Source organism: Gossypium hirsutum, chromosome D01 (genome assembly GCF_007990345.1).
Source record: "Gossypium hirsutum isolate 1008001.06 chromosome D01, Gossypium_hirsutum_v2.1, whole genome shotgun sequence".
In the NCBI taxonomy this organism is placed as follows: domain Eukaryota; kingdom Viridiplantae; phylum Streptophyta; class Magnoliopsida; order Malvales; family Malvaceae; genus Gossypium; species Gossypium hirsutum.
The window spans coordinates 64,439,268-64,562,985 of record NC_053437.1 but is presented as its reverse complement, the minus strand read 5'-3'; the positions used below and the strand labels follow the sequence as shown (position 1 = coordinate 64,562,985).

Sequence of the window (123,718 nt, the reverse complement as noted above, 5' to 3'; positions counted from 1 at the left end):
CTCTTTTTCTCTAAACATGTAAAAACACCATCATCAATCTTCTTTTTTTATCTCTAAAGTCAAAAAGATGATTAAGAAGCATCCTTGCTTATTCCTCCCAATGGATTGACTAACAAATTTACTATTTAAAAAAATTTAGATAAGCGATCGAAAAAAAATGGTAGTGTTGTCGAATTATTCGAAAGTTTTTATTTAAGTTATTAGGTTGTTCATTTTTTTTAAATTTAGCTAATAAGCTTCAAGTGACAATTTGAAGATAAGATCAATATGGTAGATCAATACCCATTGATGAATAGAAGAACATATTTTTTATTCAAGTTGATCTGGTGGTCAATGCTGAAAACCAAAGAAGAAAGTTGTTGGGATTTTGATTTGTAGATTTATGACGTTTAAAGCTGTTTAACGGAAAAAAAAAACTAAACAGTAGGAGAGAAGTGGTGCAGGCAATACGATGAAAGAAAGCCAACAGCTTTCAAATAGTTCAATGACCATTTTATAAATTTCTGAAGTTGAGTGACTAAAACATAAACTTACTAATAGTTTAGTAACCTTAGGTGTGATTTACCCTTTTGAATTTAGGTTGTTTTAGGTTTGGGTTATTTTGAATTCAAACTATTTGCGATTCAAATTATTTAAGTTTGAGGGAGGTACTTTCGCGGTTAAATTTTTATACATTCGGATTTTTTTTTCGAATTATTTGTTTGGATTTCTAAATTTAGATAATCATTTTCCCTCTCTAGTTTTGTAGGAATTTTCTTTCTAGAGTTTTGTTTGTTTTTACAGATTATTATTTAGAAATTGAGTAAATTACCTCCTTAAAAAATGATTTAAAATGATCATTCAACTGTTATCTCGTTAACTGATTGGTTGCTAAACTTGCCACATCAGCATTTTTACCTAATATCCACTTGAAAAAAATTCTAAAATGAAAAATTCTTCTTTTAGTCCCTTAAAAACTTACAAAATTTTAAATTAATCCCTTAAACCTCAAAAGACAAGACCGACAACCTCGGAAAATTGCTTTCAACAGTGACAAGTCATCTTTAGGTGAATCCCTGAAACACTGTACGAAACTCAGATCATTGGAAAAAACCTCAATACTTGGACTTGGATCTGCTTCTCATTAACATAACTGAATCTGGGGGTGTTTTTTTCATTCAAGAAGATGATGCAGATTGCAGAGTAAGGGATCCTATAGCAAAGTGTAGAATATGGTGTTTCGAACACGAATCACTTCGTTGTTGATCTCCAAGTTCGCCATTTTTGCTTATTTTTTGTTGTTGGCAGGTCAGGTCTTTAATTACTATCAGATTCAGACCCAAGTTTTTAAATTGTAAATTAAATTCATTTTACTGATTAGAGATCCCTTTTATGGGTTTCTATGTGGAATTTAGATGATGGAAGGATGCTCAAAACATGGTTTAGGGAACAACACAAGACATTATCTGCACCTTCATCTCTTCTTTTTATTTTTATTTCCTTTCTTTACTATGCCAGAAAGTAAGAAACTTTCCCAGAAAACAAACAGCAGATTTAGTGAAACCAATAAAAGAAATATCTATTTTGAGCAAAAAAAATGGAGTCAGAAGAGGAAACGAAATGGGAGATCCATTGAAAGGTAAATGAAGGGTTAGAAGAAATAAAAAAAAAATTTGATATTTAGACAAATTAAAAGAAGAAAGATTTGACAGGTTCAGTCAACAATCCATTGATGAGATAACACTTGAGTGATCATTTCAATCAAATTTTTTAACGACAGTGATTAAATTGACAAAAATTTTGAGAGTGGTCAAAATAGAAAGATCCTATTTTAGGGTGACTAATGGGTAATTTACCCTTAAAAATTCTATTGGCATCTTTTGAAGCTGTAAAGCTCAGGCTTTGCTGCTGAAATCATTGAAGACCAATGATACAAAAGGATTTGGCACTAATGGATTCCACAAATTTCGCCAAATTAAAACCATTATATCGAATTATGTTGTCTTTAGATCATTACTCTCCATGATGACAAAAAAAAGTTTAAAATAAAAAGAAGTTTAATGACAAATTTAGTCACTAATGTTTGTATGTTTTGTCAAAATAGTCCTAATTATATTTTTGAGCCTTTTTTAACCATCAACTTTTGTTATTTATTTCAAACTGCTTTTTCTAATAGATTTAATGAGAGTATCGTTAAAAAAGTTGACGAAGATAATATAAAATTTCATATGTAGAATATTTTTAATGAGACGTAATTTATTACTTAAATAGCTCTTTAAGATAGTTATATGTGAAAAATAATAAAATAAATAAATAATACATGAAATTTAAAAAATAACTTAATTTTCTTTAAAAATAAACGTAATTATCTAAAAAAATTAACTCAATACAAAAATCTATCAGTAAACAAACATATGAAAGATTGAAACCTTAAATTTATTCATTAAATCTATTAGAAAAAGCAATTTAAAAAAAAAAGAACAAAAATTGATGGCCAAAAAAGGCTAAAAAATATAATTAGGACCATTTTGAGAAAACATGCAAACATTAATGACTAAATTTATCATTAAGCCTAAAAAGAAGTAATAGGTTGGACCAATTTCTTTACTTTCAATATTATTTGTTTTTCTCAAATTATTAAATCAAATTTGTTATTCAGTTGAAACCCAAAACAATCTTTAATTTGAATCATCAAATCTATTTCAAAATCTAGCAAGTTTTTATTTGTTTGGTTATTGTTGGAAAAAAATCATCTCACTTAAAGGAGCCACCTCGCTGGATAACAAAGAGAACTCATTTAACTATCTGAATAAGTAGTCTCAGAAACTACCTCACCTAAAGGTGCTATCTCGTCAAATACTATAAGATCATCAGACATACAAAGTCTTAAACCGTTCCCCTGTTTCACCAGTATCTCGCATGAACCACACATGAGCATACACCAAAATTACACCAATCCCACTTAAAAAGTGTTCAATGGGATTAAATTCTCTCCAATCACATTCTATTGCACGTGCTAAAATTTCCTATAACACAACATAATTTAACATCTACACCAAGATGACCCACTTATTAGAATATAAGTGCTTTCCCTACTCAGCTCTCTAAATAAAAAATCCACCATAATCAGCTATCGACTCCATTGTGCCAGCCGTATTCTAGAGGTGTTAATGAGCCAAGCAAAATCTAAGTATGATATTAATATGTTTTATGTTTAATCAAGTTTGGTTTAACTAAAAATGAACCTATAGTTTTACCTAAACCCAAACTCAGTCTAAATTCATTTTAAGCTTGCTGATATTATTTTTTAATTTTTAAATTTTAAAAAATATATATGTAAATTTAATTATTTATTTTAATTCAATAAATTTATATATTTTAATTTATTATAATTCTATATATAATCATCTTAGTTTTTTTTAAATGTTTACAAATATTATATATTACTGTAGATTTAATTTGTGTTTCATAAATTACATAATATAAAATATTATCAACTTAAAGAATAGATCAATTTAAGCTTAAGCCTTAAATGTTCAAGTCTACGCCCATTTTGTATTTTAAACAGACCATTTTTATTTAAACTCATTTTTCAAACTTAATATTTTTACTTTTACTCTTCTAAACTTCAAATGGATAACTTATGAATAGTTGTACCTCATTCTTCCTCTACCTATATTGGTATCAACAGTTATATTTCTTAAGAGGTTATTGGATGAATCAACTTCCTCAACGGGGTTCTCAGTTGTTCTTAACGACATAAATTTTCAGTGTTCTTTAATTGGTGGTTCTTTTCAGTGTTGCTCTTTATATGCAGAGGGCCATTTCTTTGAAGATGTTGACCATCGTGTTGGTTATATTGCTTAGGCTTAATGTGATACTCAGTGTTACTTTTTGTTCCAACATAGTAACAAAAGTTATACATTTTGATACTAAAAATAATAATATTAGCTTTTTAGCATTTAATTCGGATTTTAGAGTTAATTTGATGAAAATTTATAATTAACTAATAATATTAACAATAAACTTTCATCAAATCAACCGTAAAATCCAAATTAAACGTAAAATTAAACAAATTCACAATTAACACTAAATTTATTCTATCAACAAAATCATGGAAAATTCAAACCTAATAATATTAACAATTTATTTTCATCAAACCAACACTAAAACCTGAATTAAACACTAAAAAGTTAACATTGTTATTTTTGGTATCAAAATGTATAACTTTTGTCACATAGCACAAGTACCACAGTTAAAAAGAGTATCATACTCTGGATATCAAATGATATATTCTATACATTAGATAAATCTATTTCCTCACATTGAATCAAGCATAGTGTTAAAACCGGACTCAAAGGATCTCTAGATAAAGGGAAAAAATATTGATTAATTTAAATATTATCACTAATATACATACATGATTATCCTAATCCTAATGCTAATGCTAATGCTAATCCTCTAATCTAAACAACTATAAGAAAAATAGTTAACTATTCAACTAATGCACCACCTGGATCATGCAACTCAACAGCATGGCACAACACTATAAAGACTGACTAAAGAAGGGGATAGCTAATTACATACATGATATGATACAAACAACTCAATTATGCGCCTAATTCCTACCAAAATACACCTAGAAGCATTTAAAAACACAGGCTAAAGAAAAGCACATCGAACCATTCAGTACCTTGATCGGCTGCATAACAACCAGTTTGCTATATCCGTCACCTCCGTCGTGCTGAATTTGTATGCAGGTGGGCCTTGCTGTCCATCCTTATTCTATCAGCATACATGGGCAAGCGAATGATCTCGTTAATCTCGTTTAATAAGATTTCTTCTGTGATATTATCGTTTATACTTTGCATAACCTGTTCTTGCGTATGTAGATAGCTTTTAGTTACAGCAGTTGGGTAAGGAAAAAATTAACTATATCTCAAATTAGCAAAGAGACGTACCTTCCTGTAAGTATTAATATCATTGGGAGTTGACTTATCTGTCCTGATCCTCATATAGACCCACACTTGTCGATCAGGATCCCAAGAACACTCGATAATCTTCCCAGAGAACGATGGAGGATGATCTGAAACCTCTGTGCAAAGCATTTCAGGAAATTAGCCTGAATAGGAGGTAATGATCTCAAATGAAGAAGAAAAGTAGAATAAACGTAAGTCACAGCAACCTCTGAATTCAACAGTATTCCCTTCCATCAACTTCTTTCTTCCCCGTTCATGGAGAAAAAGTTGTTCACGATCATCGCTTCCAATCTGTCGATACATAAAAGCTTTCAGTTCAAGGATGAATTGCTACGAAATTTTGAAGCCAAAATCACCCAGAATTTAAAACGTCAAAAAACTAATTCAAAGAAAAATGAGAAAAGCAACCTCAAATAGAAAGTCAACAGAGTTCAACTGAGCATATTTCCACTTCAAAAGACCTTCATGAGTGCGAGGTACATAAGGATCATCCCAACCCTGACAAAAAGAACCATTATTAACCACTAATGCCTAAAAACATAATGCCTTTCCTAAGAGAGCATGCATATGAGGCAACACAAAAGGCGCATGTAGTGTGTGAAACTGAGAAATGATAGATCGGGTGATTATATATGGTGGGTACTAAATTACCAAATGAAAGACCTTTATACATAACAGTAGGAGAAAAGTTGAATAAGTTCAAAAGGTTTGAGATCCATAATCCTATAACCCTCTTCAATCACCTGAAAAATAAGACCATCTGCCTCGTGAGAGAGCTTGGGGATAAACTCTTTCAAAACCTTATTTACAGTAGAAAGCAACCAAAAGTCCTTCCTCCGCACCTGACAAAAGATTTAAGCAAATTCTCAACCATTTATCACAAAGGTAGAAACAGAACAACATATTACACATTGGTGTTCATCAAACATACCCTGAAGGGTTCAAGGTCAAATCGGTAATAAGGATTCCTGCCCTGGTAAATGTTGTGGCGTTCATAATTTCGAGGCTCAATCACTTCTTTTTCCAGCATTTTCCATCGTTCATAGAACGGCCGCTGCACCAGTGTTGATCCGTTGGATTACTAGATATGCTTTATATTTTCTTTTTCTTTTTCAAATTTCATAGGGGAAAAATGGGGATAACATGATTCTGAAAATTAAAATGTCTCTAAATTGAATATGCTCTTAGATCTAAAATTAACATTCTAGAATCTCCAAAAGAAAAAGAAACTAGAAAAGCAACTGAAAATTAAGACTACTCATGACTAAAACATCTCTGACAAGCCGAACAACGAATTTTAAAATATAGTCCCCAGAAGTTCAGAGAAAAATAAGATAAAATATCTATATCACAAGCTATCAACTGAACGTCAGTCTCATAAGACAGGTAAAATGCCGGAGTGGACAAACAATTAAGAGAAAAATTGTATTAAAAATAAGGACAACCAACCTCTATAATAGGTTCATTGTTAAGAACCATCATATCATAGATGAGATATCTTCTCTCTTGCTTCCGTGAGTCTGGCAGGGTGTCAATTATCATTTCCCCATCAAGCAATGTCAAATGATGACTCATGCCACCTACACCCTTACAAGTGAAAAAAATGACAAAATAATAAGACTCACGAGACACTTAGATCCCAGAGTTTCACTTAAAAAAGAAGATACGCAAATACATACTTTATTGTGCCAGCATGGAAACCTCATCTGAACCCTTCGGATATTGAAACTTCTATCAATTAAGTAACATCCATCGATAGTTATTAACATCATATATCGTGTTCCATCTGCTTTCCAAGTAGCATAATAATAGCGTTGCCTTAAAAGTTGTAAATTGTCCCTGCAAACTCAAAAATAGAGAATTTTTATATAAAGATAAATATTCTGGTCAAAATAATTAGAAAAAGAACAAAATGTAAAAGAACACTAAATAGGACAAGCTCAACACTCACTTTTATACTGAAGGCAATAAGTAAGGAACGAACATTTGATGCTGATAATTAAACTCTTTTGGGAGACAAAACAGAGAAATGGAAGACATTCTTGCTTTTTCTACTAATTTAATAGCAACTATACAGTTTTATAACTACATCATTTCCATATCCTATACCTAGTACCATGGTTCGTTTTTCATGCATGCTTCAAGACCCGTTTCTGAGCCAGGGTCACACCTTCAAACAAATTTTAACCCGATTTTTCATCACTAATATTTTGTACTTGAAATAGACATCATATATATTCTAAATGTCACCAAGAACCAAGCTCATCCCATGAGAATGGAAAAGGAGAAATGATCAATGCGTCACTATAAAGCCTTAGGAAACTGGAAGTATTTTGAGAACTGAGAAAAAAATTTATTTAAAATATAAATTTGTACTCTAAAGTTATATCCATTGCCCAACAAAATTTCTGAAAATTTTTGAATACATATTTTAGAACTTTAACATACAGCATGGCCAATTGCAATCTCAAGGCATTTTAGTCTCTACTAGCTTAACAAGGAAAATTGCTGCATTAGTAAGAAAATAACTTAAAGGCCTACCACAGTTCTCAGAGATAATGTGCTAATTTCAACAAAATGAAGAACCAAAAACCAGAATACATGTAAACTGGCTATACAAGAAGAACTGAGAAAAAAGAATAAAAAAAAACATATAAAGGACCTGTTCAGCGAAACTGGATGTGATCCCGGGAACTGTGCATGCCCTCTAACCTGGTTTCAAAAAATGGCCATACCAGAGCTCGTATTAGATTAAAACTGTAATGAATTATACGCAAACTAAAGAATTAACTTTTAGCCAAAAAAATGTAAATAATTAATTGGATAAAAGGTGTACAAGTTTTCAATAGTAGTAGTTTTATAAATGAGAGAAGTTCTCCTAATTTTATAATTAAGAGAAAATATTCTTATAGTCTTCAAATATAATATACATTAAAACAGCCAGTTCAACAAATTCAAAGACTATTAACTTATCACTAAATAATCCTCCACAAAATTTCCAAAGCTACAGTCAAGAAGCAAAGTGAATAAAAAAAGCTATGTCCTGATGAAAACATTCCGTCTCCAAATCTCAGTCTTGACCATGCGAATAAGTAGCTAAAGGAAAAAGAAAAAGAATCTGCTTTCAAAGTGCATACCCCAGTATTTAACTTCAATTGTTGATAGCAGAATTGCCTCATTTGTACCTGCTGGTCATGAGGTATTTCATCACCCAAAACGTCATCATTTGTCAACATTACATCAGTTTCATGATTCTCCTGAAATGACAAAAGACATATTAAAGCTGAAATCAAAAGAAAAGACTTGTACAGAATCTTGAGCAAAATTGAAACATCACCAATGAAACTAGAAGAAACATAAACAGTATACCTCAGTGTCAATTAGTAACAACTTAATGAAAAAGCTTAATATAATTTGTAAGACCTTTATAACACAAAGCTTAATATACATGGTGAAGAAGAAAAGGCAGGCTGGCCATCAGCAAAGATTACTGTTATAATCAAAGAAGACAAACCCATTCATAATATTTATAATAAATAGGTTATTTTGTGCTGAAGAGTCAATATCTTACACTTACCAAATGGAAAAGAGGAAATGGTACTATGAAGCTTTTGCTAATAATAGGTTTCATTTGTTCTGATGCCCTTATTAAAGTTAAATAAAAAAAAAAGAGAAATTAAGAATACTGCATGGTTGTCCATACAGGTAATGCAGTTGGAGCTCCATCATCATCATCATCATCATCATCTACAGCTGCTTCACCGTTGAGATCAAGATCAGAAGATCTTTTCCACTCAGGAGTTGGAGGGCAGACAAGAGATTCTGGTCTTCTTTCATGATAAAATGCATACAGGGCATCAATATAGTCTGGTTTATATATTCCTGGTGGGCGTGCCTCAGAAAAAAATTTTATTGCCTGCAGAAAAGGTTAAACAAAAATAGTAAATAGTATTCCATTGTGAATACCTAAAACAGATACCGGAAAAGACTAAAAAAAATACCACCACCAACAACAAAAATTACTGACCTGAGTAACAGACATTGGCTGTGTTCGCATGAGATAGTGAATAATCATGTAGCCAGTGCGGTTATGACCATGAGTACAATGGACAAGAATATATTTATTTGATTTCTGACGTAGGAGAAATTGTGACACCTGGTAAACAAGTTACATGGAAGTTTTAGTAAATTGGTCACAACACACAAGGAGCAAGTAGCTCACATCATGCCACATGTGGATCAGCAACCGTACTACATGAATGAGAAGAAGTGGGGATGCATTACCGATTATGACATAAGTTCTAATTTATGTTTGTGATTACAACATAGTAGTTTCCTGCTTTTAGCATAACATGGAAATTAGTGACCAGCCACAAAATTGGTTGTCAATTGATAAATGCATCATGGGAGTTGGGACTAAATCTATCACAGAAATCACATTTTAAGAAGAGATGAAGGCAGTGATTCTAGTAGATTCTGGAAACGATAGACAAATATCATAGCAAAAAGTACCTCATAAACAAAGGTATTTACAGACGCATTCTCAGGTACAGCATCCCTTCCCCTACATTGTATCTAGAACACAAAAATAAAAAATTAAGCCAAGGCCGAAAGAAGTAAGAGAAGCATTAAACCATACTCTAATACTTTGCTCACCTTTACATGCTTAATGCCTTTTTTCTTCAGGTCTGTAGTTTGATAGTAACGAGAAGTGTTCGTCAAATCAATCACCAAACCAAGCTGAAAGCAGGCATAACAGATAAGGTATTGTTTTCAAATTAACAATCTCATTTTAGAAGTCTTATCCAGCACAAACTGATAACTAACTTATGTTGGGTGACATGCACAAAAGCTTAGGCTCAAGTCCTTCAAACAGACACTTCTAACAAAATCTTGAATGGTATAGACATGCCCACCACCTAACTTTGTATAATCACCTTAGCCCCTATATGCTGTCATTTCTATAGTCAGAAAGACCCAGCATTTATGAGGATTTGTGCTCTTTCACAAGGATTTTGACATGCCATTTACATGTTTAAGATGATGATAGAAGAGATCAGCTTTGCATTCATGGGAGAATCGACAAGGTCTTATCAATGCAAAATATGAAAAGAAATGTGATGCTTTATACATACCTTTCTTCCTGAAACTTCTTGCTTATGAACCGCTTGTTTAAAAGAGTATCTTTTACCAGGAGGAACACAGTCATTATAAGATTCACCAAGTGGAACCTTCGAAGGAATGATGCAGCCTATTTCCTTACCAACCGCAGGACAATCCAACCAACCTGCAAATTATTTGAAAATAGGAAAAAAAGATGCACGATGGTTTAAGCAACAAGACATATTTGAAAGTTAAATAAATCAATCAAAATCAACATCTTAAGCACAAAAATGAAACAAGAAACAATTTCAAATACATTTGATTACATTTTACTGATGACACCAACATCATAATGACTGTCTAAAGGGCTGAAATCATCAGCTTTAAACGATGTATCCATAAAATTTTTCCATTGACCATTGACATAATAGATACCATTGTGGTAATTCGGTTACACATAAATAAAAATCATTATGAACTACAAAATTGGGGCAATAGAACACCAATGATTTTAACATACATTGACAACAGCCACAAAAGCTAAAAAGAATCTACTGTGCAACGTCAGGGATCTTACCAGGAGGGATCCTGCTTTTATCATAAAATGTTGAGTTCCTATTTTGATAGAAGTGATCATATATAACAGGCTGAGAGATATGTACTGGCCGGTCATCTGGTCGGTCACTTCTCAATCTCTTCCGTCTCTCTTCGCGTTCCTAACAGAAGCAAATTCCATTACCATGCAAGGATGAACAGTGATCCACAAACATGAAGACTATGAACTTTTGCAAAGAGTAAACAAAAACAAGACAGCATAACATGATATGCTTAACCTATAAGAGTGTAATGAATAAGAAAAAAATTGGGAAAGGAATCTGCATGTTGATTAACAATCGAAGTTAAAAAGACACTGATTTTTCATAAATGCGAGTAGGATTGTGGAATTGTTCACAATTCCTCTACAAATATAAGAACATCTACACAAGAGCATCATTTTACAGTGTAATGAATATACAAACAAACCTCAGTTCTCCATGTTATCTTGTCAATAAGTACCTATTACCTATGAAATCAACATCTATGCAAACAACTTCAATACTTCGTAATAGCTACAGCACTACCTCACTCTATCCCTCAATGCCTGGAACATCTCATTCTCACGGAATTACACATATACATACATAAAAGCCAGAAACTATTTCCAATCAAAGATAGATGTGAAGAGAAACTAAATGCATTCTTTAAGAGAAAACCAGAGGAGAAATTTTGAGAAGTACCCGCCGTGAAATTTCAACTGCAGATTCTACATGCTCTTCTGGAGCAGAGTAGTGTTCTATATGTGTTTCATATGGATCTTCATCATCTTCAGGTAATGGGGAAGCATTTAGGTCCATACCAACAATCATTCCGCATCTGCAAAACACAATGCACTTATAGCCTATATCAAGAGGTGAATAAAATGAAACGTATATGTATATATATGTATGTATAAGCAGAAAATTCTTAATCAATACTAAATCATAACAAATACTAATATGTAATCAGTTAACACTATATCATCACAAATACAACAGCTAGCTCATTCCGAGTAAATAAATTCATCAAAGTAAAAGTTAAAACTAAATCATAACAAATATTAACAAATTAACACTATAACATCACAAATACAACAGCTAGCTCACTCCGAGTAAATAAATTCATTAAATTAAACGCAAAATCATAACAAATACTAATCTCTAATCAATTAACAATATATCATCATAAATACAACCGCTAGCTCACTCAGAGTAAAATAAATTCATCAAATTAAAAGCAGAATTCTACCTAACCTGCTCGACGTCTAGCTGATAAGCTAACTAAACTAATAATTCGAAAAATCCTAACCAACAAAAAACTATACGAAATCTTTTTGGCAGCAAAATCGAAACAGTTGAGTCCGTTGACGAACCAAAAAAAGAACAGAAAAACTGAAATTAAGTTCAAACTCACCAAAAACATGAAATCCACGACGAAACTAAAGTAAAATGACGATCCACTACGCCGTTGAAAGCCGCCAAAAAAATAAGCTGATTTTCTTTTTCCTCTCTTTTCCGTTACCTGTCGTTAATCCGATAAACACACACAAAAAACAAACCTTGCTCAAAGCTGTACGAGGCCTTAAGATGGTGAGTTTCAGTGACAGTTTCCCTTTTGAAACCCTAGAGAGAGAAAGTTGTTGGAGGTTTTTTTTTTTTTTTTCGTAGAACAGGAGAGACATAGTAGTGAAGGAGAAAAAGGAAGTTAATATATCATACTCTCCCACCAATGTCAGTAGAGAGAGAAAATAGTGAGAAACGTGAAGATTTGGACCGTAGCCGAAATCAATTAAATAGTATCATCAATAATATTTAAATCAGACTAGTTGTATTTAGAATCTGTTAGAGTATCACTGAGAATAATATCGAATTAATCGAATTATGAATCAATACGGATTATTTGAATTAGTTAAAATATTAATTATCTTAGTAGTTAAATTATTTTTATGATTTTTTAATCGAACTGTGATAATAAGTTAGTGATTTAATTTATATTTTTAAATTTGAAAAGTATAAAAATTAAATTTCATAATATAAAAACAAGAGATTAAATTTTAAATGTACGAAGTATATAGAGATTTAAAATATATTTTAACCTTAAAATTAGAGGTGTTCATGGGCTGAGTATTATATTAACATATTTTTTGTTTACCCAAACTTCCTGCAAAATATAATTTAAAATTTTACTCAAATTCACTCATAATTAATAAAATATTTATATTCTTTTAAATTTAATATTTAATATTTTTCATTTATTAAAATTTTATAAATAATTATCTCAACATTTCTTTAATATTTATATTATATAAATTTAAATCTTATGAGTTATAAATGATATAATATATATAAATAACTTTATATATATTATTACAAATATAAAAAAAATAAGTGGATTCGAACTCAAACCCGGTCATGTTTTAAAAGATTTATTTTTTATCCAAATTCATTTTTAAAATATAATAAAGCACATGAACAGGTTCTAGTATATATAAAACATTGGTTCGGCCCAACAATACCACTGGTTCTTATCCAATTTCCTTCTTCCTCCCACTTCAGGGACAGCGTCTTTGTGTTAAGTGCTTGTTCAATGGCCAACAAGCTTTGCAATGGTATTCTTAAACTTGGGGTCTTTCGTTTTTTTTTCCCTTACTTTTGGTATCAATCTCAAACAAATTACCATTTTTTTTCTTCTTTTGAAATAAGCAGAGACCATTTTGGAGCAACTCAGGCATGGAACTGCAAAATTCGAGCTTGTTTCTTCCCCTGTTTCTTCTATTTCAATTCCAAGCCTCTCTCCCTCATTGTCCACAACTTTCCCAGCAGATAACAGTCATCGATTCTTCGCTAGAATTGGAGCATCTTTGTAAAGCTCTTATTATTACTACTATTATTATAATAATAAAATTTGCCTACATTTCGCATTGTCTGTAACCCAAAATTTTAATTTTTGATAGGGGAGGTGGGTCGGCAGCAACGAAGAAAGTTGAGCAGTATTCAGTTCACAAAGTTACTGGGGATGGTCGATGCCTATTTCGAGCACTGGTAACATTTCATCTTTGTTTCTATATAGAGTAGCTTTTAATTTGATTTGTTTGCTTGGTTAATGTATTGCAGTACAATTAGATCTGTCAATTGAGTGGATTGTTTCAGTTGAACTAATTTCGGGTTCGTGTCATTTCGGCTTCAACTTGTTATGGGTTCGAATTCAGGTTGTTTCGAGTTGAGCTCATTCAGGTTTGAAGCTTAGTTTTTTGGGTTAGGACATTACGAGTTGGGATCATTTCGAGTTATGGTATCTTGGGTTCAGGTTGCTTTTGGTTTGAGCCAATTCGAGTGGAAGAAGCCGATGGTTAAGGATGGTACTTGGTAACTGTGGATGATGTTGGTTGACATTGATCATCATCCATTGGGATGATGTTTGTTGAAGATTCTTCAACTTCGTTTCTCTATAGGGTAGCTGTTAATTTGATTTGTTTGCATGGTGAATTCATTGCAGTACAATTAGCCCTGTCAATTGAGTGGATTATTTTTGGATTAATTTCGGGTTTGGGTAATTTTTACTTCAACTTAAGGGTTTGAATTCGGGTTGTTTTGAGTTGAGCTCATTTAGGTTTGAAGTTTAGTTTTTTGGGGTTAGGATGTTACAAGTTGGGGTCATTTCGAGTTTAGGTTGCTTTTGGTTTGAGCCAATTCGAGTAGAAGAACCCAATGGTTGAAATTGGCACTTGGTAGCCGTGGATGATGTTGGTTGACATTGAGAATCATCCATTGGGATCATTTCAAGTTATGATGTTGGGTAGCAGGTTGGATCAGGTAGTGTGGCTTGTGTGTTATTTTGGGTTTTAAAATTTCTGGATTATTTCAGTTGGATCAATTCCAAATTTGGTTTAATTTCAGATTCAAGTAACTTCAGTTTCAGTTTGTTATGGGTTCAAAATTGGATTGTTTTGGGTTTAGGTAATTCAAGTTTGGAGCTTAGTTTTTTGGGTTAGGACATTACAGGTTGGGATCATTTTGAGTTATGGTATTTTTTGGTTCAGGTTGCTTCTGGTTTGAGCCAATTCGGGTAACTTTGGATGATGTTGGTTGACATTGACAGTCATCCATTCGGATAATGAATGTTCTTTTTTACAAGATTCAAAGGTGTTAGATGTCTTGTTGTGATACTGAATCTATTTGGGTAACTCAAGGTAAAAGTACTATGGAGGCCCTTGTATTGCATTTTGCCCATTCTATTTAGAAAATGAGCAAATTAGTCCTTGTATTTTAGACCAAAGAGCAAATTCATCCATTTCCACTATTAAAAACTGATCCTTGTACATTGACATGAGGTACATGTGGCACACCATGTGTAATTGTTTGGTTATTCCGACAGCCACTTCCGTTTTTAATAGTAAAAATGGATGAAATTTTTAAACAGAAAGGATTAATATGCTCTTTGATTAATATGCAAGGACTAATTTTCTCCTTTTTTGAGTAAATGAGACAAAATGCTATTTGACTCCTAGTACAGGAGCTTCTAAGATACTTTTACCAGTAACTTAATAGAAACCTCTCTGTCTAAGTTCTTACATTATCAGATACAGTTTTGCTATCTGTCTATGATTATATGAATAACATAAATAGTATGACACTACCTGATTTTACGAGGAGCGTTTACGAGGTACAAGTCAACGAGGAGTGATGTGTCAACTAAGGCAGATACACCTCTGATATAAGTACCTGTAACACACTTTTAAGCATATGTTACTGAATCCTCAAACCTTTGAAATCCTTGCAGTCTAGTGTTCTCCGCTGTAATGGCTCGTGTACTAATTGTGAATGATGTGAATCAGGTCAAAGGGATGGCTTTCAACAAGGGTATTGCTTTAAGGCCCCAGGAAGAGAGAGATGATGCCGGTATGATTCTATTGTTTCATAACCATCCACTATAGCTGAATTTGCACATACCATCTTTCTTTCTTTTCTTTTGGCAGTTTCAAGTATTGAGCTTGCGTACTTGGCTCGATCCATGATCTCAAATCATGGAATATAGGATAGGATTAATAGTTGATCCTGGAGAAAATTTTACTCGTGTTTAGTCTTTTTTGGCCCTTCTTCCCCACTTTTTTCCAAGTACAAAATTTTTTGATGGTTGAGAAGCAAGGGCTTATTCTCGAGTTTATTAGTTCAAGAATCTCTGAGAAACCTAAAGCATCGGCATGATTACATGTTCTGTTTATTTATTAGCAAGTTTTTAGCAAGTCCATTTGTAGGCTTCAAACCTTTTAGGTACATTACTAAACTCCGAATCATATCAATGCAGATGAATTACGAATGGCTGTCAAAGAGATTTTATGTGACAGTGCTAAAGACCGGCAGCAGTACGAAGAGGCTTTGATAGCCATTACGGTTGAAGAATCGTTGAAACGGTTAGTCTCTAATCTTACGGATGATTCATGGAATCTCTACTATTTTCGATTGATTCCTTAACATATCCTTGCGATGAAAATACATCTTCTGCAGTTACTGCCAACGCATTCAACGGCCTGACTTTTGGGGAGGTGAATCGGAGCTCCTGGTTAGTGTTCTTTCAATGCATACTTATTAGACACTGAGTCATTAATGGGTTTGCAGGAACTTCATCTGCCGTTTTCTCTTTGCACATATTTGCAGCAGTCTTTTGTCACTTTTTTGTTGAAACAATTACGATGATTAATGGCCATAAACTTTCCCAGGTGCTTTCAAGACTGTGTGGTCAGCCAATAGTTGTTTATATCCCCGAGCATGAGGTATGTTCGTCTCTTGGCTTGTTCATTGAAAATTTAGGCTGGTTTCGAATATGGTCTCCCCTGTTTTGGTAAAAGTACCATGGAGACACTTGTACTAGAAATTGAATTGCATTTTGCTCCCTCTACTCAAAAACTGGGCAAATTAGTCCCTGTACATTAGATTAAATAGCAGACTGGTCCTTCTGTTAGATTAAATAGCATCTATTTTTACTATTAAAAATTGGTTCCTATATGCCAGCATGAGGTACACGTGATATGTCACGTGCGACTGTCGATTATTTCGTCAGCCAAGCTGATTTTTAAGAGCAAAAATGGGTGAAATTTTTAACAAAAATGAGCAGTTTGCTCATTAATCTAGTGTACAGGGACTGATTTACCCATTTTTTGAGTAAAGGGGGCAAAATATAGTCCAACTCTTAATATAGAGGCCTCCATGGTATTTTTACCCCCTATTTGTGTTAAGCTGTGCACGCTAGCACCTATATTTCAAGTTTCATTTATGAATGAGTGCTGGGGTTCGATTTGTCTATACATTCACTGCAACCAATGTTATAAATTCCAAGGTTGCTTCATGCATCTATAAATGAAAATGAAACATTGCTCGAGCCAATGTGTGCACTTGAATAGTTTTTATCCTCCTAGTTTGATGCTTGCATTAATTTGTTTGATGTTTCGTATATTGCAGCATAGAAAGGGTGGATGGGGCTTTATTCCCATTGCGGAATACGGATCTGAGTTCCGCAAGGGCTTCGGAAAAGGAAAACCCAAGAAAGTCGTAAGGCTACTTTACAGCGGCCGAAACCATTACGACCTACTCGTTTGAGAGTATCGTATCCACTCCAAATCGATGGATTGAAACGCTGAATTCCGCCCATTTTTTGTAAGATTTACTAATGGATTTTAGCTAGTTGATCCTCCTACATATCTTTTTACAGGCAGGAAGATTATGTTTGAACATTGAATGGATGAGTTTATAACTAAAGCTTAGATCTTTCAAGTAAATGCATGCCGGAGTTGTATTTGATTCAATCTGATCCAATCCGATCTGATTGATTATTTTATTTTTTCATATATTTGATAATAATACTTGGAGTCAAAATTGGTTTAATTATGGTTTTAATCTGTTTACTATGTTTAAATTTTGGATATAACCTTTTAATTTGATCATTCTACTCGAAATGCTTCATGAAATACTTTAAAAACAGCATTAAATTTCTGAACTATTTAAAAAATTTTATTTAAGTAATTAGGTTATTAAGTTTTTTTTTTTAAAACTCGGCTAGTGAGCTCCAAGGATGATTTAACAATCAATACAGTAGATTGGTACCTATCAATGAGTAGAATAACATATCTTATATTCAAATAGATCTAAATAATTTAGTGATTATTTTGTAATTTTTTAAAGTTGAGTGATTAAAATATAAATTTATTAATAGTTTAATGATTTTACGGTAGTTTACTCTTGTTTTTATCTTCACGAAACGACAAAAACTAAAACCCCAGAAGGGAAAGTAAACGACGGTTTACACGTGGGAATACTTCCTTTACACGTGGTGAGTTTCCCCTAAATGCCAAGCCAAGCCAAGCCAAAAAAATCCCTTAATTCGAGAAAAAGTAAATATACTAATAAATTATAATAAATATTTTTCCTCTTTTTTCTTTATTTCATCATCTTCTTCGTACTTCCATTGCTTTAAGCCATAAATTAAAAAATAATTCAAAAAATATCAACAAATAAGGGTTTCCCTTTAAGGAATTTTGTTTTATTATTTAATTCCAACTGAGTGGTTTTTGTGGGTAGTGGGCAATGGAAGGAGCAAGCAATGGCGGTATGTTGTACCACGAGGTACAAGAGTCGAAGCTGTGTGCCGTCCATTGCGTCAACACGGTGTTACAAGGACCTTTCTTCTCTGAATTCGATTTAGCGGCTTTAGCCTCCGATCTCGACTCCAAAGAGCGCCAGATGATGCTTCAAGGAACCACCACCGCCGCCGCCGGTGATTTCCTCTCTGAGGAATCCCACAATGTCTCTCTCGGTGGCGATTTTAGCATCCAGGTTTGCTCTTGTTTCTGAGATTGGATAAAATCTAGATCTAAGTGCCTAAATTTGGTTCCTTTGTTGAAAGATCGAATAACAAAATAATTCGAATGGGCTTTACCCTGCTAATATCAGATTGAGTTGAAAGTTAAGTTCTTTTGGAGTATTGAGTGATTAGGGTTAGCAAGTTTGGGAACTGAATTGTTAGATTAGGCCATGAATAACTTGAATATTTGATATAGTGCCTTATTGAATGGTTGCACCAAGAGGTGTAAACCCAAAATGCCTGTTACTTTTCTATTATGTATTAAAGTAGCTAATTTTGTCTTAATCTTATACTTGGGAGTAAGTTTATTGCAGCCTGTGTTGGTTGCATTGATAGGTTCGATCGGATTCATTTTGGGTAAAATCATATTAGGAAACATTCCCCAGAAAGATCATATGATGAGAGTACAATTCTTGCGCATGCAGGGCATATATGCATCTTCGTATCATTCATTATCGAATCCATTTGTTATGTAGATATAATTGCTGAAAATGCTAATCAAAACATCCTTTCGTGTTTGGCTTTTTCATAGAATTCCTTCTTGACTTTTGTTAAATAATACATCATGATCGGTGATGATATCATCAACTTCATGGTTATGATTGTTTCACTAAGAGCTGTAAACCTAAACTGCCTGTGTACTTTCATTATGTATTGAAGAAGCTAATTTTATCTTAAAGAAGCACCAAAGAATGGAAATCATATTGCAATTTATATGATACTATACGACTACGTGTTTCACTTGGAGCAAATTTGTTGTAGCCTTAGTTGACAGCATTGATATGTTTGATCTAGTCGGTTTTTGGTCATATCATATTAGCGAAAATTTCTTAGAAAGATCGTATGAGTAGAGTAGAATTCATGTGTGCAATGTGTGTAAAACTTGGAAATCTACGTGTATATGTGGGATATGCATGCATCTTCATTTCACTCCATTGTAGAATCAATTTGGTTATGTAGATATAATTGCTGAAAATGCTAATCAAAATATTATCCATGCATGTGTGGCTTTTCGATATAAGCCCAAATGGTTTCTTTGTAGTGTCCTTTGTAGTTTAGAAAGCAACACGTAGGTTTCCAGAAAAGGCAGTAAGCATGCATGTAAACTGTTGAAGCTATATATTCAATGTTCGATGCTTAAATACTCTTATCCCAAGAATAATAAATAATGACAACAAGCATCTTTAGAAATCTTTTTCATAGTGAAATAAATGCATGAGAATCTTGACATGCATTATTTCTGGCATATTAGGATTCAGTTATAGATGTTGGTGGTTTGTGTAATTATAAAAGGAAGTAATGTAGGATAAGGCGTTATGGTTGACATTTTGTTACGTTAATTCCCTCTATGGTATCATAAATCTTAGGTTTGGTTTTATATACAAATGCTTTGTTATGTATATATACCATGCATTGGATATGTGAATATATCATGTGTTAGGACTTATGATTCCATTTATAGATATCTCAAGAATAGCACTAGCAAAGTCAAACAATAAATGCTATTGGCTTCTTTACCAATAAGGAAGCTAGGAAGGTTCGGTCAGGGGCAAATCCAGGGGGGGGCTGGCAGGGCCCTGTCCCCCTAAAATGGAAAATTTTCTATTTAGGCCCTTTAAGATTTTTAAAATTTTAAATTAGTAAAGGTAAAATTGCACTTTGGCCCCCTAAAAATAATAAAATTTTGATTTAATTCTTTAAAAATTATAAAAATATAAGCTATTTAAATGGTGAAATTGCATTTTTACTATCGTAAAAATTATAATATAATTTTGCCCCCCCCCCCCAAAAAAAAGAATTTCTAGCTTCGCCCCTGGGTTCGATGGACCATTACTCACTTTAGGGTATTAGTTATTGGCATGGTTTTGCTTTGTACTTTGTTTTATAGATCAAGACCGTTCAGTGGCCTTTCATGCGTGCACAGATATGATTATCGATTAAATAATCTTATTATATGCAGGGTGACCATGATTTGGCACATAGAACTCAGTTAAGGTATCTTATCACCGTTGCTTATGCTTTCGTTTTATCCCTCCCACGTACACACACAAAAAGAACATTCTTTTTCATCCCCTATTTAGTAACGAAAGGAATCATTTTGTTTCCTGTTTGTTGTTCAGACAAGTCCATATATATGTCTGTTATATTTTCGAGATGACTAGCTTATAACATCTATGGCATTGTCTGATAATATCTGTTAGGTTTTGGAAAAAGCTTTGGAAGTCTGGGATTTGCAAGTTATTCCCCTTGATTGCCCCGTTGCGGAGCCTGCTCAGATTGATCCTGAGCTGGAAAATGCATTCATTTGTCATCTCCACGATCATTGGTTTTGCATCCGGAAAGTCAATGGAGAATGGTATAATTTTGACAGTCTTTATGCAGCCCCGCAACACTTCTCGAAGTTTTATCTCTCGGCCTATCTGGACTCCTTGAAAGGATCTGGCTGGAGCATTTTCCTGGTGAGGGGAAACTTTCCGAAAGAATGCCCCATTTCTTCCTCTGAAGCCTCAAATGGTTATGGGCAGTGGCTATCCCCTGAGGACGCTGAAAGGATAACTAAATCATGCAACTTAACACAAGCTCCTCCTCAAAGAAACAATATGTCTCAACAACAACATACCGAGCGGTTGCCTTCATTGGCCGAGACTGACCTGCAAATGCTTTCAGATATGGAAGATGAAGACTTGAGGGCTGCAATCGCCGCTAGTTTGATGGATTCTTCTCCAGCCACGGCCAGCGGTGAGTCCAGCATCCCTAAAACTGAAATCGCCGCTAGTTTGATGGATTCTTCTCCAGCCACGGCCAGTGGTGAGTCCAGCATCCCTAAAACTGAAAATAAAGATATATCTGAAAAAACAGCATAAGAAGAAATTATATATATTATGCTGTGCAAGTGACAAAAATCCATGTCAGATTTTCGATGTTTTGAACCGACATTTTTGGCTCGAGGTTGTTGCATTGTCGCAGTATATACATTCATTACACGGTTTTCTAGTCAAAATTTAACACTGTAGAAGGTACTTTTGTTTAGATATGTCGTCTTAATTTTGCTGATATATAGTTTTTAGACCATCTCTGCTTCATAATTCTTTTTAGTTTCTTTCGGGTGCCACCGTTGATTTCATCTGGAGATGGTAATCGGGCCGGGTGGTTTACCCGGCATACTCTCTATATAACCAAACTCCGGTCCAATCTGAAATTAAATATTAATTTATTTGCCTCGAAAAATGAAAGCTATATTGGATTCTGACCCGATATGTCATAAATTTAAAATTTTTAAATATTTTTACCAAAAAAAATAATTTTCTATGTTTTTGTAATGATACTATTAAGGGTAAATTAATTGGTAGTCTCTTAATTTTGGATTTTTTTACTAAAAAAATACAAAATGGATATCCAATTATGGTTTTTTTAGTTGCTTAAAAAAATGGTCACTTAATGTTGTTTTATTTTGTCACCTAATTATTTTAAATTTTTGAGTTTTTTTATTTTTACATTAGTCAGTTGGTAATTAAAAAAAATTATAATTAATTATTTTATAATTTTTTATAGTTGAATAATTAGAAAATTCATAATTGGATGATTATACTATTAATTATTTTTTAAGTATAATTAAGTTAGAATAAATATTAATATAAATTTTATTATCATATGTATTTAAACTAGTATTATGAAAAAAAGGGCCATTTCTGTAATTGTTTTGGGGCAGGCAAAGCGGAATTTTTTTTAATTCGATTCGATCCGACTTCCTTATCAGATTTAATCGCATTGAAAATTATCGAACTTTTATTATCTCTAATTTTATCCCTTATATTTATACAGAGGCATGCAAATAAATACTTAGATATAATAGTCATAATGATGATAAAAAAGGTTACCGTTATGACTATTATATCTAAGTCTTTTATCGATATCAAGTTTGAAATTTAAATCCATGCAATTTCTTTCTATTTTTATTGAGTAAGCTACAAACAATAGAAAATTAAGTTATAGGAGTAAAAAATTGAGAAAATGTCATTTATTTCCCTTTTTAGATTCATTGTAAAGAAGAACTCCAACAACTGTTAAAGAGTAACCCAGCATCCCCATTAATGAAACTGGATTCTTGAATATAATAATTGACACCACCACTGCTACTGCACCTTTTGCATTTCCCAGTACCTGAAATATTTTTAAATTTGTGATTAAATTTTAAATACGTGAATATTTACGGCATAGAGTTATTATATAAGTTTTTGGGTTAATTCCGCTAAACATCTCCAAATTATGACTTAAATTTTAAATTGATCCTTAAATCTAAAATATTCTAATTGAGTACCTAATATATCATTATCGTTTCAATCAAGTCCTTCTGTCAATCTAGTCATTAGCTCAAACATTTAAGTGCTAACTTGGTATGCCTCTTGTCTCATTTAAACCGGTCTTTAACATCCAAACTAGTGGCTAAACTAATGGAAAGATTCAATTGATATGATACTGACAAATTCTAAAGCTCGGAAATTATTTTAGAATGTAGATCAGAGATCGACAATAAAAATGTTCGGTACAATTAACCCGAAGTTTTTAAAAGATTACATACCTGGAGGGTCAAGGCACTGGTGTGTTTAGTGACCAAAAAATTGGTCAAGTTGACAAAATAAGCAAGAGAAGAATTGAAAAGCAGATAATACACAACTATTGTGTCTTTTCTTGCAAGAGCCATGGTTATGGCTATCACATTTCTCTCCATCAATAAAGTTGCAGGAAGCAATATCACCACTGCTATTGGTGCCATGTACATCAACAAATTCATGGAGTTTAGCTTTTCCCTACAACAATATAACATAAATTAATTGGATGAATGTTGAGAGTAGATCCGAATCCGAATATCCAGATTAATGCAAATTCAATGGTAAAAGTATCATATTGATTCATGTAGTAGGAGTCAGATTGTATTTTGTTCCCTTTATTCAAAAAATGAGTAAATTAGTTCTTATACATTAGATCAAATAGTAAATTAGTCATTTTTATTAATATTTCATCTATTTGTACTGTTAAAAGCTAGCATGCCTGATGGAATAACTAGACAGTTCGTCAAGATGACGTACAAAGACTAATTTTTAACAATAGAAATGGATGTAATTTTAAACAGAAGAACCGATTTTCTTTTTGATCTAATGTATAGGGACTAATTTGCCTATTTTTTGAATAGATAAAGCAAAATACGATTTGACTTCTATTATAAGGGCCTCATGGTACTTTTACCAAATTCGACATAATTCATTTTGCCTAAAAAAGTCGACTCAAACCCTTCAACTCGGTCCCAAAAACCACCCTAACTAGATGCAATCTACACCCAAAATGATCCAAATTCGAAAAAATTTGAACTCAAAATGATTTGGATTTGAGTGTCAAGCTTGATGATAAACCCTTAAATGATTCAAACTAAACAACTCAACTGACAAACTTGAATGACTTACCCCACTATAAGTGGTTCGAATGCTAAACTAGAGGCGTAGCTAGAGATGGACAGGCAACAGCTTTACCCTCTAGTGGTATAATATTAATTTTAATCCTTTTTAATAATAAAGTATTCAATTTAAGCTCTTTTTAAACACAATTTTTACCTTTAGCTCCCAAACTTTTAAAATTTTATTTGGACTCCTTAATATCAAATTCCTGGTTTTGCCCCTAAAGTTAACATGAACTTAAATCGAATGATGCTAGTTATGGAAACAAAATTGATATATATATATATAAAGCTTACTCTTCTGATGACAGCAAAATAGCCTGAAGCACTGATTTAGAGGCTCTTGCAGCAGTAGCTGAAACACACATTAGAAACCCGAAAAGGTGGAAACTTGGTTCAGCCTACAACATACAAACACCTATATGTGAAAATGTGTTGAAAAAGATTACCATTTACCAAAGATTCTGCCGCCAATTATACAAATTAGACCTGTCAAATTTTTTATCTAAACCCGAAACCTAACTCAAGTAATCAGACTCAAATTCGTTTCAATCTGATTTCGATATAAAACTCAACAATTTGAACTTAATATGATCTAAACCTGAAACAAATTGAACTCGAGATAACTTAAACCAGAAACAACCTAAAGCTAGAGTGACTAAAAACCAAATAGATATAAAATCATAATGACTGAATAATAAAAGTCCGAACCTCAAATTTAAATAGCCTAAACCTAAAACGATTCAGATCTGTGATTAATCAATCTGAAAATTTGAAACTCGAATTGATCTGATCCAAATTGACTTGATCCAAACCAACTCGTCAAGCCAAATTACATGTCTAAATCCCAATTTTCCTAACTTGACCCAAATCAGTCCAAATCCAAAATCGGTTTACCTAAAAACATTAAAACTCAAATTGACTCGATCTAGATGGAGTCAATCCAAAACTAACCTAATCTAAGGAATTACATGTTTAAAATCTCAATTATTCTAAAACACTAGTAAAACAAAATGATACAAAACCATAATGATTCAACTCAAAAATTCCAAACCTCAAACTTGAATGAACTCCATATAAAATAACTCAAATCCAAAATTCACCTAAATTCGAAATTAGTCAACCTGAAAACATTAAAAATCGAACTGATTTGATTTGATCCTTGATTTATTCAAAACTATTAAAGTTAAGAAATGGTTACCCCACTAGCAATGATAACTCCAGCCACAACAGGTAACAATGTCAAGTACGTAACCCAACTCTCTGTCTTCTTCATCATAACATAAGCGAAAACCGCCGTGAAAAACGGTGTGGTTGCGCCAATAGCCTGGTTAAACGACACCGGAAGGTACCGTAACGAGACATTTCCGAGGACGACCGAGAAACAAAAAACTGAACTCAACCCAAAAATCTTTATAAACTGTTTCTTAGAACCAATGGTTTGCATGGGAACCACTTTGAGCCATGCTATAGCTACGTAACTTAACAATGAAGAAGCAAGCATATGACACATGGTTAAGAAAATTGGGTATTTGAACCCACAGTAGGTAAGTAAGTATTTGTTTAAAAGCAAGACACCAATGTTGGAACCGTACCATGAGAACACGATCCAGATCGTGGTCCATGGAATCATGGTCTTCATAGCTATTGTTTCAAGGGTTGTCTCTTTTTTTGGTCTCTCTTTTTTTGGTCGTTCTTTCAGAAAAAAAAAATGTTGGGAACTAATAAGGGGAGAGGTAACGTAAGGATTATGAGGAATTGTAGGCTTGAAAGTGCCTATGCGATGTGCATGGGAAAAAAACGTTTTTTTCTGGGGTGAAAAGGGTTTGGATTAGCAGATTTTAATGATCATTAAATGTTTGATTTTGGGGGTTGCTGTTGAATGATTATGAATATGGTGTCTTGTTTTCCAGCTGTTGCAAACGTGATTCAATGTTGGTCATGTATGTGTCAGGCAATTTTCAGTTTTAAAGACTTGTTTTTGGCTTTTTCAGCACTAATCCCATGCTGTCCCGGAAAGAGGTTTAGGCAAGACACATGATTTCATGATTTTTTTTTAATGGGTTCGAGATTAAGTTATATATTGTTATGAGAGATAAAATGTAATTTCAAAAGGATTCAATTGAAATTCTAACATTTTTGAAAATAAATTTATAATTTTACCATATTTTAATTTAAGATTTTATAAATATTTAGGGTCTAAAAAAATAATTTTTTATTTTGAAGGGGCCAAGGTCCTTGCTAGCCTCTCCCTTCTCCCCTATTTGTATCTTTTCTTGTTATTTATTTTGAGTAAATCTGTCAATTCTAGCACGAATTTAAAAATTCAATTAGATTAATCTAAATTATCTCTACTTAAATTCAAAGCATGAACTCAAAATGACTAGAACAAATCTAAATCCAAACCGAGAAAAATTTATTGGCAAACTCAAATCAACTCATTCGAAATTAAGGGGACTAACCAATTGATTTGGCCAATTCAATTAAAAGATTTTAATTGATCTAATCGAATTGACTTAATATCAGTCGATTCAGTCAATTAAGTTGATTGAACCAAATTAGATTGAGTTTGGATTTGGATTAAAATTTTATATATTATAAGTATTAAAGGTAAATTAAACTGATTGGTTTTAATTATGAATTTTCATAATTGATAACCAACCAACAGAACCTATACTTGGACCATCATATTCAACTAGACTAAACTAATTGTTTGAAAGCCATTTATTAAAGTCGGTTTGAATCAACTTTCACTCACCTACCAAAATGACAACTCGAAATAACCTGAATTCGAAATAATCAGGAGAGAAAAGTCACATATCAATGCAACACATTTTAGTAAAAGTATCACGGAGGTTATTGAACTAGGAATCAAATTACATTTTTCCCCTCTATTCAAAAAATGAGTAAATTAATCCCTATATATTAGATCAAAGAGTAAATTGGTCCTTGTGTTAAAAATTTCTTCCATAATATTTAATTATTTCGTCAACCATGCTAGTTTTTAGAAATAAAAATAAATAAAATTTGCTCTTTAATCTATCATTTAGGGGCTAATTTGCCTATTTTTTTAAGTAAAATGAGTAAAATATAATTCGATTCCTAGTACAAAAGCCACCATATTACTTTTACTAACACATTCCTAAGCAACACCAAACTGCATAATAACAACATAAATAGTGTTAACCATGAAGTGTCTTGTGGTGATTATTCACCTCATCCCTTAACTATGAGATTGGGGGTGCAATCTCGACCATGAGAATGGAGCATATTTCTTGGCCAGCCGTTTACCTTTTTGGAGAGCACCGGCAGCAAAAAGATTAGTCACTACTACCGGCGGTGGACATGATTTCGGCAAAAAAAAAAAACACAAATGGTGTCTACATTTTCTAGCTGTTTATGTAAATAATATAACTAAACAATTTATTTATTCTTCTATAATTTCGATATCTGGCTCTGCTATAATAAATACTGTGTGATTTATTCTATACGGCACAATCTGTTTCTAATTATATTCATACATGCATATGATTTATACTATTCCACTACAAAGGCACTCGAAGTACCCGTAAAATGTCGAATTGAACCAAAAAGTGATTTCGAAGCACCGAAATGTCTTATCCTATAAACCCCGGTGACTACTGATTCTGGTATCCTCCAGTCAATGGTTGCATAACTTTGAGGACTTAGTTTTGCAGGTCTTGACCACTTGAACTTTAAGCAAAAATCGTCGTCGTCAAATGCCGGGATCCATGTCTTTTGATCTTGGAGAAGTTCGACCAATGCGAATGTGCCCTCTGTCATGAGGTCGTTCCTAGGACAAGCAGACCAGAAGGTGACTGAGACTGTATTGCCCCGTTTGAAAGTGGAATTAGCGATATCGTCTTTAACATCACCGAAATTCACACCAAGTGGGGTTGCATCAAGGACAACCGGTGTTAATAAGCTAATCTGCTTATCAAGAAGATCAGGTGGTTGCGGACCTGGTTCAACAGATCCACCACCGATAAGAGCTGCTGCAAGTTTCTTGAACTCCTGTATGTATGCGTTAAGCGTGTGTGGTCCATACAGAGTTGAGGCTCCCTAAAAATAAAAAATTCAATAAAAAAGCAAAAAACAGGTAAAAGTTGGATTGCATTTTGTCCCATTTATTTAAAATTGGGCAAATTAGTCCCTGTGCGTTAAATCAAAAAGCAAATTTAATTCTTTGGTTAAAAATTTCATCTATTTTTATTGTTAAAAACTGGTCCTTATACATCAACATGAGATACACATGGCATGTTACGAGTCACTATCTAGTTATTCTGTCAATCATACCCGTTTTTAACAATATAAATGGATGGAATTTTTAACAAGAAGGACCAATTTGCTCTTTAATCTAACATGCAAGGACTAATTTGTCCATTTTTTGAGTATAGGGACAAAATGCAATCTGACTCGTACAAAGACTTCCATGATACTTTTACAGCAAAAACACAAGTGTTATGAAGGACTGTCGTGAAAGGAAGGATTGATAATGAGGATTGGGATAACACGAACCTCGTATCTCTGCACTTGGTACTCCTCAAAAGTGGTAACATATTGTGAATAAGTATTTGTCAACCCTGCAATGACAATATGGACATTGCTGTCGAATTGCTTATTGCGCCCGGAAGTAAGCACCGTCTTAACAGCATCTCGGAGCCGCCTGCCGGCCATGGTTGTGAATTCTGCAAGAAATTATAACATTAAGAACATAGTTCAACATGCATCAAGACTTGAGCCATCATTAAAAAATCGAGAAGTTTTCAGAAATATAATTAAAAAATTGCTTCTACCTGCAGGTACACTGAGAATGACAAGTTGCCCTATCCGCACAATTTGGACCGGAAGTATCGAAGGCTGGCATGAAATATTTAATATCAGGACAAAATTAAAATATTCACAAATTCTTGTCCCTAGGATTTAAACTATTCGCATAGTTCATCTAAATATACTTCAATATCTTGCAGTTCAAGCAATGTAGAGCGCTCGGTATGAAAACAGCATACATAAATTCATTCAATGGTGTAACCATTTTCACCGCATATATTAACCGAGCTCAAACTAAACACGTACCGCCCAGTCATATGGTAGTTTCATTTCACCGGTATCAAGCAAAATAGGCTTAGGTTTCTGACAATCGATCTGTTCCTGACCCGGCGGCTTTAGTAAGTTCCTCACTAATTTCCAGAAGGCATTCCCCTGAAAACAGAATATAGTAATAGAATCATCAGACAAACATGGCACTACAAAACACGTGTTAAAGTCCGCAGCATCGGGTTTCAGTTCTCTTACCTGATCATCTCCTTGTCTGAAATCGAAAGCTCCGGGACCATCAGTTGTACCTGCAGCAAAACCAAATCCCATAGCAGCAGGGCACGTTTTGACCACCTCAATACCTCCTCCCGCTTTAGGAACTGAAACCTGAAGATTCGAGAAATCTATATAGGCATGTTGATACCCGACTTTTCCTTCCAACTTTTCGGTTGCCTTGTCAAAAAGTTCGACCGCTTTCTTGAATTGCTTTTTTCCAATAATCTCGGTACTCTTAAATTCATCAGGGTAGCTGCCAATACATGTTAACATTGTTCCATCAGTATCCTATATCTCTAAACGAACTAAGAATACAAATGTAACACATAAACAACATACCCCGGGCCCCTGCCGTAACACAGTTCATTCTTCCCATTGCAGGTACTATGATTGAAATCACACGGCAGACCAGTGTCAATGCAAAATGCACCGAGTGTGTTCGGGCTGACATCACCGCAATTTGTTTGACAGAATGCTGATACAAACTGAGGTTTATCTGCCTGCCTTAAGGAATTCCGGACCCTTCTTGCAACACTCAAAAGTCTAGTAACGGGTCGTCCTTGAGAAGATTTAAATGAAGCGGCAAGTTCCATCAGCTCCTTACCTGTTTGAATCAAACACAGCATGTGCCGTATGTACTTTAGCCCTGAACATCAATTATGTGTAACAATAATTCTCAGTATAGCTTAATGGCAAGATTCACTTACGTTTTTCATGAAAATTAGGGATGATGCTCGAAATTCTTCGAGGGATTCTACCACTTACAGAGCTGTTGAAAGACAGGCTATCATAATCTGCCGTAAAACTAGTCTGTTTGAACCAATCTTCCATAAATCGGGCAGCAGCACCTTTATTATCACCGCTAATCAATGAATTCGTACGGCTCATAGAAGTTCCATGGGTAGCAAACCAGTTAAAACTACCTATAGGGCCCCATTCTTCATCAACAAACTTAATCAATGTCATATCTTTATCCACATTATACTTATATTTACTCCGTTCATTAGCCGGATTATTCAAATAAGCGCTCGGACTACGATTTATACCGGCATCCAAGAGTTCCCCTGTATCGCACCATTTTATAAATTTCAGTCACTTTTTCAAGATATATCATTAAGCCATAGGTAAACAAAATATTAACCTTTATTTATCAAAATCGAACCAGGGCGGAGATTTTCATGAGCTTGTATAATACTTTTCTCAATACCATCAACGATAACATCAAACGATTGTCTTACAAATCCGAGAGACGTTACAATATACACAACGTATTGAAGATATCCACCAGGACCAGCATGAGTATGAATGCCACTAATGGCAACATTCTTCTCTGTATAAACCTCGCCGTACCTAAACAAAAGCAAAAGCTCGTTTATCGGAAAATACACTTAACAACCTACTAAATCCTAAAGTTTGTGAGGCCATACAAGCATATACCTTGCTTTTAATCTCTCAAGTACTTTGATTGTAACAATCTGTGAAGCCATACAAGCATCAAGATTCACAAATACAACACGATTCCCTTTCGGTTCGGCAACGATAAAGGTCCGAGCACGTAATCTAAAGTGAATACCGGAAGCAATTTGTTCCATATTTGCATAACCCATCATATTAACATCAGCAGCAGGTCCAGTTATGTCATAGGTTCCAAGGCCAATCAAATAATTGGAAGCTGATGAAGACCCTTCGATTTGCAGTAACAAAAACAAGAACCCAAGAACCCTAACTGGTCTCTCCATAAAACAACAATCTTTACAAACCATCTTCATAGCTTTAGCTTTATTTCATTCCTCACTAAAACATTAAAACGAACAAGTAAGCTACATATTTCAGATTCAAACAATAATAGGTCTAACTTAGATCATACCATAGTTGAAAATAATCAAAATCTGGAAAAGAAAACTAAAGAAATAAGCAAATTGAATAATGGGTATGTACCTGTAGGGAAGAAGCAAGTTATCTTCTTTGGGTGTGAGCTCAAGTAAAGCTGGATAATTGGATAGTTGAAAAACAGTGCTGAAAGGAGACAAAATAGTGTATTATTATTTGAATAAACTGAATAAAGTGGTGAAATGTGTCTAAACACCACTTCAATGGTGATTGGGGGCAAAGTGTTTATGGATTGGTGCGCCACTACCAGAGAGATGGGAGAATGGCGGAGTGATATTGATTTGGTTGTGGACTGGTTGGTAGTGACCATAATTGGTTCGATTTTCAATTTTTATATATTAATTTTTATCCATAAGTAGTTTTTTGAAAAAGTTTTTTTATTATTTTAAATATAAAATATTTATTTTTATATTATAAAAATGGCCCTTGAAATATTTTTTTTCTCATTTTAATCCTAAACTCTTTTTACCAATATGGTACTTCAAGTATTAATCCGTTATAGTTTTTAGTCCAATTTCTCAAGTTTGTTTTTTAAAAAAATTCAACCAATTAAGTCATGCCACATGTCATTAACCTCTCTAATCTCGTCCCTCACCATTATAGTTCATCACCAAGCTTCGCAGCCCCCAATGCCCACATGAGCAGCTTTGCGCTAGTTTAATCTAGCCTCATGTGAACACTGCGCATGTCCACTCGCACCACAATTGCAATAATGGCTGATTCTTATACCAATTTATATGAATTTTTGGAGAACCAAAGTTGGAGAGCCTAATTCATGTAAACTTCACTAGGAAATCTATTAGTTTTCTATGTGGGATCCGAGTCTTATACCTTACAATTGGCACATAACATATTGCTGGTTTGGTTATTTGATATATTTCTAAAGTTAAGTATGTATATATGAATCTTGCGTTGAATGAAATCCGTGTTGTAATTCTTCGATTGATTTTGAACTCTTAATTGGATTATTCTTGCAAGAGTATTCATTTTGTTTTTCTTTTCTTTTGTTTTCCTCTGCTTAAATCTAATTTAAAGTTTACGTGTTTCTTTTTTCTCTGTTTAGTTCTTGTTCGTCGCATAATTTTTAAAACCATTTTTTGTTTAATCACTTCTCGAAAATGAGAAAACAAGCTTGAATGTAGATTTGGATATGGACTACTAATTCACCACTCGACTTTTCAATTATTTTTGGAGCACAAGCTATTTTTTAGCTTTAATCTTCATGGAGCTTAAGGAAGAAGAAGATGGTGTTGACCACTAATCTACCACTTCACGGAGAACATATGTTGAACAATAAAACAATAGAGTAAAAAAATAGCAAAAAATAATTAAAATAGTTAATAATAATTAACAAAAAATTATAAATTCTTTCCAATTTTATAATTTATATATTTTTAGATTTTACATATATATTTGTTGAATTTTTTTATATATTTATTCCTATTTTTCTATTTTTTAAAGTTTATATATTTAATAAAAGAAAATGTATATCTTCTACAACATAACACCACGTGACACTATGTGATTGACCACTGCTTTTTTAACGTCTATTTAAAATTGGACTAAAAATCATAACATTTAAATATTTTAAATACTTAATTGACACAAAAACAAATTTAAATACCAAAATAAAACCAAATCATAAATTAAGCCTAGATTTTACGTAATTACAATTTTTTAATTTATATTTTATAAATCGTTCAAACATCTCGATTTTCCGATTATTCTTCCTAAAGTTGGGTGAAGCGTAATAAGTGGGTGTAGGTGATTGTCGGTGGGTGTAAATTGCAACGGATCCCTAATCACTAAAATGGCAATGCAACTGTAAGGCTTTTCCAAATACCAACCACCTTATCCTCCATTTTTATTATTCACAACATGGTCATGATGGAATAATGTGACGTGGTTATGATCTTATGCGATGGTGGAGCGTAATGGAGATTCAAGAAGTTATGTTTGTCGATGGTAAATTTAATTTACATCATTTATAATTTATAAAATTTTAAATTAATAAGAGTAAAATTATACTTTGACTCTCAAAAATAATAAAAATATAATTTAACCCTTTAAAAATTATTAAAATATAAATTATTAAGATGATGAAATTACATTTTTATTATTATAAAACTATATCATTTAATTTCAGTCCCTAAAAAATTTTCGAACTGATCCGCCATTGATTTTATGCTTGCCGAAGGAAACTAAATTTGACATGTATTCAAATCTTTATCCTATTCGATTTTATTGTTAAAAATATATAATTTGAATTTGAAAAAATTCTGAATAAAAAATGATTCAGTGCGAAATTATGCAAATCCAAAATAACTTAGAATAATCTTATTTGATTATAAAAAAGACCAGGGGTGAAGTTAGAATTGTTGATAAGATCAGGATGTCGGGATATTTGTATAAAATGTATTTTTAAACTCGGGTCTTGATTATCAGAATTTAGAGAAAGCAAAATAAGTTAATGATGCAATTGTATTATATATTATAATTATGTAACTTTATGTTTTTTACCTAATTAATATTTAAATAGCCTATTGAGTCTTAACTCGATATGCATGAGCATTGTTACCAATGTAGGAAAATGTGGGTTCGAATGGGTTGAAACGCATTATCCTTCTATTTATGGGTTGAAAAGGGTTATAGGTAGTTCTAGTCACTGTGTCACAAAAAACAAATATTATAAGAACCTAAATGAGATTGTTCAAAATATATATATTTAAATATGATTTAAGTATATTTTTGAACTTTATTTTTTTACCAAGTATAGTTTACTAAATTAAACTAAAAATTACAAATTCTATAAAAGAAATCAAATTAAAAAAACTTTGAAAAACTCCGGGGCAAAACACAAATTTGTCCTTTTTAAACACTAATTATAATATCAAAATAAAATATTTGAAAAAGACAACAATATGACTCAACCTATAATATACCGAATCAAAATGACCTTAAGCTAAAATAGCCTGAACTCGAAATAGCTAAACCCAAAATGGCTCAAACAAGTAACTTGAAAATGACTTGAAATTACATGAACTCGAGATGACTTGATTAACTAACAAAACTAATGATATGAATCTAAAACAGTCAAAATTCAAAAATGACTTAAATTGGTACCCAAGATGATCCAAATTAATGCATTAATTTGAAATAATCCGAAAATTTTAAATTAGTCCGACTTAAATTGACTCTATCTAAAACCAACTTCAACTGTATAATTGCTAGGACCGCAAACTTGAAGTCGAATAATGTGGTTTCATTAAAACGGTGATAGAGAGACAATCAATAGTATTCAATCAAACTCAAATCGAGTTCTCAATAATAAGTTTTGAAATGAACTCAAACTTCTCAATTATTGAGCTTGGCTCAATTCGATTACAACCCTAATATCAGCATCATACATGTTTACTCAAGCTTGGCTTGATCTGACATACGAGCTTCAAATTGTTTAAATTCATCTATATTTATAAATGATTAATACAACCCACATTCAAACATGCTTCTTTTTTTTTTGTTTAATATATAATATTTTTATATATTTATCTTTTCCCACAATTTTAAACAAAACATCGATATAAATGACACGTTAAGGAAGACTCATATTATAAAAAGTAAAATGATTAAAGGTGTGTTTGATAAACTGAAAATTAAAGTGTTGAAAAATTAGGTATTAAATTTTTACTACTAAATTTTATAATTGCTGAATTTATATTAAAAATTCTTTAGTAAATTAGTAAATACAAGCATTGAATATAATTATGTTGTTTAATAAAAATAAATATTAAATATTAAATATTTATTTATTTTTAATTCTAATCTTATTAATATAATATTTATATTATTTTGAATTTTTGGATGAAATATTAGTATGGTAATATGGATATCACATTTAAGAAAAAAGATAATTTATTTTAATTTTTTAATAAAAGAAAATCGACTTAATATTTTCTCATGCTTCTAAAGCTACTCGATTAACTATGGCACGTAGTGCATTTTTCTAAGGGTGTCTTAAAGTTCTTTCACCGAATTGTAGTACGAAATCATCTCTAAACATTACAATCAAAGCAAGAATACCCCGAAACTACGGGTAGAACGTCTTGCATGAAAACCTAATTTTGAATGAAATAAATATCACAATTTCGATATTTTTCAATAAAATCATCACGTAATAAATCAACAAAGTCTAAAGTTATGTTCCTTTCTCCTTCAAATTTACCTATTACTATACCAACGTGAATATGATCTCCACCAGACATAGTAAAGCTTTAGCTAGTGCACGAAAGTGCATGCCATGATTTTTTTTATCCACCAATAACTGCGTGCATTGCGCAATGGATGGGTTTTGAATATTTTGACAGACAAGTTTGGTCAATGGAACATTCCATTATTGCTAACTCCATAAACTTTACAACAATGGGAGCATAATCGGAGGCAGACAAGTTGCCCCAATATTTTATGAAACTAGCTGTTGTTGGTACATTGAGAAATGGTGAGGTGATAGTGCTGAAGCATAAGAAGAACACAGTTACACAGGTCATCCTGATTTCATGTATTTGTATGATTTGAAGAGCAATGAGATGAAGAAATTCAAGATGAAGATGAAAGATAGGCAAAAGTTCATATCCCATAGAAGCAGTCTGGTTATTTGGAGAACTTAGATGGATTTATCTGCAAAACTGAGCAATATTTTGTTCTAGAGTTTCAAATTTTATGAGAAAAAGACCGTTTTTGGGTTATTGTAACTTAGGCAATTTGGTTCAATATGTTATTATTATAATTTGTTCATATGATACACTTAAATGATTTGAGTTCTTTATAAAGATTGAAAGCTGTCATATTCTTTGATGGGGAATTGTAATTTCTCTTGCATTACATCAACAAGATGTTAAGTTTAAAACAGCCAAGAATCCAAAAAAAAAAAAAAAAAAAACTAAAATTTGTGTTGAAAAATGAAAAACAGAAGCAAAAATCTTGATGTTGAAGGAGCAAAGAAGTTTATCTCATTACTTCATTCAGCAAAATAACATGTACGTATATAGTTCTATTACATTGGAAGAAAATAAATCTTGCTTGTGCAAGTAACCAAACAGTTAAATCAACTTAATGATAACCTAAAACCTACTAAAACTGCTAAGTACATGGCTGAATCTCAGCTAATCAAAAAAGTTACAATCAAATCAAATATATGTCACATGTTACAAAAGTTCAATGACCGAAATACACTATAGACATTAGCATGCTCCTGCATTGTGGCTTGGGCGCTTGCATGCTGCTGAAATGTTACCAACTTTCAACACAAGATGACAGCTTTCCAAACTACTGGGAAATTTTCATTTTTTTTTTGTTTTAATAATGAAAAGAAATACAAAAATTTGCTTCAAAATTAGAATTGAACTGATTTTGGACTGAAGAAAATTGACCATTAAGATTGAGCTGTGATTATTATCATCTCTACTGTTATTAGACTTGTTCAATGATTAAATTCTCTTTTAGAAGATACAAAGGTATTAGCTGTCTTGTTGTGATCATGAATCTATTTAGGTTCGTCCAATATCAGATATGGTTTTGTTATTTGTCTGTAATTACATGAATGGAACATTACCTTATTTTACACTCCTCATCTGATGCCAAAAATGTTACTGTTGAAATTGGCCAACCATGCTGCTCTTACATGTTCTGTTTGAAGTGCATGCTGCTTGATGACATGCTGCAGCACGTGTACTTGCTGTAACAGCAAGGTTTTCTCTTTAGTTTCTTTGTTAAGCTACTTAGTTGAAAATGAACTAAGTTGGTATTGTTTTGATGTTTTTAGGTGCTGATTGACATAATCAGCTTGTGTGCAAGTTTTTCTTTTTAGTTTCTTTGTTGATTAAACTACTTGGAAATGAACAAGCTGATGACAGCTTGATATGTTTAGGTGTTGGTAGTAGGTAGTAATAACTGATGTAGTTGGCTATAAATGTATTGTTTTTCTTATTGAAAAATCAAGCATATCAGTTGTGAAACTCAGATTGCTTCCTTGCTGCACGTTTGTGAGCAAGTAAATTGTTTTTGTTTCTTCCTCCTTTGTTCTCTGTCTTGTTCTCTTTTTTTTTGCTGCTGCCAATGTTCCAACAGTTACTTTCTGGTTTGAGAATCTTGGAGAAACCAACAGCATTGGCATAATAACATGTCTGTTTATGGATTCCATAACATTAGATGCCAAACCTTTATTGCAGGGGCTTAGTATTTAAATTTTATCGAGTCAGGTTACTCTCCTTTAGTCATTTATCTGTGTAATTAGTTCCATATTCATGCACATACATCGTTACTGCCTCTTAATTGACCTTAGACTTAATAAATTCTCACTTGTTATGCATGGGGAACATCAAAGGTTTTGTTGAAGCAGTAACGGCACTTATGGTCTCACACAATAAATAGACAGGTTTTAGGTTCATTTCTGTTATGCTCCAAACGTCATCCATCTGAATTTGTTTTTGTTTTGTTTTCCATTATATATCCATGGCTTCTGAAGATCCCACCAAGGTTTCAATCAAGCTTTTGATAGACCAAGAAAGCAGCAAGGTAATTGTTGCTGAAGCTGGTAGTGACATTGTTGATATTCTTCGAAGCCTGCTTAAGTTTCCTCTAGGAAACGTTGCACGACTTCTCGGTAAACATCAATGTTTACAGCGAGCTGGTTGTTTGAATAACCTATGTAACAGCGTAGAAAACCTTAGCCTAACCAGCTTTCGTACCGATGCATGTAAGTCTATGCTGCTTAATCCTAGAAGCATTTATGAAGACGAGTACTCGAAGAAATTGAAGCTTTACATGGATGTTAGTGAGCCTACAGGGTATTTCCTATGTGGAACTTATCTTTGTATAAAAACTGGTCGTTGGTTTAGTCATTTTAAAACTTCAAGATGCAGTTGTGGAGAATTGATGGATAATCCGACTGATATGTGTTTAAAAGTGGGAACAGTTGCATATAAAGATGAAAGTGAGGGAGAATCAATGTTTTTCATAACTGATGATTTAAGAGTAATGCACGGTTTGCCAGGTGATCTCATGAACATCCTTCTCAATTTGGGTATCAATAATGTTTGTCAGATTGAAGAAAAAGTTGTGGACATCAGTTCAAATGAGGTAATATAAATCCTTGAACCAAATTCTACATATTTCCTTTGCTTGATTATTTCAGATTTTAGTTTGATAGAAATGTCCCTTTGATTGTTTATGTCAGATGTCAAATCTTTTGAGCCATTCATTGTTCTCAAAGACTACTCTTACTGATGTTTTTCTGAGAAAACAAAGTACAATGTTCGTTCAACAGTTCATGCTCGTTGCTCCAAATGTGAAGGAGAGAACTGAAAAAGATAGCAAAACAAGAGTGAAGATAATGCTGAGGAAATCAGATAGGAAGATATTATATGGTGAAGCAAATGAAGATTTTGTTGATCTTCTATTTAGCTTCCTCACAATCCCTTTGGAATCTGCATTGGAACTCTTAGGAGGTAAGGGTTTCACAGTGGGATCCATCTCTAACTTGCTTAAAGATTTAGACACCATATTCTCCATAACCAAGCAGAATAGTTACCAGGATGGTATTCTTCCCCCGTTTTATAGTTGCCCAATTGAGCTTCCAAGTATCTGTTCTCAGCAGCCTACAAAAATTTTTCATAAATCATACGGTTATTTAAAGCAGTCGGACCCAAAATCTCCGATCCTGGAAAAACCAAACAGTAGGGGCTATTTTAAGAGAAAAATCACTGTTTCTGATCACAGACGATCTTGTAGTTAAATCACTATCCTCGGTTTCCAGTTTTTCGTTACTGAAGGAAACAGGGACCCCTCTTTGTGATGTTGAACAACAAGTCATTAGCATTGGAGAGGTTGAAGTAAGTCATCTTTTTCTACTTTTGATCAATTGAATACACTAAATTTACATTTTTGTCAGTAATATTAAATATTTTGGTGCAGGCGCTTGCTCTGTTGAGGGCTTGTTTATGTTCTTCTTCAGCTTTATCAGCTCTACTGAACCTTTATGTCAAGCAGCCAAAGCAAGAGCCACAGTAGCAATGTTTCTTTAACATCTGCAACATATTTCAATTCCTTGTCTCAATCTTTGTGTTTTGCCTTATCGTCTTGGTATAAAAAAACTATCAAAGAAATGGATTTTGGAGAGAACATTGTGTTATTCAAGTATGATACCATAACAACAATGGAAATGGCTTGTTGTTCCAATTTCATCCATGGGGAACCATTGCGCATGGTACCACCATGAAAAAGACACATTATTTCCATATTTTCACACTTAACCTTTCAAAATGGTTTGCATTCATGCTTTTAAGATCCAAAAATATACTGATATTTATCAATAACAAAGATTTCGGATTTAAAACTTGCAATTCCTACCTAGCATTGCAACACACAAAAGAAGAGCATTATGTGCAATGTGTTTAAGAAATTTCAAGACAATGGCGTAAAGTAGAAACTTACAGTTTCATTATAGTATGTAGGTAATCTTTCACTTTGACACTACATCTATTTGTGATACTGACAGTTGATCTGCAAGTTTTAATAAAATATATAATATATGTAGTCTAGACTTAAATATCCAACATTTGTTTGATATTCCTTGGCATTAAATGTGAGGTATTTAGTATTGTATTTATTGACTCACATAAATACTGGAGATAGGGAGACAAGGAGTTGCAATATGTTGGAGATATTAATTTAACATTGTTTAAAACTACTGTTGAGTTTTTACTGAGAATTTCACAAATTCAATTTGAAAGTATATTAAAACGTCGGTTGCTTTGCCACCCTTTTCAGTTGTCTCCTCCATATTTGGAGCTACGAGCATGAACTGTTCAACGAACATCATTCTTTGTTGTCTCAGAAATACATCAGTTAGAGTGGTCTTTGTGATCAATGAATGGCTCAAAAGATTAGGTAACTGATATGAGCAAGCAAAGGGACACATTACTATCATAACCATACCATAAATCATATTCGAAGGAAGAATATGGAAGTGTTGCTGCAAAATGACCGTTCATGTAGCATTTCGCGAATCCTTCAAGATTGGTGAAGTCGTCTTATGATTGGCGGATTCAGCAATATTGGCGAGCTCATTACTTTGGCGAAGTAAAAATGCGAACTGAGGTCGCGGTAAAGTTGCGAGCTGCTTGAAGAAGAATTATGTAGATGCGAAGCAACTGAATCTGAAGAGTTTACGTTCAAATTTTGTTTACAGATTTTATATTACAGATTTTATATTCCATTTCTTAGAATTTATTAGCACAATATATTTGTCATTGCTACGATATAGAAGCAATCTGGTTAGTTGGAGAACTTAGATGATTTTTCTGCAAAACTGAGCAATATTTTTCTCTAGAGTTTCAAATTTTATGACAAAAAGACTGTTTTTGGGTTATTTTAGGGATATTTTATCAAAATAACGCAAAAAATTTTATTATTTATGTAAATTACTTTAATTCAAAAACAATCACCTAAATAACTTGAAATGAAAAGGAGTTTTGGACACTCATGACTGACATCCATGTCCTCAATCCTCAAAAAAATCACCTGATAATTAGAAAAATATTTAAAAATAAATAAATTTTATGGTGCAGACCATTATATGGCCGACACACATATATATATTTTCAGTGTCTAAATTTTTTTGCGGTTTTGGCTTTGTGGTGGCCGACACCACTTTAGGTTTCAGAGCATTTGGGCTATATCATGCTGTAATATATAATATGGTGTTTGTGTAATAGGCATAGGATTGATTAAAAAAAATTAAGTTTTAAAATATTAGCTCAAATGTTTTAAATCAAAAAGTGGTGTCGGCCACTACAAAGCCAAAACTCAAAATTCTTATAGATAAATGAAAGAAATACATGCGTGTTAGCCATGCAATGACCTACCCCCCAAAAAATATTTTTTAAACACTTCTTCAAACATCATGTGAATTTTTGGGGATTGGGGACATGGGTGCTGGTCATAGGGCGTTCAAAACTCCTGAAAATTATAAAGATATAAGTTATTAAAATGATGAAATTACATTTTTATTATTATAAAACTATATCATTTAATTTCAGTCCCTAAAAAATTTTCAAACTCCGCCATTGATTTTATGTTTGCCGAAGGAAACTAAATTTGACATGTATTCAAATCTTTATCCTATTCGATTTGATTATAAAAAATATATAACTTGAATTTGAAAAAAATTCCGATTAAAAAATGATTTAGTGCGAAATTATGCAAATCCAAAACAACTTAGAATAATCTTATTTGATTATAAAAAAGACTAGGGATGAAGTTAGAATTGTTGATTAGAGGATGTCGGGATATTTGTATAAAATATATTTTTAAACTCAGGTCTTGATTATCAGAATTTAGAGAAAGCAAAATAAGTTACTGATGAAATTGTATTATATATTATAATTATTTAACTTTATGTTTTTTTACCTAATTAATATTTAAATAGCCGATTGAGTTTTAACTCGATGGGCATGAGCATTGTTACCAATGTAGGAATATGTGGGTTCGAGTGCGCTGAAACGCATTATCCTCCTATTTATGGGTTGGGAAGAATTATGGGTAGTTCTAGCCACTGTATCACAAATAACAAATATTATCAGAACCTAAATGAGATTGTTCAAAAAAATATATATATTAGACTTGTTCAATGATTAAATTCTCTTTTAGAAGATACAAAGGTATTAACTGTCTTGTTGTGATCATGAATCTATTTATAGGTTGGTCCAATATCAGATATGGTTTTGTTATTTGTCTGTGATTAGATGAATGGATACCATTTAGTATAACATTACCTTATTTTACACTCCCCATCTGATGCCAAAAATATCTGATGCCAAAAATGTTACTTTCTGGTTAATTTGAGAATCTTGGAGAAACCAAAAGCATTGGCATAATAACATGTCTGTTTATGGATTCCATAAGATCAGATGCCAAACCTTTATTGCAGGGGCTTAGTATTTAAATTTTATCGAGTCAGGTTACTCTCCTTTAGTCATTTGTCTGTGTAATTAGTTCCATATTCATGCACATACATCGTTACTGCCTCTTAATTGACCTTAGACTTAATAAATTCTCACTTGTTATGCATGGGGAACATCAAAGGTTTTGTTGAAGCAGTAATGGACCTCTTATGGTCTCACACAATAAATAGACTGGTTTTAGGTTCATTTCTTCTGTGATCCAAACTTTATCCATCTGAATTTGCTTTTGTTTTGTTTTGTTTTCAATTAGATGTCCATGGCTTCTGAAGATCCCACCAAGGTTTCAATCAAGCTTTTGATAGACCAAGAAAGCAACAAGGTAATTGTTGCTGAAGCTGGTAGTGACATTGTTGATATTCTTCGAAGCCTGCTTAAGTTTCCTCTCGGAAACATTGCACGACTTATCGGCAAACATCAATGTTTACAGCGAGCTGGTTGTTTGAATAACCTATATAACAGCGTAGAAAACCTTAGCCTAACCAGCTTTCGTACCGATGCATGTAAGCCTATGCTGCTTAATCCTAGAAGCATTTATGAAGACGAGTACTCGAAGAAATTGAAGCTTTACATGGATGTTAGTGAGCCTACAGGGTATTTCCTATGTGGAACTTATCTTTGTATAAAAACTGGTAGTTGGTTTAGTCATTATAAAACTTCAAGATGCAGTTGCGGAGAATTGATGGATAATCCGACTGATATCGGAGAATTGAAGGATTCTCCGACTGATATGTGTTTAAAAGTGGGAACAGTTGCATATAAAGATGAAAGTGAGGGAGAATCAATGTTTTTCATGACTGATGATTTAAGAGTAATGCACGGTTTGCCAGGTGATCTCATGAACATCCTTCTCAATTTGGGTATCAATAATGTTTGTCAGATTGAAGAAAAAGTTGTGGACATCAGTTCAAAGGAGGTAATATATATCCTTGAACCAAATTCTACATATTTCCTTTGCTTGATTATTTCAGATTTTAGTTTGATAGAAATGTCCCTTTGATTGTTTATGTCAGATGTCAAATCTTTAGAGCCATTCATTATTCTCAAAGACTACTCTTACTGATGTTTTTCTGAGAAAACAAAGTACAATGTTCGTTCAACAGTTCATGCTCGTAGCTCCAAATGTGAAGGAGAGAACTGAAAAAGATAGCAAAACAAGAGTGAAGATAATGCTGAGGAAATCAGATAGGAAGATATTATATGGTGAAGCAAATGAAGATTTTGTTGATCTTCTATTTAGCTTCCTCGCAATCCCTTTGGAATCTGCATTGGAACTCTTAGGAGGTAAGGGTTTCACAGTGGGATCCATCTCTAACTTGCTTAAAGATTTAGACACCATATTCTCCATAACCAAGCAGAATAGTTACCAGGATGGTATTCTTCCCCCGTTTTATAGTTGCCCAATTGAGCTTCCAAGTATCTGTTCTCAGCAGCCTACAAAAATTTTTCATAAATCATACGGTTATTTAAAGCAGTCGGACCCAAAATCTCCGATCCTGGAAAAAACAAACAGTAGGGGCTATTTTAAGAAAAAATCACTGTTTCTCATCACAGACGATCTTGTAGTTAAATCACTATCCTCGGCTTCCAGTTTTTCGTTACTGAAGGAAACAGGGACCCCTCTTTGTGATGTTGAGCAACAAGTCATTAGCATTGGAGAGGTTGAAGTAAGTCGTATCTTTTCTACTTTTGATCAATTGAATACACTAAATCTTCATTTTTTTCAGTAATCTTAAATATTTTGGTGCAGGCGCTTGCTCTGTTGAGGGCTTGTTTATGTTCTTCTTCAGCTTTATCAGCTCTACTGAACCTTTATGTCAAGCAGCCAAAGCAAGAGCCACAGTAGCAATGTTTCTTTAACATCTGCAACATATTTCAATTCCTTGTCTCAATCTTTGTGCTTTGCCTTATCGACTTGGTATAAAAAAACTATCAAAGAAATGGCTTTTGGAGAGAACATTGTGTTATTCAAGTATGATACCATAACAACAATGGAGGATAAGGTTTTTAGAAATGGCTTGTTGTTCCAATTTCATCCGTGGGGACCCATTGCGCATGGTACGACCATGAAGAAGACGCATTATTTCCAAGTTTTCACACTTAACCAAAATGTCAACACCAAGAATTCTTCCATCTCTTTAGCAACAATTAGATCATATTTCAAAATGGTTTACATTCATGCTTTTAAGATCCAAAAATATACTGATATTTATCAATAACAAAGATTTCGGATTTAAAACTTGCAATTCCTACCTAGCATTTGCAACACACACAAAAGAGCATTATGTGCAATGTGTTTAAGAAATTTCAAGACAATGGTGTAAAGTAGAAACTTACAGTTTCATAATAATATGTAGGTAATCTTTCACTTTGACACTACATCTATTTGTGATACTGACAGTTGATCTGCAAGTTTTTAATAACATAATATATGTAGTCTAACTACTTAGGAAAAATTTTAACTATCCAACATTTGTTTAATATTCCTTGGTGTTAAGTATGACTCCTATTTTCAGTTAAATTAGAAAAATAATCTTTTAGTTAAACTCTGTTTATTTGTTTCAGTCAAATACTGATTAGTTTAGATTATTTTATTATTATTTGACATATGAATTTAGCCTATAAATAGGTTCTTTTACAACCTTAGTAAACACACCCATTAGATTAGAACTCATAACACATTCAGAGAATTTTGTGTTTACGTTTTGAGGGTTCTTTATTTTTCGAGTTTTCGGGGTTTAGTTTTTATCTCTATCTTTTGTACTCTTCATTCTTTTGCCACTATAATAAAATTATCTTTGCCCGTGGTTTTTTATCCTCTTTGGAGAAGTTTTTCCACGTTAAATTTGTGTGTTCAATTTCTCAATTTATTCCGCTACTTTTGTTACTTGTTGCTTAATCGGGACGATCCCTAACACTTGGCATTAAATGTGAGGTATTTAGTATTGTATTTATTGATTCACATAAATACTGGAGATAGGGAGACAAGGAGTTGCAATATGTTGGAGATATTAATTAAACATTGTTTAAAACTACTGTTGAGTTTTAACTGAGAATTTCACAAATTCAAGTTGAAAGTATATTAAACCGTTGGTTGCTTTGCCACCCTTTTCAGTTGTCTCCTCCATATTTGGAGCTAGAGCATGAACTGTTCAACGAACATCATTCTTTGTTGTCTCAGAAAAACATCAGTTAGAGTAGTCTTTGTGATCAATGAATGGCTCAAAAGATTAGGTATCTGATATGAGCAAGCAAAGGGACACATTACTATCACAACCATACTATAAATCATATTCGAAGGAATAATATGGAAGTGTTGCTGCAAAATGACCTTTCATGTAGCATTTTGCGAATCCTTCAAGATTGGTGAAGTCGTCTTATGATTGGCGGATTCAACAATATTGGTTAGCTCATTACTTTGGCGAAGTAAAAATGCGAACAGAGGTTGCGGTAAAGTTGCGAGCTGCTTGAAGAAGAATCATGTAGATGACTTGGAATGAACAGGGTTTTGGACACCCATGATTGACATCCATGTCTTCTATCCTCAAAAAATCACCTATGATTAGAAAAATATTTAAAAATAAATAAATTTTATGGTTGAGACCATTACATGGCCGACACACATATACTTTTTTTCAGTATCTAAATTTTTTTTGAGGTTTTGGCTTTGTGGTGGCCGACATCACTTTAGGTTTCAAAGCATTTGGGCTATATCATGCTGTAATATACAATATGGTGTTTGTGTAATAGGCATAGGATTGATTAAAAAAATTAACTTTTAAAAAATTGGCTCAAATATTTTAAATCAAAAAGTGGTGTCAGCCACCACAAAGCCAAAACTCAAAATTCTTTTAAATAACGAAAGAACTACATGGGTGTTGGCCATGCAATGACCTACCCCAAAAAAAATATTTTTTTAAACACTTTTCCAATCATCATGTGATTTTTGGGGGATTGGATGTTGCGGAAGCGACGATAATATTAATAACAATATTATCAGAAATATTTAGATAATTATTATGCCAACAATTATACTAAGAAATTCCCAGTTAAATTGGAGGGGTCACAAATGGTCCCGCTTAAAACGCAACAACTAGACAGAACTCACTTAGATATTTATAGCAATAATAACTAAATAAATATAACCAACATAAAGCTATTAAATATAAGCAAACAAATAAGAAATAAAATACCAGAGATTTAACGAGGTTCGGCCAATTTAGCTTACGTCCTCGGACACTACCAAATTAATATTTCTTCTAGAAATATTACAAAGGAGAAGATTTTGGGGATCATACAACCAAAGGGGGAGGGGTTCTATATATAACAAACCAAACCCCCTCCCTTTCTATCTTTTCCTAATGTGGGATATTGCCAATATTCAACAAATCTCCACCTTGGCGATATTCCACATCTTCGAACATCTTCTCATAACACTAACTTCAATAGTGTCTTCAAATTTGCAACCAATCGCCTTCTTCCCTTTTGGTAGTTGTGCCAGCTTCCACGTCTTGTTTTTCTCTAGAGATTGCATTTCCTCTTACATTGCACCTAACCATCTATTATTCTCTAAACTCTGAATGGCTTCGGTGTAAGTGGATGGAATATTATCAACAACTGGAAGTGCATAAGCTACCATGTCAGTGAAACGAGCTGGTTTCTGAATTTCTCGTCTCTGCCTTCTGACTGCAATTGGCTCTGATTGCTGTTGAGGTTCTTGGGTAGAAACCTCTTCCTCATCTGACTCTGCATCTGCCAATGAAGAATCACTAGTGGTACCTTCTGCTGGAATTACCACACTCTACTCAAACTCCACCTGCTGCGGAGTACACTCCACCTGCTGCGGAGTACACTCCACCTGCTGCGAAGTACTACTCACTCCTTCTGGATTTACCTTATTCAACATGGCAGATTCATGAAAGGTAACATCCCTACTGATTATCGTCTTCTTTGCCTCTAGACACCACAAACGATATCCCTTAACACCAGCATTGAAGCCCATGAATAGAGCCTTCTTTGCTCTTGGATCTAACTTTGATTCTTTCACATGATAATATGCAATAGAACCAAAAATGCGCAAGGTGTCATAATCAGTAGCAGGTTTTCCATACCATTTCTCCAAAGGAGTCTTGCCATTTATAGCAGATGATGGCAAATGATTGATGAGATGTTGAGCGTACGTCACAGCCTCAGTCCAAAACTTTCTATCTAATCCAGCATTAGATAACATACATCGAACTTTCTCCACAAGCGTTCGATTCATACGCTCTGCCACCCCATTCTGTTGCGGTGTTCCACCTACGGTGAAGTGCCTTACTATGCCACAATCTTAGCATATCTTTAGGAAAGGATCGCTTTTATATTCTCCACCGTTGTCTGATCGGAGAACCTTAATCTTCCTTCCTGTCTGATTTTCAACTTTAGTTTTCCACTTAAGGAAAACTTTAAGCACCTCATCTTTGTTCTTCATAGGAAACACCCAAACTCGTCTGGAAAAATCATCAATAAAGGTGACAAAATAACGTCTTCCTCCAAGTGATGGAGTCTTGGACGGTCCCCATACATCAGAATGCACATAATCCAGAATACCTTTAGTATTGTGAATCCCAGTGCCAAATTTCACCCTTCGTTGTTTTCCCAGAACACAATGCTCGCAAAATTCAAGTTTGCAAGTCTTTGTACCTTTCAATAATCCTTGCTTGGCTAGAGTTTGCAAGGATTTTTCACCAGCATGGCCCAAACGCATATGCCACAGCTGTGTTGCCTCAGCGTCCTTCTTGGTACTCGAAATTGCTGCTGCTGTTGTCCCGACCATTGTACTACCTTGGTAGTAATACAGATTGTTCTTTCTTATGCCTTTCAACATCACCAATGCTCCTGAAGTTGCTTTAAGAACTCCATCTCGTATTGTCACAACTAGGCCTTTAGATTCTAACGACCCCAAAGAGATGAGATTCTTCTTCAACTTTGGGACATATCGTACATCCCGCAAAATTCTAGTAGATCCATCATGACTCCTCAGTTTAATTGAACCTATCCCGGCTATTTTACATGTGTTATCATTACCCATGTAAACAACCCCTTCATCTAGTTTTTGAAATTCAAAGAACCATTCCCGAATGGGACACATATGATAGGAACAACCAGAATCCATGATCCACTCATCTGCATATAATGTTGAAGATGTCATACTAAGAGAAAAGTCTGACTCTGCTTCACTATTGCATTCTGCAACATTTGCATCTTGCGGAGTCTTCCCTTTTTTCTTCAATTTTGGACAATCTTTCTTCCAATGTCCTTTTTCTTTGCAAAAGGAACATTCATCTTTGGCAACAGCTCGACCTTTAGACTTTCTTCTCTTCCCATTAGACTGACTTTGCTGACGACCTCTTGTTACCAATGCTTCCACTGCTGCTTCACCTGAACCTTTCAACTTATCCTTTCGGCGTAGTTCATAGCTATACAATGCAGCAGTTACTTCATTGAAAGTTACTTCTGATTTTCCATGAAGTAGAGTAGTTTCAAGGTACTCAAACTCCTCAGGAAGCGATCCCAACAACATTAACGCCAAGTCTTCGTCTTCAAAAGTCACATCCAAATTCAACAAATCAGCCACCAGCTGATTAAAATTGGTAATGTGCTCGTTCATCGTGGTACCAGGAACATAATTGAAACGAAACAGTCTTTTCTTCATATGCAACTTATTTTGACTGTTCTTCTTCAAGAATTTCTCCTCCAATGCTTTCCACAATTTACTTGCAGAAGTCTCTTTACTGAATGTATACTTCTGCTCTCTGGAAAGACATGATCGAATTGTACCACATGCCAATCGGTTGATGGTCTTCCATTCTTTATCATCAACCCCTTCTGGTTTTTCTTCCTCAATGGCAATATCTAGACCCTGTTGAAAGAGGGCATCTAGAAGCTCACTTTGCCACATGCCAAAATGACCTGTTCCATCAAAAATTTCCACTACAAATCTCGTATTTGCAGTTCCAATCCTCGGCAAAATGTACGAAGTGGAAGTTGTTGATATGGATGGTTTTTCTTCTGTCATTTTTGCCATAGCTTCTACTTAATAGCCACCAAATGCAGAATACCCACAAGCTTTAGGAAAATGTTTCTGATGTGTAAGATCAGACTAAGCTGCAAACACAGAGCATACTACAAAACCTTGGCTCTGATACCAATTGTTGCGGAAGCGACGATAATATTAATAACAATATTATCAGAAATATTTAGATAATTATTATGCCAACAATTATACTAAGAAAATTCCCAGTTAAATTGGAGGGGTCACAAATGGTCCCGCTTAAAACCCAACAACTAGACAGAACTCACTTAGATATTTATAGCAATAATAACTAAATAAATATAACCAACATAAAGCTATTAAATATAAGCAAACAAATAAGAAATAAAATACCAGAGATTTAACGAGGTTCGGCCAATTTAGCTTACGTCCTCGGACACTACCAAATTAATATTTCTTCTAGAAATATTACAAAGGAGAAGATTTTGGGGATCATACAACCAAAGGGGGAGGGGTTCTATATATAACAAACCAAACCCCCTCCCTTTCTATCTTTTCCTAATGTGGGATATTGCCAATATTCAACATTGGGGACATGGGTGCTGGTCATGGGGTGTCCAAAACCCTTCAGCACTGTTTATTTTAGATAATTTAGGTAATTATTTTTGAATTAGAGTCATTTACGTAAATAATAAATTTTTTAGGTTATTTTGACAAAATAACCTTATTTTAACTTAGAAAATTTGGTTCAATATGCTTGTTATTATTATAATTTGATCATATGATATACTAAAATGATTTGAGTTATTTATAAAGATTGAATGTTGTCATATTCTTTGATGGAGAATTGTAATTTCTCTTGCATTGCGTCAATAATATGATAGCTTTCCAAACTACTAGGAAATTTTCATCTTTTTTTGGTTTTAATAATGAAAAAAATTAAAAAAAATTTGCTTCAAAATTAGCATTTAAGTGATTTTGGATTGAGGAAAATTGACCATTAAGATTTGTTCAGTGATTATTATCATCTCTACTTGTTCAGTGATTAAATTCTCTTTTAGAAGATATAAGGTATTACATGTTTTCTTGTGATCACCAATCTATTTTCGTTCTTATATTATTAGATATGATTTTGTTATTTGTCTGTGATTACATGAATGAGTACCATTTAGTATAACACTACCTTATTTTACACTCCTCATTTGATGCCAAAAATGTTACTTTTTGGTTAATTTGAGAATCTTGGAGAAACCAACAGCATTGACATAAATTACATGTTCGTTTATGGAATGCATAACATCAGATGCCATACCTTTATTGCAGGGGCTTAGTATTTACATATTATCGAGTCAGATTAAATTAGTCCATATTCATGCACATACATCTTTACTTCCTCTTAATTGACCTTAGTCACTTGTTATGCATGGAGAACATCAAAGGTTTTGTTGAAGCAGTAATGGCCCTCTTATGGTCTAACACAATAAATAGATTGGTTTTAGGTTCATTTCTTCTGTGATCCAAACTTTATCCATCTGAATTTGCTTTTGTTTTATTTTGTTTTCAATTAGATGTCCATGGCTTCTGAAGATTCCACCACGGTTTCAATCAAGCTTTTGATAGACCAAGAAAGCAACAAGGTAATTATTAATGCTGAAGCTGGTCTGGTAGTGACATTGTTGATATTCTTCGAAGCCTGCTTAAGTTTCCTCTCGGAAACATTGCACGACTTATCGGCAAACATCAATGTTTCCAGCGAGCTGGTTGTTTGAATAACCTATATAACAGCGTAGAAAACCTTAGCCCAACCAGCTTTCGTACCGGTGCATGTAAGTCTATGCTGCTTAATCCTAGAAGCATTTACGAAGACAAGTACTCGAAGAAATTGAAGCTTAACATGGATGTTAGTGAGCCTACAAAGTACTTCAAAATAACCAAATTTTTATTGTCCAGAGCATTTGTTTAGTCATTATAAAACTTAAAGATGCCGTTGCGGAAATATGTTGAATATTCTGACTTGTATAGGTACTGCAGTAACAGAAGAAAGTGAGGGAGAACCAATGTTGTTCTTCATAACTGATGATTTAAGAGTAATGCAGGCTTTGCCAGGTAATCTTATTAATTTCCTTCTCAATTTGAGTATCTATGATGTTTGTCAGATTGAAGAAAAAGTTGTGGACATCAGTTCAAACGAGGTAATATATATCCTTAAACTAAATTCTACATATTTCCTTTGCTTCATTATTTCAAATTTTAGTTTGATAGTAATGTCCCTTTGGTCGTTTATATCAGATGTCTAATCTTTTAAGCCATTCATTGATCTCAAAGACTACCCTCACTGATGTTTTTCTGAGAAAACAAACAACAATGTTCGTTGAAACAGTCCATGCTCGGAGCTCCAAATATGAAAGAGACAACCGAAAAAGATAGCAAAACAAGAGTGAAGATAACGCTGAGGAAATCAGATAGGAAGATATTATATGGTGAAGCAAATGAAGATTTTGTTGGTCTTCTATTTAGCTTCCTCACAATCCCTTTGGAATCTGCATTGGAACTCTTAGGAGATAAGGGTAATCTAACGGTGGGATCCATCTATAACTTGTCTAAAAATTTAGACACCACATTCTCCATAACCAAGCAAAAGAATTACCAGGATGGTATTCTTCCCCCCTTTTATAGTTGCCCAACTGAGCTTCCAAGTATTAGTTCTCAGAAGCCTACTCCATGTTATTACCTACATCGTTATATAAATCAGTTGGACCCAAAATCTCCGATCCTGAATAAAACAAACAGTAGGGGCTATTTAAAGAAAAAATCACTGTTTGTGATCACAGACGATCTTGTAGTTAAATCACTATCCTCGGTTTCCAGTTTTAAGTTACTGAAGGAAACAGGGACCCCTCTTTGTGATGTTGAACAAGAAGTCATTAGCATTGGAGAGGTTGAAGTAAGTCATATCTTTTCTACTTTTGATCAATTGAATACACTAAATTTTCATTTTTTGAAGTTATCTTAAATGTTTTGGTGCAGGCGCTTGCTCTATTAGGGCTTGTTTGTGTTCTTCTCCAGCTTTATCAGCTTTACTGAACCTTTATGTCAAGCAGCCAAAGCAAGAGCCATAATAGCAATTGTTCTTTAACATCTGCAACATATTTCAACTCCTTGTCTCTGTCTGTGTTTTTCCTTATCGTCTTGGTATGAAAAAAAACTGACAATGAAATGGCTTAAGTTTTTTCAATCGGTGAGAACACTATGTTATTCAAGTATGATACCAAAACAACAATGGGGGATAAGTCGTTTGGAAAAGGCTTGTTGCTTCAATTTCAGTGATGAGGAGTGTTGAAGTCAGCTCCCATGTAGCAGCAAAGGTGGCCATGCAAGGAACGTGCTTCAACAGCAAAACTGGTGCAGCAAGCTGAAGCTATCCATTTAGTTTCCTTAATTGGATGTTTTGTATTTAGTTAGGATCAAACTTAGTTGGTAGCTGCATTTTGATGTAACTAAGTGATGAATGACAAGTTTAGGTAGCTGTTTATGTATTCAAACAAGTTTACCAAGTTACTAGGCAAATTAGTGGTGTTAGGTAAGTTATTAGGTGATAACTTGTTTGTTTTTGCTCTTGTAATTTTATATATGTATTGGCATTATGCCTTCTAAAAATGTAATGAATGAAATATCAGCTCTTTTCATTCAAAATTACTCTCTCAATCTCTTTGTTTTCCATTTGCATGTGTTTCTGTTCTTACTTCTGAGTTTGCTTCTCTAGCAAGGCTCGAGGCTTGCCATACAAGCAAGATTGTAAAGCAGTCTGCTGCTGCCTCTTGCACCAACAATTGGTATCGAGAGCTCTTGTCTTAGTGGACCTGTTGCTTCAAAAACAAAGAACTTGATGGCTTCTTCAGGATTTTCACCAGCAGCCCCACCAGTCTTCAATGGAGAAGGCTTTCACATATGGCTGGTCAAGATGAAGACTTACCTACAGGCCTTCGATCTGTGGGAAGTTGTCAACACAGATACTGAGCCAGCACCACTGAGGGCTAATCCCACAGTAGCTCAGATGAGGCAACATGCTGATGAGAGGACCAAAAGGCACAAAGCCATGTCCTGCATCCAGAACTGTGTGTCAGATGTCATCTTTACCAGAATCATGGCCTGTGAGACTCCAAAACAGGCCTGGGATAAGCTTAAGGAGGAGTTTCAAGGCACTGAGAGAACAAGGCAACAGCAGCTGTTAAACTTGAGAAGGGATTTCGAGAACCTGAAGATGAAGGAAGAAGAAACAGTGAAACAGTATGCAGACAGAATCATGGCAGTGGTTAACAGTATAAGGCTCCTAGGAGAGCACTTTGATGAGGCAAGAATTGTGGAGAAAGTCCTCTCCACTTTGCCTGAGAGATATGAGGCCAAGATATCCTCCCTAGAGGACTCAAGAGACCTTGCTAGCATCTCTTTGACTGAGTTAATCAACACCTTCTATGCTCAGGAACAAAGGAGAGCTAGCAGAGCTGAAGATCACCAAGAAGGTGCATTTCAAGCCAAGGTCAGAGAAGCCTCGAGCACCAATGCTCAAAGAGGCAAAAAGCCTTGGAAAAATAGGCCTAAGCCTGATGCTGCAAGGAGCAATGACCAGCCCTGCAGATATTGCAAGAAGCCTGGCCATCCAGAAGACAGATGCTGGTTTAGGCCAGATGCAGTATGCCAACACTGCAAGAAGAAGGGCCATGTTGAAAGGGTCTGCAAAAACAGGAGTAAGCCAAGGCAGAATCAATTTCAGCAGGTCAAGGTTGAAGCTCGAGTAGCTGAGGACAGTAGTGACCAAGAAGAACAGGTCTTTGCTGTTTCCTGTTTAGCTGCTGAGAAGAAATGCTCAAAAGGCTGGTTGCTGGACAGTGGTTGCACTAACCACATGTCACCAGATGCCTCTTTGTTTAAAACCTTGGACAGAAGTTATAAAACCAAGGTCAAGGTTGGAAATGGTCAGTTTATAAGGGCTGAAGGAAGAGGAGAAGTGCTGATATGTACTCCCACAGGCAACAAGATCATTCCAAATGTGCTGTTGGTACCTCAAATTGACAGAAACCTTCTCAGCATAGCTCAACTGCTCGAGAAAGGTTATTCTGTTGTGTTCAAGGATAAACAATGCCACATTACTGATCCAAGTGGATCAAGCCTTATGACAGTCACAATGACTGATAAATGCTTTGAGGTTCACTGGGCAAATGACTCAAACTCAGCATACACAGCCTCTGTTGAAGACTCCAAGCTTTGGCATCAAAGGCTTGGACATGCCAACTTCAGATCAATGGCTCGATTGGCCCAAGAGGGCTTGGCAGAGAACTTCATCAACTCAGTGGAGCATGATGATGTGTGTGAAGTTTGCCAAATGGGGAAACAGGCAAGATTGCCATTTCCTACAAATTCAGCTTGGAGAGCTACTGAAAGACTGCAGCTGGTGCACTCTGATGTATGTGGCCCGATGAGGACTGATTCACTCAGCAAAAACAGGTATTTCATCCTCTTTATTGATGACCTTACAAGGTTTTGCTGGATTTTCTTTTTAAAACACAAGTCTGAGGTAGCTCAAGTGTTTGTGAAGTTTAAAAATGCTGTAGAAACAGAAACAGGTTGCAAGCTGAAATCAATAAGGACTGACAATGGCACTGAGTACACCTCAGCTCAGTTTCAAGCCATTTGCAATGATGCTGGTATTAAACATCAGCTTACAAATGTCTACACACCTCAGCAGAATGGGGTAGCTGAAAGGAAGAATAGAAGTCTGATGGATATGGCCAGATGTCTGCTGTTTGAGAAGAAACTGCCCAAGATTATGTGGGCTGAGGCAGTAAACACTGCTGTTTACCTTCAGAACAGGCTTCCTACTAAAGCTCTCACATCCGAGACACCTTTCGAGGCTTGGTTCAGTTTCAAACCTTCCTTGGCACATCTAAAGGTGTTTGGTTGCCTGTGTTATGCACAAATACCAGTAGCAAAGAGAGACAAGCTCTCTAAAAGGGCTCAACCAGGTGTTCTAGTAGGCTACAGCTCAGTCAAGAAGGGCTACAGGGTTCTGGATCCCTTGACAAACAAAGTCCAGGTGAGCAGAGATGTCATCTTTGATGAAAAAGCCTGCTGAAATTGGGAGAAAAATGAGCCAGAAGCAATTTCAGAAGACCTAGTGCCTAATCAAGCTGAACTTGAGCAGCTAGGACCTGAAATGGATGTTGATGATGTGCCTGTGAGAGGCACAAGGCCCCTGGAAGATATTTATGAAAGAGCACAGGTTGCAATAGTAGAACCTAGCAGTTTTGAAGAGGCTGAGGCAGATGAAGGTTGGAAACAAGCTATGGTTGATGAAATCAACATGATTGTAAAGAATCAGACATGGGAGTTGGTTGAAAAGCCTGCCAACAGAAAGACTATCGGTGTAAAATGGGTCTATAGAGTGAAGCACAATGCAGATGAAAGTTTAAACAAGCTAAAAGCCAGGCTAGTTGTAAAGGGCTTCAGTCAAAGGTATGGTCTGGACTACATGGAAACATTTGCTCCAGTAGCCAGGCTCGATACAATCAGATTACTGATTGCAGTTGCTGCTCAAAACCAGTGGACAATCCACCAAATGGATGTCAAGTCTGCATTCCTCAATGGATTCCTAGAAGAGGAGATATACATCGAGCAACCCCCAGGTTTTATAATGCCTGGTAAGGAACATTTGGTGTATAGGCTAAGAAAGGCCTTGTATGGCCTAAAACAGGCCCCTCGAGCCTGGTATGCTCGAATTGACTCATACTTGGTCAGTTTGGGATTTGAAAGGAGTGCTAGTGAGCCAACACTCTATGTTAAGAAGAATGGAGCTGAAACACAGCTTATTGTGTCACTATATGTTGATGATCTTCTAGTGACTGGAGGAGACAAGTTTATGATGGCTGATTTCAAAGCAATAATGAAGGAAATGTTTGAGATGTCAGACTTGGGATTGATGACATATTTCCTAGGAATGGAAGTCAATCAAGTAGAAGGAGGAATCTTCTTGAAACAAAAGACATTCGCCTTGAAAGTCCTGGCTAAATTCTCAATGAAGAACTGTAAACCAGTGAGCACACCAATGGCTATTGGCATAAAGCTATCGAGCCAGGAGGAACATGAATCTGTCTGTGAAACAGATTATAGAAGTCTTGTTGGCTGTTTATTGTATTTGACAGCAACAAGACCTGACATTTTATTTGCTGTGAGCATGCTGTCACGATTCATGCATTGCTGTAATCAGCAGCATTATAAAGCAGGAAAAAGGATTCTGAGGTACATCAAAGGTACCTTAAACCATGGAATACAGTTTAGAAGGGCTGAAGAGTTGAAACTGATTGGCTACACTGATAGCGATTGGGCTGGTTCAAAGGATGATATGAAGAGCACTTCTGGCTATGCTTTTACACTTGGCTCAGCTATGATTTGTTGGAGCTCAAGAAAACAAACAATGGTGGCTCAATCGACAGCAGAAGCAGAGTATGTAGCAGTTGCCAATGCTGTTAATCAAGCTATGTGGCTGAGAAAAATTTTGAGCGACTTGAATCTACAGCAGAATGAAGCAACTGTGATACATTGTGACAACAAGTCAGCAGTTGCTATTGCAAAAAATCCTGTCTTCCATGGTAGGACAAAACATTTCAACATCAAACTCCATGTGATAAGAGAAATGGAACAAGCTCGAGAGATCGAGCTAATACATTGCAGTTCTGAAAATCAGATTGCTGATATCTTCACAAAGCCTCTTGGTGTATCAAGATTTCTAAGCCTAAAGAGGGAGCTAGGAGTCTGCTGCATAGAAGCTGAGGAGGAGTGTTGAAGTCAGCTCCCATGTAGCAGCAAAGGTGGCCATGCAAGGAACGTGCTTCAACAGCAAAACTGGTGCAGCAAGCTGAAGCTATCCATTTAGTTTCCTTAATTGGATGTTTTGTATTTAGTTAGGATCAAACTTAGTTGGTAGCTGCATTTTGATGTAACTAAGTGATGAATGACAAGTTTAGGTAGCTGTTTATGTATTCAAACAAGTTTACCAAGTTACTAGGCAAATTAGTGGTGTTAGGTAAGTTATTAGGTGATAACTTGTTTGTTTTTGCTCTTGTAATTTTATATATGTATTGGCATTATGCCTTCTAAAAATGTAATGAATGAAATATCAGCTCTTTTCATTCAAAATTACTCTCTCAATCTCTTTGTTTTCCATTTGCATGTGTTTCTGTTCTTGCTTCTGAGTTTGCTTCTCTAGCAAGGCTCGAGGCTTGCCATACAAGCAAGATTGTAAAGCAGTCTGCTGCTGCCTCTTGCACCAACAAGGAGCCATTGCGCAATGTACCACCATGAAAAGGACACATGCATTTACATGTTTTCACACTTAACCAATTTGTCAAAACACCAAGAATTCTTCCATCTCTTTGGCAACAATTAAATCATATTTCAAAATGGTTTGCATTCATACTTTTAAGAACCAAAAATATACTTATATTTTATCAATAACAAAGATTCCAGATTTAGAATTAATCAATATCGATTCTTTTACAAAAATCATCATAGATATAAAAAATAGCAATAAATTGCAATCCTGTCCTAACTTGCACGACTCATCCTACCAACTTGCAATTCCTACCTAGCATCTGCAACACACAAAAGAAGAGTATTATGTGCTATGTGTTTAAGAATTAAGAATTTATTTACAGGCTCTTGCTAAACTCAAACTAATTGCCTTTCTGTTTGAATAACCATTTTGACACTGACAGACATCCATTGGCATCAGCGGTCTTGTTGTTAACCTGCATCTATTTGTGACCCAGACAGGGTTGTCCAGCAAGTTTTAATAACATAATATATGTAATATCTAGTACAAACTGCCAGACTATTCTTAGAGTACCCAGTAAAAATCTTAAATATCCAACATTTGTTTAATATTCCTTGGCATTAAATGTGAGGTATTTAGTATTGTACGTATCGATTCACATAAATACTGGAGATAGAGAGGCAAGGAGTCGCAATATGTTGGAGATGTTGATTAAACATTGTTTAAAACTACTGTTGAGTTTTAACTGAGAATTTCACAAATTCAAGTTGAAAGTATATTAAAACAACGGCTGCAACAATTCCAAATCTTTACTCTTGCTTTGCCACCATGTTCAGTTGTCTCCTTAATATTTGGAGCTACGTGCATGAACTGTTCAACGAACATCATTCTTTGTTGTCTCAGAAAAACATCAGTTAGAGCTGTCTTTGAGTTCAATGAATGGATCAAAGATTAGGTATCTGATATAAGCAAGCAAAGGGACACAATACTATCATAACCATATTTAAAGGAAGAATACGGAAGTTAAGTACACAGTACCTCTTTTGGACCAAGTTTTAGAACCTTAACAGCATTCTTATTAACATTCTTGACACCAAGCTTATGAAGGAATTGAATGAGATCACCTGTTAAACCTTTCGTCACTCTTAACTCATCAGTGATGAAGAACATTGAGTCTCCTTTAATTTCAGCTTTACCGCATCTCCCATCAGTTTACCAGCTTCTGTTGTCAACTAAACATACCACCCGATTTTCGACATTACCAGTTTTCGCATATGAAATACTCTGTAGGCACACTAACATTCGTGCTAAGTTTCAAGTCCTTCAACTCGTCTTCCACAAAACATAAACCAAAACAAAATGAAAAGAACAGAAAATTCTTAAATCCAAAAACACATTATGCTAATTTTGAAGTAAAGTTTTCATCTTTTATTTTGGGCAATAGTTCATCTTTCAATTTATTTTCAATTTGAAGTTGTCAAATTTTCAGTTACTTTTAAGTAATGTTTGTAACATCTTCAACATATTGCAACTCCTTGTTTCTTCATCTTTAGTACCAAAAATTATGAATTACGGAACCGATGGTGACCACCTCGAAACTGCAGTCATCGGCAAAAATGTGGACCACTTTGTACACCATGGTAAGAGAGTTAATGCCGAACCATGAACTCGATCTGGTGTTAACATAGTCAGAGCCTGTCAATGTATTCTTAACACAGCATAGACGCTGCTATTTGTTTTTGGCTAAGCCTCAGAATATAATATTGTGATTATGGTTTCATGCTTGAATAACATGGGTTCCAAGTACATAAAAGAACCGTATATTTACTGGTCTTTTCAATTTTCAAAGTATAACCAAGGTCCCTAACTTGAGCCATTTCATTCAAACTCTTTTGTACTAAAGCAAAAACCAAGATAGAAAATGAAACATTACTTAAAAGTAATATTGTAGTTTTGAACTGGGACAATAAAGTACTATTACATGAAAGTAAATTGAAACATCTTGACTATTAGGCTACTAGAACTCCATATCCTTGATACTGCAACAATAATATAATATAGTTTTTGCTATAATTGCTCTTGCTTTGGTTGCTAGACATAAACCTTCATTAAATCTGACAAAGCTGAAGATGAACACAAACAAGCCCTCAATAAACCAACCGCCTGCAAAACAACATTGCATTACAGATTATGAATATAAAGTGAGTGAAAAGTGGAAATTTAGATTGATCAAAACTCGCAAGGATAATGACTTACTTCAATCTCTCCTATGCTAATAACTTGCTCTTCAACATCATCGACTGAGACCCCTATTTCCTTTAGAAAAGAAATACCAGACACCGAGGATAATGGTTTAACTACTAGATCATCTGTGATAACAAACAGTGAGTTTTTCTCCACATAGCCCGAACTGTTCGTTGTGTTCGGCTCTGGAGACTTTGGGTCCAACAGTTTTAGGGGCCCTTCTCTTTTGTTAATTGCACTTTCCAAGTAGTATCTCCTGTTTTTGCTACTGGAGTCTGTCACTAAACAATATGCGGGAGGCTGCTGAGAACAGATATCTGGAATCTCATTTGGGCAACTATAAAATGGGGGAAGAACAACTTTTTTGGAATTCTTTGACTTCGTTACAAATTCATATACAGATCCCAAAGGGTGTGTGAGGAAGCTAAATATTCTTCTAGGCCAACTATAATCCTGGAGAGTCTTTAGCTTGGCTATGGAGAATATAGTGTTTAAATCGTTAAACAAGTTAAAAATGGATCCAGCTATGATGCAATTATGTTGGTGTAAAAGGCAGCAGCAAGTTAATTTGGTCTTGCTTGTACAGCAAGCCTCGAGACTTGCGGAGGAAACAAAGCAGAAAGAAATAAAATTGCAAGTGAAAAACTGAAAGAAAAAGTTGAATGAGATTCAAGATGAATTCTTCATTAACTAAAACATTGGCAAGTTGCCATTACATATATCAAACATGAGTTGATCTTACAAATCAGAAAATACTACCTAATCACCTACCTAACACCACTTAATACATTGGAATTTGTTAATTTTACTAGCTTAAGTTACATTGCTGACTTTCAGTCAATCAATCATCAAAATACATCAAAATGTTTACCTACTAAGTTCAAAATGAACTAGATTACAAAAGGATTAAATGACAACTAAATGTAGCAAGTAAACCAGCAACTTCTAGCTTTAGCTGCTGCACATCATGGCTCGACTGCCTGCTGCCCTTTCCTCTTGCATGGCCACCTTTGCATGGGAACTAATCTCAACAAACTATCTCTTACAAGTTGTAACACCGATTCTAGAGGGATTGTGAGGAGGCTAAATAAGAGGTCAACGAAATCTTCATTTGCTTCAGCATACAAGATCTTCCTATCTGACTTTCTCTCCATTATCTTCACTCTTGTTTTGCCATCTTTTGCAGTTGTCTCCTTGGTACTTGGACCTATGAGCAAGGGCCGTTCAACTAACATCGTTCCTTGTTTTCTTAGAAAAACATCGGTCAAAGTAGTCTTTGAGATCAATGAATGGCTCAAAAGATTAAATATCTGATATAATTAAGCAAGGGGACAAATAAATTACTATCATAATCATAGTCTAAATCATATTCAAAAGAAGAAATTGGAAGTGAGTTAAGTACACAGTACCTCTTTTGAACCAATTTCAAGTTCCTTAACAGCATTCATATTAACATCCTTGATACCCAACTTATTAAGGAATTGAATGAGATCACCTGGTAATCCTTTCATCACCCTTAAATCGTCAGTGATGAAAAACCTGGATTCTACTTTACAGAACCCTCCCTCATTTTCATCTTTTACCGCATCTCTCTCCATTTCTTCTAAATATATCTCACTATTCATCAACTTTCCGCAAGAGCATCTTGAAGTTTCATAATAACTCAACAAACCGCATCCCCTCTTTTTGCATGTAAAATACTGGACTGGCTTGTCTTTATGAATGCTTCTCGGATAAAGCAATACGCTAACAGGCATGGGTTCGAAAGCTGCTGAGGCTGAGATTCTCGACGCTGTTGTTTAGGTTATCCAAGCAACCGGTCAGCAGGCATTTATTTTTGCGAAAGAGTAGACCAATGTTTCCAAGCGGCAACTTAAGAAGGCTGCGGAGAGTATCAACAAAATCATTCCCAGCTTCAGCAAGAAGTACCTTGTTTCTTTCCTGGTCTATCAACAGTTTGATTGAAGACGTGAATGTTTTAAATGCCATAGATACAGAATGGAATACAAAACAAGAGAAACTTCAGACGGGATGAAGTTTGGAACACAGCACAAACCAACCTCAAATTCACTCTATTTATTTATTGTTCTTATTTAACGAAAGATAGCTAATCCCTGATATTTCAGCGAATCTTTTTAAGAATATATTGTGTTTCTTTTAATTTTGTTCTATTTTCATATGTTCTTTCAAATCATTTTCCTGCTACTTCTCCACACAAAAATAAATAGAGAAGAAAATAGGAGAATTTGCATTGTTTTCCTTCCAGGATTCTTTATTAAGGGAAAATGAATGATGGTTGTGAGTGGAGTTGGAATAATTCCACTTAGCTTTCGAGCAATATGAAAATGGGATTGAATTATTCGTTTCTTAAACCGAAGCGGGTCCAAAATTATTCTCCTAAATTTATATAATACACCTCAACGTATTTGAATTCTTTTTTTTTTGTATTAATAATAATATTTATACTAATCGAATTAAGACTCAATTGATATGTAAATTTTTTTATTGATTCGATATCTTTATCATATAGAACTAAAATATTATTTATATTAACGGTTGAATTTTTTTAAAATAAATTAAATAATTAGAATTTGTTTTAATTTATTCCAAAATAGACATGTATAGTTTTAAGTGAAAAACATGAGAAGAAAAATAAATTGATATTACTCAACTTAGGTTGAGTGTCAAACACGAATATTCAATATTATTCCATGATGGTTGTGAGTGGAGTTGGAATAATTCCACTTGGCTTTCAAGCAATATGAAAATGGGATTGAATTCTTCGTTTCTTAAACCGAAGTGGGTCCAAATTTATTCATCAAAACTTTCACCTATTTTGATAATAATATTCGTGCCAATTAAACTTAACATTCAATTAGTATGTATAATTTTTTTAATTGATTGAATATCTCTATATTAACAGTTAAAATTTTTTTAAAATAAAATAAAAAATTAGAATTTATTTTAATTTATTCGATACTAGCCATGCATAATTTTAAGTGAAAAACATGAAAAGAAAAATAAGCTAATATTACTCGTGTTGAATATCAGTATCCAACCGATATAAATATATTTAATTTTACTAAATTATCTTTTTTTTTAAGATCATAAATCTAATATGCTCATATATCCAATTTTTTAAATATGGTTAAAAAAAAAAAAAGGACCATGACAATAAGCTCTCTCATTTCTCAGTTATATCAATATGCAATGTTCACTTGTTCTTGATATTTAATATGTTTAGGTCCTAAGCAAATTAATAAATTAGACTCTTTTTTAAAAAATTATAAAATGTAATATAATAAAGAGTAAACTACACCCATGGTCACTTTTGTTTACCTTAGGTTACGTTTTAGTCACTTATGTTTGAAATGTTACGTTTTAGTCATTTACGTTATCATGTTGTAACATTTTAGTCACTGAGCCATTAATTGTCGTTAATGGTGTAACGGTAAGCTGACGTGGCACGTTAAATCATCATTTCAAACAAAATTTTAGGTTAAATTATACAATTGATCCCCATATTTTTTTCGTTTTAAGTAATTTAATTTTTTTCTTTTATGTTCTTTAAACTTTCCTCTTTTTTTCCGTTCTTTTTTGTTTCTCCCTTTGATTTCATACCTTTCCCATTTCTTTTAACATACTAGGAAGTCGAATTGGCAATGAAAAAAGAAGTAGGAAGTCGACTGTCATCATTTGCCTATAACCAAAACCCATAAACCCATACCATGCTTCTTTCTTCACTACCAATTCGACTTCCTGGTATGTTAAAAGAAATAAGGAAGGTAGAAAAACAGAGGGAGAAGTAGAAGAGAATGGAAAAAGAAAAAAGAAAAAAAAAAGAAAGAAAGTTAAAAGAACATAAAAGAATTAATTTGCTCAAAACGAAAAATTATGGGGACCAATTGTATAATTTAACCTAAAATTTTTGTTTGAAATGATGATTTAATGTGCCACGCCAGCTTACCATTACACCATTCACGACAATTAACGGCTCAGTGACTAAAATGTTACAACACGATAACATAAGTGACTAAAACGTAACATTTCAAACATAAGTGACTGAAATGTAACCTAAGGTAAACAAAAGTGATCATGGGTGTAGTTTACCCTATAATAAAAGTCAATTTTTGGACACTAAAAGATAAAACATTAATGGTGGAAAATTAAAAACCCTAATACTTAATTAATTTATTTTGGTTTAAATTTTTTTTCCATATTAAAAATTGAAAATATATTTTTTAGAGTCCCTTTTAGCTTTGGACTCCGGGCAGTTGCACTCTCAAATGATCCCAAAGCCAGGCCTGCATACAAGGATTCAGTTTGGCATCTCCCAATCTCTTAATTGGAAAAGTTGTTTGGAAACTATCTAATGGTAGTCTGTAAATATATGGTGATTTATTTATTCAATATCAACAGTCAGAGAGTATATAAAAACTAATCATAATATATGGTTATATGCCATAATAGTAGCCATATATAGTAAGGGTGAGTTTGGATGGGCGGTGCGTTTATCTGTGGTTAGTGTAAAAATAGCGGTGGCGGTGAGATTAGATACTATAGCAACACTGTAGCAAGAGACAAAAAGTAAGCTAAACCCACTGCACCGCACCCAATCGCCCATCCAAACCCACCCTAAGTATCGTAAACGGCATTCATTCAAGGATATTGACCCAAGAACCAATCAAAAGCAGCAAATCTGGTTTACCATTAACTTATCTATCAGATGACTTTGGAAATCTGGTTTACCATTAACTTATCTATCAGATGACTTTGGAAATTCAATACTTACATTTTCTAATTTTTTTTCCATGAAGAAATAGGGGTCTCCATAATTGTGGCCGCATAACCTTGAAAAATGGTAAATTGAACCAATTTAGGGGATATGGAATAAGAAAGTATCAGAGTTCAAAAATTACTTATTTTGCACTGATGAACAAAGCACTCTCAACTACAAATCATTCTCATCCCTAAAGAAATTGATTCAGGTTGATGGAGCTATCAACAAAGCATATGGAAGTGTTCAACTCTTTTTTTCTTGTTTACATTGAAGTTATAATTTTTCTGTCATGCTTCAACTTGCTTGGTTTAGCAACAGGCAGCCCTGTAGTTGGAGGAAACGACACTGATCACCAAGCTTTACTCCAGTTCAAAGCGAAGATAACCGGTTATCAGCTTGAGGTTATGGAATCTTGGAATAGTTCTATTCACTTCTGCCAGTGGCGTGGTGTTACCTGCGGTCGTAAGCATCGGAGAGTCACCAAGTTGGAACTGAAACACTTGAAACTCTCAGGATCTTTATCACCATATGTTGGAAATATGAGCTTCCTCAGGGAGTTGAAGCTTCAGGGCAACCGCTTCTACAGCAAGATTCCTCAAGAAATTGGTCGTTTAAGAAGACCGCAAATATTAGACCTGACCAATAACTCCATCAGTGGTGAAATTCCTTCCAATTTATCAGCTTGTTCTAAGCTTATAGTAGTTTATATGGGAGGCAACCAACTAGCAGGAGAAATACCTGCTTTGCTTGGTCATTTGTCACAAGTGAAATTCCTGAGTTTTAGGAACAACGATTTGAGAGGGAGTATCCCACCTTCCTTTGGGAACTTGTCATCCCTGGAGGAGCTTCGTTTGGAATTTAATGGATTAACCGGGATTATACCCGAAGCTCTTGGACGATTGACAAATCTTTCATATTTTATGGTAGTAGAGAATGCAATATCAGGTATTTTTCCTATGGCAATGTTCAATCTCTCCAATATTATAGCCATTGATATTGGTGCAAACAAAATTCAAGGTACTCTTCATTTTGACTTGGCGGTCACAATGCCAAATGTTGAATTCTTTTCCATCTGGGGAAACCAAATCTCTGGACAAATCCCGATTGCAGTATGGAACGCCTCAAGTCTGAATACACTTCAACTTAACAATAACAGACTCACTGGAAATGTGCCTTCATTGGAAAAGTTGGATAAACTAATCGTGCTTGAACTACACGCCAATGCTTTGGGACGTGGGAGAGAAGGTGACTTGAAGTTTTTTTGCACTTTAGTCAATAATACCAAACTATTAGATCTATTTGTAGGGGTAAATAATTTTGGAGGGGCATTACCCAAATGCATTAGCAATTTTTCTAGCACCCTCTTACATTTATCAATATATAAGAACAAAATATCGGGAAGAATCCTGGATAGGATTGGAAACCTCATCAATTTGGAATTGCTAGATGCATCAGAAAATCAACTATCAGGTCCCATTCCCTTCGATATTGGGAGGCATCAGAAGCTACAAAGATTTTACATTGATAGAAATTTTCTCTCTGGGACTATTCCCGATTCTATTGGAAATTTAACCATGTTAACCGCAGTTAATTTAGCTTTTAACAATCTTCAGGGCAGCATTCCTTCAAGTCTTGGTCACTGCCAAAATTTGCTTGCAATGAGTCTTTCTCATAACAATCTTAGTGGACCAATACCACCTCAAGCATTTGAACTCCCATTCTTGTCCATTTTTCTAGACTTAAAATCAAACTATTTGACTGGTGTGTTGGAACAATGACAGCAGCAAACATCAAAGCAAATTTGCAACTCAGTGTTTGCAAGACTGAAGCAAGAAGAATCAAGGCAAGCAAAGCATCAAAAATCAAAATACTCAGCAATGTTTGTGACTGAACATACATCATTTTTCATTCAACTTGAAATATATAAAAGAGTTACAATTGTACATTGACAGTTACCTAATGTATTTAACTGCCCCAACTAATACAAACCTAATCACTAGCCAAAAAAATAATCAAACATAGCTGACCAATCAGCCATTACATCAAAATATCTTGTCACTAACTTAAGTTTAACTAGCATTACAAACAAACTAAAGTTGAACTGAATCAAATTACATCAAAACAAAACAGCAAAGTTGGTTGCTTCATTCAGTTCAAAAACCATTCTTGCGCACCAAGCAAAACGAGCTGAGCTCGATAGCTGCTGGTCTCGACAGTAGCAAGCTTTTGGTTCCATGTTGCATTGCAGTCCAGCTTTCAACACTCCTCCTTGGACTGTATGCAACACATTCCAATTGCACTTCTCAAAGATTCAAATCGAACAGCCCCTAAGGGCTTGGTCATTATGTCAGCCAATTGTGCTCCTGAGCTGCAATGCACAAGGCTGACTTCCTTTGCTTGTTCAGCCTCTCTAACAAAATGCAATTTGATCTTAAAATGCTTAGTCTTGCCATGGAACACAGGGTTCTTGGCTATTGCAACTGCAGACTGATTGTCCACCCAGATTTCAGTTGCTTCATCTTGAGTTTCATTAAGGTCATAAAGCAGCTTTCTTAGCCAAATGGCCTGATTAACTGCTCCTGCTGCAGCAATGTATTCTGCTTCAGCTGTGGACTGAGCAACAGTTTGTTGCTTCTTAGAACTCCAGCAAAACATGCCCGATCCAAGTGTGAAGAAGTATCCAGAGGTACTCTTCATGTCATCGAGAGATCCTGCCCAGTCGCTGTCAGAGTAGCCTTCTAATTTCAGTTGGTTCTGACTTTCAAACATTACACCAAAACTAGCAGTGCCCTTGATGTATCTAAGGATCCTCTTTGCTGCCTTCAAATGTGCCTCATTGCAACAATGCATAAATCTTGATAACAGGCTGACACCAAACATGATATCTGGCCTGGTTGCTGTTAGATACAACAGACAACCAACCAGGCTTCGATAGTGCCTCTCATCAACCCTCTGCTGATCACCACTGCTAGTCAGCTTTTCTCCTTGAGCCACAGGTGTGCTGACTGCTTTACAGTTATGCATGCAAAATTTGTCTAGAATCTTCAAAGCAAATGAGTGTTGGCTGATGAAGATACCTCGATCAGATTGGTGCACTTCCATGCCAAGGAAGTAAGTCATGATCCCCAAATCTGTCATCTCAAACACTTGCTGCATTTGGACCTTGAACTGATCAATGAGCTCGATTTTGCTCCCTGTCACAAGCAAATCATCCACATACAAGGAGACTATCAGCAAGGTTTCATGTTCTGACTTTTTAACATATAAAGTAGGCTCACTAAGGCTCTTTACAAATCCAAGTTTGGTCAGGTAGGCATCAACTCTGTCATACCAGGCCCTTGGTGCCTGTTTCAGGCCATAGAGGGCCTTTATCAACTTATACACTTTGTCTTCATGTCCAACAACTTCAAAACCTTCAGGTTGCTCGATGAAGATCTCCTCCTTGAGAAAACCATTCAGGAATGCTGATTTGACATCCAATTGGTGAACTCTCCACTGCTTCTGAGCTGCTAAAGCAAACAGCAGCTTAATTGTATCCAGTCTTGCCACTGGAGCAAAAGTTTCTAGGTAGTCAACACCATACTGCTGACTGTAGCCCTTCACCACAAGCCTGGCCTTGTGCTTGTTCAGTGAGCCATCAGCATTGTACTTGGCCCGATACACCCATTTAACTCCTATGACCCTCTTGTGTTCTGGTCTGCTCACCAACTCCCAAGTCTGATTTTTGTTGATCATTTCCAACTCAGCTTCCATAGCTTTCATCCAGCTTCTGTTTTTAGCAGCTTCTTCAAAGTCTGAGGGCTCAATCACAGCAACATTGCACCTCTGATAAACATCAACCAAAGTTCTGGTGCCCCTCACTGGTATATCATCGACAGCATCATTACTTGGTCCTTCTTCTGCAGGTTCAGCAACCAAGTCTAACTGGTCCAATTCAGACAAGTTAGCCACAACACCATTCCAATTCCACACCTTTTCCTCATCAAACTTAACATCCCTGCTGACTAAAACCTTCTTTGCTGTAGGATCATACACTCTATAGCCCTTCTTGTTGCTGCTGTAGCCAACAAAGATTCCTGGAGTTGCTCTGCTCTCAAGCTTGGTCCTTTTCTCCACTGGAATAAGTGCATAACATACACAGCCAAACACTTTTAAGTGTGTTACCACAGGTTTGACTCCGTGCCAAGCCTCAAAAGGAGTCTTATCCTTGACTGCTCTAGTTGGCAGTCTGTTGAGCAGATACACTGAGGTGTTGACTGCCTCAGCCCAAAACTGACTTGGAAGCTTGCCTTGAAACAAGAGGCACCTGGCCATGTTCAGTACAGTCCTATTCTTTCTCTCACAGACTCCATTCTGTTGAGGAGAATAGACTGTTGTGAGCTGATGGTGAATCCCAGCACTGTCACAAAGCTTCTAAAATCTCTCAGACATATATTCAGATCCATTATCAGTCCTCAAGGCTCTAATTTTGCAGCCTGACTGATTTTCAGCATAAGCCTTGAATTTACAGAAGACTTCAAACACTTCTGACTTTTGCTTCAAGAAGTAGACCCAGCATAACCTTGTTAAATCATCTATAAACAAGGCAAAGTACCTGTTCTCACTGATTGAAGGTGATCTCATAGGGCCACAAACATCAGAGTGCACCAATTCGAGCTTGTCTTGAGCTCTCCAAGCACTGTCAGCAGGAAAAGGCAGTCTAGCCTGCTTACCAAGCTGACAAACCTCACAAACATTCCCACTAGCTTCAATTTTTGAAATGTCATCAACCAGATTTAGCCTATGTAATAGATCAATAGATCTAAAATTTGCATGGCCTAGTCTTCTATGCCACAAGTCAGTGCTTTCAACAAGGCTGGTGTATGCCTTTCTTTCTATTTGGCTAACATCCAGCATGAAGCACCTATCAGTCATAGAGACTGTGACTAACTCCAGACCATTCATGTCTTGAACAATACAGCAACCATCCTTAAAAACCAATGTATAGCCCTTTTCAACTAATTGGCCCACACTAAGCAAATTCTGGTCTAAGTCAGGTACAAAAAACACATCTGAGATCAGCTTGTTACCTGAACCAGTGCTAATCAACACACTGCCCTTGCCTTTAGCCTCAATCAGCCTACCATCTCCAATTCTAATCCTCGAGTGGAAGCTTCTGTCTAGGCTTTTGAACAGCTTCTCATCTGCTGCCATATGGTGTGAGCAGCCACTGTCTAGTAGCCAATCATTGCTGGCCTTGGTTGTGCCAGCAAAATAAGTTGCTGTGAACACTTGCTCCTCCTGAGCTTGAATGTCCTCAGCAGGTCTAGCTTGTTGCAAAGTAGCCTCCCTTGGTTTGCCCTTGCACACCTTCTCCACATGGCCAAACTGTTTGCATTTTCTACACTGAATATCTGGCCTAAACCAGCAATACTTTTCTGAATGTGTTGTCTTCTTGCAATGAACACATGGTGGGAACACCCTTTTTGCTTCATCTCTTCCTGACTTGACCCTTCTATTGTGCCAAGGCTTCTTGCCTTTTGCACTCACACTCGAGCCTTCACTGGCTTTAGCCTAGAAAGCAGCTTCAGGATTCTCCTCCTGCCTATTTGCCCTCCTTTGCTCAAGTGCATATAGGGAATTTATCAGCTCAGACAATGAAATGGCTGATAAGTCCCTCGAGTCCTCAAGTGAAGAGATTTTAGACTCAAATTTCTCAGGAAGAGTTGTAATAACCTTTTCAACAACTCTGCTCTCTGTGAAGTCCACTCCCAGGAGCCTAATGCTGTTGACAATGGCCATTATCCTGTCTGAGTACTGCTTGATGGTCTCAGACTCCTTCATCCTCAAGTTTTCAAAGTCTCTCCTGAGGTTGATTACTTGCTGTTGCCTTGTCTTATCAGTCCCCATGAACTCCTCCTTCAGCTTCTCCCAAGCCTGCTTAGGTGAGTCACAGGCCATGATGCGAGTAAATATCACATCAGAGACTCTATTTTGCAAGCAGGCCATAGCCTTATGCTTCTTGGCTCGCTCCTCAGTATGTTGCCTCATCTGTGCAATGGTGGGATTGGCTCTCAATGGAGGTGGTTCAGCATCATTCTCGATCACACTCCAAAGATCATGTGCCTGGAGATAAGTCTTCATTTTAACTATCCAAATGTGATAGTTTTCTCCAGTGAACACTGGTGGAGGTGGTGGAGTGAAACTCATTCTGCTAAACTGATTTTAAATGCTTCAATCTTACCAAATTTTGAACTTGCTGTTGGTTTTGTTTCGAACACAACAGATTGCATACAAAGGCCCCTCAAAGACTCGGGCTCATGATACCATTTGTTGGAACAATGACAGCAGCAAACATTAAAGCAAATTTGCAACTCAGTGTTTGCAAGACTGAAGCAAGAAGAATCAAGGCAAGCAAAGCATCAAAAATCAAAATACTCAGCAATGTTTGTGACTGAACATACATCATTTTTCATTCAACTTGAAATATATAAAAGAGTTACAATTGTACATTGACAGTTACCTAATGTATTTAACTGCCCCAACTAATACAAACCTAATCACTAGCCAAAAAATAATCAAACATAGCTGACCAATTAGCCATTACATCAAAAGATCTTGTCACTAACTTAAGTTTAACTAGCATTACAAACAAACTAAAGTTGAACTGAATCAAATTACATCAAAACAAAACAGCAAAGTTGGTTGCTTCATTCAGTTCAAAAACCATTCTTGCGCACCAAGCAAAACGAGCTGAGCTCGATAGCTGCTGGTCTCGACAGTAGCAAGCTTTTGGTTCCATGTTGCATTGCAGTCCAGCTTTCAACATGGTGGCCTTCCTCTTACAGTAGGAAAACTGAAAAATCTAGCTGCATTTCGTGTTTCTCGAAATAGGTTATCCGGTTTGCTTCCAAACAACCTTGGTAGCTGTGTACATCTAGAAGCACTGATTTTAGGTGGCAATTTGTTTGAAGGGCCCATTCCTTCATCTTTGAGTTCATTGAGAGGTCTTGTGCTATTGGATGTTTCTGACAATAATCTTTCTGGTGATGTTCCAGAATTCCTTGTGAGCTTTGGGGCATTAAAGTACTTAAATCTCTCTTTCAATGATTTTGAGGGACTTATACCAAGTGAAGGAGTCTTTAAGAATAAAAGTGCAACATTCGTTGAGGGAAACAATAAGCTTTGTGGAGGCATTCCTGAGTTACACTTGTCAAGATGTAACTCAAAAACATCATCAGACACTTCCCTTAAACTAAAAGTTGCAATTATCGTCGTGATTTTAGGTGTGGCTTTGGTCTTCTCATGTCTCCTCATCCTGTGGTTTAGAAAGAAGAAAGAGCTGCCAACAACAACTTGTGCAGAAAATTCCATTTTACAGTTGTCATACCAAAGCATCCTAAGGGCTACAGATGGATTCTCCGTACAAAATTTGCTTGGTTCAGGAAGCTTCGGTTCTGTATACAAAGGAATTCTCGAAGAGAGTGGAGCAGTTATTGCAGTAAAGGTGCTTAATCTTCTAAATCGTGGAGCTTCTAGCTGAATGCGAGGCCTTGAGGAACATTCGACATCGAAATCTTGTCAAGGTATTAACAGCCATTTCAGGTGTTGATTATCGAGGCAATGATTTTAAAGCATTGGTTTACGAGTTCATGGAAAATGGAAGCTTGGAGGAGTGGCTACATCAATCTATCAACAGGAATGAGTCGGACATTGTGAGAAACCTGAGCTTTTTTCAAAGAGTTAATGTGGCCATAGACGTTGCTTATGCACTCGAGTATCTACACCATCAGTGTGAGACGACAATCATTCATTGTGACCTTAAACCAAACAATATACTGCTTGATCAAGAAATGGTTGGCCATATTAGTGACTTCGGCTTAGCAAAAATCCTTTCTGCAGATAGGCTTAACTATTCTACTAATCAGTCAAGCTCCATTGGATTAAGAGGGACTATTGGTTATGCGCCACCGGGTAAATTAAGTTTTTTTTTCCCCTTTCTTCTATAATATAAAAGCAAAACACACAATCTAGAAGTAGTTTTTCATATATCTAGAGCTTGAATGTAACAGGCTATCTTTATGTTTTCCAAGGATTTTCTTTTGCAATTATTTCTATATGTAATTTGTGATAAGTTAATTGTAGAATATGGCATGGGAAGTGAGTTATCAACAAAAGGTGATGTGTACAGCTATGGCATTCTCTTGCTAAAGATTTTCACCGGGAAAAGGCCGACTGATGATATGTTCAAAGAAGGTCTTAGCATTCACAACTTTGTTGAGGCAGCTTTGCCAGAACAAGTAATTGAGATTACAGATCCCATTCTTCTTCAAGAGAGAGCTAGACAAGGCACACTTAAAGAATTCACTCTCAATGACAAGCATCTTCAACACTTGAATTCAATATTTGAAATTGGACTCACTTGTTCTGCTGAATCACCTACCGAGAGGATGGACATGAGTGACGTTGTTTCCAAGCTTTGTTCTATTAGAGTCAAACTTCTTCATCCAACTCGCGTACATCGTGAGCGCCAAGCTTTATATATTGCTCAATCAACAGGTATACAATAATATGTTAACAAACTAATCAAATCATTGCTTGACTTAGAAGCAAATTAAATTCCACTACTTTTCATATAAATGCTTTATTCAAATAATTTGAACAAGTAACATGTATTTTGGTTACACTCAATGGAAGTAACTTCGATGGTTTAGAGGTTTCCTTGTTTCCATATGTTGCAGGTACCTAAGGCGCCACTGTATCAATGAACTTGAAGGGCTTAAATCAGGCAAAGCGTGGCTATTCTCTTTTATTCATGCTAGTTTCAACTTATGCCTGTTGAATGTGAACTTTATTATAGTGTATGTTTTATAACTCCATAAACTTGTAAACATATATTTATTGACAGAGTATTATGTGCTATGTGTTGAGAGTTTATTTACAGGCTCTAGCTTAATTCATCCTAATTGCCTTTCTGGTTATAAACACCTGGATGGAATGTGTTAAGAATTTTTTGACAGGCTCTAGCTTAACTTTTGATAGACCAGGAAAGAAACAGGGTAGTTATGTCTAGCAACCAAAGCAAAAGCCATTATAGAAAAAGCTATATTATATTTTTGTTGCAGTATCAAGACTAGATATAACTTTTAGGAATGTTTCATTTTAACCTACAGTATATTGCAACACCTTGTTTTTCAATCTTGGTTTTTGGTTTATTGTCTTAGTACCAAAGATTATGAATGAAATGGCTTAAGTTGGAGACAATGGTTTCACTTTGAATATTATAAGCACCAGCAATATACCATTCTTTTCTGTGCTCGGAAACATATTATTTAAGAATGAAACCATATCCACAATGTTTTATTTTAATCTGCAGTGCTCACTGGAGCCATAGTTTGGCATCTCTCAATCTCTTAATTGGAAAAGTTTGGAAACTATCCAATGGTTGTCTGTAAAGAGATGGTGATAAAATAATATAAGCCACCCTTTATTCAATATCAACAGTCAGTGAGCATATAAAAACTAATCCATAAGAACCATAATAAAATAATAAGCAACACAGGAAATTCCTACTAATTCAAAATAAGGCAGCAAACTAGGAACAATAAATATGTAACATAATAACAAAATATTGCTAAAAAGAAGGTAATAAAAATGATCTAACTCCTGAAAGTGTTGATGTCTCTTATAACATGCCCTTAAAACTATTGGACCCCAAATCGGCAGAGCCAACCACAACAAAAAGTAGGGGCTACCCAAATCGGCAGAGCCAACCACAACAAAAAGTAGGGGCTATGTGATGGATGTCGAATCCACCACTATAAACCTACACCTAATTTGCAATTTAAGTAGTATAGGGAGTAGGGTCAATCCCTCAGAGACTGGGTTTACTGCAAATTGTTGCTCTCTTGACCAGGTTTATGTCGGGGCAGTTGTTGTGCCCAAGAAGTTTGGGGAGGATAAAATTGAAAACCTAAAATCTGAAATAAACAGGGAAAAAATGCGTGAAGTAAAAGCTGGAAATAAAATAATAAAAACAGTTAAATAAATCTGGAGAAAATTTAATTAAACTAAGCTCAATTTTAGGCACGGGTTTTTCCTCGTCTTTGAACCGATCCTCGAAATTAGATGAACCCCTCTTTTCCAATAAGCTAATTATAACTACCAAGGACGCCTCGGACACCAACTCTTCCTTGTGTAAATTAGTTATGGAATGTCCAATAACTAACCCTTACCGATCGAACAACCAACGAGACGTTCGTGATTTAGAACTCCGGCAGCTTTGCGTTCTAGAAGAGCCTAGCTCGAACCAACGCCCTCAACCGCGTGGGACATTTAAATCCAGTTACTACTTCCCTTGACCGAACCAAATAGCAATCCCTACTTGGCACGCCAATGTGTTCACGAAAAACCAATCAGATAATCGATCCTTTTGGAATTCCAACTGTACGTCTAACCACACTAACTCAAACGACGTCTTTTTTGACTTAGTGCTGATCTGACTTTGTGAGTTGACAAAATCATACTCTTAATCCGGAGAAATAATAAGTACTGGAATTTAGGAGTTAAATTTCTCAGGTTTGTAACTCACGGGTTTTGACAAGGCTAATTCTGACCTAAAGCTGAAAATGGATTTAGTTAACTAAGGTTTGGGGCATATTGGAGTTGGATAAATTAAATAAGGTAAAAACTGGTGAAAAGAATGGGTGGCGTGATTAAGTATGGGGGCTGAAATTTTGGTAGTGTATTAAAGTGAGATGGTTAGCTATTGAAAATGAAAAGGAAGTTTGAAAAAGAAATTGTAAATGGTTAAAGTTGGTGACAAACTAGAAATTGATAAATTGAAGAAAAAGAAACTAAAAACAACAAGTAGCTTCGTGAGAATGAAGAAGATATTGCATTCAAAGATGAAAGCTTGATTTATGACTTGATTGAAAGCTTGATTCATGACTTGATGAATAAATGAACAATGTAGCCTCCTATTTCTACTAGTGGCCTTACTAAATTAAGAGCCACTAATCATAAAAAATCAAGGGAATAAAATATTAAAAATCCCTACATAATCTCTCACTAAGTCAACAAAAATTTCAGCTAATTATATCTTGAAAAAATTCTGTTTTGGCCCTCCTTCTTTGCTTCTTTCTTCAATCTAGTCCAATTGTTTCCTTTTTCTTCTATTTAGCCCCAAATTGCATCCCTGTATAAAATTCAAAATAAACATGGAAAAAATCAGTGGTGCACTCTCATAAATGAACCAATTTAATTACATAAAATATATAATTTTAGCACTTAATCACTATGTCTCACTCTTTGCAGTAAAAGATGATCTGATAGTTAAATCAGTATCCTGTCTTTATAGCATTTCCTTGTTACAAGAATTAGAGGTCCTGGTTGATAAAGTTGAACTGCAAGTTATTAGCATCGGACAGGTTAAATGTAGACCACTTTGTACTACATGGTAAGAGAGTTAATGTCGAACCATGAACTCCATATGGTGTAAACATAGAGAAGAGCCATCTACAATTTATAACATAGCAACCGGTACAACACACATAAAAAGTATATTATATATATTGTGATTATGGTTTCATTCTTGAATAACATGGGTTCCAAGCACATAAAAGAACTATATATATCCTGGTCTTTTCAATTTCCAAAGCATAACCAAAATCCCTAACTTATTGTTGGGTTTTTGACAGCAGCAAAAGAAGAGAATAATACAGAAAACAAAGGAGGAAGAAACAAAGAATAATTTACTTGCTCAAAAACGTGCAGCAAGGAAGCAATCTGCGTTACACAACTGAACGTGTAGCAAGGAAGCAATCTGCTTTACACAACTGATATGCTTACTCGTTCAAAATGAAAACAATACATTTATAGTCAAAATACATCACAAAATATTCAATCAACCCTACTAATCAGCATTGGGACTATTAAAATATTGCTTGTACACATGGATAAGCTGACTTATCAGCTCAATCACCCCAACAAAACATCAACATCAAAGTTCATTTTCAATCAAACTAAATTATATTGCAACTAAAGTGAAAACCTTGCTGTTACAGCAAGCATACGTGCTGCAGCATGTTTAGAAGCTGTATGCACTTCATCCGGAAATATTACAGCAACATGGTTGGCAAATTTTCTACACTTATGCCTATTCATTCAAGCTCTTTGGTACTAAGACAGTAAAGCAAGTACCTAGATAAAAAGACAAGGAGTTGCTAAATGTTGGAGATGAGAATGAAACATTACTTAAAAGTAATATTTTAGTTTTGAACTGAGACGGCAAAATACTATTACATGAAAGTAAATTGAAACATCTTGAATATTATCCTTGATACTGCAACGATAATATAACGTAGCTTTTGCTATAATTGCTCTTGCTTTGGTTGCCACACATAGAGCTTCATTGACTCTGACAAAGCTGAAGATGAACACAAACAAGCCCTCAATAAACCAACCTACTGAAAAACAATATTGCATTACAGATTATGAATATAAAGTGACTGAAATTTGGAAATTTATATACTTAAACTCGAGCCCAAACTTATTCTATATACAATTCTTTAGGATAAAATAGTAATTTGATCAAAAAAATTATACTCGCGATCTACTCGAATTAAGTGCTAAAATGCTTGAACTCACCAACAAGTGTTGGATGCAATGGTAAAACATGTTACATGTTCGGTCCTTAGAGATTACATTGTTACAAAGGCTTTGAACACAAATAGTAAAACAAACATGGCGACAAGGATGAAGCAAAAAGTTTTTTTCTCAAGGGTTGAATTAAGTTGTACACTTTTATGAGATTTAAAATGCAATTTCACAATTCTAATATATCATATCTTTATAAATTTTAAAGGATTAAATCAAAATTTTATTATTTTTAAGAGTCAAAGTATAATTTTACTATTTATTAAATTAAAATCATGTCAATGAGCCAAAAGTAAAATTTTACATTTTAGAAAGTCAGGGCCTCACTATCCTCGCGGCTTGCATGAAGAATACCAAAACAAAATACTTTGGGTGGGTTTGGATGGGCGATTGGGTGCGGTGTGATGCGTTTAGCTTACTTTTTGTCTCACACTATAGTATCGCTACAGTATCTAATCTCACCGCCACCGCTGTTTTTACACTAACTGCAGGTAAACGCACCGCCCATCCAAAGTCACCTTTAAACTCTGCTTACTTGAGCTTGAACTCATTTCAGAATGATGAATCAAATTCAAACTGTTTTTTTCATTTTGAATTTTTAATAGTTTGCAAATATGAATATCTCATCTTAGTCCCTTAATCGATGCAATAGAAAGGTCTAAACTTGCCAATAACACTCAGCTAGCCATAATTTGGGTTATATACGTTTTCACAACTCTAGTTAAGGGTAAGCGTTCGATCAAATCGAGTCGAATTGAGTTAAAAAAATTCAACTTCACGAATCCTATTTTGCCTTTTTAACTCAATTTCATTTTTTTTAATCGAGTCGAGTGAAATGAAATTTGTGTCATGTCGAGTCAAATTGTGTGAAATTGTTTGAGTTAAATTAAAAAATTAAACATGTCAAATAAAAATATTGTTACAGTATAACTAATTCCATTTCAGAGCACATAAATTTAAAATGATATATATTATTTGAAAAAAAATCTAGTATGATAAATTTGAATTATTAATTAGGTTTCCAAAATTATTATTTTAGAATAATTTTAAATTTTTTTATAATTTTTTAAAATATAAATATTGAATTTTTTATAAAAATTTAAAAATTATTTTGAATTTTTGAAAATGACTTTAATTTTTTTTAATCATTACTGAGATAGACCAATTTGTTTTCTTTCAAAGTTGACAAAATCAAAATGATATTTATACCAATCTGTTATTCAAATTGTAAAATTCAACTCAATTCGAACTCAATACTCAAATCAAGTTATTCGAAATTTGAATTTTTTTCGATTTTTTTAAATCGAATAGAATTTTACTCTCCCTATCTCTAGTTACTTGAAATTTGAAATTTGAATAGAATCAAGTTATTCGAAATTTGAATTTTTTTCGATTTTTTTGCTGAGGTTTTTATTAATATTGAATTTTTTATAAAAATTTAAAAATTATTTTGAATTTTTGAAAATGACTTTAATTTTTTTTAATCATTACTGAGATAGACCAATTTGTTTTCTTTCAAAGTTGACAAAATCAAAATGATATTTATACCAATCTGTTATTCAAATTGTAAAATTTAACTCAATTCGAACTCAATACTCGAATCAAGTTATTCGAAATTTGAATTTTTTTCGATTTTTTAAATCGAATAGAATTTTACTCACCCTATCTCTAGTTACTCGAAATTTGAAATTTGAATAGAATCAAGTTATTCGAAATTTGAATTTTTTTCGATTTTTTTGCTGAGGTTTTTATAAATATTGAATTTTTTTATAAAATTTTAAAAATTATTTTGAATTTTTGAAAATGACTTTAATTTTTTTTAATCATTACTGAGATAGACCAATTTGTTTTCTTTCAAAGTTGACAAAATCAAAATGATATTTATACCAATCTGTTATTCAAATTGTAAAATTCAACTCAATTCGAACTCAATACTCGAATCAAGTTATTCGAAATTTGAATTTTTTTCGAATTTTTTAAATCGAATAGAATTTTACTCACCCTATCTCTAGTTACTCTCCCCTGGTCCATAATCATGCAAGTACTTCATTACCTGTTCAGTTCATTGACCTAAGTTAGTTTATAAATTATCATTTAAAATATGTATGGGGAACATCAAAGGTTTTCTTGAAGCTTTAATGGCCGTCTGTTGAAAGTTGGCAACAATGCAGCAGCATGCAAATGTCCAATTTGTAATTTGGTTGTTAAATTTTTTTTTTTTGTAACATGTGTCTTATGTTTAGTTTGATTGTAATTTTTGTTTTGCTGAGGTTTGTCACGTACATAGCTGATTCTTAGGTTATCATTAAGCTGATTTTACAGCTTGGATACTAGCACAATATTTTATTTTCTTCCAATGTAATGAAGCTACTTATGTATATTGTAATGTTTCTTATTGTAGTAATGAGAGTTGTCAAATTTTCTCTCAACCAACTTGTGTTTTTGCTTCTGTTTTTCATATTTCAAACACAAGTTTTCTTTGTTTTTAATCTTTGAATGCTGATATAACTCAACACCGTCTTATGGACTCGCACAATAAATAGACTGGTTTTAGTTTCATTTCATCTGTGCTCCAAATTTCATCAGTCTGAGTTCGCTCTTGTTTTGCATTAATGGCTTCTGAATCAACCAGGATTTCAATCAAGCTTTTAATTGACCAGGAAAGAAACAAGGTAATTCTAGTTGAAGCTGGTAATGATTTTGTCGATACCCTTGGTAGTATCCTTATGTTTCCCCTCGGAAGCAACGCTTGACTTTTCGGCAAACATCAAATTCCGGAGCCTGGTTGCTTGATTAACTTATTCAACAGCGTCGAAAATCTAAATACTAACATCTTTCGTACCCATGCATGTAAGTTTATGCTTCTTTATCCAAGAACCATTCATGAAAACAAGTTAAAGAAAATGAAGCTTAACATGGATGTTACTGAGCCTACAAAGACTTTTATGTGCGAAAATGTGTAGTGAAAGACTAGTTGGTTTATTGAGTAACTATAAAACTACAAAATGCAGTTGCGGAAAGTTGATGAACAGGGATGTTCCTGGAAGGGAAATGGATGTAGTAAAAGATGAAACTAAGGGAGAGTCCATGTTTTTCACCACTGATGGTTTAGTAGTGATGAAAGGTTTGCCAGGTAATCTCATTCAATTCCTTCATAAGCTGGGAATCAAGAATTTTCATCAGATCAAAGAAGAAGTTCTGGAAATTGATTCATATGAGGTAGTATTATCCTTAACTGTTTACAGCATTCATCCTTTCAATAATGTTTTAGTTTGATTATGATGTCTCTCATTGCATAACTATTTTCAGATGTCTAATCTTTTGAGCTATTCACTGGTCTCAAAGACTACTTTGACTGATGCTTTACTGAGAAAACAACGAATTCTCAGTGGTGAAAAGTCCTTGCTCGTAGCTCCAAATATGGAGGAGACAGTTGAAATTGATGTCAAAACAAGGGTGAAAATAATACTGAGGAAGTCTGATAGGAAAATATTATTCGCTGAAACAAGTGAAGATTTTGTGGACCTCTTATTTAGCTTCCTCACCATACCTTTTGATTCTGTATTGGAACTCTTACTAGGTAGTAATCTCACATTGGATCCATCTCTTATTTGCTTCAAGATTTAAACATTATGTTTTCCATTACCGAGCCAAAGAATTCTAAGAAAGCTGTTCTTCAACCATTTTATAGTTTCCTAAAGGAGTTTCCAAGTATATTTTCTGAAGTAAGGTTTTCCTCATTTTTGGACCCGAAGTCCCCAAACCCAAACTCGCCATTCAGCTCGGGCTATGTCCTGAAGAACTCATCGTTTCTAGTAACAGATGATCTAGTAGTTAAATCACTATCCTCTGTTTCTATTATTTCTGTACTGAAGGAATTAAATATCCCACTTGTTGACGTTGAACAGCAAGTTATCAGCATTGGGCAGGTGGAAGTAAGTGATTTATCTTTTCTTGAGTTTTGATTATCTTTGTGGATTCAAAATCTATAATGCAGTGTGTTTTGGTGCAGGCACTTGCTCTATTGAAGGCCTGTTTGTGTTCATCCTCACCTTTATCAGCTTTAAAGAACTATATTGTCAAGAAACGAAAGCGTGAGCCATTACAGTGACATCAAAAATAATTTGTCAAAACATTAGTTTCTAGGTATTGTTAGTTTAACAATTCAAACATTTTTCAACTCTCTTTGTTTTTGCCTTATATAAACCAGAACTTACAAAATGAAATGGCTTTAACTTGATCTTATGCAACTAGGGCAAAAACAGACCCTGACAACAATTAGATCATATTTCAAAATGGCTTGCATTCATGCTTTTAAGATCCAGCTATGATGTAACGATCTCCTACAAGTTGTAACACCGATTCTAGAGGGATTGTGAGGAGGCTAAATAAGAGGTCAACGAAATCTTCATTTGCTTCAGCATACAAGATCTTCCTATCTGACTTTCTCTCCATTATCTTCACTCTTGTTTTGCCATCTTTTGCAGTTGTCTCCTTGGTACTTGGACCTATGAGCAAGGGCCGTTCAACTAACATCGTTCCTTGTTTTCTTAGAAAAACATCGGTCAGAGTAGTCTTTGAGATCAATGAATGGCTCAAAAGATTAAATATCTGACATAATTAAGCAAGGGGACAAATAAATTACTATCATAATCATAGTCTAAATCATATTCAAAAGAAGAAATTGGAAATGAGTTAAGTACACAGTACCTCTTTTGAACCAATTTCAAGTTCCTTAACAGCATTCATATTAACATCCTTGATACCCAACTTATTAAGGAATTGAATGAGATCACCTGGTAATCCTTTCATCACCCTTAAATCGTCAGTGATGAAAAACCTGGATTCTACTTTACAGAACCCTCCCTCATTTTCATCTTTTACCCCATCTCTCTCCATTTCTTCTAAATATATCTCACTATTCATCAACTTTCCGCAAGAGCATCTTGAAGTTTCATAATAACTCAACAAACCACATCCCCTCTTTTTGCATGTAAAATACTGGACTGGCTTGTCTTTATGAATGCTTCTCGGATAAAGCAACATACGCTTACAGGCATGGGTTCGAAAGCTATTGAGGCTGAGATTCTCGACGCTGTTGTTTAGGTTATCCAAGCAACCGGTCAGCAGGCATTTATTTTTGCGAAAGAGTAGACCAATGTTTCCAAGCGGCAACTTAAGAAGGCTGCGGAGAGTATCAATAAAATCATTCCCAGCTTCAGCAAGAAGTACCTTGTTTCTTTCCTGGTCTATCAACAGTTTGATTGAAGCCGTGAATGTTTTAAAAGCCATAGATACAGAATGGAATACAAAACAAGAGAAACTTCAGACGGGATGAAGTTTGGAACACAGCACAAACCAACCTCAAATTCACTCTCTTTATTTATTTTTCTTATTTAACGAAAGATAGCTAATCCCTGATATTTCAGTGAATCTTTTTAAGAATGTGTTGTGTTTCTTTTAATTTTATTCTATTTTCATATGTTCTTTCAAACCATTTTCCTGCTACTTCTCCACACAAAAATAAATAGGAGAATTTGCATTGTTGTTTTCCTTCGAGGATTCTTTATTAAAGGAAAATGATATCTAAGGGAAAATGAATGATGGTTGTGAGTGGAGTTGGAATAATTCCACTTAGCTTTCAAGCAATATGAAAATGGGATTGAATTATTCGTTTCTTATATTCGTAATAATATTTATGTTAATCGAACTAAGACTCAATTGATATGTAAGAAAAATAAATTAATATTACTCAACTTAGGTTGAGTGTCAAACACAAGTATTCAACCGACATAGATATATTTAATTGATACAGTAGAAAGCTCTGAACTTGCCAATAATATTCCGCTAGCCATGATCTGGGTTATATACATTTTCACAACTCTAGTTACTCCCTGTTGGTGATTTTCGAGGAGCAAAGGATGAAAAACAGAGGACACAGAACAACGAAACAATATGCATGAAATATTTTTTGCTCATAAATGTGCAGTAAGGAAACTTACGGCTGGTAGCTATTTTGCTCAATTTTTCAATAAGAAAAACAATGCATTTTTAATGAAATACATCACCAAATACTCAACTACTCCCACTAATCATACTTTGAAACAAGTAAACCTTAACCTTTACACAAGCTGATTATGTCAATCAGCACCTAAAAACATCAAAACATTACAAAGTAACTCAACAAAGTAACTAAACAATAACCTTGCTGTTACAGCAAGCATACGTGCTGAAGCATATTTACAAGCTGCCTGCACTTCAACCAAAAATATCAGAGCAGCATTGTTGGCCAATTTTCAACACTCTCCCCCAAGTCATTGTTTAGGTAATTAGTCCATAATCATGCACGTACTTCATTACCTGTTCAGTTCATTGATCTAAGTTTATAAATTATAATTTAAAATATGTTCAGTTCATGGACTCGCACAATATTACTGGTTTTAGTTTCATTTCAGCTGTGCTCCAAATTTCATCCGTCTGAGTTTGCTTTTGTTTTGTATCAATGGCTTCTGAATCAACCAGGATTTCAATCAAGCTTTTAATAGACCAGGAAAGAAACAAGGTAATTCTAGCTGAAGCTGGTAATGATTTTGTCGATACCCTTCGTAGTATCCTTATGTTTCCCCTCAGAAGCATCGCTCGACTTTTCGGCAAACATCAAATTCCAGAGCCTGGCTGCTTGATTAACTTATACAACAGCGTCGAAAATCTAAACTCGAACATCTGTTGTACCCATGCATATAAGCATATGCTGCTTTATCCTAGAACCATTCATGAAAACAGGTTGAAGAAAATGAAGCTTAACATGGATGTTACTGAGCCTACAAAGATTTTTATGTGCGAAAATGTGTAGTGAAAGACTAGTTGGTGTATTGAGTAACTATAAAACTGCAAAATGCAGTTGCGGAAAGTTGATGAACAGGGATGGATGTAGTAAAAGATGAAACTAAGGGAGAGTCAATGTTTTTCATCGCTGATGGTTTAGTAGTGATGAAAGGTTTGCCAGGTAATCTCATTCAATTCCTTCATAAGCTGGGAATCAAGAATTTTCATCAGATCAAAGAAGAAGTTCTGGAAATTGATTCATATGAGGTAGTATTATCCTTAACTCTTTACAGCATTCATCCTTTCAATAATGTTTTAGTTTGAATATTATGTCTCTCATTGCATAACTATTTTCAGATGTCTAATCTTTTGAGTTATTCACTATTCTCAAAGACTACTTTGACTGATGCTTTTCTGAGAAAACAATGAATCCTCAGCGGTGAAAAGTCCTTGCTCGTAGCTCCAAATATGGAGGAGAGAGTTGAAAATGATGTCAAAACAAGGGTGAAAATAATACCGAGGAAGTCTGATAGGAAAAATATTATTCGCTGAAACAAATGAAGATTTTGTGGACCTCTTATTTAGCTTCCTCACCATACCTTTTGATTCTGTATTGGAACTCTTACTAGGTAGTAATCTCACAATTGGATCCATCTCTTATTTGCTTCAAGATTTAAACATTATGCTTTCCATTACCAAGCCAAAGAATTCTAAGAAAGCTGTTCTCCAACCATTTTATAGTTCCCCAAAGGAGTTTTCAAGTATCTGTTCTGAAGTAAGGTTTTCCTCATTTTTGGACCCGAAGTCCCTAAACCCAAACTCGTCATTCAGCTCGGGCTATGTCCTGAAGAACTCATCGTTTCTAGTAGCAGATGATCTAGTAGTTAAATCACTATCCTCTGTTTCTATTATTTCTGTACTGAAGGAATTAAATATCCCACTTGTTGACGTTGAACAGCAAGTTATCAGCATTGGGCAGGTTGAAGTAAGTGATTTATCTTTTCTTGAGTTTTGATTATCTTTGAGGATTCAAAATCTATAATGCAGTGTGTTTTGGTGCAGGCACTTGCTCTATTGAAGACCTGTTTGTGTTCATCCTCACCTTTATCAGCTTTAAAGAACTATATTGTCAAGAAACGAAAGCGTGAGCCATTACAGTGACATCAAAAATAATTTGTCAAAACATTAGTTTCTAAGTATTGTTTGTTTAACAATTCAACCATTTTTCAACTCCTCGTCTCGCTTTGTTTTTGCCTTATATAAACCAGAACTTACAAAATGAAATGGCTTTAACTTGATCTTATGCAACTAGGGCAAAAACAGACCCTGACAATAATTAGATCATATTTCAAAATGGCTTGCATTCATGCTTTTAAGATCCAAAAATATACTGATATTTTATAAATAACAAAGATTCCACATTTTGAACTTAACAATATTGATTATCTTAAGAAATACAAAAAGCTACCAAAATCATCATAGATATAAAATATAGCTCTAAATTGCAATCCAGTCCCGACTTGCACAACTCATCCTACCAACTTGCAATTCCTACCTCGCATCTGCAACACACAAAAGAAGAGCAATAAATAGATGAACAAAAATCTATGCGTATGCTATGAATTCTAGTAGGAATAAAATCTAAACAAATTGAGTACACCCCACTTAACACAAGTCATGCAAAATGACATACATTAAAGCATAAAGGCTATGAACTAATCAGTCGAGAAATTTCAAGACAATGGTGTAAAGTATAAACTTGCAGTTCCATTATAATAAGTTGGTAAGTTTTCACTTTGAAATTGAAAAGGGAATGTGAAGGTGATCTCAAGAAAACCCATTTTTCCTGTTTAAGTAATGAAGGATTTCAAAATGTGTCATTGTATATATTGCAATAATATGCAGTTTTCAAAACCGGCTAAAGAAACAAGGTATGCCAACAGGAAGATGATAACAATACAGTTAACCAGTTGTTTCATGATTATATATATTGTAATAATCTCTTGTCAAGCTAACTTAAGAAACAAGGAATGCCAATTGGGGGATAAGGCTTATAATTCCAAGTCTAGTTTAAACAAGGATACCAATATGGACATACAAACTTCCATAACCAGTCCAAAATTCTCACCATCACTAGATTAATCACGGAAAATCCAAGAGAAATCTCAATAGTGTTTCCATCATCACATACAAGAAACAATGCATAGAGCTAACATAGTAGAATGAATTCTCAGCTACACACAAAGAAGAAAATGCTGTTAAATCTCACAAATACTCAGGGAATTAAAAGAATCTGTTCAAATTAATTACCTCAAATGTTGCTGGGATACATGAAAACTCTAACTTTATCACCCTATTCAACCAAAAAGAAGACCAAAATCAGCAAAATCAAATCAGTACAAATTATACAAAATAGTACTTGGATTATTACAACTTGTTTAATTACCATGGATTTAGGAGGGAGATTAGACTTGAACTTAGCACGAACAACACCACTATTGCCATGAGGCCTAGTTACTTTACCCCAAATGCAACGATAATGTGACCCATTTTTCTTCACTTTAGCCTTGTAAATGTACGCCATTCGCTTCCCACAGTACCATCCCACTTCTTCCTTGGTGTTCACCCCTTCGATCTGAATCAGTGACGTATTTGGATACTGATTCGACTTCGACCTTTAATAAAATCAAAAATCCATTTTGTAACCCAATTCAAAGGCTCAATTACCAGCTCAAAAAGAGAAAAAATGAGATTTTTTTTGTTACCTCTTGTAACCCAAAATGGCTCCACGAACATAGAGCCTACAAAACGATAATTAATAGACCAAATGAATGAAAGGTTTGGCTAAATTAATGAAAAATGAGTTTGGGGCTTGAGAGATTTAAGACCTGATGCGCTCTCCTTGGCGACCTTTCACCATTGGGAATCGAAGATGACACCTTTGCTGCCGCTTTACCTGCGAAAGAACAAAAACCCTAGTGAAGCGCGAAAAAGAGGAATTTATAGTATGGTTTTTTGTTGGACGTGTGAGATTTGGGCCTTTGAGTACCCATTCTAATCAGGCATTTTGGGAAAACTCTTAGGGCGAGTTTGGATAGGCGGTGCGTTTACCTGCGGTTAGTATAAAAACAGCGGTGGCGGTGAGATTAGATACTATAGCGATACTGTAGCGTGAGACAAAAAGTAAACTAAACGCACCGCACTGCACCCAATCGCCCATCCAAACCCACCCTTATTATACTATTAGTAAATTTATGTTTTGATCACTCAACTTTAAAAAGTTATAAAATAATCATTGACCTATTTGAAACTTTTCATTTAAGTCATTGGGCTGTAATTTTTTTTTAAAGTTCAGCCAACAAGCTCCAAGTAATTCTTCGATGATTGGTACAATAGATCAGTACCCATCGTTGAGTAGAAAAACTTACATTTGATCCAATTCTATCTGATGATCAATGTTGGAGATCGAAAAATAAAGTTGTTTGTATCTTCATGAAAATTAATTAAATTGAAGAAGAGAAGAAAAATGAAAGCTTTCGATTGGTGGAGATGGTTCAAATAGAGAATGTCATACAATAATGATTTTAATAACCGCATAACGTAAATGACCAAAACATAAACTTACTAATAGTTAGTGACATTATGTGTAATTTACCCGACCCAAAAATCCAACCTAACTCAATTTATAATTTTATAAATGACAAACCCGAACCATTTGATGTATTCTATACCACTACACTCCCGATTGATAAATTCTTTCTTAAAAATGTGAATCTACACTGAAATAAAACGAATTATTAGTGTTTGCTATGGTACATTCCATTTTACTCTTATTACAATTTTTTTTATAATTAATATATACAAGATAGAGGTGAAGGTAGAAAATTATTTTTTAAAACACTATAAATGAATTATATTTTTGGAGGTGAAAATATAATTTTATTATAATATTAAGTACTTCTATTAAAGGGTCGGGCTACTCGAAATAGATCCAAACCCATTAACTTATTGGCCTTTTTCTTTGCTATAAACATGGGTTTACTTTTTCAAACTGGCCCATTAGGGTTTTGGCTGTAATCACACCTATATAAATGGCTACATTTTCTTCATTCACCACCTCTCTTCTACCTAGGATACAACCACTGTTTCAAGGCACCAAGTTTTGTCTTAATCAGAACTGGTTCTTTTGAAACAACAATTTAACTCTCTATTTTGAGATGATTGTTATGTTTTTTCATAGTTTTTCTTTACGAAGAGCATCAGTGAGGAGCTTTTAAATTGTTATCCTTGCACTATGATTGTTCAGTGAAGAAACAATATGGGCATGTTCTCTCTGAGATGCTTCTTCTTCTTGTTCTTTTTTGGGTTTTATTTTTTGGGTTCTAAAGATGTTAATTTTTATTTATTTATGGATCCATGATGTTATTTTACATACTGCGTTATCTATCTGAACTTTCCCTTTCAAAAGGGATTTTGAAGATAACTTTTTTACTTGCTGAGATCCCATATGGATTTTCACTTTTTTCTCCTAAAGAAATACTCCAATTTAAAGTGATGGATCATTGTGTCATCTCTATGTATTGGTATTGTGTTTAGGATGTTTATATTCCATTTTTGTGTTTCTACTCCGAGAAGAGCTCAAAAGGTTAATCAAGTAACAGTGTTATTATCCACAAATAGTAGGCACCCATGAAAAATTCTGTGAACATCTTTTGGTTCTCCTTGGAGTACGGAAGACAATACCCGAAGCTAAAATCTAAGCATCAGCTGACCCCTCAAGCATATTTTTCATCTTTGCATATGGTTAAGATGTGTTATATCAGCTGTTGATCTATGGTTTTGATTGTGGTGAGTGGGAAAAGGTAAAATCTAAGCATCAGCTGGCCCCTGAAGACATTTTTCATCTTTGCATATGATTAAGATGTGTTATATCTGCTGTTTTGATCTATGATTTTGATTATGGTAAGTGGGATAAGGTTATCGATTGATTAAAGAATGTATGTATGTACGTATTATCTTGACTGCACAGTATCTTGTTTAAATTGTCTATTTTGTGCTTTGTTTATGTTCTTGTTGGAGGATCAATTGAGCATTGCAGGGCCATGGAAGAATAATGAAAACCAAGGCAAGAGGTTTTAGCTTTTGACCTGTAAACATGTATATATCTAAAGAACAATGATGAAAGCTGTAAACTTTGTCAGCTTATTCTGTTTTTTCGATATGAATATTGTATTTCATTTACTTGTAAATTTTGTTCTTTAATGGCTGAATTCATTGTGAATTTTGCTTCTTTATCAGTCCAACAATGCAATTTTTCTCCATTGATTAATGGTACCAATGTTAATGTGGTTTCCATACAAATTTACATCTTTGTAGGTATCAAATTCTACAGCAACAGCACTACTGCTTATCTCCATCCCTAGAACCGTTTTTACCACTATAACTACTGGGAACTATAACAAAAGCCAAACAATCACCATTTCCATTAAACTAGGTTGAAAAAAGGTCAAATTTCTTGACCATTATTTGACTTCTATGATATCTTCCCCATAAGTTTAAGTTTATACCTTTAGATGGAACTTGGCCCTCTACTAAAGCTTTCGAAGAAAACTATGAATTATTTGATGAATTTTGGAAAGTGGATGAACAGCGTTTTTATGTGGATTTTTCTATAATTATTAAAACATTGAAAATGTCTTAATGTATTATAGAATATAGTTTATGTTAAATATTTTTTGATGAATTTAATATTATTAAAATTATTAAAAATAATTTAAATATACTAAATTGAAACAAAACAACGAAGTATGCATTTAGCGTCCATAGAGATAGTTTTAAGATTATACATTCTATAATGAAGAGGGACGCACATAGAGCAAAGCATGATAACTATAAGACAGTTGCTTCATTGCCATTCTTAAAGTAAAAACAAAGGTTATAGAAAATTATAGAGAATTGGAGAATGTGGCCATTGTTGTATTGGATTAAAGCTATATGATTTTGATTTTTAAAATTAATTTTTATTTATTATTTTGATATTTTAATTTTTAAAATTATATTTTAAATAGAAAAGGTAAATAATGGGTCTATCCATTTTATCGTTATTTTACCTAAATAGCCCAAAAAATATTATATTTACAAAAATAATCTAAGTTTAAAAACAATAACCAAAATAACTTGAAATACATAGTAAATTTGGGTTGTGGCTTGTCAATGGTCGGAATTCACTCGTATTTTGCACCCATGATTGCCTGATAATTGTGTCAGACCTTAAAAAATAATTTTTTGGGTTTTGGCCTGTCAATGGTCGGAACCCGTGTATTTTTTAATTTGTATAATACTGATATACAAAAAAGAAGAAAAAAACATTTTTTTGGGTGCTGGCCTGTCAATGGCCGGCACCCAGCACAGTAATTTTTTTTCTTTTTTTCGTGTCAGTATCAAGTATCAGTAAAAAAAGTAAATTTTTTTTACTGTGCTGGGTGCCGGCCATTGACAGGCCAGCACCCAAAAATTTTTTTTTTACTTTTTTCGTATACTGATACCTGATACTGACACTAAAAAAAGTAAATTTTTTTTACTGTGCTGGGTGCTGGCCTGTCCCGGCCATTGACAGGCCAGCACCCAAAATTTTTTTTTTACTTTTTTCGTATACTGATACCTGATACTGACACAAAAATAAAAAAAAAAATTACTATACTAGGTGCCGGCCATTGACAGGCCAACACCAAAAAAAAAATTTTACTTTTTTTCGTACTGGGTGCCTGCCATTGACAGGCCAGCACCCAAAATTTTTTTTAATTTTTTTCGTATATTGATACCTGATACTGACACGAAAAAAAGTTTACATTTTTTTTACTGTATTGGGTGCCAGCCATTGATAGGCCAGCACCTAAAATTTTTTTTCTTCTTTTTTGTATATCAGTATTATACAATTTTAAAAAAATACAAGGGTTCCTGCCATTGACAAGCCAAAACTCAAAAAATTATTTTTTTAAGGTCAACAACCCAAATTTACTGTTCATTTCAAGTTATTTTGATTATTATTTTTAAACCTAAGTTATTTTTATAAATATAATATTTTTTTGGACTATTTAGGTAAAATAGCCCATTTTACCGCTAGTAAACTACATTCTCCCGGGAAACTGAAAATCCCAATGCAAGTACACCGCTTAAAGTAAATAAAAAGGTGTAATTGTACTCTCAGTCCTTGTACTCTTTATACAATTGAAATTTAGTCTCTTTATTTTTAATCTCAATAAATTAATTCCTCTACTTTTTCAGATTTAATAATTGATGCGCAATTGAATTATTAATGTAATTCCATCAATTTATGTGGCATTTTAAAATGAAAAAGCATAGTTTATTTTAAAAATGCTATATAGTCCAGGATTTTAAGGGTGAAGTTAGATGGGCGGTGTGTTTACCTGCGGTTAATGTAAAAACAACGGTGCCGGTGAGATTAGATATTGTAGCGTGAGATAAAAAATAAATAAAACATACCGCACTACCCTAAAATTTTCAATATTTTGATTTTTGGGTTGTAAGGTTCTTCAACATTGTTTTAAAAAAGATAATAAACGAACAAAATGTAATTGGCCACATAACCAAATTTTTTATTTTAAAAAATGCTATATAATTTCAATTTAAAGTCATTTACGATATTATCATTTAGACTTCGATTATTAAATCAAACGAGTATAGAGGCTAATTTGCTTTAGGTGGCTTTTTGAATGATGTATTGACATCATTGACTTGTTTCGAGTCTATATTTAGGGGTGACAATAAGGGGCATGCAGTGGCCTAGGTCCTTCAAAAAATGAGAAATTTGTTATATTACTCTTTTAAAATTTTCAATATTATAAATTAGTATAAAGGTAAAATCACATTTTGACCCCTCAAAAATTTCTGATTTCACCTTTGGCTGTATCATTCTTTTTGTATGTCAACTTGATCACAAGGACTATCTTGTTCATATAAGCTTAGGAAAAGATAATCACTTCATGCTTAGGATTAATTATCCAATTGTTATTCACGATATTGTAATGCTTGACACAATTAAAGGTTCTTTACAAGGTATCCTTAAAAAGAAAACCCGAAATTCATGAGATTAAAAAAAAGGACTAAATTTTAAATACTAAAAAATCACAGGGATTAGAAGAAGAGTTTGACCTATAAAACAAAAAAAAAATTCAAAGCTCTCCCGCGTTTTCTTTCCTCCATATTAAAAATAGAGGGACTAAATTTTAAATATTAAAAAACCAAAGGGATTAGAAGAAGATTTAAACCCATCAAACAAAACAAAAAAAATTCAAAACTCTCCCGCGTTTTCGTTTTTCAAAAAAAAAAAACGCTTCGTTCAGCATGGCGCCATTGCCAAGTTTCCCTCTCTTCTTTCAATTCTTTGAATCCATATATCTACTTTCACAGTTTCACCCTCCATTATCTTCTTCTCTCTTTGCCTTTTTTCCCCCTTTTGTAAAGAACAAAAAATGGCAAAGCAAAGCCGATCTAAGAAACCAGAGAAACTAGGCAAAGGGAAAGTCACTCCGGTGCAAGTCGCATTCATCGTCGACCGGTACCTTTCCGATAACAATTTCTCCGAAACCCGTTCCGTTTTCAGATCTGAAGCTTCTTCTCTTATCTCTAAATCCCCCGTTCGAGAGGTATAGATACAAAATTACAAAACCCTTGTAGTTTAATTTCACATCGTTATATCTTTTTTTTTTTAACATTTTTTTATAGGCGCCGAAGAGTTTGTTAAGCTTGGGGGCGATGTTAACGAGTACATTAGTTTAAAAGAACAAAAGGTAATAGCAGAGCAAGAGAAAGCTCGTTTGGAGCAAGAGAAATGTAGGGTTCAATCTCTTTTGCAAGGGATGCAATCTGTGATGAACGCTTTTAATGCAAGCTCTACTGTACCTGTTCCTACTATGATCTCTCATGCTAATGCGACTAAACCGACGGTGACGGTTCCTCAGTCAATTCCGACTGCTGGTTCTCCTCCAGGTAAAAAAATTCGAGTCTTGGTGGTTGATTAATTGCTTTAGAATTGGTCATTTTTTGAGAACTGTTGCATTATGTTTTTAGCTGGTATTTGAAAATGTTAAATGATTGAAGATTGAAAATGTTTATAAGATGTAGATAGTACATATGTTTAACTCTAAATTATAGCTTAATTTTGATGTAATTAGGATTATAGTGGTAAATACAAATAGTTATTGAAACATAATTTCATAGGGATAAATTTTTATTGGTTTAGTAGGAAACGAAATGTGATTAATTAAAAGTAAAATTTATTGAAATGAAAATTCATATTCAAATAGCTATTCATGTGAAACATAATTCAACAAATGTAGTTCTTTTTAGTTCATTTAGTAGGAACAGGATGCTAATAACAACAATATATGTTGTGTTTATATAAATACATAGTAAAATCTATATAACTACTGCTAAAAATAATTAACTTATATGATTTAATAATAAAAATATAAAATAGCCACATAACTATTGTTGTAATGTTTAATAGGAGTATCTTAAAAGTAAAAAATAAATGAAAAATCTAAAAGACCTAAAATTTATCAGTTAACATTCTATTAAATATTAAACTTACTATTTGTTAATGAAATTGTTAGTCTTATTGAATTAGATTGCCAACAAATGATGATTGAGATTCTAAATATTAATTCAAAAATTGTTAGAGAGATAGTAGCATACGTTGAATTGGTTTTAGCTGGGCTAAATAGATTATTTGTTGGTTACTTGATTAATCTTTTTATGTTTTGCTTGGTGCTCTTGTTTTAGGCCTTCCTATGTATAGTACACCAACTATTATTCCAGTTTCCGGTCCTAGAAATTCAATAATGGAGCGTGATAAGTACTCCACACCACTTACAAGTGAGCTATCAACAAAAAATAAAAGGACTTTTGAGGTTGCCAATGAAGCCCCAACAGCTGCAAAAAGAACTCGTAGCAAATTAACTTCTAGGAGGTTAACAAGCCAAGGTAGAGTTATTTTCATATGCGTATCATTGTAAAAGTACCACAGAAGCTCTTGTACTGAGAGTTAGATCGCATTTTGTTCTTACTATTAAAAAAAGCAATTTAATATTTGTATGTTAGATCAAAGAGAATTGGTCTATCTATTAAAAGTTACATTAATTTCTACTGTTAAGAATTGATCTCTGTATGACAGCATAAAATATATGGGTAAAATACGATTTGACTCTTAGTATAAGGGCCTCTATAGTACTTGGTGGTGGGTACATATATAACATTCCCTAGTATATTGGTTGCAGGAATGAATAAGCTTGCAGAGTCTGATAATGGAAAGAATAATAGCCAAGTAGCTGGTCAGCCAACTTTAAATCGATCCTTGTCCCCCGATTGCGGAGCCAATGAATCGACGACACACATATCCGGTGTTGCCAAATGTTTGTTCAATCAACCACAGCCTATGACACCCCCTCAAGCAGTTTCCCCTCAGAGTGAAAAATTGATGACTCCGGTCGATGTTTCTTCAACTGTGAATTGCAGTCTAAACAATACTCCACAAGGGATTACTCCTACAAACTGTACTATAATTTCAACCGAGAGGGTCACGGTTAGTCCTTTAAAACAAGTGACATGTTACACCATTGAGATGAACCATTGCATTTCTTCTTGTTCACCGGTTAAGACATGCTCGAAGAGGGTTGGCAAGAGGGATCATGTAAAGAGCAGGCTCGACTTTGATGGTACCGAAGTGATGGAAAACGTGCACAAACCGATGACAAACGAGACTTCAACATCTGAATCCGAAATGGATGCTGATCTTTTCGACCTTGATTTGCCTAATTTAGATGCTTTGGGAGGGAATTTCTCTTTCTCTGAATTGTTGGTTGACCTTGATCTTGGATGTGATGGAACAAATGGCTACCCTTGTGAACCAACATTGGCCACTTCTGGAGATGCTCTTTCAGGGTATTGACCAATAATATCTCCATTTGCTTTACTATCAGCTTAGTTATTGTTCTCTAAAGTTTATATTCCACGGATGTTGTGAAGGTCATCACATGAATCAGGGAATGGTAATATGGGGGCTAATCAAGTGATGTCAGAGTTTTCATCTACTTTCAGGGAAGTGTTTTCAGAGAAAGATATGAATGTACAATGCGGTAAAAGCTCATTTGCTCTGTTATTTTATAGTATCACCCACATTGGTTTTTGCATACTTACTCTGTATATGCTATGCTTGCAGGACCTGACACTGTGACTTCAATGAAGTCTATGACAAAATGCATAAAAATAGTAAGCCCAGGTAAAAAAAAAAACTAATCTTAATATCTAATATGGCTATTGTACAATAACTAAATTGTTAGATTGGTACTTTAAAGATTTTTGTTAGTTTAGTACTTGTATTTTCATTTAGAACACTTGTCAAGAGAATCTACTCTTTTGAAAAAAGTTTTCATAGTATCGTATGCTTAACTGGTAAATTTCCCAATGGGTTGATATTATCCTCAAGCCATGCTCGAGTTGTTGAGGGCTTTGAAAGTTTCACGGAAGGGAAATATCTTGAGGCATCAGGTTTTAATTGGGTGTATGGCCACTTACCACGGGGATGTAACCATCTTTGCTCATGGTGGATTTTGAACTCTTACCCCTTGTATAGCATACCCACCATTGGGTCATGCCTGGGTGTAGGGCCACCCACCATGAGGACATGAGCACTATGACCAAAGATGGGTGGCCGCATGTCCATGTATTGTATGATGCCTTTAGTTGTTCTCTTTCCATGAACCTTCTAAGGTTTTCGAAGAAGGCAAGAGACAAAACTCTAGCAGAGACAATATTGACTTATTAAGTGATCTATCAATTTTGGACAAACGACACTTTCAATACTTCTCCTACAAGAGTTGGCTTCCCTTCAACCATTTTCTTTTCATTTTGGCTTTGCTCATGTTTCTTTTCTTCTGAATTTGCAGTAAAAGGTCGAAGGGGTTCATTGGAGAAACAAGGTTGTCCTGGTACGAAATGAGTGGTTTTTACCATGATGATGACTACTTCGGCTGACATGCACCATCGCAACACTCTCTACAAGCAATGCCTACCAAACACCATTGTTTAAACATGCCACTGAGTTAAGTTATCTGTAAGATCAGGTTATGTTTGAGATGACAAGTCATTGAAATCGACGTGCCCATATGACTTTTGTTTTGAAAGTTTGGGCAACAATTATGTGCTCTGCACACTTGAGAAATATTTAGGTAGATTACTAAATTTTGTATATGCAACGGAGATGCTTATGCGCTGGATTCAGATTGGAATAATACAATATATCCAGATGAAATTTTAAGTATAAACATATCCAAAATATAAATTTACTTTTTTCCCAAGCTCCACCCAATTAAAAAAAAAAAAAGAACTTTGGCTTGATTTAGCCTATTTATATTTGATTTTTTTAAAATTAATAAATATTTTAAAAATAATAATACATTAAATGTACTAAAAAAAGTGTTAAAAATAATTTTTTAACATATTAAAAATATATTAAAAGCATTTATATTAAAAAATACCATCATAAACATAATAAATATTTTATTGTACTAAATATAATTATTAAAATTTTATATTTTTTTATTGAATTATTTAGTTGGATAATTTTTTTTTAGGTTTTGGATAATGACTTTAATTGTTATTGGATTAGTGATTCAATATAAATATATATAATTATTATTTAACATATATAATTAATATCATATATTTTTATAACATAATATATTTAGGTTGAGCTAGTTTCGAGCCAAATTAACCTTGCTCAAAGCTTGGCTCATATAGAAAACATGTATTAAATTTTACTTAAGCCCATTTTTCAAGTATCGTATTTTGTCCAAATCTTTTCATTTTTTGATAGACTTTTGGGTTTAGACGAGTAATCTGACTTATGAGTAGATCTAATATATAATTTGGGTAAAGTTTCCTATTAAATTTTTATACTTATTAAATTTTTTTTAATTTTTTTTATTTCAATCTAGTTCAATTGTTAACATGTTTTTATTTTTTTTAAAAATTTGAGTATGTTTATTGAATTGATAACAATTAGTTTTTAAGGACAACATAGTTACATAAATGTGTTAATAATAAATTTTGATGAAAAATACTAAAAATATTATACCATCATATTTAACCTAAGGCAAGGATCGGATATTTGACTACTAATTAAGATAAGAGAGACTCTCTCTATCTCACCTAACTCTTGTGATAACATATAATAGAAAAATATTTTTTTTTAAAAACAAGATACTTGAAATTTTTTTTATTTTATTTGTGAAATTAAAATATTTTAAATTTTATAAATATTTAAATTAATATATAGAAAAATTACACTTTATTCTTAAAAATATAAAAGAATTAATTTAATTTTTTAAAATGAATAAAATATAAATTTTAAAATGATTTTTGATGAAATTATGTTTTAATTTTTATAAAATTATACAACTTAAAGCTTTAAAAAAAATCTGAAAAATATAATACCAAAATATAATGTTTATGGTCATGGCGATCGACAAACCAGCAGAATCCCTCGATATGAACGACAGAACCAACCAAAATCAGCCTCTTCAATGCTTTCATATCTCGAGGTAAAATTACGGTTTTGATTCTTATACTATACTTAAATTCAGATTTAATATATATTTTTACTTTAACTTACTATAATTTTATTCTCTTACTATTATTAATATTACGTTTTAGTCCAAATCATTAACACCGTTAAACTTTTTTCATTAGTATGCTGATGTGGAGTTCTTTTAAAAAACTCAATTTCAATTCAACCTGACGATTAATTAATGAAAATTTTAACGATAGTGATTCGAATTAAGATTTAACATTGATAATAGTAAGAGGATCCAATTGTATCAAATTAAAGAAAAAAGCTTAAATCGTCAAATTATATATAGCGTAAGGATGAAAACATAATTTGACTTGTTTCTGGATTTATTTATTACCTATTTAATTCAGAAAATTAATACGTAAAATGTGTGATACATGTGTATATGTATTTTTGGGTAGAAATACGTGTATTTTTAATGGTTTTGTAATACGTGTATTCATGTGATCTAGGGTATTACAAATTATCTAGAAACAGTTCATCTAATATTATAATATAGTATAATCATCTTGGATATATGTTCGATATTATATATGTTCGTTTTACGGTCCATATGAAGGTTCGTGGTTACACCTCTCAATAATGTTGTCTCCAATGTTCGAACCTGTATTCTCCTTTAAGAGTGCAATATACCTTATCATTATACCCAATTACTTGTTAGTAAAATATATTACTTTTTAATGTATGTATCGGAAACAAAATTTATGGGTAAACTATATCACAAAGTCACCCAATTATGGGTCATTTTCTTTTTTGATCATCTAACTATAAATTTTATTAAATTGATCACTCACTTAATCGAGATTATTTTTTGGTGTATTTCCGTTAATTGTAGTAACGAGAGGGAGACAGTGAGAGAGTTTTTTTATTTAATTTTGATATAAATATTAATATAAAATTTTAAAATTTTATTATATTTTTTGAAAAGATATATGTAATTTTATATATTTTTAAAATTAGGATCAAATTAAGATTATTTGTAAATTTTGAGAGTTAATTTTTTTAAATTATGACTAAATCGATATGAAATGTAAAAATTGATTGCTAAATTTGTTATTATATTAGTTTTTTAACTGACACATTACCTTTGTTAGTGCAATTAACAAAAATGGAATAAAAAAATAATCTCGATTAGTAGGGTAACCAATTTAAAATAACACATAGTTGGGTGACCAAAAAGAAACAAATCCATAATTAAGTGACCAAATTTAAAAAATTCATAGTTGAGTGATTAAAAAAAGAAAATAACCCATAGTTGAGTGACCCGTATTATATATATATATTTAAAATGACAATCTAATTTTTTTCACTATTTTCATTTTATATTTTTATCTAAAATAATATAATTGGGTCCTTATATTTTTATAATATTATTAATTAGTCTAAAATTAAAATATTAAATAGTTAATTTTTTAAAATTAGAGTTTCACCAAATTATATTATCCCTTCTAGAAACAAAGTAGTGGAAATTTCTTGAGGTCTTTTTGGACTCGAAAACTTAAGCATGCTTCAGCATGCAGCTTAATAAACACGTCATTTAACTGTAGGGACTTGTCGAAGGAGACGAAGCCATTGCTTGCTCTATATATACATAATAAAGATACCCTCTTGTTCTTCATCTTAACTCATTATCAACAATGGCTTCTCTCAAACTCCCCATCTTTCTCTTCATTTCTTCTCTTTCCCTCCATGCTTCTATGGGTAATACAAAATCTCAAAAACCTTCTTTATTTCCTTTTTATGATCAATCCATGGAGTTCCTTAAGACCCTGTTTTGTTTATTTGATTAAATGGTTTTTTTTTTTTGGTTTTGATTTTGCAGCTGAGATCATTTGTGAAGATTTGCCCAAAGACGTGTGCGCGTTTTCAATAGCCTCATCGGGGAAAAGGTGTGTGTTGGAAACGGCGGCGGACAAAGACGACGACGTCGAGCATCAATGCCGGACATCGGAGGTTGTGGTGGAGAGGATGGCGGATTATATAGAGAGTGATGAATGTGTTGCTGCCTGCGGCGTCAATAGAAACTCCATCGGCATATCATCGGATTCACTTCTCGATCAACAATTCACGGTCAAGCTTTGTGCACCAGCTTGTTACCAAAACTGTCCCAACGTTATCGACCTTTACTTCAATTTGGCCGCCGGTGAAGGTATGTATCAATTATTGCTCAACATGTTACGTAAAAAGCATATCAAAGGCCCCTTTGATTTATATTGTAGGCTTTGGTTAATTTGCAGGTGTGTTTTTGCCTGATCTTTGTAACGCTCAATGGTCGAACCCACGGCGGAGCATGGTGGACCTTATATTGAGCTCCGGTGCTGCTCCTGGCCCTGTTTCTAGCCAAGCAACCGGCTTATTTGCCGTTGAAGCCCCTGCCCCAGCTCCCATGTAGTGATCCAAGTTTTTTTTTTTTTAAATACAAAGGAAACCTATGTGATGATACAAGTTTTTTTTTTTTAATACAATGTAAACCTATGAAATAAGTGATAGATTGTAGTTAAAAAAAATAAACAAATTAGTTTTTATAGTTATTATTTCTATTAAAATTTTTATTTATTTTTATCGTTAAAATTTGAAAGTAAAATAATCAAATAGTTACATATGATATGTTACGTATACATCATGTTAATATATAAGAATTAATTTTTAATCGTAAAAATAAATAGAATTTTTTCTTTGATAAAGAAAAAAACTATAGAACTGCTAACAATATAAAAAAATTTCACTGGTCTTATTGCTATCTAGAACTTCAAGTTGTTAACACATTAACTACTTCCATGTTAGTTGAAGCCATCTTGGCAATTCTGTCAGCAACTTGATTAACTTCCCTAGGGGTATAGTGTACTACCCAATGAATTATATTCTGTAACTTTTGAATTTACATTACCGGTGCAGAGACGGATTAGAAGATGCTTCCTTTTTTAATGCTTGGACTACCTCAAAATGCCCGACAACTTGGCATCAAAGATTGAACAAATGAATGGAAATTTTAACAAAGCAATCAATTTGTTCTTTTATTTAACATACAAAGATTAATTCACCTATTTTTTTTAAGTAAAGTAAATAAAATGCAATATATCTTTATAGAGTTTATTTTTTTATGCATGAGTGGTACAACCTTAAAATTTATCAAAATTACAGAGTTGTAAGTTGGTTTTGAGGAATATTTTAGAAAGAATTTTAGATTTGATTGTATTAAATTGTACATTAAAATAAAATTTATGTATAATTTTAATATTTATTTTTTAAATTAAATTACAATTCTTATACCCATTTGATATTTATGTTATTATTCGTATCTTGCAATCGTTTATTTATTATATTTAGTGTTTATATAATATAATCATAATTTTAATAAAAAATACTACATTTTTCCTTCTTTTTTTTCTAGAATACTTTCTTTTGCATAGTTGTTTATAGATCGGACTTTAACAAAATTTTATGTCCGATTGGTAAGTCTATCCCAAAAAATGGGCTTAAATTTCTGTTTAAGCTCAGCCCAAATAAAAATACTAGAATCGAGCCCTGCCTATTCATATTAAAATTTTTATTTTATTTTTATATAAAAAATTTGAAAATATAATACATAAAAAATATTAAAATAAATGTTTCTAAACTATTTGAAAATAATAAAAAAATATTTATACTAAATAACACTAAGATAGGTGCAATTTAACAAGCAAATGCCTCTAAAATCAAGGGCGTAGTTAGAGGGCTAGCAGGGGCCCCGACTCCCTAAAATACAAAAATTTTCATTTAGTCCCCTTTAAAAGTTATAAAAATATAAATTAGCAATGCCAAAATTACACTTTGGCCCCCTAAAAAAGATAAAAATTTGATTTAATCTTTTAAAAATTATAAAAATATAAATATTAAAATGGTAAAATTGCATTTTTACTATTGTAAAAATATATAATTTAATTTCGACCCCCTAAAAAAATTTTCTGGCATCGTTCACTATCTAAAATAATAGCAAAATTAACAATAAAACAAGAATTATACAATATCCAAATAACAACAACAAAACCGCCGTAGTAACATAATGACAACAAAACAGTGAGAAAACAACAACAAAATTGTAAAAAAAAAAAACAACAATTTTTCTTTTTGTAAATTCGGGTCGGATCCGAGAAAAAAACCTTACTCGGGACTTAGTCTATTTTTTAAACGGGCTTTATCTTTTATCTTAACTCTCTAACTTTTCGGACGGAACTTTAAACTAGACCAAATAACTCAATCTATAAACAAATCTACTTGCAATATACCTATCAAGGGGTTGTATCTCAATTTGATACAAAATTCATATGTGAACCTAAATTTAATTTGATTTGATAATGTTTTTTAATTACTTGCAAACTATAAATATTTAAATATATTTAAATAAACATTTTTAAGATTAAATTCAAATTAAAATCATTTTTAATCCAAAAGAAAAATGACAAAAACTAGTAAAATGAAAAATTTTCCATTTAAGCTCCATTAAAATTTATAAAAAATTAAATTAGTAAAACCAAAATTACACTTTCACTCCCTCTAAAATAATATAAATTTGATTTAATCCTTTAAAAATGATAAATATATAGATATTAAAATGGTGAAATTGTATTTATATTATCATATCTAAAATAGTAGCAAAATTAACAATAAAATAAGAGTTATATAATATCTAAACAATAACAGTAAAATAATAGCAATATAATAGTGAAATGATAGTGAAAAAAATAACAAAACAACATTTTTTTTGCAAATTCGGGCCGGACCCAAACAAAAAGACCATACTTGAGGCCTGGTTTATTTTCTAAACGGACTTTATTTTTTTGTCTAAATCCTCTCACTTTTCGGACAGACTTTCAAATCAAGCCAAGTAACTTAACACATGAACAGTAGAACTATTGAGGGGTTGTATTTCGATTCGATAAAAATTCATATATAAATCTAAATTTAATTTGATTCGATAATGTTTTTTCATTACTTATAAACTATAAAATATTAAAATATATTTATATAAACATTTTTATGATTAAATTCAAATTAAAATAAAATTTAAAACATTTTTAGGATAAAACTTCTTACAAGGGTAATACAAGGTGGAAACAGAAGCAACAAAAACAACATACAGTCGAAACAACAATACAAAAGATAGTTGAAGTACCTCTTTTAACTCCTTCCCTACTTAATCCTGATTGTTGCTAGAGCCTCCTCCTTTCGTTCCGGTTAGCTCTTCTCCCATGCTTTTTTGTTTCACGACTAAGACTAGGGAAAAACCTGGAGAGAGCACGATGTATACGCTCGAAATACCAGATCCTCCATCTCTTCCAATAGATAAGAGGTACAATGATAATTCCCAACCCAAAGATCAACCCTATCTCGACACTTAAAAGATTCCACTCTATAATACTCCCTGTCTCAGAATCTGAAGGGCTATCATTTTTTGGTCGAGATGCATTTACACACTTTACAGTTAGAGGAGGCCCGTACAATCCAGGGTTGTTCTCAAATGAAGCTTTTGAAAACGATTGAAGCTGGGTGCCAGTTGGGATCTGTCCAACTAGCTTATTGTTCGAGACGTTAAGAAATGAAAGGAAATTGAGGTTTACCAGCTGCAATGGGATCTCACCACTCAAGTAATTACTTGAGAGGTCCAAGGACTCAAGCTGTCGCAGGTTCCCTAAAAATGATGGCATTGGCCCTGTGAAAGCATTATGTGAAAAGTTAAGGCCATAAAGTTCTTTGAATGTTCCAATGACCTCTGGTATTGGCCCTTCAAAATTGTTACAAGAAATGTCAATGGTGGTGAACACGGTTAGGATCTTCACCAGCTCCCGCTCTAAACCTTTGATGGTAACTGTTATTGCATCTTGATAGCGATATGGATTGATTTCCAGAAATTGAAACTGAATATCTTTGACCTTTGATTGGGCTTCATCGTCGACAACCTGCATACCCTTCCAGGTCGCCAACCATGTTTGGTGCAGTTTACCACTAAAATTATTGCATGCTAAGTCAAAAATCTGAAGCATTGGCCATCCGGTATTGTTCTTGGGACAATGAATACTGCCGTTGAATTTGTTAGATCGTAAAACAAGTACACGCAACTTGGATATATTCTCCAAATGGCATGGGAAGCTGCCACTGATCTGATTGTTGCCAATGTCTAAAACCTCCAGAATTTTGCAATTCCCCAGTGATTGTGGAACCTTTCCCTCCACCTGGTTTCGGTTGAGATCTAGAGTTTGTAAACTACAGCTTTTTGTAAAAGTGTCAGAAATTATGCCGCTGAGATTGTTTTGCCTTAGATTCAGTACTCCAAGAGATGCACTCATTTGAGTTAGGCATTGAGGAATTGGCCCACTCAAGTAATTATCAGACATATCAAGTACTCTGAGATATAAGCTACTGCATATCGACTTGGGAATACTCCCATTGAAGTTATTGCCTGAGACAGAGAAGAAATAAGCAAACTGGAGGAAGTCACCAATTTCAGCTGGTAAAACAGAACTGAATTTGTTGTTTGAGTAATCCAAATAAGTGGCACATGGTGGAAGAATTTGGATTTGCCCTTGCAATTGATTGCCATGCAGGTCCAAAACGCTGAGACTAGAATCTATATTCTCCAAAGATCTTTCAAATTCTACAAGGAAGTTTTGAGAAAGATTTAGGTAATTAAGGCTTCTCACTTTCCAAATCCAATTCGGTATTCTCCCTTGAATCTGGTTGTTTGAAAGGTCTAGATACGATAATCTAGACTGATATTTCAAGAAATCAGGGAACTCCGTTAAGTTGCAAGATGTCAACTTCAATGTGCTGATGTTAGGGAAAGAAAGTGAGGAAATATTAGTATCAGTAGCATCAATAGACAACCTGTTATATGAGAGATCAAGAAAGGAAAGATTTCTCAGGTTCTGAAGGGCTCTCATCGGAATCAAACCACTGAAGTTGTTTGAAGAAAGTGATAGGAACTTCAGACCACGGAGTTCAAACAAAGACATTGGGAATTGCCCCTGTAACTTGTTGCTACTAAGATCAAGGTCGTAAAGCAATGAAGAGGCCCTACCATGAAGGTCACTAAGGTTACCCTTGAATTGGTTTTGAGAAAGGAAAAGTCTTTGCAGTGATGGAATGCAAAACAAAGCCGGTGGAATGGTTCCACGTAACTTGTTGTTTCCTAAGCCAACAATTTCTAGCTTAGAAAGACTTGACCAATCAGTGGAATGAATTGCACCATTTAACTGATTATAACCAAGGCTTAGGTATATAAGATTTCTGGCTGATGAGAATGATGGTATAGGACCAGAAAACCGGTTAAAGGAAAAATCCAGATACACAAGTTGGGTAAGTTTCTTCATTGTTTTGGGTATGGCTCCACTGAAATTGCAACTCCCAAGCTCTATTCTTGTCAATTGCTCAAGGTTACCAATAGATTCTGGTACTTGCCCCCCATAATTTGTGCCACTAAGTGCGAGAGTTCGAAGAGAAGCATTGAGAGGAAAATTTGGAAATGAACCTTCGAGTAATTTGTTGGTTGACAAATCAAGAATTTGCAATGTAGGTATCTGGAAAATTTCTTCTGGGAGTCTTCCACGCAACCCAGTGGCACTAAGACGAAGGGAAGTCAAATTTTCAAATTCTGTAAAGAATTGTGGAACTGAAGCTGACAAATTGTTATTGTCCAAGCGAATTACCGAGAGAGATCGGAGATTGGAAAGTGAAGAATGTATAGGTCCCGATAGATAACAACGGGACATGCTCAATTCTTGCAACTCAGTCAGCGGCAATAAAGCCTTGCACCACTCGTTCACCGTAGCTGATATATTTACTCCATCAAGATAGAGAAATCTCAGCCTCGTGAGATTTTGAACAAGCATCTCTAGGTTTGGCTTCTCAAGTTTCAATGATCTTCCAAGAAGTGAAGATACAGATAAATCAAGAGTGACCAACCTTGTCAAGCGTGATATCTCTATTGGAATTTGTCCTTCAAAGCCAGCATAGGACAAGTTAAGATAACTCAAATTCTCCAGCTTATCAAACGCAGTAGGAAAAGCTAGCTTGAATTCGTTATAAGCCAAATTGAGCCACTGAAGACGTTGAAGAAGGAAAAGACTACTTGAATCGTCAATTGAACTTGAAATTGATCTGCTGTTCAAGTCAAGACCGATAACATGACCACCTCCATCGCAACTTACACCATCCCAGGAACAACAATCTGTGCTTTGATTCCATTTCACTGGCACCAGCTTTCCTGATGAAGTTTGATTGTAGCTGAAGCTGCTTTCAAGCTGAAGCAACAACTGTCTCTGATCACTTTGACATTGAGCCGAAACGAAGACCACATTGACAATAAGCATAACCGATACAAAAGAATTCAAGAAAAGCAATGAAAAGAGTGACATCCTCATTAGTATCAATAATGAGAGATATCAATACAACAAAGAGTTATGAAGAAGATAACAATGGCACTAGGTTGAGGAAGAGACAAGTGCACAACCACGAGTTTTCGGCATAACCTTTTTCAGTGGCAGCAATTAAAAAACCAACCCTTTTAGCAAAATGTAGAATGAAGGAAGATGGAAACTCTGAAAGTAGAGAAGAAGCAAAGAAATGAGATGGTAGGCAAAAGAAAGAACCGTCAAACCGTGTGCAGCCAGCATCAGTACATGACGCGTTGTTTTGTGGGCTTTTCTTTAGCATTTATTTTTGTTGGAGCTAAGTGCAACAAATAGCAAGGTTCAACAAAAAGCTTGCCGAGCAAGAATCGAGACTTGCGGCAGAAACAAAGAAGAAAAATGAAATAAATTTTAAGCAAAGCTAAAATAGAGAGTATATGGATGAAATCTTGATTGAATTCATTCATATTTTTAAAATGGCATAAAGCCTATTTATACAAGCTTACAACTTGACAACTTAGTTGGAATACAACTAAGTTTCATCATTACATCCACTTAAAATAAATCACCACCTACTACCACTAACAAACTTAGTTGGAATACAACTAAGTTACATCATTACATCCAAATAATAATAATAGTAATAATAAAACATGTGATTGCTACATGCTAACCATTGCTTCAATACTCCTCCTTGGTTTGCATGGAGCAAACACCTAGCTTCCTTCTTAGACATTCGAACCTTGTGACATTAAGGGCTTTAGTCAAAATGTCTGCAAGTTGATCCTCAGAATTACAATGGATCAGCTTCACTTCCTGAGCTTGCTCCATTTCTCGAACAACATGTAACTTGATGCTGAAATGCTTTGTTCTTCCATGGAACACTGGATTTTTAGCAATTGCAACTGAAGATTGGTTGTCACGGAAGATCTCAGTAGCTTCCTTTTGACGCACTTTCAAATCAGCTAAGATTTTCCTTAGCCAAATGGCTTGGTTGACAGCACTTGCAGCTGCCACATATTCTGCTTCAGCAATAGATTGAGCCACGAGACTTTGCTTCTTCGAGCTCCAGCAAAACATGGCTGAACCAAGGTTGAAAGCATACCCTGAGGTGCTTTTCATGTCATCTATCGAGCCAGCCCAGTCGCTATCAGTGTAGCCAACCAGCTTCAGATTTCCTTCCTTGCTGTACCTTAAACCATAGCTCAAAGTGCCTTTGACATATCTAAGCACTCTCTTAGCAGCTTGTAAATGCTTTTTATTGCAACAATGCAAGAACCTTGAGAGCAATCCTACAGCATACATTATGTCTGGTCTAGTGGCAGTTAAATATAACAGACAACCAACTAGACTTCTGTAGGTTGTTTCACAAACCTTCTCAAAATCACCTTGGCTCGATAGTTTTTCTCCAACAGCAACAGGTGTTTTAGTTGCTTTACTGTTTTGCATGGAGAACTTGGTCAGAATCTTTGTGGCAAAGTTTCTCTGACTTAGAAATATCCCATTTTGTGCTTGAGTCACCTCCATTCCAAGGAAATAAGACATTTCCCCTAGATCAGACATTTCAAATACTTCTTGCATCTTGGTCTTGAAATCGACCAGCACTGCTCGATCTCCTCCTGTCACCAGCAAGTCATCAACATATAGGGATACAATGAGCTGTGTTTGTGTCCCTTGCTTCTTGACATACAGTGTTGGCTCACTCTTGCTTCGATCGAATCCCAAATTAGTCAAGTAGCCATCGATTCTGCTGTACCAGGCCCTTGGAGCCTGTTTTAAGCCATATAGGGCCTTCTTCAGTTTGTAGACCATATGCTCTCTGCCAGCTATCTCAAACCCTTGTGGTTGTTCAACATAGATCTCTTCATCTAAGAAACCATTCAGAAAGGCTGATTTCACATCGAGTTGATGGATCTTCCACTCGAGCTGTGCTGCTAAGGCAATCAGTAATCTGATGGTGTCTAGCCTGGCCACTGGTGCAAAGGTCTCCAGGTAGTCCAGGCCATACCTCTGACTGAACCCCTTGACAACTAGCCTTGCTTTCAGTTTGTTCAAGGTACCATCAGCATTTTGCTTGGCTTTGTACACCCATTTCACCCCAATTATCTTCCTTTTGACTGGCCTTTCAACTAATTCCCAGGTCTGGTTCTTCTCAATCATGCTAATCTCCTCAGCCATTGCCTGCTTCCACTCTTGCTGAGCTTCAGCCTCTTCAAAATTGCTTGGTTCAGCTATGGCTACATGAGCTCTTTCATAAATCTCAGTCAATGGTCTTGTTCCTCTAACTGGTTCATCATCAATGTCTATTTCAGGAACATTTTGATCTGGCTCAGCTTGATCTGCTGCAAGTCCTTTTGAAACTTCCTCAGGTTCATGTTTTTCCCAATTCCAACATGACTTTTCATCAAATACCACATCCCTACTGACTGACACTTTCTTTGTTGAAGGATCCAAGATCCTATAGCCCTTCTTAACAGTGCTGTAACCCACCAAAATACCAGGTCGAGCCCTTTCAGACAATTTGTCCCTTTTGACAGCAGGTACATGAGCATAACAGATGCATCCAAAGACCTTCAGATGAGCCAATGATGGCTTGAATCCAAACCAGGCTTCGAATGGAGTCGTCTGTTCCAAGGCCTTGGTTGGAAGCCTATTTTGAATGTAGTTTGCAGTGTTAACTGCCTCTGCCCATAGTGCTTTAGGCAGATTCTTCTGAATCATCAAGCACCTGGCCATATCCATCAAACTCCTATTCTTCCTTTCACTTACACCATTTTGCTGAGGTGTATATGTGTTGGTAAGTTGATGTTTGATGCCTGCCTTATTACAGAAGGCTTGGAACTGAGCTGAGGTGTACTCAGTCCCATTATCAGACCTTATGGACTTCAGCTTGCAACATGTTTCAGTCTCAGCAGCAGCCTTGAACTTCCAAAACACTGAGGCCGCCTCTGATTTCTGTTTTAGGAAGTAAAGCCAGCAATATCTTGAAAAATCATCAATGAACAGTATGAAGTACCTGTTTCCACTTAATGACTCAGTCCTCATAGGGCCACACACATCAGTGTGCACCAGTTGGAGTTTTTCAGAGGCTCTCCAGGCTTGATTCGAGGGAAATGAGAGTCTGGCCTGCTTTCCTAGCTGACACACTTCACACACATCATCATGATCCACTGAGTTGATGAAGTTTTCAGCCAAGTCCTCTCTGACCATTCGAGCCATCGATCTGAAGTTGGCATGTCCCAGTCTTTGATGCCAAAGCTTGGATTCATCTGATGTGACTGTGTAGGCAATGTCTGACTCCCTGGTCCAGTCAACTACAAAGCTCTTATTAGCCATAGGAACTGCCATCAGCTTGGATCCACTTGGATCATTGATTTGGCATTGGTTGTCTTTGAACACAACAGAATAACCTTTCTCCAGCAACTGAGCTATGCTGAGCAGGTTTCTGTCAATTTCAGGCACCAAAAGCACATTTGAAATCACTTTGGCACCTGTGGGGGTGCATATCAGCACATCACCCTTGCCTTCAGCTTGAATAAAATGTCCATTTCCTATCTTGACTTTAGTTCTGCAGCTTCTGTCTAAAGACTTGAAGATTGCAGCGTCAGGTGTCATGTGGTTGGTGCATCCACTGTCTAGAAGCCAACCAGATGAGAACCTTTCTTGAGCAGCTGAGCATAACACAGCAAAGACTTGCTCCTCTTGGTCACTGTCCTCCTTAGCTACTCGAGCCTCAGCTTTCTTCTGTTGAAACTGACTCTGCCTTGATTTGGCCTTGCTCTTGCAGACTCTCTCAACATGACCCTTCTTTTTACAATGCTGACATACAGCATCTGGATTGAACCAGCATTTTTCTTTTGGATGACCAGCCCTTCTGCAGTGCTTGCAAGTCTGACCCTCTTTTCTTGCAACATCAATCATTGGCTTGTCTCTCCAGGCCTTCTTGCCTTTGTAGGCAGTGTTTGTTCTTGCCTGAAAGGCACCTTCTTGATGCTCCTCCAGTCTGCTTGCTCTTCTTTGCTCTTGAGCATATAAAGCATTGATCAACTCTGTCAGGGAGATGGTGTACAGGTCCCTTGAGTCCTCGAGAGATGAGATTTTTGCCTCATACCTCTCGGGCAGAGTTGCAATAACCTTCTCCACTATCCTAGCTTCCTTGAGCTGCTCTCCAAGGAGCCTTATGCTGTTAACCACAGCCATAATCCTGTCAGAGTACTGCTTGATAGTTTCTTCTTCCTTCATCTTCAAATTCTCGAAATCTCTCCTTAAGTTCAGCAACTGTTGCTGCCTTGTCCTCTCTGTCCCTTGAAACTCCTCTTGCAACTTGTCCTAGGCTTGTTTTGGTGATTCACAGGCCATAATCCTTGTGAAAATCACATCTGACACTGAGTTCTGGATGCAAGACATGGCTTTGTGCCTCTTGGTCCTCTCATCAGCATGCTGCCTGATTTGAGCCACTGTTGGATTGCTTCTAAGTGGCTCTGGTTCAACATCTGAGTTGACTACCTCCCACAGATCGAAAGCTTGTAGGTAGGTCTTCATTTTAACCACCCATATGTGGTAGCCTTCTCCATTGAAGACTTGAGGTGCAGCTGGTGAAAAGCTTGATGAAGCCATGAATTTGTATAACAGATCCCTTAAGAAATAGGCTCTTGATACCAATTGTTGGAGCTAAGTGCAACAAATAGCAAGGTTCAACAAAAAGCTTGCCGAGCAAGAATCGAGACTTGCGGCAGAAACAAAGAAGAAAAATGAAATAAATTTTAAGCAAAGCTAAAATAGAGAGTATATGGATGAAATCTTGATTGAATTCATTCATATTTTTAAAATGGCATAAAGCCTATTTATACAAGCTTACAACTTGACAACTTAGTTGGAATACAACTAAGTTTCATCATTACATCCACTTAAAATAAATCACCACCTACTACCACTAACAAACTTAGTTGGAATACAACTAAGTTTTATCATTACATCCACTTAAAGTAAATCACCACCTACTACCACTAACAAACTTAGTTGGAATAGAACTAAGTTACATCATTACATCCAAATAATAATAATAGTAATAATAAAACATGTGATTGCTACATGCTAACCATTGCTTCAATAATTTTGTTCAATAGACTTTGGCTGAAGTTTGTAGCTTCTTTTTAGCAACTTGGAAAAATCATACGAAGACTTTGAGTGGTGTTCTCGCAAAACTGCTGCCCATCCTTGAATTTAATATAACCAGACCATCGAGACAAAACTCACTTATTCAATAAGGCTGAATGTTGGGTTTTAATTCATTCTTTTTTTTTTTTCCAAATTGAATCATTTTAATGCTGATGGCTATAATGGATTTACTTCATACAGTCATTGAAATTAGAAGTTATTACTTTAATCTTATTTATATAAATGGGATTAATCCTCCATAAGCTGAGTTGAAGCTGGTGAAGATCGTAACCTTGTAGCTGATATGGGGAAAAAAAAAAACACATGATTTAGAATAAAAACCATAGGATCAAATCAATCCTTCAATTACAGAGATTTATTATCAACTAATAAAACATTAAGACTAATAACTTCATAGTTCGTGGCTGCCCCTTGGAACACATGCCATTGCAATGCAAATCAGCTGGTTCTCTCTTAACTCCCTTCCTATTCGCATTACAATCTGAATTCATATCTTCAACTTGAAGCCTTCAATTCTAACTAATTTGAACTTTCACAGTGAAGGCTTGGGAAATTTCCATGAAGTCTTCTCAACTTTTAGGTTGTCTGATCCTTACGTTATTCAACTATTTCTGTCATTTTGGTGCAATGCATTGAGGCTCTGTCAACTCAGTCTGTTTTCCTTGACCATAGACCTTTTTCTTCAAAAATCTAATCCTGAAGAAATTTCCTCCAAGTAGTACTACTTTGGTTACCATAAATTTCCATGTCACACCCCAAATCTGGATGATCTGAATTGAAAGCGCATAGAAGTTATTTGTTCTGGCACATTCTGATAGTTAGTTGGTCAAATTGTAGCTTCTGACAAACTATTGTATTGGCGAATTGTGCATCCGCCCATGGAAGAATATTAGGATTTAGTCTTTGACGTGTTCTTCAGTAAAATAAATTCTCAATAATAGAAAAAATAAGCATTGTGTAGGTTGCCGCCAAATGTATATTATGCCTAGTTTGTTCAACTTCTGTGGATAAAAAGCCTCAGTAACTAGATCTGGTTATAAACCAACTAGACTGATTGAACAAATGACATGTGAAAAAAAACTCTCATTTATGTTTCCCCCAAATTTTGTAGGCCATTAAAAGGGGCACATTTTAAAATTTATTGACACTTGTCAAATTCCACTAAACAAAAGTGGATTATACATTCGGGTGAAAAGGGTTGGTGAGAAGGTTTCTTCTTTCTTCAGAATGACTCTTTAATTCTTTTTTTTTTCTTAAGTACTAAATTTTATTTGCTAGTTACTCTTCTTATGTAAACTAGAAGCTAAGGATTCTTGAGAAAATATAGAAGTATGTCATCTACTGGTAATTCTGATAACTTTGCATGTTAAGATTAATGATGCTATGAAGTACATGGGTAGTAAGTTACGAATAAGAAGCCCTTCATAGGGGTTTTATGTAATAGAAATGTTAGAAATCTGTCTGCAAATGTGTTTTAATGGTGAGTTCATGTTCTTTAAACAGTTGGTGTTCCTGGTTCGAACTAGATGTCTGAGTCTAGAGTTGGTAGCTGCGGTAGTTGATTATCAGGTGAGTTCCTAATTAAGACTCCTACAAGTCTTTTAGATAAGTCCCTTATGATCAATGTTTTAGAAACAGTAAATGAGTAAATGAATGACGGTTGAAGAAAAGTATGTATATTTAATATACGATCTGATGAGTCCAAACTGTGATGAATTGTGTATGGATGTTTGTGACTATGAAAAAAAATAACTATTTGTGTGTATGCCTGGAATGTATACTGTGAGATGTGATTTTGTTGATATATTTGAAGCATGTATTGAGGTATAATTTGGTTAAGATAATGAGTTAGCCTACTTGTATGTGAGTTTATATTGGATGTACGATGAGTGATTTGGAATGTTTGGGACTGGGGTGTGTCTGAGTATGAAGAGGTTGGGATGTGAGTCTGGTCATCGCGGTGGTAATCGATGAAGTTTTTCGGGACAGTAAACACGAATTCTGATATGACATTCTGAAGAAAGTCTTTGGCCATGGCACATTTTTGAAAAGAGGTTGTTGAGCAGCATTAAGACTTACTAATTTCAGAACTCGTGGCTGTCTCTGTATGCTTTTAGATGTGATCGCCATCACAGGTGTTATTGACTTGGAATATTGGATGCAGGGAACACATGCCATTGCAATGCAAACCAGCTGGTTCTCTCGTAACTCCCTTCCTAATCGTATTACAATCTGAATTCATATCTTCAACTTGAAGTCTTCAATTCTAACTTTGAACTTCCACAGTGAAGACTTGGTAAATTTCCATGAAGTCTTCTCAACTTTTAAGCTGTCTGATCTTTACATTATTCGACTATTTCTATCATTTTGGTGCAATGCATGTGAGGCTTGATGGACCATGCCTTGTCCCTCTTTATCTTTATTCCTTGACCATAAGCTCTCTTTTTTTCAATAATCTAATCTTGAAGAAATTTTCTCCAAGTAAGACTACTTTGATTACAACAATTTTCCTTTAATAAGGGCATCAATTGCTTGCTGATATATATATATATGTATATATATATTCTACAATAGACTTAAGGAAATTGGTAGCCTTACCCTATCACCATTAAAAGGTCCATACACCTTTTTTCTCACTAATAAGATGCCAAAACCATTGACTTCCAAGTCTTTCTTCCTAATTTTCTCATTTCATTAAGATTAATTTTTAGTTACTTCACACTACTACATGGTATTGGTACAAGAGTCAAACATGAATGCACTACCTAGTAGTTTTCCCTTGATGCTTGTGCATATTTACATCATGTTAGGTTAAAATATGCCATCAACTACTGTATTTTTTACAAATTTGAAATTTTAGTTGATGTAATTTTATCTATTAACTTTATACATGAATTTTGATTAAATATGTAATTTGATACATAAATTTTGATTTGGTGTAATTATACCCATGAAAATTGAATTGTGGTTTATATGTATACATAAAACTTTGATTTTGATTCAATTGTACAAATTTAAGGAAATGAACACAAACATTTATTTTTATATTGGATCAATATCAACATAAAATAGTGTTAATTCGATAACGTTGTTAATGATTTTGTGAAGATTGAATCAAATCAAAATTTCATTTATAAAGTTGCATAAAAACAAATTTCATATATGACAATTGACATTGCACATTAAAGTTTATGTATAAGTTGGATATTTATCCCGAAAAGAATTTAATCGTACTTTTTAAATTTTAAAAAGAAAATATTTTGACAATGTTAATTATAAAACCTGAAATTTAAAATCTAAAAAATAACGACAGAATTCCTAAAAAAAGAATTACAAGTACTAAATTTCCAACTAGAAGGACTTGGTATATTTTTACTTTGCAAAAGATAGTTGGAAGTACCTCTTTTAACTCGTTCCCCACTTAATCCCAATTGTTGCTAGGTCCTCCTCCTTTGGTTCTGCTTTGCTCTCCTCCCATGCTTTTTGGTTTCACGACCAAGACGAGGGAAAAGCCTGGAGAGAGCACGATCGACACGCTCAAAATACCATATCCTCCATCTCTTCCAATAGATAAGAGGTACAATGATAATTCCCAACCCAAAGATAAATCCTATCACGACACTTAAAAGATTCCACTCTATACTGCTCCCTGTCTCAGAATCTGAAGGGCTGTCTTCTTTAGCTGGTGACGATCCGCACTTTGTCTTCAAAGGAGGTCCACATAATCCGGCATTGTTCTCAAATGAAGCTTCTGAAAATGATTGAAGTTGGGTGCTCGTTGGGATTGGACCCACTAGCTTGTTATTTGAGACGTTGAGAAATGAAAGGAAATTGAGGTTTGCTAGCTGCAAAGGGATCTCACCGCGTAGGCTGTTGCTTGAGAGATCCAAGGACTCAAGCTGTTGCAGTTTTCCAAAAAATGATGGGATTGAACCTGTGAAAGCATTATGTGAAAAGTTGAGGGCATAAAGTGCGTTGAATTTGCCGATTACTTCTGGTATTGGCCCTTCAAAGTTGTTGCATGAAATGTCAATGGAAGTGAACACGGTCAAGATTTTCACCAGCTCCAGCTCATTGCCTTTGATGGTAACTGTTATTGCGTCCTGATAGTAGTATTGGTCATCATCTTCTAAGAGGTCAAACATGAGATGTTTGAGCTTTGATTGGTTTTTATCTTGATTAGGCCGCATAGCCTCCCAGGTCCCCAAACCAGATAGATGCAGTTTTCCACTAAAATTGTTGGATGCTAAGTCAAAAATCTGAAGCAATGGCCATCCACTATTGTTTCCCGGACAATCAATGTGACCGTTGAATTTGTTAGATCGTAAAACAAGGACATGCAGCGTAGCTATATTCTTCAAATGGCATGGGAAATTGCCATTGATCTGATTGTTGTCAATGTCTAAAACCTCCAGCATTTTGCAATTCCCCAATGATTTTGGAACCTTTCCTTCCAATCGGTTCTGATTGAGATCTAGAGTTTGCAACTTACAACTTTCTGGAAAAGTGTCAGAAATGATGCCACTGAGATTGTTTCCTCTTAGATTCAGTACTCCAAGAGACACGGTCATCTGAAAGAGGCATTGAGGAATTGGGCCACTCAGGGAATTATTAGACAGATCAAGTACATCAAGAGATGTACTATTGCATATCGACCGAGGGATACTCCCATGAAAGTTATTATTTGCAAGGGACAAGAAAGAAGCAGACCGGAGGGAGTCACCAATGTGAGGTGGTAAAATAGAGCTGAAATTGTTGTCTGAGTAATCCAGATAAAAGACATCATATGCGTTAAGAATTGGGATTTGCCCTTGCAATTGGTTCCCATGTGCGTCAAGAAAACGAACATTAGAAGTTATATTCTCCAAAGGTCTTTGAAATTCTACAAAAAAGTTCTGAGAAAGATTTAGGTGCTCGAGACTTGTTGCTTTCCAAATCCAATTGGGTATTTTCCCATGAATTTGATTTTTTGAGAGGTCTAGTTCAATTAAACTTGACTGATTCTTCAAGAAATCAGGGAACTCCATTAAGTTGCAAGACGCCAACTTCAATGTGGTAAATGTGGGGAAAGAAATTGAGGAAATATCAGTATCGGTGACATCAATAGACAACCTGTTATATGAGAGATCAAGGTAAGAAAGATTCCTCAAGTTCTGAAAGGCACTCATTGGTATCGAGCCACTGTAGTTGTTTGAGGAAAGGGATAGTAACTTCAGACCATGGAGTTCAAACACAGACATTGGGAATTGCCCTTGAAACTTGTTGCTACTAAGATCAAGGCCCTCAAGCAATAAAGAGGCCTTACCATGAAGGTCACTAAGGTTACCTTTGAATTGGTTTTGAGAAAGGAAAAGTCTTTGCAGTGATGGAATGCAAAACAAAGCCGGTGGAATAGTTCCACTAAACTTGTTCTTTTGTAAGTCAACAATTTCTAGCTTAGAAAGACTTGACCAATCAGTGGAATGTATTCCACCATTTAACTGATTATAACCAAGGCTTAGGTATGTAAGATTTCTGGATGATGAGAATGATGGTATTGGACCAGAAAAACGGTTAAAGGAAAAATCCAGATACACAAGTTGGGTAAGTTTCTTCATTGTTTTGGGTATGGCTCCACTGAAATTACATTCTGCAAGCTCAATTCTTGTCAGTTTTCCAAGGTTACCTAGAGATTCTGGTACTTGCCCCTCAAAATTTGTGCGGCTAAGTGACAGAGTTTGAAGAGAAAGATTGGGAGAAAATTTTTGAAACGAACCTCGGAGTAAATCGTTGTCTGACAAATCAAGAGTCTGTAATGTAGGTATCTGGAAAATTTCATCTGGCAATCTTCCACTCAAATTAGTATAAGTAAGACTGAGGGAAGTCAGGTTTGGGAATCCTGCAAAGAATTTTGGAACCGACGCAGACAAGTTGTTGAAGTCCAAATGAATTACTGAGAGAGATCGAAGCATGGAAAGTGAAGAATGTATAGGTCCCGATAGATAACAGCCGGACATGTTCAACACTTGCAACTCAGTTAGTGGTGATAAGGCCTGGCACCACTCATTCCCAGTAGCCGATAGATTTACACCATCAAGATAGAGAAATTTTAGCCTCGTGACATTTCGAACTAGTGTCCCTAGGTTTGGTTCCTCAAGTTTCAAACCCGGGAAAGTGAAAGTTGATAAATCAAGAGTGACCAACCTTGTCAAGCGTGATATCTCTATTGGAATTTGTCCATCAAAGCCAGCATGGGACAAGTTAAGATAACTCAAATTCTCCAGCTTATCAAACGCAGAAGGAAAAGCTGGGTTGAATTCGTTATAAGCCAAATTGAGCCACTGAAGATGTTGAAGACGAAAAAGACTACTTGAATCGTCAATTGAACTTGAAATTGATCTGCTGTTCAAGTCAAGACCGATAACATGACCACCTCCATCGCAACTTACACCATCCCAGGAACAACAATCTGTGTTTTGATTCCATTTCACCGGCACCAGCTTTCCTGATGAATCATTATTGTAGCTGAAGCTGCTTTCGAGTTGAAGCAACAACCGACTCTGATCACTTTGACATTGAGCCGAAACCAAACCCACATTGACAATAAACGTAACCGATACAAAAGAATTCAAGAATAGCAATGAAAAGAATGACATCCTCATTAGTATCAATAATGAGAGATATCAATACAACAAACAGTTATGAAGAAGATAACAATGGCACTAGGTTGAGAAGAAGCAAGTGCCCAACCACGAGTTTTCGGCATAACCTGTTTCAGTGGCAGCAATTAAAAAACCAACCCTTTTAGCAAAATGTAGAATGAAGGAAGATGGAAACTCTGAAAGTAGAGAAGAAGCAAAGAAATGAGATGGTAGGCAAAAGAAAGAACCGTCAAACCGTGTGCAGCCAGCATCAGTACATGACGCGTTGTTTTGTGGGATTTTCTTTAGCATTTATTTTGTTCAATAGACTTTGGCTGAAGTTTGTAGCTTCTTTTTTAGCAACTTGGAAAAATCATACGAAGACTTTGAGTGGTGTTCTCGCAAAACTGCTGCCCATCCTTGAATTTAATATAACCAGACCATCGAGACAAAACTCACTTATTCAATAAGGCTGAATGTTGGGTTTTAATTCATTCATTTTTTTCCCCAAATTGAATCATTACAATCTGAATTCATATCTTCAACTTGAAGCCTTCAAGTCTAACTTTGAACTTTCACAGTGAAGGCTTGGGAAATTTCCATGATGCCTTCTCAACTTTTAGGTTTCCTTACATTATTCAACTATTTCTGTCATTTTGGTGCAATGCATTGAGGCTCTGTCAACTCTGTCTTTTTTCCTTGACCGTAGACCTTTTTCTTCAAAAATCTAATCCTGATGAAATTTGCTCCAAGTAGCACTACTTTGGTTACCATAAATTTTCATGTCACACCCCAAATCTGGATGATCTGAATTGAAAGCACGTAGAAGTTTTTTGTTCTGGCACATTCTGATAGTTAATTCACCAAATTGTAACTTCTGACAAACTATTGTATTGGCGAATTGTGCATCCGCCCATGGAAGAATATTAGGATTTAATCTTTGACATGTTCTTCACTAAAATAAATTCTCAATAATAGAAAAAATAAGTCTTGTGTAGGTTGCCGCCAAATGTATATTATGCCTAGTTTGTTCAACTTCTGTGGAGAGAAAGCCTCAGTAACTAGATTTGGTTAAAAACCAACTAGATTGATTGGACAAATGACATGTGAAAAAAAAATTCTCATTTATGTTTACCTCGAATTTTGTAGGCCATTAAAAGGGGCACATTCTAAAATTTCTTGACACTTGTCAAATTCCACTAAACAAAAGTGGATTATACATACAGGTGAGAAGGGTTGGTGAGAAGGTTTCTTCTTCCTTCAGAATGACTCTTTAATTCTTTTTTTTCTTAAGTACTAAATTTTATTTGCTAGTTACTCTTCTTAAGTAAACCAGAAGCTAAGGATTCTTGAGAAAATATAGAAGTATGTCATCTCTTGGTAAGTCTGATAACTTTGCATGTTAAGGTTAACGATGCTATAAAGTACATGGGTAGTAAGTTACGAATAAGAAGCCCTGCATAGGGGGTTTTATGTAAAAGAAATGTTAGAAATCTGTTTGCAAATGTGTTTTAATGGTGAATTCATGTTCTTTAAACCGTTGTTGTTCCTGGATCAAACTAGATGTCTGAGTCTAGAGTTGGTAGCTGCGGTAGGTGATTATCAGGTGAGTTCCTAATTAAGACTCCCACAAGTCTTTTAGATAAGTCCCTTATGATCAATGTTTTAGAAACAGTAAATGAGTACATGAATGACCGTTGAAGAAAAGTGCGTATATTTAATATACGATCTAATGAGTCCAAAATGTGATGAATTGTGTATGGATGTTTGTGACTCTGAAAAAAATAACTATTTGTGTGTATGCCTGGAATGTATACTGTGATGTGATTTTGTTGATACATTTGAAGCATGTATTGAGGTATAATTTGGTTGAGATAATGAGTTAGCTTACTTGTATGTGAGTTTATATTGGATATACGATGAGTGATTTGGAATGTTTGGGACTGGGGTGTGTCTGAGTATGAAGAGGTTGAGATGTGAGTCTGGTCATCGCGGTGGTAATTGATGAAGTTTGTCGGGACAGTAAACACGAATTCTGATATGAAATTCTGAAGAAAGTCTTTGGCCATGGCACATTTTTGAAAAGAGGTTGTTGAGCAGCATTTATCGATTTGGGTTCTCTGCGTGTCCCAAGGCGATGATGGAAAACCTCACATGATGTGAGTTTAGGCAAATCCATATCGCAACACTGTAGTCATAGGGTGCCTGGGTGGCATTCTGTTAGCCTTTATGGCGTACTCTGATTTGGCCTTCACAACATTCTGATCTAGCCCTTGTAGTGTATTTTTTTAGCCTGTGTGGCATACTATGTTAGCCTGTATGGTGTATTCTATAGTCTTTGTGGCGTAATCTGTCTAGCCCTGGTGTCGTACTCAGGAAAGACTCTGTTGAGGATATGATTTGTCTAAAGATAGAGTGAAAGATTTTGTGATATAAATCGAATAAGTTTTAAAGGAAGTTCGTAAAGATGTAAGATTTAATATGTTCAAAGAGAATATACATCGTGGTTTTCTATCAGTATGGCATGTGAGTGTATTCGAAATAAGAGTCCGTCAATTTGAGCTAGTATGCTATTGAGGTGCAATTTTGAGTTACCTGATATTCATTATATCTGAATAGTATTACGTCTTGTACTGAGCTCTGATGGAATCTGAGTTATTTGTTATATTGAATATCTTGTGCCTGTAACGAAGATGTGCAACATTTTTCTGGACGAATCTGGAGGGTTCCTCATAAGTATAAGTATGGATTTGGTTGAATCAGGGTATAGTCTAAATTAAGATTTGATTTAGCAAAGATAGTATGGGTATTTGTCAAAGGTATGAATAGTAAGTGGTAACCGCCAACAATAGTGTCTGCAATTATCTGTTCTAGAATTATCGTTGAAAGCGTCTGAAGAGAAAATGAAGGTAGTATCGTCTGTCAAGAACTGAAGTTAGTCAAGTAGTTGAATGAATGATGATACGGTAAGAATTATATGAGGCGTGTAGGTATGAAATCATATCACTGCCAGCTAGGCCTGTCCATGGGCCGGGCGGCCCGGCCCGTCCCGATGGCCCGCCCGAAATATGGGAGGGTTCGGATAAAAATATAGGCCCGAAATATGGGCTTGGGCAAAAAAATGAGGCCCGTTTAAAAAATGGGCCGGGCTGGGGCTCAACTTTTTTGGCCCGGGCCCGGCCCGGCCTGAATATAATAAATATATATTTTTTTATTTTTATTTTTTAATTTTAAAATACTTTTAAAATTTTTTTATTTTTTTATTTTTAAAATATTTTTTTGTGTTTATTAAAAACCGGGCCGGGCTCGGGCTTATTATTTTTTTCCCGAGCCGGGCCTGGGTAAAATTTCAGGCCCATATTTCGGGCCGAGCCCGGGCCTAAGAGTCAAGCCGAAATTTTTTTCTGGGCCCGGCCCGAACCCGGCCCGGCCCATGGACAGGTCTACTGCCAGCATGAAGGTATCCGCCAAAGATAGGTATAAGAAATTCAAATATTCAAGATGTAGAATTTATCAAGAAAGGTTAAGAAGGTATTATTAATATTCAAATAATAATAAAAAACATTGTAATGAACTTAAGTCTAAAGAAAAAAATTTAATAGTATTAACTAGACTTAAATTTTAAAATCTAAAAATAAAAATACAGATAATAAATTCCCAATTTACAAATTTTAAAATGTGGACAACAACTCAATTCTCTTACGTTGGAAACAATCCAAACATGTAGACAACAAAATAACTCTATCTCCAACTTTTACAAATGTCCAACTTCTTAGGGATTAGAGTAATTTTGTACCTAAGTGGCGACAAAGACCAAGATACATCATTGTTCCTATCATTATTAATTATTAGCTATACCAACTTCACACTTAAAGCAAATCAAACACAAAATAAAGGCATCAATATTTACGATTTATAGTAACAAGACACATTACACTTTAAAGAGAATTTGAGTCCGAATCCTATAAATAATATTGTTGAGAAGAATAACTATGAATTCTGAAATAGGATTAAGCAAAAAAAAACCGTAAAATTAACTCGAATCAGAGTGTTTGAAGGGTTTATAGAATTCAAATTTAGAAACATGATTACCAAAAATCGAATTGAATTTTATTTTTATTTAATATATAATTAATTTTAATTTTTATGATATAAAATAAATATTTTATGTTTATAATAGTGAAATTAATTTAAAAGTTCTTGAAAATTTACTTTTTAAAAATAATTATGAAAAACTTTTAAGATTTTATTGAATAATGTTCAAGTATAATATAAAACTAATTTTGTTATAATAAATTTAAAAAATTTAAAACTAATAATTAATATGAAAAAATTGAGAATCGAATCGAACTGAGTCAAATTATGACAAGCAATTCAAAAGATCCAAAAATCTAACCGAACTAAACCGATATAAAATAAAATAAAGAAGATTTAAGATCACATAATTTCCTTGAAAGCTTCAAAAGACTCTGGTCATAGCGTGGCAAAGACTCCAAATTTAGGAAGCAAATTGACACTTCTTTGGCTTTAATTACCCTATCTATGACTATATGTATATAGGTGGCATTTATAGGTGACAATGAGGTTGAACTTTCCAACAACACTTCCAAGCTTTCATATTTATGGGTAAATTTATCATAAAGTTCCTTATATTAAGAGTATTAAAAAGTAAATCGGTTAAAAAGTATATCTATTTCTACTATTAAAAACTAGAATAGCTAATAGAATAACCACACAATTATAAATAGCAATTCCTCATTTTGACGTATCTAGACCAGTTTTCAATAGTAGTAACGAATAAACTTTTTAACAGAATGATCAGTTTATTCTTTGATACCAAACGGGGACTAATTCACCTATTTTTTAGTAGAATGAGTAAAATACAATCTAACTTCTTATACAAAGACTTTCATAATATTTTTACCCGTGATTTTATTTATTCAATATTTAACAGGAAACGTGACCTTGTCTTAAAGTATTTTCTTTTTCTAAAAGGAAATTGTGCAAAAGAAAAAAGAAAAGAAAAGTCAATGCCTCGTAATTATTAATTTAACAGAAATTAACAAATATTAAGTCAATAATTCATAAACGTGTCATGCATGTGTATGTGTAATGGTCTTATTATTACTCAAAAGTATGTTTTTTTTATTATTATCTTCCATTTTTGTGATTTAGGGTATTAGACATTATCTAGAAGCATTTCATCTAATATTATAATCTAATATTTACAACATTAAAATATATTTTTCATATATTTGAAATTTAATTTATTTAATTTAAATTTATTAGAATTTAGTCCCTTTACTTGTTATATTTAAAAGTTTATATTCCATTGTTAATACCGTTAAAATTATTCTGTTAATTCGACGATGTAACATTTAGAAATAATAAAAATACTTATTGGATAATCATGTAACAAAAGAAATGACATTGTAGAATACTTAAATTTAACAATATTAAGAATTAGATAAATATTTTTAAATCTAAAAAGTTGAGAAATTAAATTCTAAATATACGAAAAATATAAAAACTTGAAACATAATTTAACCGAAAAATATTATAAATCTTTTTATAATCTATATCAATCCACTAAAAATATGGGATTAATTATGAATATATATTTAAAATATTATACATTTGAAATATAAATATTTACTTTTCAATATATACTATTCTCAAATAATAATATAAAAACCTTCTTGATACATATAACTATTTTTTCCGATTTTTTAATATTTTATTCGAGCGAGTCCAATAATTAATTTTTTATATTTTATAAGTTTATTAAGAAAGTATATATTGGTCACAAGTTTTAAAGCTACTTGATACTCAAGATAATGATCAAATCATCGACTCACTATT

The 123,718-nt window shown here is 34.4% G+C and overlaps 19 protein-coding genes, 2 non-coding genes and 1 pseudogene across 27 annotated transcripts; 14 read left to right on the top strand and 8 right to left on the bottom strand.

The window, feature by feature from the left end:
• Positions 1-4,343: 4,343 nt before the first annotated feature.
• LOC107905646 (mRNA-capping enzyme) lies at positions 4,344-12,461 on the bottom strand. Of its 4 annotated transcripts, none has more exons than XM_016832339.2 (18): positions 12,051-12,461; positions 11,339-11,474; positions 10,639-10,777; positions 10,094-10,245; positions 9,615-9,698; positions 9,471-9,533; positions 8,986-9,114; positions 8,662-8,874; positions 8,096-8,215; positions 7,621-7,670; positions 6,638-6,797; positions 6,408-6,545; positions 5,890-6,012; positions 5,702-5,800; positions 5,367-5,456; positions 5,165-5,249; positions 4,941-5,074; positions 4,344-4,853 (listed from the first exon to the last, which is right to left on the bottom strand). In XM_016832339.2, exons 2-18 carry the CDS (start codon positions 11,465-11,467, stop codon positions 4,710-4,712), a joined length of 2,052 nt encoding a protein of 683 aa, XP_016687828.2. In that variant the 5' UTR covers positions 11,468-11,474; positions 12,051-12,461; the 3' UTR covers positions 4,344-4,709. The 4 variants fall into 4 exon arrangements, with proteins under 4 accessions (XP_016687828.2, XP_016687830.2, XP_016687829.2 ...); XM_016832341.2 differs by having other exon boundaries at positions 4,344-4,764; XM_016832340.2 differs by having other exon boundaries at positions 4,941-5,065.
• Positions 12,462-13,028: 567 nt separating this feature from the next.
• LOC107905648 (OVARIAN TUMOR DOMAIN-containing deubiquitinating enzyme 3) lies at positions 13,029-17,515 on the top strand. The gene is made up of 8 exons (XM_016832344.2): positions 13,029-13,245; positions 13,343-13,499; positions 13,591-13,678; positions 15,472-15,535; positions 15,942-16,047; positions 16,142-16,196; positions 16,354-16,407; positions 17,093-17,515. The coding sequence occupies exons 1-8, from the start codon at positions 13,224-13,226 to the stop codon at positions 17,228-17,230; spliced, it is 684 nt and encodes a 227-aa protein (XP_016687833.1). The 5' UTR covers positions 13,029-13,223; the 3' UTR covers positions 17,231-17,515.
• Positions 17,516-18,008: 493 nt separating this feature from the next.
• On the top strand, positions 18,009-21,563 carry LOC107905647 (ataxin-3 homolog). The gene is made up of 2 exons (XM_016832343.2): positions 18,009-18,463; positions 20,693-21,563. The coding sequence occupies exons 1-2, from the start codon at positions 18,215-18,217 to the stop codon at positions 21,353-21,355; spliced, it is 912 nt and encodes a 303-aa protein (XP_016687832.1). The 5' UTR covers positions 18,009-18,214; the 3' UTR covers positions 21,356-21,563.
• Positions 21,564-22,312: 749 nt separating this feature from the next.
• LOC107905650 (probable sugar phosphate/phosphate translocator At5g05820) lies at positions 22,313-25,671 on the bottom strand. The gene is made up of 4 exons (XM_016832346.2): positions 25,142-25,671; positions 24,238-24,341; positions 23,071-23,299; positions 22,313-22,652 (listed from the first exon to the last, which is right to left on the bottom strand). The coding sequence occupies exons 1-4, from the start codon at positions 25,580-25,582 to the stop codon at positions 22,506-22,508; spliced, it is 921 nt and encodes a 306-aa protein (XP_016687835.1). The 5' UTR covers positions 25,583-25,671; the 3' UTR covers positions 22,313-22,505.
• A 1,680-nt stretch (positions 25,672-27,351) lies between these two features.
• Positions 27,352-31,490, bottom strand: LOC107905649 (neutral ceramidase 2). 2 transcript variants are annotated; one of them, XM_016832345.2, is made up of 10 exons: positions 31,213-31,490; positions 30,712-31,068; positions 30,416-30,624; positions 29,982-30,338; positions 29,614-29,878; positions 29,257-29,527; positions 29,038-29,163; positions 28,758-28,821; positions 28,480-28,649; positions 27,352-28,023 (listed from the first exon to the last, which is right to left on the bottom strand). In XM_016832345.2, exons 2-10 carry the CDS (start codon positions 31,041-31,043, stop codon positions 27,478-27,480), a joined length of 2,340 nt encoding a protein of 779 aa, XP_016687834.1. In that variant the 5' UTR covers positions 31,044-31,068; positions 31,213-31,490; the 3' UTR covers positions 27,352-27,477. The 2 variants fall into 2 exon arrangements, with proteins under 2 accessions (XP_016687834.1, XP_040943680.1); XM_041087746.1 differs by having other exon boundaries at positions 29,038-29,527.
• Positions 31,491-37,170: 5,680 nt separating this feature from the next.
• On the top strand, positions 37,171-39,339 carry LOC107905651 (uncharacterized). Its single transcript, XM_016832347.2, has 3 exons — positions 37,171-38,298; positions 38,396-39,050; positions 39,133-39,339. Exons 1-2 carry the CDS (start codon positions 37,672-37,674, stop codon positions 38,951-38,953), a joined length of 1,185 nt encoding a protein of 394 aa, XP_016687836.1. The 5' UTR covers positions 37,171-37,671; the 3' UTR covers positions 38,954-39,050; positions 39,133-39,339.
• A 3,099-nt stretch (positions 39,340-42,438) lies between these two features.
• On the top strand, positions 42,439-43,207 carry LOC107902666 (uncharacterized). The gene is made up of 2 exons (XM_016828803.2): positions 42,439-43,095; positions 43,193-43,207. Exons 1-2 carry the CDS (start codon positions 42,439-42,441, stop codon positions 43,205-43,207), a joined length of 672 nt encoding a protein of 223 aa, XP_016684292.2.
• Positions 43,205-44,422, top strand: LOC107903183 (uncharacterized). Its single transcript, XM_016829225.2, has 2 exons — positions 43,205-43,846; positions 43,930-44,422. Exons 1-2 carry the CDS (start codon positions 43,268-43,270, stop codon positions 44,023-44,025), a joined length of 675 nt encoding a protein of 224 aa, XP_016684714.2. The 5' UTR covers positions 43,205-43,267; the 3' UTR covers positions 44,026-44,422.
• Positions 44,423-50,635: 6,213 nt separating this feature from the next.
• On the top strand, positions 50,636-52,296 carry LOC121213620 (uncharacterized). Its single transcript, XM_041086423.1, has 6 exons — positions 50,636-50,665; positions 50,781-50,876; positions 50,966-51,116; positions 51,235-51,404; positions 51,593-52,156; positions 52,240-52,296. Exons 1-6 carry the CDS (start codon positions 50,636-50,638, stop codon positions 52,294-52,296), a joined length of 1,068 nt encoding a protein of 355 aa, XP_040942357.1.
• A 5,086-nt stretch (positions 52,297-57,382) lies between these two features.
• On the bottom strand, positions 57,383-61,972 carry LOC107939918 (uncharacterized). The gene is made up of 9 exons (XM_041086422.1): positions 61,531-61,972; positions 61,192-61,496; positions 60,750-61,092; positions 59,795-60,255; positions 59,642-59,701; positions 59,112-59,233; positions 58,577-58,739; positions 58,352-58,462; positions 57,383-57,526 (listed from the first exon to the last, which is right to left on the bottom strand). The coding sequence occupies exons 1-9, from the start codon at positions 61,769-61,771 to the stop codon at positions 57,383-57,385; spliced, it is 1,950 nt and encodes a 649-aa protein (XP_040942356.1). The 5' UTR covers positions 61,772-61,972.
• Positions 57,808-87,114, bottom strand: LOC107939907 (60S ribosomal protein L35a-3). Of its 3 annotated transcripts, none has more exons than XM_041087750.1 (5): positions 86,912-87,058; positions 86,789-86,824; positions 86,470-86,698; positions 86,334-86,376; positions 57,808-57,857 (listed from the first exon to the last, which is right to left on the bottom strand). In XM_041087750.1, the coding sequence occupies exons 1-4, from the start codon at positions 86,941-86,943 to the stop codon at positions 86,335-86,337; spliced, it is 339 nt and encodes a 112-aa protein (XP_040943684.1). In that variant the 5' UTR covers positions 86,944-87,058; the 3' UTR covers positions 57,808-57,857; position 86,334. The 3 variants fall into 3 exon arrangements, with proteins under 3 accessions (XP_040943684.1, XP_016728785.1, XP_040943683.1); XM_016873296.2 differs by lacking the exon at positions 57,808-57,857 and adding an exon at positions 85,394-85,585 and having other exon boundaries at positions 86,912-87,114; XM_041087749.1 differs by lacking the exon at positions 57,808-57,857 and adding an exon at positions 85,554-86,257.
• LOC107939917 (probable LRR receptor-like serine/threonine-protein kinase At3g47570) lies at positions 64,775-66,340 on the top strand. Its single transcript, XM_016873304.2, has one exon. The coding sequence runs from the start codon at positions 64,775-64,777 to the stop codon at positions 66,338-66,340; it is 1,566 nt and encodes a 521-aa protein (XP_016728793.2).
• On the top strand, positions 70,883-72,084 carry LOC107939916 (probable LRR receptor-like serine/threonine-protein kinase At3g47570). Its single transcript, XM_041086421.1, has 2 exons — positions 70,883-70,951; positions 71,356-72,084. Exons 1-2 carry the CDS (start codon positions 70,883-70,885, stop codon positions 72,082-72,084), a joined length of 798 nt encoding a protein of 265 aa, XP_040942355.1.
• On the top strand, positions 72,069-73,479 carry LOC121203249 (putative receptor-like protein kinase At3g47110). Its single transcript, XM_041087747.1, has 3 exons — positions 72,069-72,515; positions 72,687-73,100; positions 73,283-73,479. Exons 1-3 carry the CDS (start codon positions 72,194-72,196, stop codon positions 73,288-73,290), a joined length of 744 nt encoding a protein of 247 aa, XP_040943681.1. The 5' UTR covers positions 72,069-72,193; the 3' UTR covers positions 73,291-73,479.
• On the top strand, positions 79,811-81,309 carry LOC107939915 (uncharacterized). Its single transcript, XM_016873302.1, has 6 exons — positions 79,811-79,870; positions 79,918-79,982; positions 80,210-80,417; positions 80,508-80,759; positions 81,074-81,133; positions 81,211-81,309. Exons 1-6 carry the CDS (start codon positions 79,811-79,813, stop codon positions 81,307-81,309), a joined length of 744 nt encoding a protein of 247 aa, XP_016728791.1.
• LOC107939921 (uncharacterized) lies at positions 81,325-82,692 on the bottom strand. The gene is made up of 2 exons (XM_016873308.2): positions 81,909-82,692; positions 81,325-81,809 (listed from the first exon to the last, which is right to left on the bottom strand). The coding sequence occupies exons 1-2, from the start codon at positions 82,488-82,490 to the stop codon at positions 81,513-81,515; spliced, it is 879 nt and encodes a 292-aa protein (XP_016728797.1). The 5' UTR covers positions 82,491-82,692; the 3' UTR covers positions 81,325-81,512.
• A 1,162-nt stretch (positions 87,115-88,276) lies between the features above and the next one.
• On the top strand, positions 88,277-88,367 carry LOC121214354 (small nucleolar RNA snoR26). Its single transcript, XR_005909937.1, has one exon. It is a non-coding gene; the product is annotated as a small nucleolar RNA snoR26 (small nucleolar RNA).
• Positions 88,368-88,431: 64 nt separating this feature from the next.
• LOC121214355 (small nucleolar RNA snoR27) lies at positions 88,432-88,530 on the top strand. The gene has a single exon (XR_005909938.1). It is a non-coding gene; the product is annotated as a small nucleolar RNA snoR27 (small nucleolar RNA).
• A 3,926-nt stretch (positions 88,531-92,456) lies between these two features.
• Positions 92,457-96,393, top strand: LOC107939910 (uncharacterized; annotated as a pseudogene).
• Positions 96,394-99,206: 2,813 nt separating this feature from the next.
• Positions 99,207-100,201, top strand: LOC107939920 (uncharacterized). Its single transcript, XM_041087744.1, has 3 exons — positions 99,207-99,375; positions 99,497-99,823; positions 99,912-100,201. The coding sequence occupies exons 1-3, from the start codon at positions 99,312-99,314 to the stop codon at positions 100,064-100,066; spliced, it is 546 nt and encodes a 181-aa protein (XP_040943678.1). The 5' UTR covers positions 99,207-99,311; the 3' UTR covers positions 100,067-100,201.
• Positions 100,202-102,806: 2,605 nt separating this feature from the next.
• Positions 102,807-106,070, bottom strand: LOC107939924 (receptor-like protein 7). Its single transcript, XM_016873311.2, has one exon. It carries the CDS (start codon positions 106,068-106,070, stop codon positions 102,864-102,866), a length of 3,207 nt encoding a protein of 1,068 aa, XP_016728800.2. The 3' UTR covers positions 102,807-102,863.
• An 8,603-nt stretch (positions 106,071-114,673) lies between these two features.
• LOC107939911 (receptor-like protein 7) lies at positions 114,674-117,877 on the bottom strand. The gene has a single exon (XM_041086420.1). It carries the CDS (start codon positions 117,875-117,877, stop codon positions 114,674-114,676), a length of 3,204 nt encoding a protein of 1,067 aa, XP_040942354.1.
• Between the last annotated feature and the right edge of the window lie 5,841 nt (positions 117,878-123,718).

Coding starts and splice junctions, on each gene's coding strand:
- LOC107905648 (XM_016832344.2), top strand. CDS start 13,224: ATGGCCAACAAGCTTTGCAATG. Junction 15,536..15,941: donor GGAAGAGAGAGATGATGCCG/GTATGATTCTAT, acceptor ATATCAATGCAG/ATGAATTACGAATGGCTGTC. Junction 16,408..17,092: donor TTTATATCCCCGAGCATGAG/GTATGTTCGTCT, acceptor CGTATATTGCAG/CATAGAAAGGGTGGATGGGG.
- LOC107905649 (XM_041087746.1), bottom strand. CDS start 31,043: ATGAAGATGGTTTGTAAAGATTGTTGTTTTATGGAGAGACCAGTTAGG. Junction 29,528..29,613: donor TGTTACGGCAGGGGCCCGGG/GTATGTTGTTTA, acceptor ATGTATTGGCAG/CTACCCTGATGAATTTAAGA. Junction 28,024..28,479: donor ACCAAGTGCAGAGATACGAG/GTTCGTGTTATC, acceptor TTTTATTTTTAG/GGAGCCTCAACTCTGTATGG.
- LOC121203249 (XM_041087747.1), top strand. CDS start 72,194: ATGGAAAATGGAAGCTTGGAGGAGTGGCTACATCAATCTATCAACAGG. Junction 72,516..72,686: donor TATTGGTTATGCGCCACCGG/GTAAATTAAGTT, acceptor AGTTAATTGTAG/AATATGGCATGGGAAGTGAG.
- LOC107939911 (XM_041086420.1), bottom strand. CDS start 117,877: ATGAGGATGTCATTCTTTTCATTGCTATTCTTGAATTCTTTTGTATCG.
- LOC107903183 (XM_016829225.2), top strand. CDS start 43,268: ATGTTCGTTCAACAGTTCATGCTCGTAGCTCCAAATGTGAAGGAGAGA. Junction 43,847..43,929: donor TTAGCATTGGAGAGGTTGAA/GTAAGTCGTATC, acceptor ATTTTGGTGCAG/GCGCTTGCTCTGTTGAGGGC.
- LOC107939916 (XM_041086421.1), top strand. CDS start 70,883: ATGACAGCAGCAAACATTAAAGCAAATTTGCAACTCAGTGTTTGCAAG. Junction 70,952..71,355: donor CTGAAGCAAGAAGAATCAAG/GCAAGCAAAGCA, acceptor GTTGCATTGCAG/TCCAGCTTTCAACATGGTGG.
- LOC107939921 (XM_016873308.2), bottom strand. CDS start 82,490: ATGGCTTTTAAAACATTCACGGCTTCAATCAAACTGTTGATAGACCAG. Junction 81,810..81,908: donor TTGAAATTGGTTCAAAAGAG/GTACTGTGTACT, acceptor TAATTATGTCAG/ATATTTAATCTTTTGAGCCA.
- LOC107939918 (XM_041086422.1), bottom strand. CDS start 61,771: ATGGCATTTAAAACATTCACGTCTTCAATCAAACTGTTGATAGACCAG. Junction 61,497..61,530: donor CTTTCGAACCCATGCCTGTT/AGCGTATTGCTT, acceptor GCATTCATAAAG/ACAAGCCAGTCCAGTATTTT. Junction 59,234..59,641: donor CTTTGTCAGATTTAATGAAG/GTTTATGTCTAG, acceptor ATACATTGACAG/GCTCTGACTATGTTAACACC.
- LOC107902666 (XM_016828803.2), top strand. CDS start 42,439: ATGGCTTCTGAAGATCCCACCAAGGTTTCAATCAAGCTTTTGATAGAC.
- LOC107939907 (XM_016873296.2), bottom strand. CDS start 86,943: ATGGTGAAAGGTCGCCAAGGAGAGCGCATCAG. Junction 86,699..86,788: donor GCCATTTTGGGTTACAAGAG/GTAACAAAAAAA, acceptor ATTTTATTAAAG/GTCGAAGTCGAATCAGTATC. Junction 86,377..86,469: donor ATCTCCCTCCTAAATCCATG/GTAATTAAACAA, acceptor TTGGTTGAATAG/GGTGATAAAGTTAGAGTTTT.
- LOC107905651 (XM_016832347.2), top strand. CDS start 37,672: ATGGCTTCTGAAGATCCCACCAAGGTTTCAATCAAGCTTTTGATAGAC. Junction 38,299..38,395: donor TGGACATCAGTTCAAATGAG/GTAATATAAATC, acceptor TGTTTATGTCAG/ATGTCAAATCTTTTGAGCCA.
- LOC107905646 (XM_016832339.2), bottom strand. CDS start 11,467: ATGATTGTTGGTATGGACCTAAATGCTTCCCCATTACCTGAAGATGAT. Junction 7,671..8,095: donor AATTGAAGTTAAATACTGGG/GTATGCACTTTG, acceptor TTTTGAAACCAG/GTTAGAGGGCATGCACAGTT. Junction 6,798..7,620: donor CATCCAGTTTCGCTGAACAG/GTCCTTTATATG, acceptor TTGAGTTTGCAG/GGACAATTTACAACTTTTAA.
- LOC121213620 (XM_041086423.1), top strand. CDS start 50,636: ATGGAGAACATCAAAGGTTTTGTTGAAGCA. Junction 51,117..51,234: donor GAAGCTTAACATGGATGTTA/GTGAGCCTACAA, acceptor TGACTTGTATAG/GTACTGCAGTAACAGAAGAA. Junction 52,157..52,239: donor TTAGCATTGGAGAGGTTGAA/GTAAGTCATATC, acceptor GTTTTGGTGCAG/GCGCTTGCTCTATTAGGGCT.
- LOC107939924 (XM_016873311.2), bottom strand. CDS start 106,070: ATGAGGATGTCACTCTTTTCATTGCTTTTCTTGAATTCTTTTGTATCG.
- LOC107905647 (XM_016832343.2), top strand. CDS start 18,215: ATGGAAGGAGCAAGCAATGGCGGTATGTTGTACCACGAGGTACAAGAG. Junction 18,464..20,692: donor GTGGCGATTTTAGCATCCAG/GTTTGCTCTTGT, acceptor AATATCTGTTAG/GTTTTGGAAAAAGCTTTGGA.
- LOC107939920 (XM_041087744.1), top strand. CDS start 99,312: ATGGCTTCTCTCAAACTCCCCATCTTTCTCTTCATTTCTTCTCTTTCC. Junction 99,376..99,496: donor TTCCCTCCATGCTTCTATGG/GTAATACAAAAT, acceptor TTGATTTTGCAG/CTGAGATCATTTGTGAAGAT. Junction 99,824..99,911: donor CAATTTGGCCGCCGGTGAAG/GTATGTATCAAT, acceptor GTTAATTTGCAG/GTGTGTTTTTGCCTGATCTT.
- LOC107939915 (XM_016873302.1), top strand. CDS start 79,811: ATGGCTTCTGAATCAACCAGGATTTCAATCAAGCTTTTAATTGACCAG. Junction 80,418..80,507: donor TGGAAATTGATTCATATGAG/GTAGTATTATCC, acceptor AACTATTTTCAG/ATGTCTAATCTTTTGAGCTA. Junction 80,760..81,073: donor TCACCATACCTTTTGATTCT/GTATTGGAACTC, acceptor TCTGTACTGAAG/GAATTAAATATCCCACTTGT.
- LOC107905650 (XM_016832346.2), bottom strand. CDS start 25,582: ATGAAGACCATGATTCCATGGACCACGATCTGGATCGTGTTCTCATGG. Junction 24,342..25,141: donor GAGTTATCATTGCTAGTGGG/GTAACCATTTCT, acceptor TGTATGTTGTAG/GCTGAACCAAGTTTCCACCT. Junction 23,300..24,237: donor ATTTTGCTGTCATCAGAAGA/GTAAGCTTTATA, acceptor ATATTGTTGTAG/GGAAAAGCTAAACTCCATGA.
- LOC107939917 (XM_016873304.2), top strand. CDS start 64,775: ATGGAGCTATCAACAAAGCATATGGAAGTGTTCAACTCTTTTTTTCTT.